General features: G+C 33.4%; 1 protein-coding gene, 1 long non-coding RNA gene and 1 other non-coding gene across 4 annotated transcripts; 2 read left to right on the top strand and 1 right to left on the bottom strand.

The window, feature by feature from the left end:
* Positions 1-16,961: 16,961 nt before the first annotated feature.
* Positions 16,962-128,063, bottom strand: LOC140063622 (transformation/transcription domain-associated protein-like). Of its 2 annotated transcripts, XM_072110044.1 has the most exons (75): positions 128,005-128,063; positions 118,020-118,152; positions 117,598-117,758; positions 116,504-116,692; positions 116,184-116,240; positions 113,854-113,982; positions 112,739-112,905; positions 110,932-111,028; positions 110,426-110,564; positions 109,933-110,011; positions 106,854-107,058; positions 105,337-105,428; positions 104,607-105,010; positions 104,392-104,469; positions 103,870-103,997; positions 103,277-103,466; positions 103,046-103,140; positions 99,142-99,307; positions 94,188-94,354; positions 93,484-93,573; positions 93,169-93,279; positions 92,970-93,059; positions 92,359-92,510; positions 90,931-91,031; positions 89,264-89,535; positions 86,065-86,262; positions 85,458-85,646; positions 81,892-82,128; positions 81,488-81,584; positions 81,087-81,208; positions 80,615-80,785; positions 80,105-80,296; positions 79,330-79,449; positions 79,082-79,174; positions 77,588-77,835; positions 75,465-75,576; positions 74,598-74,750; positions 70,761-70,945; positions 67,580-67,733; positions 65,156-65,337; positions 62,293-62,494; positions 61,168-61,557; positions 60,929-61,003; positions 60,114-60,252; positions 59,857-59,950; positions 59,309-59,481; positions 58,933-59,111; positions 55,299-55,441; positions 54,697-54,910; positions 54,146-54,310; positions 53,486-53,617; positions 52,740-52,859; positions 52,456-52,599; positions 51,914-52,072; positions 51,468-51,626; positions 50,763-50,990; positions 50,363-50,673; positions 45,756-45,873; positions 45,497-45,612; positions 44,109-44,321; positions 40,649-40,759; positions 39,093-39,287; positions 38,515-38,663; positions 37,559-37,723; positions 35,204-35,391; positions 34,148-34,247; positions 33,699-33,996; positions 33,106-33,307; positions 32,032-32,139; positions 31,016-31,132; positions 29,226-29,438; positions 27,652-27,793; positions 24,121-24,317; positions 23,572-23,680; positions 16,962-20,814 (listed from the first exon to the last, which is right to left on the bottom strand). In XM_072110044.1, exons 2-75 carry the CDS (start codon positions 118,120-118,122, stop codon positions 20,705-20,707), a joined length of 11,793 nt encoding a protein of 3,930 aa, XP_071966145.1. In that variant the 5' UTR covers positions 118,123-118,152; positions 128,005-128,063; the 3' UTR covers positions 16,962-20,704. The 2 variants fall into 2 exon arrangements, with proteins under 2 accessions (XP_071966145.1, XP_071966146.1); XM_072110045.1 differs by lacking the exon at positions 128,005-128,063 and having other exon boundaries at positions 118,020-119,061.
* Trnad-auc (transfer RNA aspartic acid (anticodon AUC)) lies at positions 48,285-48,356 on the top strand. Its single transcript has one exon. It is a non-coding gene; the product is annotated as a tRNA-Asp (tRNA).
* On the top strand, positions 99,337-106,904 carry LOC140063623 (uncharacterized). Its single transcript, XR_011847645.1, has 3 exons — positions 99,337-99,691; positions 105,610-105,677; positions 106,874-106,904. It is a non-coding gene; the product is annotated as an uncharacterized lncRNA (long non-coding RNA).
* Positions 128,064-133,266: the final 5,203 nt, after the last annotated feature.

The raw sequence follows: 133,266 nt of genomic DNA, 5'->3' as shown, positions 1-133,266 counted from the left end.
AATTTTGTCTTTAAAATCAGTGTGGAGAAAAGTTATTAAACATATTCATGTATTTAAAATACAGTACATGCGAATCTTTATTTTGTTTATCTTCAAACCAATTTTAAACTTTAAATATTAACAATTTTTTTTAATTGAGTGTGTGAAAATCTTTCTGTTAGAGTTGTAATAATTTATAATTATGATCTGAATGATGGCCATTGTTCCTTCTCTCTATTTGAAAATTTAAAATATCATTTATATTTTGAAATATTTACAGAAAGTCTGTAAAACTTAAGAGCCCTATTAGACACTTTGGTCAGCACTGCTCTCCACCAACAAATGTGGGGTGATGGCCATGCGTGCCATTTATAGGAAGTATTCCATTACCAATCATAGGCATATTTTTGGAATAGTTTTACGCCACATAAACACTACTGTAGGACACTCAATTTGTGATATTGTACCTAATACACAACACATGCTGTACAGGGGTGCATCCAGCATTGTGTGTAAAAAGTTTGTCTTTTAAAATGTGGTGGTAGTGTGCATATACAACATATATTTTGAAAATGACTGATTTATAATAAGGTAAAATAGTTAGAAATCACATAATAAAGCCAAGCCATATTAATTTTCTGACAGTTAGATAAATCCAATTTGTATTCAGAAAGTACAAATTTTATATACAGTAGGAAAAGTGAATGCATGATATTATGATCCATATTTAATGATTTTTCTTCAGTTAACTGGAGAAAAGAAATGGAATGGAACAGAAATGATCTAATACAGTACCGGTACTAGATATAGGTAATACTATCAATTGAACTGTTCAATTAAAGGTAGCAAATTTTATGCAACAAAATAAATCATGGGACATATCGTGTCATATAGATGTAAGATTAAATAAGCAACTATACATCTCATCAATAAATAATACAGCATTCACTTAAAATGAAGATAATTGTAAAACGAGGATAGAATGAAGGAAAGGGTTTAATATTAGACAGATCAATTGAGGAAACGATTAATTGATATCTCTAATGGACGCTATTCTTAGATGACAATGATATTGATTTATATGAACTGAAAAATAGCTTTGACAAATTCCTTATCAACCAAAATATGAAAGGCATTTGAGAGTAGCAGGAAATATTATATTGAAAGATTAAAGGATAAATTTAATTAATTACAAAATCAAGTCTCATTTAATAGGCATCCTCAAGGCATTGTTAAATACACTGAATAGTTGATTGAGATATAACTGTTAATGAATTATTCATAACTGTTAATGAATTATTCATAACTGTTACTGTTAATGAATCATTCATAACTATAATGCACATACAAAATCCCTTAAGTGTGAGAATCATATTTTCATGTCCATAAGAAGTCAATGCCTAACAATAAAATAAGAATAAAGACAAAAATGATTTTGTCCAGTAAATGAGCAAATACTGACAATAAATTAAGAATTAAAAAATGTATTAAAATATTAATTGTAATTAACAGTTTCTTTCATTCACTGCTACAAAAAAATTATTTATATAGTTTGATAACTGCATTATATTTAATTTCTTTTTAATACTACAACAAAAATCAACATTAATCATGAAATTACTTATTAAATCAAGACCTCCTAACTGTAGAATATTTGCTATCATATTTGTCTAATATAATGTTCAGATCTATCTGTACTCTATATTCTATAATGGCTGCAGTGTATATCAGATTTCAGATGGAAATTTTATAATCCAAAATGACTATCTTAGACGTTTCCTTCATGGTATTTAAAATAAGAAATAAACATTATATATTTTGACATAAAAATATGGAATAAGTTTTGCTTTGGTTGAACTTTAATTTTGTAATTGTGTAGTAGCATTTAAAATATCAAGAAAAGAAGGTATAATAATTAAATTAATATAGTGTTACCGTTGGTTGGCTGGTTATGGCTTATGTGCTTTGGTAATTGTTTAATGTTAGTGTGATTTACTTTACAAAAGTGAGATACTAATGGTAGTTCATATGCTAAATTCAATTGACTATTAAAAGTAATTAGTTTAAACCATTTTAATCAGTAACAAGATTAGTTTAGGTTTTAATCTAATTTATCAAATTCCACTCATACAGTGTTAAAAGCATTTAGCAATGATGGCAGTATAGTTAGCATAAAGATTGGTTAAAAAGCACTGTGGCGAACACATATACAAGAGATACAAGATACAAGATAACTTTATTGTCAAAATTGTTAACAATTTCAAGATATGTTTTGTACCTGAGTAAAATAAATAATACGATGTGATAACTATATAAATAAATACGAATGATACAAGTGACTATCTTGAAAAGTTTTTGTTAAATAAATTGCATGCTATGTACATTGGTGAAAATCTGAAACGGTTTGTGGATATTTTTTCCTGTATCAGTCTAACCCTTCCTGATCTACTTATAATGATGTCTGAATGTAATGGGTGTGATGGGTCTTGCATAATTGTGTCAAATTTCTTAAGTATGAATATATTAAACATTTCATCTAAAGATTTCACTTCTACACCGATAACTCTGCTGGCCTTGTTTACTAATCTCTGAATTTGACTTTTACTGTTTACATTGATATGAGAAAACCAAACAATAATACAATAAGAAATGATTGATTGAACAACAGAGGAATAAAACATATGAATGAGATGAGAACTAACATTAAACCGTTTCATTTTGTATATAAAGTACATTCTCTTATTAGCCTTGGTACAGAGTTCTTTAGTGTTGCTCTCCCAATTTAGTTTATTATCAATTATTAATCCCAAGTACTTATGACTTTCTACTATTTCAACAATTTCATTATCGATTTCAATATTTACATGATTAGTTTTATTTTTCCTTCTAAAATCGACAATAACCTTTTTAGTTTTTTTGGCATTTAGTTCAAGAAAATTTTGTTTACACCAGACTACAAAATGTTCCAACATATTCATTAAACAGGGATGTATTATTATTTGAAATTAAACCAACTAGGCAAGTAACTTGGGTCAATATCACTATAAAAATCAGAATATAATGAAAAAAGTAAGGGTGAGAGAACGCATCCCTGTGGTGCACCTGTATTACAAGTTAACTGCTTAGATATGCTACCCCTAGGCTAAACTTAACAATCTGTGTTCGTTCATTTAGGAAATCAGAAATCCAGAGATTTAATCGTGGATTTATTCCTAACTTTAATCATTTATCTGTAAGTAAATGAGGCTGAATTGTATTGAACGCTGCAGAAAAATCTAAAAATAATATTCTAGCATAGTTATTTGGATATTCACGATGACCAAATATCAAACATATACTAAATTTAAAGAAGACTAATTTATTAATTCAGCCAGGTTTTTATTTAACAATTAACTTTTTAGTATACTTTTCAGACCTGCTAGTGTTAAAAGATAGGATAGAATTTGTCAAAATCCGGCGAGCAGTCTTAAAGTAACAAGTAAACTGAAATTGCAAGACTACTTGTCCAAAAAACTTCATTTTTGTACAAGACGCAAGAGTTGTAATTTTAAAACATAATTTGATGTAATGTGCACGTTTGTTGATGCGAGTAGTTTAAAAACCCGATTTCTTTTCAAATTCACTGATTTTCGCGTTGGTATTCTATTGTTAGTCAACTGAAACTATTGTTAATTGAAAGGCTTGTTACATAACCATTACGCCAAACTCACATACACATGCTTGTAGTGAAATTAGCCTAATCACAAACAGCATTAAGACACACACAAATATATATATATTTTTTCCCAGAGGAATCTTATGTAGGATAATTTTACAGTAGGCGGAGGTATGCACTCTCGGAGTGGCTTTCTAGTTTTAATTTGTGGCCCATAAGGATAAAAAGAGATGAGAGATTTCTTGCGGCAACACCAAGACACTTTCATGACATTGAAATTTTCCTGTCTCAAAAGCAGTGGTTGGGGAACGAGAGGCTAAAGTCACCCTTCTGCTAGCCACACAGATTTTGAATGGAGACACACTTATACCACCTTTGTAGACTAGAATACTGAGCCGCCTATAGACCTCAAAGATGATTTAACTTTCATGTACCTTTCATACAAATTATCAGTGACTGACTCTTCTTCCATTTGAGATCATAGCAGATCCATTTACTTGTATTTTATGGTAAAGCACTAAAAGTAATGTGTTATTTTTAAGTTTGATGCTAATTTAGAGCAGGTATATATTATTTGCATAATCCATTGTGTTTCAGAATAAATTGTTCACCTGTATTTGTGATGACTTGCATATTTAACTGAATGTACATTCATGTGTCTGGTAAATACCTTACTAGCAGCAAAATTCAACATTTGGATGTTGCAACGGTTTCCTCCAGCTACCTAGTGATATTGATTGGCATAGCACATCTGTTATGTAAGAGATTATCTCTGTTATAGTTTAATATTTGATAGAAAAAGTCATTATCTAACAAACAGAAGTAAATATGGTAAAAAATTTAATGGGAATTGTAGGATCTTTCATTTCATTTTCATTTTCATTTATTTTGTCTTGTCTGTTTCGTGTTTAAAATAGGCCCCCAGTCAATATTTTGTGACGAAACGTGGCGTTCCAATTCAGCCTCCCCCTCTATACACAATACAGGATTCGCCTAAGTTAAGTTAAATTTGTTGTCGTTACTTCTCCAAACAAAAACATAAAAAAATGGAAATACATAAAAATAAATTCATTAATTTAAACTATTTGTGTTACACAAAGTTTTTGGCAAAAGTTATCTACACTAAAATAACCTTTAGTAACATTAGGACACCATTGTACTTAGCAAGTGAATATGGAAATGGGTCCTTTAAAAAAAGAACAACCGATCTTAAATATATAATTATAAAACCCCCAATTGATACTGGTTTTGAGCTGTGTGATTACAAATCTTATTTCCAGACGTCATACAACATATGTGTTTAAAATAATTATGTAAATATGTATTTCATAAGTATGTCGTTGACACACACAAGACACTTACAACATGAGCATTTTGAGTGTGACTTGATGATTCAATCATAAGACCAAGATCTATTGGCTAACAACACTTGAGAATCATTGACTAGCAAATGCATACTGATACTACAGTAAATCTTCAACAACATAATCCTACTTCCGTTGATTTAATCGTAACATAACATGTCATAACTACGATAAAACATCGTTTTATGATCATCAATTTGGTCATAAGTGTCAGAAGACTGGAACTTGCAGCTAAAACTAAATACTTGAAAAGGCAGAAGGATTATTGATAAGTTGTTAAATGAAGTTGAAGATAAAATAGAGAAAAGTTACTTAGGAAAAGAGTTAAGATCAACCATGAGTGCCAACAGCTAAAGAATTTCATGGCAAAATGAAATTGATGTCAAAGTAAATTATTAAATACACTGACACATATCGTAAAATCTCGAGAAGAAGCCCATGGACTTGTTCTTTTATTAGTATTCTTGGGTAGGCTTTTTTTCGAGATTACTTTTGCAAACTGAAATTATCATCATTATCTGGGCAAGCAGATGGAGGGAACATCTACTACTTACAACTTTCAAATGCATTAATGGCCATTCACCATCATATTTATCCTCAATGTTTAAGTTTAATGGCTCCCTTCACCCCAAATGCACCCGTAGCCAAAATTGTAAAACATTAATTACACCAAATTGGAAAATTGCTCAAGGTAAAAGAACCTTCAAATACAGAGCAACAAAGGAATGGAATCTTTTACCAACTGAAACTAGAACAAAAGTAACTGGGAAACATATTTATAAACTCAAAATATAGCAACTCTTATGTCATCCAAGTGATCCTACATTTTTTTATATTTTATTTTTTATATTATATTTGTTTTTAACTGTTCTGTATATATCTTTTAAATTAGGCCTACTGTGTATTTATGTTAAAATTTTTATTTACTTTTAAACTTATAACTGGACCATTTTGAAAAGCAGTACTGCGTTACTGAAAATGCAATCCAGTCAAAAGAAAGAATAAATAAATAAATAAATATAAAGGAGTTGAATTGTCAATGCAGACAAAAGGTTTCACAGAACAAACCAAGGTGCATGCCATTTATTTGTTGGATCATCAAAAAATAAAATCCTATAAAAATGCAGATATTAGTTGGGCAAGTGGTTGAATCCTCAATACAGACATTTATCTGGGCAAGTGGTTGACTATTTAATATAGATATTATCTGGGCAAGTGGTATAATCGTCAATGCAGACATTATCTGGGAGTGGTTGAATCTCCAACAGACATTATCTGGGCAAGTGGTTTAATCACCAATACAGATATTACCTGGGCAAGTGGTTGAATCTCCAACAGACATCTGGGCAAGTGGTTGAATTCCCAATACAGATATGATCTGTCAAGTGGTTAAATCCCCAATACAGACATTTATCTGGGCAAGTGGTTGAATATTTAATACAGATATTATCTGGGCAAGTGGTTGAATCCCCAATATAGATATTATCTCAAAAGTGGTTGGATTTCCAACAAAAACATTACATGGGCAAGTGGTTGAATCTTTAATACAGAGATTATCTGGACAACTGGTTGAATTTTAAATACAGATATTATCTGGGCAAGTGGTTGAATCTCCAACACAGACATTATCTAGGTAAGTGGTTGAATCTTTAATACATATATTATCTGGGAAAATGGTTGAATCTTTATTATAGATATTATCTAGGCAAGTGGTTGAATCTCCAATACAGATATTATCTGGGCAAGTGGTTGAATCTTTAATACATATATTATCTGGGAAAGTGGTTGAATCTCCAATACAGACTATATGGGCATGTGGTTGAATCTTTATTCTAGATATTATCTAGGCAAGTGGTTGAATCTCCAATACAGATATTATCTGGGCAAGTGGTTGAATCTTTAATACAGACATTATCTAGGCAAGTGGTTGAATATTTAATACAGATATTATCTGGGCAAGTGGTTGAATCCCCAATATAGATATTATCTCAAAAGTGGTTGGATTTCCAACAAAAACATTACATGGGCAAGTGGTTGAATCTTTAATACAGAGATTATCTGGGCAACTGGTTGAATTTTAAATACAGATATTATCTGGGCAAGTGGTTGAATCTCCAACACAGACATTATCTAGGTAAGTGGTTGAATCTTTAATACATATATTTTCTGGGAAAATGGTTGAATCTTTATTATAGATATTATCTAGGCAAGTGGTTGAATCTCCAATACAGATATTATCTGGGCAAGTGGTTGAATCTTTAATACATATATTATCTGGGAAAGTGGTTGAATCTCCAATACAGACTATATGGGCATGTGGTTGAATCTTTATTCTAGATATTATCTAGGCAAGTGGTTGAATCTCCAATACAGATATTATCTGGGCAAGTGGTTGAATCTTTAATACAGACATTATCTAGGCAAGTGGTTAAATCTCCAATCTAGGCAATTGGTTAAATCTTTAATACAGCTATTATCTAGGAAATTGGTTGAATCTTTAATACAGACATTATCTGGGCAAGTGGTTGAATCCCCAATACATATATTATCTGGGAAAATGGTTGAATCTCCAATACAGACTATCTTGACCAACAGACATCTGGGTAAATGGTTGAATCTTGAATACAGATATTGTATGAGCAAGTTCTTGAATCTCTAATACAGATATTATCTAGGAAAGTGGTTGAATCTTTAATACAGATATTATCTGGGCAAGTTGTTGAATTTTAAATAAAGAAATTATCTGGGCAAGTGGTTAAATCTCCAATAGAGACATTGTCAAGGCATGTGGTTGAATCTCCAATAAAGACGTTATCTTGGAAAGTGGTTGAATCTTTAATACAGACATTATCTAGGCAAGTGGTTGAATCTCTAATATAGATATTATCTAGGCAAGTGGTTGAATCTACAATATAGACATTATATAGGCAAGGGGTTCAATCTCCAATAGAGATATTATCTTGGCAAGTGTTTGAATCTCTAATACAGCTATTATCTAGGAAAGTGGTTGATTCTTTAATACAGATATTACCTGGGCAAGTGGTTGAATTCCCAATATAGATATTATCTGTCAAGTGGTTAAATCCCCAATACAGACATTTATCTGGGCAAGTGGTTGAATATTTAATACAGATATTATTTGGGCAAGTGGTTGAATCCCCAATATAGATATTATCTCAAAAGTGGTTGGATTTCCAACAAAAACATTACATGGGCAAGTGGTTGAATCTTTAATACAGAGATTATCTGGGCAACTGGTTGAATTTTAAATACAGATATTATCTGTGCAAGTGGTTGAATCTCCAACACAGACATTATCTAGGTAAGTGGTTGAATCTTTAATACATATATTATCTGGGAAAATGGTTGAATCTTTATTATAGATATTATCTAGGCAAGTGGTTGAATCTTAAATACAGATATTATCTGGGCAAGTGGTTGAATCTTTAATACATATATTATCTGGGAAAGTGGTTGAATCTCCAATACAGACTATATGGGCATGTGGTTGAATCTTTATTATAGATATTATCTAGGCAAGTGGTTAAATCTCCAATACAGATATTATATGGGCAAGTGGTTGAATCTTGAATACAGACATTATCTAGGCAAGTGGTTAAATCTCCAATACAGACATTATCTAGGCAAGTGGTTAAATCTCTAATACAGCTATTATCTAGGAAAGTGGTTGAATCTTTAATACAGACATTATCTGGGCAAGTGGTTGAATCCCCAATACATATATTATCTGGGCAAGTGGTTGAATCTTGAATACAGACATTATCTAGGCAAGTGGTTAAATCTCCAATACAGACATTATCTAGGCAAGTGGTTAAATCTCTAATACAGCTATTATCTAGGAAAGTGGTTGAATCTTTAATACAGACATTATCTGGGCAAGTGGTTGAATCCCCAATACATATATTATCTGGGCAAATGGTTGAATCTTGAATACAGATATTGTATGAGCAAGTGCTTGAATTTCTAATACAGATATTATCTAGGAAAGTGGTTGAATCTTTAATACAGATATTATCTGGGCAAGTTGTTGAATTTTAAATAAAGATATTATCTGGGCAAGTGGTTAATCCCCAATAGAGACATTGTCTAGGCATGTGGTTGAATCTCCAATAAAGACGTTATCTTGGAAAGTGGTTGAATCTTTAATACAGACATTATCTAGGCAAGTGGTTGAATCTCTAATATAGATATTATCTAGGCAAGTGGTTGAATCTACAATATAGACATTATCTAGGCAAGGGGTTCAATCTCCAATAGAGATATTATCTTGGCAAGTGTTTGAATCTCTAATACAGCTATTATCTAGGAAAGTGGTTGATTCTTTAATATAGATATTATATGGGCAAGTAGTTGAATCTCCAATACAGATTTTTCTGGGTGAGTGGTTGAATCTCAAATACAAACATTTTCTGGGCAAGTGGTTGAATCTTTAATACAGACATTATCTAGGCAAGTGGTTAAATCTCCAATACATACATTATCTGGGCAAGTGGTTGAATCTTTAATAGAGATATTATCTGGGCAAGTGGTTGAATCTCTAATACAGATATTATCTGGGCAAGTGGTTGAATTTTAAAAACAGATATTACCGGGGCAAGTGGTTGAATCCCCAATACATATATTATCTGGAAAAGTGGTTGAATCTCTAATACAGACTATCTGGGCATGTGGTTGAATCTTTATTATAGATATTATCTGAGCAAGTGGTTGAATTTTAGATACAGATATTATCTAGGCAAGTGGTTGAATCTCCAACACAGACATTATCTAGGCAAGTGGTTGAATCCCCGATACAGATATTATCTGGGCAAGTGGTTGAATTTTAAATACAGATATTATCTGGGCAAGTGGTTAAATCCCCAATACTGACATTATCTGGGCAAGTGGTTGAATATCCAATAAAGATGTTATCTTGGCAAGTGGTTGAATCTTTAATACAGATATTATATGGAAAAGTGCTTGAATCTCAAATACAAATATTATTTAGGAAAGTGTTGAATCTTTAATACAGATATTATCTGGGCAAGTGGTTGAATTTTAAATACAGATATTACCTGGGCAAGTGGTTGAATCCCCAATACATATATTTTCTGGGAAAGTGGTTGAATCTCCAATACGGACTATCTGGGCATGTGGTTGAATCTTTATTATATATATTATCTGAGCAAGTGGTTGAATTTAAAATACAGATAATATCTGGGAAAGTGGTTGGTTGGTTCTTTAATATATATATAGTATCTGGGCAAGTGGTTGAATCTCCAATACAGATTTTTCTGGGCAAGTGGTTGAATCTCTAATACAGACATTATCTGGGCCAGTGGTTGAATCTTTAATACAGACATTATCTAGGCAAGTGGTTAAATCTCCAATACAGACATTATCTGGGCAAATGGTTGAATCTCTAATACAGCTATTATCTAGGAAAGTGGTTAAATCTTTAATAGAGATATTATCTGGGCAAGTGGTTGAATCTCTAATACAGATATTATCTGGGCAAGTGGTTGAATTTTAAAAACAGATATTACCTGGGCAAGTTGTTGAATATTTAATACAGATATTATCTGGGCATGTGGTTGAATCCCCAATATAGATATTATCTCGAAAGTGGTTGGATTTCCAACACAAACATTACATGGGCAAGTGGTTGAATCTTTAATACAGAAATTATCTAGGCAAGTGGTTGAATCTTCAATACATATATTATCTGTGAAAGTGGTTGAATCTCTAATACAGACTAAATGGGCATGTGGAAGTTGTTGAATCTCCAATACATATATTATCTGGGAAAATGGTTGAATCTACAATACAGACTATCTTGAGCAAGTGGTTGAATCTCCAATACAGACATCTGGGCAAATGGTTGAATCTTGAATACAGATATTGTATTAGCAAGTGCTTGAATCTCTAATACAGATATTATCTAGGAAAGTGGCTGAATCTTTAATACAGATATTATCTGAGCAAGTTATTGAATTTTAAATAAGATATTATCTGGGCAAGTGGTTAAATCCCCAATAGGGACATTGTCTAGGCATGTGGTTGAATCTTTAATACAGACATTATCTGGGCAAGTGGTTGAGTCTTTAATACAAATATTATCTGGGCAAGTGATTGAATCTCTAACATTACCTAGGCAAGTGGTTGAATTTTAAATACAGACATTATCTTGGAAAGTTGTTGAATCTTTAATAGATATTATCTGGGCAAGTGGTTAATACAGACATTATCTAGGTAAGTGGTTGAATTTTAAATACAGACATTATCTTGGAAAGTGTTTGAATCTTTAATACAGATATTATAGTCCGGTGGCAGGAGGGGGGTGTCACCACCCGAAAGGGGACAAATTGCCATCCAACTTTTCTAGACCAGAATTTTCCGTAGATTACGAATATGGAAGGTAATCGATCAGGATAGGAAGCGTTTTCGAGATATAAGGGGTCAAAGTTCAAAATTGACCAATTACAACAATTTATTATGTATAATTATGTATTATAACAAATTTATTGAAGCACAATTTGGTCTTTTATTACATTTTTATGATTATAGGTATCTATTCAATCATCTTAAGAAAAAAAAAACCCTTTGTGATTAAGGGTCAAATGTCAATATTGACCAATCATAGAACGTACCTATAGTCCGGCAGCCAAGGGTTTAACCTTGCAATGTTTTCTATATTTTTTTTTTGATGGATTTTGATTCGCGATACCATCAGAATGAAGATTTTTTTTACTGGACGGCTGTCAGCATTGAGCAATTTGTATAATTAGCATAAACAAAATGACCGCTATTTTTTTTTATAAAACATGATATATCTCTGGAAATAGTGGACGTAATGAGATAATTTTGGTGTCAAATTGTTCACAATGTATATGTTTATATTAGCTCTAACAGAACTTTCTTTGTAAAATTGACCGGAACCCCCATTTTTTCAACTTTGACCTCTTTTCGCTTTATCTAAGAGTAACAGCAGGTCAGAGAGAATTAAAAATAGGAGCAAATTGTTCCCAAGATATACATTTATATTCAGTGCAACAGATGATATTGCTTGAAAATGACCGGAAGTGTGGTTATTGACCTTTGACATAATTGAATAACATAACTTAATAGATATTTGTCGTAGGGAGCCAATTTTGGTGTCAAATTATTCATATATATGGTTATACTTGCCATAATGCAACATTTTTTTCAAAAAATGACTGAAAGACATATGTTTCTGTAATTTTAACCTTTGACCTGTTTTTCTCATCTAAATAACGACATAGCATAGATATTCAATCTAATCCTGTACATAAGAGCCTATCGGGGCGGATTTAATTAAAAGAGGTGTGGAAGGGGAATACTACTACTACTATACAATACCATGTCTTTCAGAAGCATTTGAGCAATTTCATTCAGGTATCCATGTATCTCTAAATAACCCGAATGTACGGCTCATAGAGAATCCAGAAGTTACCCTTGGTTCATTTTGGCAAATCCATATGGGTTCCTTTTAAAAGGATTGAGGGTGCAGACAGGCTTTTTCCATGGCTTAATCTTGGAACCCACAGTTTTAGTTACCCTTTATATTTCTAACACAGTAACTTAAATGTTGCCAAATGCATTGATCCGATACAGGGGCCAAATGTAGAACTGAACATACAGTAGAGAACCACAGAATGGTCTAAATAGATGACCTGTTGTTTCATTTTAGGCCAAATCCATATGGGTTCCTTAAGAATCGAGAGTGCACAGGCAGCTTTATTCCATGTGCCTGTCTATATAAACCCACATTGTAAAATTATTATTACTGTATTGTTATATTTCCATTATGGGGCTTAATGTCCACGGAGGACCGGCCCTTTGGTTAATTTGGCAAATCCATATAAGTGTTCCTTAAGGATCGAGAGTGCATAGGCAGCTTTATTCCATGGGCCCCGCCTGTCTATTAACCCACAGTGTCACCCCTTATATGTCCATTATGGGCCTTATAATGTCCATCCATGGAGGACCGGCCCTTGGGAGATTGATTTGGGCAAATCCATAATTGTTCCTAAAGGATCGAGAGTGCACAGGCAGCTTAATTCTATGGGCCCCGCCTGTCTATATGAACCCACAGTGTCAGCCATTATATTTCCATTATGGGGCTTAATGTCCATCCATGGAGGATGACCGGCCCTTGGGTTAATTTGGGCAAATTCATATATGTTCCTTATGGATGATCAAGGGTGTACAGGGATATTTATTATATCTCTATGAACCCACTTTTTCACCCCACATACAGTATTTCCAATATAGGGTCTCTTGTAGCCCCACATATAAAACCCGAAAAGCCCATGAAGGTCGGCCCTTGGGTTCACTTGGGCAAATCCATAAATGTTATTTAAAGATTGAGGGTGCACATTTAGTTTTATTCTATAGTTCATCTACAGTATGAACTTACCCCATATTAATTTCTAATACAGGGCCTTATGTAGCACACCACATTCTTAGAGGGTTCATTCGGGCAAATTCATATGGGTTATTTTAGAATCCATTGTGTAGGCAACTCTTTCCTGTATGGGCCAAACTATCTGTGGCTATATAAAAGCCTGTGGTTTGTCTGTGTAGTGAGTTGTGGATTGAGTTAGGCCACCTGGATCTGCCTATGCCCTATCCTGTGGACGAATTGGTATTCTCTGGTTCTGATGAATAGTAATTTATTTTCCAAAAACGAATATTGTAGCCCTAATAAATGCAACTGCGTAGTGGCAAATCATTGAAGGTCAGCGTAACATTTTAACATCATAACATTTTAACAGTCATAATATTAATTTTATTATTTATTTTACAGTATTATTATTATTATTATTATTATTATTATTACTTGTATAGCGCACATTTATACAACATTTATTTTATAATCAGCGGCGCTTCACATCAATTAGTATCGTAACATTCATTGAAATATAGTGCTTTTAAATGTTTTTTAAACTGATTATAGTCGTCTAAGTGCTTAATGTGACTTGGTAATCTGTTCCAAATTTTGGGTCCTGCTACGGCGAACGAACGGTCAGCAAATGTCTTTCGTTTAGTTCGTGGGATTGTCAGGTTATAATTGCTGGTGCTTGAACGAGTACTGCGAGAAACATTCCGCACAGTAAGAATATCTCTCAGGTAACTTGGAGCGGAACCTTTAAGCGAACGCCATACAAGACACGCTATTTTGAATTGAAATCTATGAGACATCGGAAGCCAGTGCAAGGATCGCATGGCGTTAGTTGCACTGTCATACCGACCTTTCCTGACAATTATTTTCGCAGCTTGGTGCAGTAACCTCTTCATTGGAGCAAGGGTATTAGCAGGTAAACCATAATACAATGCATTGGCGTAATCAATATGTGACAGCACGAGCGATTGAACTAGTTGTTGGCAAAGGTCCTTGGAGAGAAATTTGCGGATTTGACGAATATAGTATAAATTAACAGCTATCGTTCTGCATTTATCACGTATGTGGTTCTTATTATAATACATTAAAAATAATTCGCACTAGAAAAAATACCATAACTTCAATGATCAAATAACAATCGATCTTATAGTTTGAATAACTTTGCATTATTTAGTATATCACTTGTTCAAATGTTGACATTTGACCTATGTCAACTGGTGTTATGATGAATGTGTTCTTTTTATTGTGTATGATTGATGTCTTAACAGAATGATGAAACATAACATTTTGTCTTATATTTTTAGATGTTATTCGGTTTTATATGCAAATTTTGTGATTGGTCAATATTGACATTTGACCTTTAATTGCAAAGTATTTGTTTTATAAGGCGACTGAATAGATACCTATAACCATAAAAATGTATTAAAAGACCAAATTGAACTTCAATAAATTGGTTATAATACATATGTATATACTGTAATACATTGTTATAATTTGTCAATTTTGAACTTTGACCCCTTATCTCTTCCTATTCGCTTCCTATCCTGATCAAAGTCTGATTTGAGTAAATACAGTATTATAATTATATTAATCAAAATTATAATGAAATAACTTTACTGATCAAATAATTTGATTACTTGTAAAACCATCAATATCATAGTTTGGACAACTTTGCATTTATGTGTTAACTAATACGCGTATTAAAATGTTGACCTTTGACCTTATGTCAACTGATGAAATTGACCTTATGTTAACTGATGAAATGATGTATTCACTCTTTTACATTGCATATGATTGATTAACAGGATGAGAAAACATCCAATTTTTTATTAAATACTAGTTTTTACTTGGTTTTATAGGAACGTTCTATGATTGGTCAATATTGACATTTGACCCTTAATCCCAAAGGATTTTTTTTTTCAAAAGGTGATTGAATAGACACTTATAATCATAAAAATGTAATAAAAGATCAAATTGTGCTTCAATAAATTTGTTATAACTAGGTCGTGCCCACAGATGGTTCTCGTATACATAATAATTTCAGCGTTAAAAAACTGACGATTTCAAATGTACGTACAATAATACATGTCGTTTACAGAAACAAATAAATAGACACTGATTTATGTACTCAACTAAAATTAGCACCATGGGAATTACTTCCGAAAGAGAAACTTGTCACAAAATGAGACCAATTGTTTAAGTCAAATTTAAACAAACTTAATTTGTGTTTTGTATGTAATATTAGGGTTGAGGGATGGGGAAGAGGATGGGTGCAAAGATGAACAATTTTTAAATATATTCTTTATTTTGTAACGAAATATTAATTAACATGTTTTACAAATAATATACCACTAAACACAGTAAAACATTGCGATGTAATACTTTGTTGAAACTATCACCGTCGTAGTCGATTGAAATAGTACAGTACATGTAACGATACACTACGACGTATGTTTATATATAATGTTAAACAATTGGTGAAAACCACCTCTATTCGGGGCAAATCATAAATTCGATTTAATCGGTAATAAATATTAAATTACGGCGACTGAAAACGTTAGCTCATTATTTCGGGTATTTTTCAAGATGGACATCCATTAGACAGTGTATACCACGATCGGAAAACACCCCTATCTGGAGCAAATCGTTGAACCTAAATTCGTTTTAATCGTCAATAACTAATTATCTAACTTAATTTAATTAGTAAACAGGGTTACATCAGATGGTTAAAATCAGTACCGAAAGTACGAACCAACTTTATATACCATCGAGTAAAAATTCTAAAAGTAAGGCGCGATTTACCGAATTTTGCCCTTACGTAAATTTATATATAGATACATATACATAATACATTGTTGTAATTGGTCAATTTTGAACTTTGACCCCTTATATCTCGAAAACGCTTCCTAACCTGATCGATTACCTTCCATATTCGTAATCTACAGAAAATTCTGGTCTAGAAAAGTTTGATGGCAATTTGTCCCCTTTCAGGTGGTGATTCCCCCTCCTGACACCGGACTATTATCTAGGAAAGTGGTTGAATCTTTAATACAGATATTATCTGGGCAAGTGGTTAAATCGCCAATATAGACATTATCTGGGCAAGTGGTTGAATCTCCAATACAGACATTATCTAGGCTAGTGGTTGAATCTTTAATAGATATTATCTGGGCAAGTGGTTAATACAGAAATTATCTAGGCAAGTGGTTGAATTTTAAATACAGACATTATCTTGGAAAGTGTTTGAATCTTGATTACAGATATTATCTGGGCAAGTGGTTGAATCTTTAATACAAATATTATCTGGGCAAGTGGTTGAATCTCCAATAAAGACGTTATCTTGACAAGTGTTTGAATCTCCAATACCATTGTGATTTTGTGATGACAAGAACAATCAATAAACAACCAAAATGAGTCTGAAAACTAAAAAACCCCAACAAAAAACTCTATTCTCATCTATTATTGTTATTAACTTATAAACAAGGTCTTTCTCTCCAACCAATAGAAATCTGCAAATGAAGAATTTTAAATATTTACTATTAATATTATTAATAGTTACTCTAAATTATATATTTAGAAAATTTACAGACCATATAATTAAAACAAATTTAGTACAAACCCTCCTTTGGAAGAAAAAGGAAGAGGGAGGAGAGATGGAACCCCTAGGACTATAGGCAAACTTTGTTGGGGTTCCAAAGTGTTCACCTGTATAATATTACATTTTATAGTTTATATCATAATGTTCATAAATCATCAAATAAACAATGTAAAGAAATCACTATTCTAATATTGTTTTTTTCAAGACATTAAATAGACAACTTCATTCAAAGAGCAATTTATTATATAAAAAAAACAAGAATAATGTTTGGGTATCATAAAAAAAGCTTGAATATTTCAATTAAGACACAAAATATACAAATCGATCAATCAATGTCCTCATTATTAGCATGGTTGTTTAAGTATCTTAGAAATAAGTGAATAGAAAGTTTACATCATCCCAGGAGACGCATTAATCATTACAGCCTTTAGCTGAGATCAATATATTGTCTGACAAATGCTTGTTATTGTTATGATATGTTTGGTCCTTTTGGAATCATCACTTATCACACACAGCCTGCACATACTGTATAAATAATCATTGATTGAATTTAGACCGACGTTTTAATAGAAAATAATTTTGTCTAGGTATAATTTGTTTAGTGAAAAACTGTAAAACAAAGTGCAGCACTATTTAGATATTTAGTTCATAATACAACTGCAAAATGTGTGTATCACTCTAAATGCCTTGTGAAAAAACCCCAAAAACAAAATTTTATGGGTACATGGTTGGTTGTACAGTACTAAAATAGTAGTTTTAGTAATAAACAAAATCTTCAATAGCGCCCTCTATCTTATATCATACAATACAATGCATTGTACAACTGTAATAAAAAGAGAGAGACAAGAGAAAACTTGTGGTTGAATAAAGATGTATTGGATACGCTATGTGAGTTATGGTTCAGCCTAAAATGTCTGCCGTTTAGGAGTCTTTTAAAAATGTACAATTTAATTTGGCATCATTTAGATCTAAAACAAATTGTAGATTTGGAGTTAACAAAAAATTACAAAACTTAAGATACTTCACATAATGACTTCAGAAAATACTTATCACACTTAAATATTGACAACTTGGCTTTGAAAATCAAAGTCATCATTTTAGATAATGTAAAATAAAAACTAAATAAATACCAAACCTAAAATCCGGTTATAAAAGTCATCATATCATTTTTTTTTCTTTGATTTACAGACATTTTAATATCCAAAATCTAAAATTTGATATTTACAATAATGATGAAATTTTAATTTATAAAATGTTATAAATTATAATAACTGAAAGTGAAAATAAAATATAATATAAAAATGAAGATCTAATTAATTTTTAAATAATGTATTTAATTTAAATTGATGGCCATACACATTGATAGTCATGTATTTTGAGAGAAAATGAATATAATAGTGATCGAAATGTGATTATAAAAATAGTATACATTTAGCATGTCACATATTTGTACAGTTGGCCTATAGAACATTTCCACATTAAGTTTAGTAAAACTATTTTCATTGAAAATAATTAACTAAAAGATAATTTGGCTCTCCTTACAATCATTCTTTTACTCTGTTCAATTTAAACTTGATTAACTCTTGTATTTAAACAAACATTTATTTTAAAGAGAAACCTTGACATTTCTTTTGGTTGTTTTAACTTTCTGCTTATTTATTTTGTATGTGAAATGAGAAAGTGCTAGCAGTGTTAGCCTGGCAAATGATTATAACTGCGCATCTAATTAGTTTTACAAAACAGTCCAGTGAACACCTTAACAGTCCAGTGAACACCTTCAGTAATTTCCTGCCAAAACCTCCATTGGAAAACATTATTCTATTTGTGAATGATAGAAAGTTAACCGTAAAAAGTTTAGTAAAATCTGTAGTAAAATATACAGACACTTTGGTTTAAATAAATAAATAAATAAAATATTAAATAAATTAATAATTGTTAAATTCTGTGGCAACAACAACAACATAATAATTGACACCAATCAGGGGGATGGGACAGGTCAAAATACAGTATACTTGTAACTGCTCATATCAAGGGGCTAAATTACAAGTTACAATATAAATGAAGCATATTATTGTGGTCACCACTTTTTCAAGGCACATTTTTTTTTGGCTTCAGTTATTTTTCTGAAAGTAAATGCCCATGTTAATATCTGCGAAAATTGTGTACTTTTGTAATCTTTGTATAAATGTTCCAGACCTTTTAAGCCTGTTTTCCTGTCGACGTTATTCGACGCTATCGTTAACAAAAATCAGCGATCTTCAACGTAAACATAGAAATTTTAACGATTTACAGGAAAAGGGACTTTTTTAACTAACGATGACGATACAAAATGTCGGCGATTTACAGGAAAAGGTGTAATAATCGACGCTAATCGACGCTACAAGTCGCGATCGTTTACAATCGCAAGAGTTGAATCCAGTTCAACTCTAGCGATATCGAAACGCTAAAACGTAAGAACTGGCAAATCATCATGGCGATACAGCACATGACGTCACATAATTGATGGCAAATTCTCCTGACTACATTTATTTTTGTTGCATCGCGGCGCGGTCAAAGCTAGGCCTAGCAGCCTTACCAAAGTTACTATAAAATGATGTTCCGGAAAGTAGGCGCGGGGATATTAGGTAGGTCAAAGTCTTAAGCCTAGTCCAAAATGCTATTTGGACTAGGATAGGCCTACTGAGAACGAAGAACCATCAGTATAGAGATATTAGTATGCCTAGGCCCACGTGTCCTACACTGTGAGCCTACTGCTAGAGGCAGGGGAGTCCTCTATTCATTTTTGCGCGTTACGACGACTTCGAGAAAGAAGACCGGAGTTTCAACTCTAACGTTCAACGCTAGAAATCAAATGTTCGCGCTATCGTTAACATTTCAACTTGATCGTTTTCAAACGATCGTCGTTGAACTTTTAACGATTAACGATGATAGCGTCGACAGGAAAACAGGCTTTAGGGAGTCCAGTAAAGATCTTGTCTATAACATTGTAAAAACCATTAATGGTTCAAAAGGGAAATGGCGTGCAACTTTACTGAATGCGGTAATTAAAAACATCAAAATGAAATCCAAACAATCAGAAGTAACACTGGGGACAGAGTAATTTAACTATGATCCAAGCAGCGGTACTGTAACATATACACCAACATAAATGAGCCACAAAACTGCAATATAGATAGAATATAACCCTATTAAATTACTTGCATCTGATATTCAAAACTGTTCACACCGGATCTTGTGTAAACTGAATAGATTTGGATTTTTGCAACAGATTAATAAAGACACTGTACACTATGCAAAGAAAGATATACAGATGCATGCATACAATTTCATCAACGAGCTGCATACTTTGACATACTTCCGAAATTCAATATTTTTTTTAATGGCAAGGTATATCTTATATATTCCTAAAATTAATAGTTGCAAACATGTATATCAAATCAATAAACCTTTTTGCTTCCTAAATTCATTCATCACTTATTATACCATTGACACTAAAGCTAAGAGTGCCCAAATCCAAAGATTGCCAAGCCCATTTGATGCTGCTGTTACCTAAAGCCATGGTGCCAGAGATGGATCCATTCTTAAGATTGTCAGGCCCAGTTGCTGCTGCTGTTACCTAACGGCATGTTTCCAGAGATGGATCCATTCTACAGATTGTCCGGAATGTTGTTTGCTGTTGCTTTCTAAAGCCATGGGTGCCATGATGGATCCATTCTACACAGGTTGTCAGGACTGTTTGCTGCAGCTACCAGGGTACTTATCTTGCTCTCTCCTCCTTCAAACTGTGCAAGATCTGGAAAAAAAAATACAAAAACCAAATCAATGAACTGTTCACACATTTATGTGTGTAGTCTAAAGTATTACCCAGGATTACCATAGATACAATGAATGACAAAATTAATTTCACATTTAATATACATAAATATATATATTAAAAGTTTCCACGACATACATGGTCAAAGGAAGAAGTAATTTCTGATTTTAGACCCAGGCATGTGCTAGCCAGAGACAGAGACATTATATTGATATATTACATAGCCTATGTAAATACGCTAACGTGATTGGTTGAAACTGCATCACATGACTACCGCTGCGAGGATCGTAAATCGTATATATCCCCGAGAACGATGATATTGACTGTGTAATTTTCGCGTAATTATCGTGTCCCCTGTCATTAAACATATAGATTCTCGAGTACGATGATATTGACTGTGTAATTTTCGTGTGCCAACACTCGCGTTGCCGATAAATAAACAAAAGTCATCTACTCGATCTTGAACTCGGGTGGAATTGTCACTCCATCGCAAGACAACGCTTCAACCGCTGCGCCACGGAAGTTGCTTGAAGAAATTAATCATCTAAACTATTTAAACTATGCATACATAGCGCCCTCATTTGTTATAAGTCCACCCTAAATGTGATGAAACACCGTTTGTGATTGGTCAATACTCACGGTAGTAACCTAGTAACTAGTACGCGCTGAACATCCGGTGATTCGGCTCCTCGAAGATCGAGAAGAAGACGAATTGTTTATTCGGCCTACCTGATTATAATATTATTATTTTTAATAGGCTTATTGATGGAAATTCTTCTGTTAATTTAAACGACCTAGGCCTAAGTGAATATTTTATTGCCAAGGAATCATTAATTAGTAATTATCGGTATATTATTCTTCGCAAGGTAAGGTGTCTAGGCAGGCTTGTTTAAATACAATACAAATACTATAGGAGGCCTAGCCTAGTTTCACCCAACCCAGCAGACTTGTTCTTGGCTATATAATATAACAGATATTGCCTTTTATATCGGTTAAATATAAGATTTGACATCCCCTCGGGAATGATATTAAGTTCTCGGGGAATATATATTTCCCTCAGCTGCCGCTTCGGGAAATATATATTCCCTCGAACTTAATATCATTCCCTCGGGGATGTCAAATCTTATATTTAACCTCTAAGCAGTCAATATCTGTATAATACTACAGTCAGAAACAGTACTTGAAGAAGCATAGGCTACAGTAATGAAAGAGGAAAAAAATAAATTAATATAGACAAAGTAAAAGTACAGTAAATTAAGACATATGCATATTGATTGGGGGAATATTTAGAAATATTTGAAACATAATTTAATCTCAGTCTGCATTATGAATTAATTGGTGGATTTGTCAGATTCAGAACCACACGGATCAGAGCTGGCATGCATAATTAATATTAAATGCTATATATTTATTCCAATCGATCAATCATATATTTCCTCCTTTGTTTATATTGGTACTGCGCGTCTGCTAAGAAAATGCTACAAAAGTTTTAAGTTCCTGTTGAAGATGTGAAGCAGATGATCCTCTTTTCAGAATATATCATGTCGTTAACCTCCACATGAACTATACTTCCTCACAAGATCAATAGCTCATGTCTTGCCTTAATGACAGACTGCTATTTTATCTTGTTAATAAGCACATGAATGTGGTTTACATTAATTCTAGATTCAATACATGAGCCCTTTGATTGTGACAGGTCATAAAAACTTTAATTTAGGTTGTAAACTAACCATGCCAGTTAAACACCACTGTATATCGCCCTTTACAACCTGTCAAGCTGTGATTATAATGATCACACATTTAGCAAATTTACATAAATCATGAAAACCAGGAGAAAAATCTTTAGGAGAAAAAAACTAGCTTGATAATGATAGTTATACGTTTGACTTTCTCCTTTAAAAAAGAAAAATATATACTCATAAAAATTAGGGTATTCTATTAGATTAGAATGCAGATTTATGTTGACAGCCTAAATTAGTAAATTATTGTTAAATTGGATGTAAATCCAAGTGGTTATGATTATTGGGCAAATCAAGAAGGGATGCCCATGGCACCTTTTACTTAATTGTGTTTAAAAGACAAAAATGCAACCAATATATGCAAAATATAAAAATACAAGGTATCTTGAAACATCTATTCATTGGAATAATTTGTAATCATAATTTTAAACTTTCTCTTTGGCAACATAGTGTACCTAAAAACCTGCTGCTGGCTTGTATTATTATACATTCCTTAAACAAGATGTGAATGCATTTTGTTTCAATCCATTAATTGTGATAATAAAACGATATACACCCAGTCACTCAACATTGTTTTAAAAAATGGAACATGATTCTAAACTAAATGCTTTTATTTAAAGTTGTTGAATGAGTTCTAGACATTATTATTTTGTATGTACCCTATGTTACTTAATATAGATATATTTTTTAAACATCATACAATTCAGGATTGAATGGTTTGATTTACAGTAAGTTAAAAAAGTCAAAATATTCAACAGAATTTTTCTAAATACAGTAAACTCCTCCCTATATATGTTTTAACACTAAAGCCAACCCCTATCCCCAAGATGTCCCCTTATAGTGTGGGTTCCACTGGTTGACATTCATCAACTTAAGAATTTTATTACAAATATTTTGGTGCCTACATTAATGACGGTGTTTTTAGTCATTGGAGTTCATCACTCATTAAAAGCTGACTAATGAGCTTTTAATGAGTTTAATGTTGTTTTTTACTTACTTTGTAACCTGGTCATGATAGCATTCACTGCTCTCATTACAGTAGTATTCAGCAACTCTCCTTTCATGTTGAAGGGCTGAGAACCTGCTGGTAAAGTATCATCTTGCTTCTATGAAAAATAATATAGATATATACTGAGAACTTTATACAGATGTTACCTGATTAGAAGTGAAAAATAACATTTGATACTCCCGAGGTAATCATGTTTTTCTCAAGAGAAAATATGGTTACGTGGAATAGATATATTTTCATAACAGTTATAGACCAAAACATCCACTATAGATGGCGCACACTACAGAGCAGTTTTACTCTTTTTTTTGCAATATTTTTTTACCAAAATAAAAGAGAGACAGGAAGACATTAACACAATAACAAACCACTCTGCCAGACGAGAATGGAAACAAACTATGAAAAAGATTAAGTATTTTGAATTTCTATGCTGTCAAATACAGCTGATTCAGTTAATGTACTGGAGAATAAACACTGATATTTTCAAAGTTTATATTTCATTTTGCTGAAAGATTAATGGATCATAAACATCATCCATACCTTCTTATCCCAGGCTATCATTTCATCCCTCAATATAGCACGCAAAAGCGCAACCAACTGGAAATTGGGTTGTACGAGGCAACGTGCACTTGATATCATTGATGCGGACAGCAAACCATTTATTCCAACGGATGTCAAGAACTCGGCAATGTTCGGTGTGAGGCGGAATGGTACAGGCCGGTTAGCATCGAGTTCACCTGAGGCAAGATATAAATATAAAAATATTTCGTTAAAGTGATGTTAAAGTAGTAGTCTACTTGCCTGTTTATGCTATGAGGAAAAAATGGTTAGAAATGATGTGAATACTTAGCCCAATTTCTTGGTAGCTAAAGGGACCCCAAAAAGGAATTGCTGTCATTCTATAAAAAGAGGTACTACCTACTAATGACATGTATACCAAGCATATTGCAATGTCACTGAGTTTCGTTTTCTAATATTTAGTTAAAGTTAATGCTTCATGTCAAAATGTTTGTGCATAAAACGCTTCAATGATTTTATTGATCCCTCTTCAAATGTGATATGTCAATGACATCATTATGACTTAGTGGCGTCAAGTTTGCCATAAAAAAATATTAAAGCATCAATTTGAAGCAGATTGTGGGTAATGAGGCCATCGCCAACAACCACCCACTAATATATTGTATCATTGAACAGTAATTACCATCTACTGCACACAACACATTACATTCACTCAATTAAAAATCCAAAAAATAACAAAAAGGTGTTTTATTCTTAGCAGTAAAGTATGAAATTAATTATAAAATGCTATTATATCTTAGGGCTTATTTCCATTGAAAAAAAAACCACAAAAGAATGGTGTTCTTCGAAACCGGTTTATAAAAAAGATCGCGCTGCAATTGCTTCACAGAAAGCTACAACTATTAATCTAGATTAAATTTTGAATTAATGTATTTAATTATCTTTTTTAATATTTTAATTTAAATTACTCTGAAACTACCTACTCAGATTTTGATTGTAATGCCAAATTTCGATTTAAAAAAACCACACAGAGTGAAATATTTGGCAAATTGCAGAGAATGACAGAGGGCAACTCCAATTAACATTTAGCCCAATATGTAATACACATAACTCTCTTTTTTTTTTACTGACCTGGTCTGTTTGTATATGAAGTATACTATTTAGAACAAAAATTGAAAGTTGTGTTGTATTTATTAGTAATATTTCCCATTTTAACATCACCAGTGAATACACTGTTATAGTGATATATTATACAATAGTTATACATAAAAAAAAATCATATTTTCTATGTGTAAGTGTAATCCTGTAACAGTTCAAACACAGACGTTTAAATTCCATGTTTACAATTCGTATTGCAATTGACACGGGCAACAGCATTATTACCATAATGAACAATAGGATTTAACTATTTCTAGACTTTTACACCTTTTCAACAACATTCTTCTCCCCTAAGGGTCCCATCGTGTCACTGCCAGTCAACTATGGTGCCATTACGTCTGTGTAAGTACTACTGGGCAATTCCAGCGAAAGGTCACCCAGTACAACAAAACTTGTATTAATTATAATTGTTTTTTTAAATATATAATATGAAAAAAAACAAATATTGTTGTCTGATGTACATTTTAAAAATGTTTTCTTTCCTTGATTTTTTTTTCTGAATTTTGCTAAAAACTGAATTTACAAACATATACTGTAAAATGATTTTTCTAACATGAAGGCAATTTTGTTGAATATTTTTAAGGAAATGCATAATTAAAATGTTTCCTAGAAATTAAAAAATGTTGACTGTTCAAAATTTCTTAATTTTAGGTGTGTACGTCCATAACAAAAACACAAATCATTTTTTCTTAGTTGAGTATTAGATATTGATATGGATTTTTTTTAGCTGAAACTATCATTTTTTAGCCTTATGATTAAATGATTAAAAAATAATCCATAAATCGTGAACATTTCATTTAATTATCTTTTTTTTTGTCGAAGGCATAATAATCAACATCGACTATATTTGAGGGAAGATTAAATATTTTTAATAGCCAAATAGAGTACAATGTTTCAGAATTTACATTTATTTGTTCAATATTATATCTATATCTATGTGATTGAATTTATTTGTCTCAATAGTACATTAAATTTAAACTTATAGTATAGTATAGTAGTTTGAGTAGCTTAATTTGGATGTTAAAATGTGATTAAAACAATTTACTTTATTTTAAAAGTCTAGGCCATTTGCTTTCATAGAGAAATATTAAAAGTAAAAATATTACGTATTTAAGGCTGATCTGTAAAAGGTCTTGGCATCTAGCTTGCCATGTTTTAATCCAATATTAAACCTTTGTGGTTCCACAATATCTTAATATGAAAATAGTAGTTTGAAGAGAAAATTATTTAGATACTGTACATTTACCTCAAATTGATTTTATAAAAAATATTGTTTAAGGCTGAAATTGTTGAGTTTGATACATGAAGTGTACAGTATGCATGGGAAATATGTATTTAAAGCAAGTATGTGTGTATAGCCTAGTTTTTCTATCTACTTTATATGATGTAAACCAAGGTTTAAATATAATAATAAATTAATAAAAATAATCTACAACAATAATATAATAACAATCTGCTATATTATTAGTATCAAGTCTATTTTAATCAGATACATACAGTAGTCACCATGCCACCAGATACAAATAGTTTATGGTAAATTTAGGCAAAATTTAACAATATTAAACTTCTTTTTATTCCGAAATAACTTTTCTCTGGCTTCAACCATTTTCCATTTGTCAAATGATAACGACCCTAAAAATAGTGGACTTAATCAACTCAAAACTTTTCATCATATTTTATATATTACGTTTCAAAATACAATTCACAAAAGTCTTCAAACTGTACGTAAAGTTGCAATTGCCCTACTAGTACACCGTGGTAACTCTCTACTCGTCTCGAAAGATGTAATGGGTTCTTTTAAGTGAACATGAGCAATGTGTGTACACTGGACCTACACTTTATAGTGCTTATCCAAAAAGACTTGTTCTACCGCCATGCAGCGAGAGAGCCTCGAACACACGGTTCAATTGTCTTAACTGCTCGGCCACTCACTCCAGTCCAGTCAGATGAGATCATGATTAGTAAAAGCAATAAAATTATGATACAACGATTTTATTGTTCATTTTGATCATGACATCATTTGATTGGATAATTAAAAATATTATTTTTAATTATAGAAAGCATATAAATGGTAACAACACATTTTTTGATTTATCTTGTTTCCTGCAAGAAAATGTATGTTTATTTATTTATCTTCATTCTTTATCATCTGTAGTATCAACAGATTACAAATTTCAGTTCAATAAATTCTTCCAACTCGAAAAATCAATCAAACTTGCTCCACTTACAAAAAGTTGAATTTGTTTTGAACTGTAGTAGCATAAAGAACAACTAAAACTGGTGCGAGAAATCAAGTAATTTCTGATACCACCTACTTCAACAGCAATTGTTATGCATAACTAATTATATATATAATTATATCTTTCGAATTAAAGCAAAACTTTTAGATCATACCTGATGTGTCATCAATGTCAAATCTGAAGTAGAAGATAGACAGCTGACCAGTATCTTGTTCAACTTGCAGTATGTCTGGGTTTAGTCGGGTCAGATGTAGAACAAATTCAGCCAATCCTAATAATGCTAACTGACCAGTAAACTGTAAAAAGAATTGTATTAATGAAAGGTAATATTATAATGCCTATAACATTTTGGCAATTTAAATTTCTAGCAGCACACTGCAATTAAATGTTTGTGAACTATAATCACTAATAAGTAAGTAGTAAAGCAAATATGTAGGGAAGTATGAAAGTCAATTCAAAATCAAGTATTTAGTATAGTAGAAGGCCAATCGGATTAGTATATTATAGTAATGGTTGACTTATATACTTATTTCTAAGCACTTTACATCGCATCTATATTGTGCTTTATACAGTATTGTCAAAGTTCAGTGGATGTTACACATACAACATGCGAGAAGACTGAAGATGTTTTTACTCATTATTAGGGAGCATTTGATTTTCGATGATCAATGTCCAAACTACATCATTGTGTATATGCGGAGATTTATGGGATGCATGTCCTCACTCCTAACTTCGACACAGATTTGATGGTTTCTATGTCAAAGTGAAGACTGACAACTCATAAATTTGACCTAGGTTGGTCATCGCAAATCCTAAGCTAAGCTCCCAATTATTATTAGTTTTACATGATGCAGTTATAATTATTCAAAAACAGTAGGAAGATTGTCTTATTGCTTTAAGATAGTGGTAGAATGCTATGACTGTCTGCTTGCTTGTAAAGGTAGGCTTTATGTTGATCTGTAACTGAAACTCTGCTGAAAAGAAGGGCTTATGTGGACATTGTTTTGACCACAATTACTAGTCATGGTATACTATACAGCTTGCGTGGCATGAATTCATGATAAATTTAGTTCCTTTCACTTCCAGAGAAGCAGTATGTCGACATTGTTTACAAACATTAAGGGAATAGACTACTGATCGTGAGATCGAATCCAACGCTTGTCGCATTGCCTGTATCCTTAGGCAAGACACTTTACTTACATTTTCCTTTCTTCACAACGGTGTACAAATGGGTATAGGTTAAGACACAAGTTTGCGCTGATTTCTAGCTGCATTATGGGAGTATGTTTCCATATGTTTAATCCAAAAATGACCAGGGTAATAATATGTACAGCGCTTAGATTTTTCACAACATTAGGCGCTTTATCACTAATAATTATTATTATTATAATTATTATTTTGTGCAACTGTGCGTGTGTCTGAATTGTGGTCAGTTTCTTGGAGCACTTATGTCAACCAACTTTCAGTTAGGTGTTGACATTAGCCTTAAATAGTCCAATGTGAATTACCTTAGTTTAAAGATAAATTGAGGATCATACATATGATATATTATATTTAAATCTAAATTCAAGCCCGTAGCTAGAATTTTTACACACAAGGGGAAAAGATCAGCATTGATATTTAAACCTATTTACCATATTTTAACTGCTGATCTCCCCAAAATCCATGTCACTGGCTATACAGGCTTGAAATTTACAAGTAAATATATATATTTCCTTAAGTCCTTACCATTTTCCGGAACGCAAAATAGTCTGTTGCATTAGGATATGTGCGTACAGCCCATTCCTTTAGCATTCCCCTAGGCACCATGTTGGTTTGTACTTCTTTTAGGATGTCTCGTAACACTTGATGACTAGCTTGGGAGCCTCTAGCCTGAACCATTTGAAGCCTATCATAGTAACGCAGGATTGGTGCATCATACTCTTCAAGCTTGCTGCATCTCTGTAAACAGTCAATTTTTATGATAGATTTATTTATTACAAATATTAATTGTTAGTTAAAGTTAGTAGAATTGAAGATTGACAAAGAACAATAAACAAAGATTTTATAAATGGTTTTACAGACAACCAAAGAACCAGTATGATTGAAAATGTTCATCATATACAACCCAAAATCATCAACAGGGAACCAGATACAAACAACCGACGCATCAGAGAAGCCATCTGGATCCGCCGACAAGGAAACCAAATCATCAACAGAGACGAGGGCACCCACCAACTCAGTCACAAGTATGACCCTGTCATTAAACAGAATAGGCCCTCTAGAGGTCAGTCTGTTTGATGATAGATCGTCATTATTTCTGAAGAAGCTGTCCGATCAGGACAGCGAAACTGTCAAGGTTAGTTTTTACTAATTATTGGTTTGAAAAAAAGAATATTTTCAATATACAAAGAACCAGTAATTTGGTTTTTTTTCCAAAACCCTGAACTATAAACGCCTAGAGTGTTTATTCAAATAAATGGTATACAAATAATGAGTTGAATAATATTTTAAAGTGTTCTATTCAACAAAACATTACTGTCAGTGTTTTATAACTTCACTACTGTTCTAGTAAATAAGTAAATTGTATTCAATTGATTTGCTGCTGCAATCAGCATTTGGCCACAGAATAGGTTTTCCGTCAATTCACAAGCCTTGCGTAATACATAGAATTATCAAAATGTTTACAAAAAGTTAACAGTAGTACCCACAATCGTGACAAATGAAAACAACCAATCAAATGCCAAGAATACACTTGGTGTGTTATAATATATTATATAACACCTAAATAAATTCCTGTTATCTGATTGGACAATTGTGGGTCATATGGCGTGCAATAGTACGCACTATTAAATGATTGTTTAATAGTACTTTTTGAAACATTTTTGTGTACGGAACAAAAAAAAGTTTCGTGGATGAAAAAAATCCAGTATACAAATTACTGTGAAATACAACAGCACCACCTGTCGTCTGGCCTCAGTTTCGTTTGTAAACAAACAAAAAAAACAACATGGCAAATGAAAACAACCAATCAAATGCCAAGAATACACTTGGTGTGTTATAATATATTATATAACACCTAAATAAATTCCTGTTATTTGATTGGACAATTGTGGGTCACATGGCATCTATTTTTTTCCAAATATTTTATCAATTCTTGTTGCCATAAAATAAAGAATGATTATTTTAATAACACACATTGATAGCAAATTAAAATATACATTGCGTGGTAATTACATATAGAATTACACGTTATTAGTTTGAATTCTCAATTTAATTAAAATAAACACTATTGGATTAAGTATCCAAGGTTGTAATTTGTGAGAATTTCTCTAATTTGTAATTTTGATACAGTGTAAATCGCTACTAATTATGTGTAAATACATACAGAGCTACGTTGTAATATATACTAATTATATAATACTGTACTATCAAATGAATTTGCAAAAGATGAATGGTTCAGATAAATATTGAGTAAATATAGATGATTTTGTTCTGTTATGGTAAATGACTACAATTGCCACCTTCAAATCACATACCTGTTTGTAGATGTCCAATAAGGAGAGGGATGAAGGACTGTCCTGAACCAGTCTCATCTGTGGTGATACTGCAACGACTCGCGGAACGGTGAACTGAAGTTGACGTTTAGCTGTTGCCTTTGAAAAGATCCCATATTAATTAAAATTAAATTTTTTCTTTTAATGCTTCTAAAATGTGATGGTATGAGTTTGATTCAAATTACACATTATACTTGAGGAAACTTAATATTTAAAATATATATATACAGTCAACTCTCCCAATAACCGTACTCTCTGAAAACAAAAGAAACTTTTATTTTTATTTTTTTATTTTATTTTATTATTATTTTATCCCTTACTACACTTTGTCATATTATGGTCATCTTATGGTAATATAAAAATAATATAAAAACTGAACAATATAAAGTTGTTTTATTTTTAATTGAGGATACACTAATTGATTTTTTATATATTGTAGCAGAACCATTGACATTGAAAAAGAAATTACGTGTGGAGACAGCCGAATAAAGCAATTTCTAAAATGTTGCCTTAGTCCTAATAACTTTCTCACTTTGTTGTATTAGTAGTCAGAAATTAGTAACAACCACTACCATTAGTACTATAATGACAAATTCTGTAGAAGGATATAAATAAATACAATAAACAGCGCTAATAATCATGTCAGGATACAAATGATTTACTATTACTGATGGAAGGCAATCAGAAAAGAAATTAACACTCGTAAAACCAATTTAATGTTTCTATAAAAATAAAGTGAAGTTGTATTGTTTAGTATTGTATATAAAAAACAAAAATGGAACAAAGAAACAGACAACTTGTCTGTTTTTGTCCAATCTTAATTATTCACTGCTACTAACTAACATGTTATTTACAATAATGCCTTTTGTCACAGACAGAAGATAGCTTTCTAAATGTCAGAATGAAACTACCTTTCATATATCACATACCATATATATATATATTTCACTATCATTCATGCTGTAAGAATTACACATTTATTATCCATAAAATCTTACCTTTCGTTTTGCAAGGAAGTGATTTAACATGCGAAGAAGTTGAAGTACACGCTCTTCACGGCGCGATTCACCGAGACATGCATTGTTGACAACTAGGTACGGGTAAATCTACAGAAACAGAAAGTGAACTCCAGCTAATTTACAGGAAATTTTAAATTAAACCAGAAATATTTCTTACAAAAAACTGTGCTCAACATTTTAAAATTAATCATTGTTCTTTTGATTAATTTATGATTAATTATTAAAAAGATGTCCTTTAATCGCAATACAAATCACAGATAGTTTTTTAATTATGAATCACATGCCCATTTTTTCACTAGTTAATTGTATACAAAGCATTTGAAAGAAGACATGTGTACCTTTCCTACAATGTATTTGCCAACAAATATTAATCTACTAATTCAAAAATGGCATTTAAAAATGGTCAATTTTGAACTTTAATGTGCTGTAGCCTGTTTGTGTGTGACCTCAACCTGAACTGTAGGCATGCAACTGAATACCCTCTAGAGATAACTAGAGCAGCATGTGCACTCAATAGTTGTAGGAACCAGGTGTTACAGTATATCACATGTTATATCTCCACCACTAGAATACTATGCAGCATGTGCACTCAATAGTGGTAGGAACCAGGTGTTACAGTATATCACATGCTATATCTCCACCACTAGAATACTATGCAGCATGTGCACTCAATAGTGGTAGGAACCAGGTGTTACAGTATATCACATGCTATATCTCCACCACTAGAATACTATGCAGCATGTGTACTCAATAGTGGTAGGAACCAGGTGTTACAGTATATCACATGCTATATCTCCACCACTAGAATACTATGCAGCATGTGTACTCAATAGTGGTAGGAACCAGGTGTTACAGTATATCACATGCTATATCTCCACCACTAGAATACTATGCAGCATGTGCACTCAATAGTTTTAGGAACCAGGTGTTACAGTATATCACATGCTATATCTCCACCACTAGAATACTATGCAGCGTGTGCACGCACATTATTGAAATATTGTAGTCCTGTATATTCTTGGCAGACAGAAGCAGAAGTGGCAGCAAACATACCTTTCCATTGCTACCTCTGATGTACAGTCTTCTAGCAGATGTATTATGTTTTTGAACAATTTGAACAGTGGGCATGAATCTAGCAATACGTATGTAGTAATGATTGTGCTTTGGTACAAGGAACTCTCCAGGTAGGTCTACATCTGCTGTGCTGGATGAAAAATTACTCAAAAAGCGACATTTTTCTTCAATCAGGAATGATCTAATGAAAAAACACACCCAAAATGAACTATGCAATCTAACGATGTTATAATTGTTCTATTGTCCATTTTTTTGTTTTATCAATTCTTTTCTTTCCATATTTATATAATCTTTTAAATTTACAACATTGAATATTACAAGTTCTGAATATTTGACCTAGGCACATACAACAAAATTCAAAATATACTTCATAATCGATTTAATGACTAGTTAAGAGCAGGAACGCTAGCTCACGATAGGAAAACATTTCATTTAACAAGAAATATTGGTACAACAATCAATAATTAAATATCCACAACTTAATTTTACACAACTTTAATCAAGTTTTTTTATATTAATCATTTTTTTTTTGCCAAAAGAAATAGAAATAATAATAATAATAATTTACTAACTTTGGTAGGAGTTTACATTTGACCTCAAGCGTTTTTATCCATTTTTTCAGCTTATGAATCAGGTTATGAAGTTTAGTTGACCCTGGAACAGAAAAATCAAAATCCAGTGTGAACTGGTTCTTCAGCCGTTGGAAGATTGGATCTTGTGATGTGGCCTGGACACGACGTGCTAACGATTCTGATGCAGCACTTGAGAAAGTTGTAGCAACACTGGAAACATTCTCAATACCAACGCCAAAAGTACTGACCAACTTCTTGACAAAGCTCAGCATGTGTGGTGTTACCTTTGCCTCTGCCACTGTTGAAGTAAAAATAAAGTAAAAGGTTACTGACTTTATAAAGGTAAAATAAATTGCACATCAAAATTGATAAGATTTATTACAGAAAACCATTTGATACAGGTGCAAGATTTTTCTATGCAAAGATTCTTAGAACAATCATTCACCTACCTGCTCCTCTGTTTTCAAAGGCTACAGCCTGGCACTTGGCTAATGCTTGTTTTAACTGCCGTAGTACTTCTTCATACCATGTTTCACGGAACCAAACCATCTGCAAACAATACATTTTATTAATTTTAATAAACTTTTTTTCATTCATTCATTCATTCAGTTATTTAGTTATCGTTTATAATTACAATTTCAGTATATAATTGATTGCAAGGATCCTGCATAAAGAAATTTACAATTCTGTTTTCGCAGGACCCTTTTACATAAAAACATAATAAAAACACAAAATAAATTAAAATAAAAGTGAGAAAGAAACGACATTACCTATAGGCCTATACATTTTAGTGTTGTTCAGCGATAAATAGTGCTTTTTAACATGTTTATTTATACATTATTTTTTCTTTCAAAAATATTCAGTTTATTACAGCCGGTACATGTGAATTCTTTCCACAACTTTGGTCCATATATGTGTATACATTGTTGACTGCAAGTCATTCTCGTGAAGGAAATTTCAAATTCAGTTTCTGTTCTGAGTTTATGGGTAAAAATAGCACAGTAACTAAACATATTTAAAATATGATGTGGTAATTCTTTGAATTTTACATTTGCCATACTTGGTGAATATCATAAACGTTTAATATTTTCAGTTTCTTAAAGGACAACTTGACCACTTGACAACTCGCCGTATAGCCGTCACAAGTGCATCGCAAAATTTACGTCATGAATTTTCTGGCAAAGTCTGGCACATCGTGAAGACATTGATTTTTTTTATTGTTTCTTTGCTTATCTGGTATCATTAAGTGAATTTTGCGATGCACCTGTGACGTCACAGCACTGTACGGCGAGAGGCAATATCCTTAATCTTGCGATTGTTCTGAAATCATATGTACATCCCTAATACGTTGTAAAAATATGGTCCTCGATCGGTCAAGTTGTCTTTTAAACAATGGCGCTGAGGCTTATCTGAATGTAGAGAAAGTAATACATTTTACAACTCTCTTAAGTACTTCTTGTTATTGTTATTGATATCAATTTAAAGAAGAAACAAGAATGCTGTACCTGATCAACAATTCCTTCAAGTGATGAGAGCAGTGTAGGATGGAGATCTCGTTGTATCTGCATGATCTTACTACATCGCCACATGGGAGCTGTAGCACGAATTGGACCCTGATTAGATGAGCTGGCAGATGCTGATGAAGGTGTACTTGTGGTTGCAGGAGTAGACGAGGTATTGCTAGTTGTGGTGGCTTAACAAATATTATTAAAAAAGAAAGACATAGAAGAAATACAGCCAGTAATGTAAATATAGTGAGAGTGTTACAATGGTAGCAATCTCAATTGTTAGGGAATAGAAATCACAATGCCAATAAATTATAGACTACCAATATAAAATAATCTTAAATCATTCAGATTGTAACCATGAATTGTAGCTGGACAGAATGAGTACTATTACTCACTGGAATGCACATTTGCCATCCTTGTTTTACCTGTTCTAATAACAGCGTCATTCCTTAGAAATGGATGGTGTGTTCTTCAGTAAAGCCTAAACAAGTTATTTGCGATAAAATGAGTCCAGCGACTACACACATGTATGAACAAATTACTTTTCCTACCCTACCCTACCTGACCAAACTTTAGCTTATATTACCATATATATTTACCAAGTACGTCGTACCCATATCCCATTTACATTTCTATAAAATTATGGGTGGGATTACATTGGATTGTATTAATAATGGATTTATTAAGTTCTGAGGTTAGCCCAAAGTAGGGGGTGCTATTATACTCAAGCATGGAATGTAACTCATATACAGTAATGTCCCTATCTGGGCTCGCACTGGCCGATCGCCAAGTAGCCATGGGCGAAAACATTTTAAGATTGGCGAAAAATAAAACGGCTGCTTTAGCCTTTTTGGCAATGACATATGATAAAATAGATAATCAAATAATCATTTTGGCGAAAGCATAAAGTCCAACTAAAAGGTCCAAGCATTTATTTTGTTCGTTATGTTGTTTACTTCAAGCTCCATTTTGAAGTCTACCCAAACTATTTACCGGGATTGTCTATTTTTCAATAGGGGTGTACTTTTCAGATTAAAAAGAAACATAGTATCTACGATTAATGACGTCTTAATCTTATTGAAATCAAATATTTATGCGTTATGCATTTCAGACTCTGCCAATTTAATGTAGTTTCATATTTTACCCTTAACAAACTTTCCTCCTGCGTGCAGTGCATCAGTAGTGTAAATAAAACAACATTCGGGAAATGGTAGAGTCTAACAGGGATTTAGCTAAACACACACATGCATTTAATGAGAACTATCATTACACAGCAGGGCCGGCCGCTGGCTTCTGTGTTGTTGTGTAATAAATAATCGGGATGGTTTAAATTTCTCCCCCTGACAGAAACGCTTCGGCGCAGCCTGAGGGATGGAAAGTTATCTGAGCACATTACCACTTGAGCTTACTGCGCGACGGTGACGTCTTAGGACACGATTTTTTGCGTGGTACGGAAGCCATCAGACAAACATGACATGTTTTTTATTAAATTGATAACTGTATGAATGTAGGGCTTGAAATTCACGCTAGCAAACTAGCATTTTGCTAGTAGATTCTTGATAATTGCTAGTTGAAAATTTCAAAACTAGCAAATGTTTGCTAGTGTAATTTTTGAAAAAATACGTACTTTTTAGCTTAGCTGCTCATCGCTATGTCTACAACGGCTAATAGGAACCAATTTGGTGAAAACATTTGTTTCATTTACATGTCGCTAATTTACGTCAAGGAAGCGTGAATAGCACCTTGAATCATGTGGTAGCATAGTTGTTAATGATGTGCATTATAAACAGCAAGCTTTTTCCCAACACATTAAAGAATGTGTATTTAGTATGTCGCTAAGGATTACATCAGTCACGTGATTACAGAATACGCGATTTGGCTAGCATGAAAGCATGTCTTTTCTAGTTTTTTTAATTTGGCTAAAAAGGGGTTTCGAGCCCTGGAATGCTGTATGATTAAAAACAATTTGAACAATTGTTTTGATCATAAAAAATACAATGAAAATTATTTTTTTTATCATACAGTGATTTAGGCATGGCTCTCAATCTAAAAATGCCTTACAAAAACGTTCAGGGAACGGTGTATAGACCTGACATAAATTGCCTAAAATGTTTTTACCATTATATTTCAACAATTTTTAATTTTGGCTAAAGACCGATTCATTTGGCTAAATAAAAACATTGGACTTTAGCTATTTGGCTATAGATAAACTGATTTGAAAAATATTTTGACTTTCGCAAAATGGCTAAACAAAATAAAATGAAAGTGCTACCCCAGCCTATTTTGCCTAGTTTGTGAAGCATGTAGTTATAATTATGCATTGTATAATGATTATAACCTTGATGCACTCACTTGTAGTTTCTGTTGCAGATGTAGTGGTAGGTTGTGAATCATCCTTCGGCTCTGTCTTTATAATTGTAGTTGGTGGTTTAGAGAGTGCACCGTCAGTTGTTGAAGTAGCTGCACCTTCACTACTAGCTGCTGCTTTAGCTTTTGATGACAACTCACCACTTTTATCTTTAGAAAAGACAAAAAGAAATACTCATATAAATAAACTGCTCTTAAATATTTAGTCTTTTAACCTCACTTCATCATAAAGGAGCAAGGATTTTGCATTAGCTGTTTTGCTTCTCATACTGCTTGGATAAAAACAGCAAGGACCAATTGACATAAAGAATTCACCAACAATTTCTATAGTTAAGGTTGCTCTAACAAAATACTTCATTTTTATGATATGCGCATGGGCTAGGCGACTGGTACGTTGACTGGCAAATTTGAGCAGTTCAGTGGCATTTTAACGTTCGTTCTCTGACATGAGTTTTAGTGTACATATATCACCACCTAAATGCTTATCAAAATCATGGCTGAAAATGTGTCGCAATGATTTTTGAGAATGTAGTAAAGTGAATTTCAACCAAAGTATATATGCAAACTGTGAATTATTGATTTGTATTGGTTATGGCATGGGTCTTATCACTAAGACGCCAGCCTTTATTCAGAAATAAAAGATCTAGGTGTACACACTTAGCCTGACATAAGCCCCAGGGCTAAGTCTGTGTACTTCCACCTATTATTCATTGGCGACCGAAATAAATATTAGTATTACTGTATTAGATCTTATTAGATTAAAATAGCCCTTTTTTGTATTTTGGACCAATTATAACACACATGCTTGCAAACAAGATCACAAATTTGGGTTGTTAACATACTTGTACTTATTCGCTTGTGTGGTGTGGATACCGCAAAATCCAAATGCATCCTAACACGATTTAGATAAAAACAAGAAATAATGTACAGCTGATACTTACATCTTTCCCGCTGTTCTATCTTCAATGTAAGGTACAATGTTCTAATTGGAAAATAGACAGCTTGAGGATATACCCTGCCAACCTGCACCAATAAGTTAAGTATTATCTTTCCTTCACATCCAACTAAGCACGTTAGCAGCTGAGGTATCCTGCAAAATAATATTAAAATTATAAAATTACAAACTAAAACAAATTACATAATCTCCACATGTTTCAATCCACAAAATTATTCATAAATCCAAGTCAGACACAATCATAATTCAATGCCTTGAATGACTTTCAAACATGGTATTCTCTTGAAAACAATAAAATCCAAATGGAAAAGATGTTATGGTAAAACTAGAACTAAATAAATCTTTGAGTTTGGCACTGATTGAGTGAGATCCTTAAAAACAATTTTTTTTCTTACTGGAGGCTAAATTTGTCCTTCTCTGTGATTACAAAGACCACTTTTTTTATTCACAAGCCTCAGAAAATTAATGAAAGAAGAAAGTGAATGGCCCAACTTCTGCAGTCAACTTGACTACACTGGTGATACATTTTTTTCTAACTTAGATTTTACTTGAGTATAACCTTACCAAGGCAGCCATTGGAAAGCAGGTATTCCAACTGCATACTTATCAACCGCATCAGCCAATGGAAGACTATTCTTTTCATCATCAAATGTTAGAAGCCAGAGCACTTTGGCAAGATATTTACGTGACTTGCTCTCATTTTGATGTCTACACGCATGCAAGAAACATACAATAGCTGACACACCTACATTGATTTGCCTTTAAAAGAGATTAAATTAAAAGAATAAGGATTAAAGATAACATGATTGATTGACACGCAAGAAACCAAATAAAAGTGACATCTTCATTGAAAAAAAAACATGATCAGGTTAAATAATAACCAGCAATATTTCACAGGATGTTGTTCATTTTTTACAAAATTATGCAAATAAACAACCCACTGAGTATGACAGAAGTTTTTAAATTGAGGTGGATTGTTCCATTTTCCCAAAGAGTGGTGGTACCCCACATTTAAGTATAGGTGGTGAGAGCCATGCGGCCGTTCCAAGGCAAAACAACGTAACTACAAAATGTTGCTTTTCGAGAAAAATTGAATTGAAGTTTGAGTGTTTGCATTTCAACAACAAATTATCGTAATAATGTGAAATTTTGCATGAGTATATATAAATAATAATTATTATTAAATACAAAATGTTAAATAATTTAAACAATTTGATCAAAAGTTATTACCACTTTTAACAGATACGTTGTTTTGCCTTGGAAATGACGTGCATAGAATGAAAGTCATTTCTGAGGCAAAACAACGTAACTGCGATATTCTGTGGCAAAACAACGTAACTGTGGTCATTTCATGGCAAAACAATGTAACTGTGATGATTTTAAAAACAATGGATTGAAACTCTTTTTGAACAACATGGAGGGCTGCGATCACCAATGGCTAGAAACTAGGTTTGCTCAACAAAGAATGCATTTGAAGCTAGGCTTAGCCATTTGCATCTACTAGGCATATTTATGATGCTACTACAAGGCCTACGTACAAAAATGCAAAGACGGCCGTCCTACTAGGCTAGGCCTAGCCTAGTTCCAACGACAGTACTGGGGTACTACGCTAGATTAGGTAGGTCTGTCAAAAATAATAGCCTAGGCCTAGCCTAGTTTCAAGCTTGTCTGAACATTTTCGTAAATATAGTTAATTCTTAGAATAAATTATAATACATTAAATTAGTTGTCTAGCGTAATAAGGCTAGTATTGTTTAATATATCTTTTACTTTTAGTTAAGATCGTTGCTATGCATATCGTCATGCATCAGCGGTTTCTGTCTCAAAATTACGTATCTTAGCTGATTGTGAGAATTTGAAGCGAAAATCGTATGCATTTCCGTGGCAGAACAACGTATCTGGTAGATACGTTCTTTTGCCTTGGAAAATACCAGAATTATTTGTTTTTTGCTTAAAGATACGTGGTACTATCTCCAAAAATAATGATCTCTGAAACCTGAAATTTTTACAGGTTGTTCATAAATTTGTAATAATTCCCCAAATGTAAAAATCTCAAAATTGACAAAAATGCGAGTTACGTGGTTTTGCCTTGGAACGGCTGCATGAGGATGTCCACTTACTTTTCTTTGGTAAATATTTGCTCAAGGTAGTCACCCCAGAGTGCCCATGCTTTGACTAATGTATCATGCATTTGGACTGCAGCTGAAAATGCTTTGTTGGCTTCATCTGACCTGTAAATAAGCAAACAATAAACTTTAATATCAGATACATATCTATTTATTTTTTTTGTTACGAGAAAGTCAATTAATTGTACTGTATTTCAGAAGTAGAAAAAAAAAATCAATTGTAGAAGAATTTTAAGATTAAAAGTAAAAAAACCATTGTAAAATGGAGAAAGCTAACCAGATTTAAACAATGAAGATGTTGATAGATATCAAGTGATGATATATGATATATATGGTACGCATTTATGAGATGCAAAAACATATAAACATCAATATAAATTGTCTTTACTAGATGGTACGCTCGCATACCATCTAGGTCGTGCCCACAGATGGTTCTCGAATACACAGTAATTTCAGGGTAAAAAATCTGGCGATTTTAAATGCACGTACCGCAGGACTATAATACATTACCGTTTACAGAAACGAATAAGTAGACACAATGATTTATGTAGTCAACCAAAATTAGCACCCTGGGAATTACTTCCGAAAGAGAAACTTACCACAAAATGAGTCCAAATTGTTTATTCATTTAAAGAAACCCAATTAGGGTTGAGGGATGGGAAAGAGGATAGGTACAAAGAGGAACAATTTTTAAATATATTCTTTATCCACGTCAGTAACGAAATATTGTTTTCATTTTTTATAGGCCTATAAATAATATACCACTAACGGTGACTAAATATAGTAAAACATTTGCGATTTAATACTTTGTTAAAACTGTCACTGTCATAGTCGATTGAAATAGTAAAGTACATGTAACGATACACCACTACGACGTTTATATTTTTTGTAATTATTAATTATTGCAAACGTTGAGAAGCAACTGTCAGTAATAAAGTTTATTTGTATATTACGTGTTTATATATCTAACAGTAGAGCCTACCCATAATCACAGTAATAAAGTTTATTTGTATATATTTTTTTACATCTAACAGTATTCACAGTAAGAAATGTTTGTATATATTTTTTTACATCTAACAGTATTCACAGTAAGAAATTTTCGATTCAAATGACGACCAAAAATGGTTAATAGGTATTTGCAGTACTGTATTGTCAAAGTATTGCAAGTTTATTCTCCAAGGGCTCATAAATTTACCTACTTGTGTTAAACCAAACTGGCAGACTGAGAGATTGGAATGTTCCATTCATCGCAAATCAATACATTTGTAAAAACGTAAATTAAATCTATCAAAATAGTATTTTTTAAAGAAAATCGGCCTGTCTTCAACATTATGATGCTGTACTCGGGCAGTTCAACCGGTTTTCAGCTATTAAAAACAATTATCGTAGGAGGAGATAGGAAAATGCGAAGCGTCCTAGTATTATTGTGTGCGGGTATTTTTCAAGTTGGACATCCATTAGACAGTGTATACCACGATCGGAAAACACCCCTATTTGGGGCAAATCGTTGAACCTAAATTCGTTTTAATCGTCAATAACTAATTATCTAACTCAATTTAATTAGTAAACAGGGTTACATCAGGTGGTTAAAATCAGTACCGAAAGTACGAACCAACTTTATATACCATCGAGTAAAAATTTTAGAAATAAACCGCGATTTATCGAATTTTGCCCTTACGTAAATTTATATATAGATATCATAATGGATTTGATGCAGCAACGGTCGCTGTACAGGTAGTTCAAAATACGGAAGTGGAACGACATTGCCACGTCAGCCAATCACAACAGTTACCGAAGATTCAGCCAATCAAATCTTGTCAGTCAAAGCTTGTTAATTTTTTAGTGAAATATGTTACGATAATTATCAAAGCCATTATGGCATATGCATAATTGATAACAACTCGCTTCGCTCGCGTACCATCTAGGTCATGCCCACAGATGGTTCTCGAATACATAATAATTTCAGCGTTAAAAAACTGGCGATTTCAAATGTACGTACCGCAGGACAATAATACATGTCGTTTACAGGAACGAATAAATAGACACTGTGATTTATGTACTCAACTAAAATTAGCACCCTGGGAATTACTTCCGAAAGAGAAACTTGAGAAAATGAGACCAATTGTTTAAGTCAAATTTAAACAAACTTAATTTGTGTTTTGTATGTAACATTCGGGCTGAGGGATGGGGAAGGGGATGGGGAAGAGGATGGGTGCAAAGAGGAACAATTTTTAAATATATTCTTTGTCCATTTAGTAACGAAATATTAATTGTTTTCATGTTTTACAAATAATATACCACTAAACACAGTAAAACATTGCGATGTAATACTTTGTTGAAACTATCACCGTCCTACTCGATTGAAATAGTACAGTACATGTAACGATACATCACTACGACGTGTATGTTTATATAATGTAAAACAATTTGTGAAAACCACCTCTATTCGGGGAAAATCATAAATCCGATTTAATCGTCAATAAATATTAAATTATCTAACTCAACTTAAATAGTAGGCCTAATGGTTTTCAATTGTTTTTAGAGCCAATCCATACTTAAGTTGGTTCCTACCCTACCCACCAAAGTTGTTCTGCGTTTAGGGCATGTGATGCACCGTAGGCCTATCCTCTACTGGCTTAACAACGCTACTCATGCCAGTTAGGCAAGGGTGATGATGATGTGGGTGGTTTAACTGCAATAATAAAGATTTGTACATAATATACGGCGATTGAAAACGCTAGCTCATTATCCGTTTAAAAAAAAATTATATCCAACCTCTACAGCACAGATTGAAAAAAAAATGGATCGAATTTCTGTTATGAGTATACAGTACTTGCCTTTACGACGCCTGAGGGAATAGACACTTGTGGAACAGAGTTTGGAATATTCCATTCATCGCAAATCAATACATTTGTATAAACGTATATTAAATCTATCAAAATATTATTTTTTAAAGAAAATCGGCCTGTCTTCAACATTATGATGCTGTACTCGAGCTGTTCAACCGGTTTTCAGCCATTAAAAACAATTATCGTAGGAGGAGATAGGAAAATGCGAAGCATCCTCGTATTATTGTCTGCGGGTATTTTTCAAGACGGACATCCATTAGACAGTGTATACCACGATCGAAAAACACCCCTATTTGGGGCAAATCGTTGAACCTAAATTCGTTTTAATTGTCAATAACTAATTATCTAACTCAATTTAATTAGTAAACAGGGTTACATCAGGTGGTTAAAATCAGTACCTAGATTCTAACCAACTTTATATACCATCGAGTAAACATTCTAGAAATAACGCGCGATTTACCGAATTTTGCCCTTACGTAAATTTATATATAGATAATAACAGTATGTATGCCTAGCTCTTGCAACCATTCATGTGGTGCTACTGAACAAATAGATGGTTTGATTTGCCATGGTCATTTCATCCCAATTTTGAAGGCTGTAGTTACCTGCCAACTTGAGCCAAGAACATGCCCTTGAGAGCATAGAACTCTGCAGTCATTTCTTTGTTGAAGTATTTCAGATTGGTAGACTCAATGACTTCTAAACCCTCTTGCAGCTCTTGTTTACCCATGGTTCCTGCCATATGCAGGTAACACTTCACTTGTTGTCTAATCTTCTGGAAGCAGTCAATAATCGGAACACTTGGAATTGTGTGGATCCTTCATAAAGATAAAAGAAGTTCAAATTAAATAATTTATTCAAAGTAATTCAGATTTCAAGCAGAATAAAATGCATGAATTTTTCATGTTTCAAATTGACACTTTCAGATCACAGGTACCAAATTATACCACCTCAAATTAGACCATGGATAAAACATTAACATATAATGTATGAAATCAATAGATAATTAAAATTTCAATCAATTCAATAATTGAGGCCTAGCATCACAAAAGCGGCGCAGACTCTCAACCCGAACTTTTGAGATTTAGCCTTGAAGTTCAGAATGTGAAAACAGCCTAACCTATCTATCTTAAAATTTCAATAAAAAACGATACTAAAAACACTTATCTTTAACATATCAAACACTCTTCTTAAAAAAAATATCACAAGTATGTGTATTTTGCAATTATTTAAGTCGTTTCCATTAAAAATCATCATCAGGAAATTGTATTTTTGTTCACTCAAAATCAACTTTTTTTACGGCGCTTTTGTAAACAAACCGCTTACCAAAATGATGTCATGTTTGGCACCTATCTGTTTGAAAATATATCAGCTACCACAATTTTTAACCAAAGGGATTTTTTTAAATTTAGCCAATGGAAATTGGTTTTATTAACGTGTTAGGTTGCTGGAATTTCTAATAAGAACTCGTGAATCCTTGACTGTGATTGGCTAAAGAGATAAATTACGCTCTCTGATTGGCTGACGCTTTTGTTTACGATGAAACAGCATGGCTTCCACCGTAGTTTCTCAAATGAACGTTTCAACATTTTGTGAATATTAGGAAGTTAATCGTTATTTTTATCCATATATTTAAAAAAATTTTAAATTATGTACCACACAGTGATATTTTCGACTAGTTTGCCATTAATGAGAATAAAATAGTGAGTTTTGACAGAGAGAGTGTTGTCGGCAGGGCTAGGCCCAAGCCAAGCTAATCGATGTCGCTACTTCATTGTTGATTTTCACAAATGAAGATTTCCTGAGCTAGAATGTGACTCGTAGGTTTTCATTAATAACTCTTCGTATAATAAACCAATTTTAATAAACAACGGCTCATTTTAAAGCTTATTAAATATAGATTACGAATATATAAAAATCTAAAAAACAATTATTTTTTCCGACACTACGCCGATTTTGTGATGCCATGCCTTAATTGTAGAAGAATACTGACCTGCTAAGAGAATCGAGGGCTGGGCCAATAAGTGAGTGTTTTCTGGCAACCTTTCCATAGTTAATTATTGACTGAGCTGATGCATGCACACCCAACATAGCATGGCTTGTATGTTGCTATACAAAAAATAATGGTGAAAATAAACTATTAATGATTCTATATACAAACCAAGTAGTGTGCATTAAAAAAATTGTTTTCTTAAAGATTTGTTATGTATGCACATAGGAACAAATTGATTGTACAATAATGACCAACTTACAGAGTCAGTAGCAGGCTGATTATCATACGCGGACACAATAGCTTGGTAGTGATGTTGTCTCCACATGAAGATATCACTCCAATGAGATAGATCATCAGACACCATTGGTAACCGATTCCTTTAAAAAAAATGTAATAATTCTTTAATTTATGTTGTATTGTAACAGTTATTTTACAAAAGGAACTGGATAATAAACTGATTGAATTGATTACAAGTTGTACAAATAATATATATATATATATCGTTTCAAATTAATTAATTCAATTTCAGTATATCACCGGGCAGTTTAGAATTAATGTTCTTTGCCTGTTGTGTTTATATATAGAAAAGTATCTCTTCGGAAATCCCGCCTCGTGAATAAAAATACTGAAAGATGAGGGCGTATCAATTTGATCTCTGTTGCGCGTGCGTACAACTGAGGACTAGTGCTGTTCCGCCGTACCACGCCGAGAATGTTAAAGAGTCGCTATCCAATCGAGTTTGAACAATACCATGAAAGCCCAAGTGGTCTAATGGTTAGGGCAACTGCATATCAAGCAGACGGTCCGAGTTAGAGTCTCGGTTGGGGCGACTTTTTCTCATTCTCACAGATTTCCTCATCTTTATCGTTTCTAATTAATTAATTAAATTTCAGTATATCACCGGGCGGTTTAGAATTAATGTTCTTTGCCTGTTGTGTTTATATATAGAAAAGTATCTCTTCGGAGATCCCGCCTCGTGAATAAAAATACTGAAAGATGAGGGCGTATCAATTTGATCTCTGTTGCGCGTGCGTACAACTGAGAACTAGCGCTGTTCCGCCGTACCACGCCGCGAATGTTAAAGAGTCGCTATCCAATCGAGTTTGAACAATACCATGAAAGCCCCAGTGGTCTAATGGTTAGGGCAACTGCATATCAAGCAGATGGTCCGAGTAGAGTCTCGGTTGGGGCGATTTTTTCTCATTCTCACAGACTTCCTCATCTTTATCGTTTCAAATTAATTAATTAAATTTCAGTATATCACCGGGCGGTTTAGAATTAATGTTCTTTGCCTGTTGTGTTTATATATATAGAATGTTAAAGAGTCGCTATCCAATCGAGTTCGAACAATACCATGAATATATATAAATCCAAAGGCAAATTACTGAAAAAAATGACAATGCTGTGGGTATCAGTGGCTGGATCTCAATGGAGATACAAAAATAAAAAGCGAAAAGCTAAATCAAAACGATAAAGTAAACAGCCAGAAAAGTTAGCAGAGCTTTCGGGCAACACTAGCCTTTCATCATATATATATATATATATATATATATATATATAAATCAAAGAGCTGCATAGGCAGGATATAGAAAAAAATCAAGATCAAATAAGTTAAAACTGCCTCAATATAGATTTATTTTAACGACATGTTTCGGGCATAGCCCATCATCAGGTGAAAAGAATTGTAACAAAGGATAACATATATAAGTCACAAAATTACATAATAAAACAAATCAACCAATCAAAGATGTTAACAAACAAAAGGCATAGTTATAAAGGCACGCCTCCAAAAGCTATGGTGTACAAAGCAGGAATGGTTGCTTATAAAGCAGGAAATTTAAAACAAAGACAAAAGCTTCAAGTGTAAATAATTGTTAATATGTGAATGTCTCTGGCAAAATTAATGTTTAAAGGATCTAAATTGTACATTTATGCCGGTAGGGGCAAGAGTGCCAAGCTTTACAATTATTCTTTCTTCTATAATTCTACGAGATGTCTCAGAACCATTACATACTTTAACACCAGAAATAGTAATATCCGAAAGGGAATGCTCATTATTACAAAAATGGGTGGCTACAGGTAATCCGGGAGTCTTTAGTTTAATAGACCTTAAATGTTCTACAAACCTATCACCTAACCTGCGTTTAGTTTCACCAATATAAAGCATATTACATTTAGTACACGAAATACAATAAACTAGATTTCTAGTGGTGCACGTAATACGATCTGTGATCACATAATTACCAGAAGGTCCTACTATTTGGTTTGAACATGAAACGTAATTACATGTCGAACATCTATTTCTATTACATTTGAATGTTCCAATTGATTCATTACCTTTGTTTTGTAATTTAGATTTAACTAAAGTGTCTTTAATGCTTTGATCACGTCTGTAAGCTATCATGGGTGGTTCTTGAAAAATATCTTTTGTAGCGGATTTATCTTCAGTCAAAATTGAAAAGTTATCGCGAACAATGTTAATAACCTTCTTATTCATAGGATGATACGTGAGGACTAGAGGTATACTAGAGGTATACTATATATATATATATATAAACACATTAGGCAATGAACATTTAATGTTCATTGCCTAATGTGTTTCTATATATATAAAAGTATCTCTTCGGAGATCCCGCCTCGTGAATAAAAATACTGAAAGATGAGGGCGTATCAATTTGATCTCTGGTGCGCGTGCGTACAACTGAGGACTAGTGCTGTTCCGCCGTACCACGCCGAGAATGTTAAAGAGTCGGCGGCTATCCAATCGAGTTTGAACAATACCATGAAAGCCCCAGTGGTCTAATGGTTAGGACATCTGCATATCAAGCAGGCGGTCCGAGTTCGAGTCTCGGTTGGGGCGACTTTTTCTCATTCTCACAGATTTCCTCATTTTTATCGTTTCAAATATATATATATATATTATATAAATCCAAAGGCAAATTATTGAAAAAATGACAATGCTGTGGGTATCAGTGGCTGGATCTCAATAGAGATACAAAAAAAAAATTAGCAGAGCTTTCGGGCAACACTAGCCCTTCATCAGTGCAAGTGAAGGAATTTGGATAACGTCATAGCATAAGAATTGGCAAGTGCTGCCTGGGTGGACAAGAATAAAAGAAATACAACAAAGGGAGACAAGGGTGGTGAATGGTGGGTTGAGACTGAATAAGAGTAGAAAACAAAGAAGTTAATTCGTAGAGATATAAACAATTTTGGAATGGAACTAAAAACAGCTTAAATGGTGGTTAATATTGAAACTTAAATTTTGGTAGTCAATTAAATAATTTTACCGATCTGGGAGTATGTTCCTAATGTTAAGTCCAAAAAGTTTTGTGGTTTAAGTTGTAATTCTTGTCGAGTTTTGTTGCTCCATTTGACATCGTGGTCTATGACAATAACTCTGAAATTTGCAATCGAGTGACCAGCTAAATTAAAATGTTCGGCTACAGGTTGATCAAGCTTTAATGTTTTGATAGCTGATCTGTGTTGTGTCATTCTCATACGGAGAGTGTTTTATGTTTTCGAGACGTACTGTTTGCCACAAATATTACAGTATATGAGATAAATGACCTTTTTGGTTAGACAATTAATTGATTGTCTTATCCGAAAAATGCGGCCAGTTTGGTTACTCTTAACATTTTCAGTAGAAAATATATCTATATTATAAGTGAGAGAGTTTGTACGTCTGTTTGTCTGTTTGTTTGTTTGTTCATTATACAAATTTTTGTTACTGCACGTAATCTTACATATGGGGTATCAAAATGACCGCAATTGTACCGGGAATGTTCTAAGCTATATGTCAACATCCTCCGCCACCTAGGATCCAAGTTAGGGACCAAAATGTGGTCAAAACCCCCACTTTCGATGTTTGTTCGTTATAAAAATTTCTGTTTCTGCACGTAACCATACGTATGGGGTATCAAAATGATGGCAATTGTACCCGGAAGGTTTTAAACTACATTAAAAAAAATTCCCCCGACTCCTGGGGTTTTTGTGTGAGGGGTGGGGGGGGGGGGGGGGGGGGGTGGTGTGGTGGGCGTTTGGGGAAATATAGATATACATATTTTAATCATTAACCAATATGACACCTATTTATTTACACATTTAGCAAAGTACTTTACCCATATCCATGGGGTGGGGATGTAGCCCTATCACCATGACCGAAACTGGGAATGTTTAAAACTACATTTGAAAACTGCCACTGAGGGATTATGGGTTGGGAGTGATGGCTAACATAATTTGTACTGGAACCGTCTTAAAAACATCACCCGGTCTCTGGGGTGTGTTGGGAGGTGGAGCGAAAATACTGGCGTAATGAAGTAGCCTAGGCTTATATGATTGAATTGTACAATGAAAACTTACTAGGCCTACATTTGAACTGTCCAGGGGAGGAAGTAAGGTTTGTTGATTGCGGCTGCGATGGTGAGAGGAGAAAGAAGACCGAGAGACCGCAGTATCAACATTATATATTTTAATTATCAGCCAATATGACACCTACTTACTTACACAGTTTACAACGTACTTAAGCCATAGGCCTATCACAGCTATGTATGCCCTCTCAATTTGAAGCTAAAGTTTATTTGAATTTGTCCTTCACTGTAAAGAGTGTGGGGTGTTATTAAGGGATGGAGGTTGGTGCGTATACGGAGATACTGGCGTCAGGTGTTATGTACTGAGAAGGCTTTAAACTAATTTTGAAACCCGCCCTGGGGCGGGTATAATTTCTAGTATATATATAAATCCAAAGGCAAATTACAGAAAAAATGACAATGCTGTGGGTATCAGTGGCTGGATCTCAATGGAGAAAAAAGCAAAAAGATAAATCAAAACGATAAAGTAAAACAGCCATATTTTTTAATACATTACCTCCATGTTTTAACAATAGCTTTCATATCATGTATGCTTTGGTTTCGGCCAATATTGCTAGGCTGTAGGCCTTGATGAATTTGAGCTGCCTCATGAAGCTCCATGATCCTGTGAGCTGCCTGAAGGATAGGGGTATGTGCCTGTGTAACATAGCTTGGAAGACGTCGCCATTCCTTAATAGCCTGACTGCTGGACATCTCAACTAGACGTTCAATCAGGTTCAAGTTCCGTTCATCTGGGTGGCAGATAGCAATGTAGCCTCGGTATAGATTAACCTTCCAGTTCATCTCTCTTGGGCAGCTTAATTCAACCTTAGATTTAAAATATATATAATAGATGTTAAAACTAAAGAGATTTATTTGTAATCACAAAAAACATATTATTAAAGAAACATGTTTACCTTGGCTAAGGACTCTTTCATGGCACCCCAGTCAGGCACTCTCCATGCACTCTCAAGAACAAGGTGTGGGTTCGACTGTACTTTAGAATTACCATAATCCATCAACAAATCCCATTGACCAAGTTCTTTTGAACACTTTATCCAGTGCTCTTCCCAAAGCCGATACTCGGGGAACACGGAAGGTGATGGCGCACCAGAATTATGATCAGATCGAGCTTTCAACATGGCCTGTTGATAAAATATTTAAAACTTGTTACAAAAATAATAGCAAAAAACTTTTTTTTAAAGTTAGTACAATAGAGAGCTACTACAATTAGGTTGTCACAAAAATACACACAAAAATGAAGGAGGTGGAGGAAAACTGTCAAGGTAAATTTTACAATCTAAGTTAAAAATTAATTTTTAAATTTATACATTGCAATGTCCAAATTTGTTTATATAACATAAAATTTGAGGTGGTATGTTTTTCAAAATTTCAAATCCAAGAAGTTGTCTTAATTGGAGTAATTAATCAAATTGAAGGCATTTTTGCTAGGAGAGTTTTATATTGTTCAAAAGGTGAATATACACTAGTATAGTAATATTTGATCACTCGGCGAAAATACCTCATTTTAAGAAATACATGGTGTATGAAAAACTTTACTCTAACAGTTCTATTCTAAGCACATCTAAAGCAGGATGTACTCTCAAATAAGTAGTACTCACAGATTCATATGCTTGTTGAGCTTGTTCAAAGAATCCCTGCTGCTCATAGGCAATTCCTGTAGCTGTATCTGGAAACTTACAGCGTTTCTGCCACAAACCTGCCCACATATCTTCCTCTTCTAGTAGTTCATATATACCAGCTAATGAGTCAAGTGTTTCCTGTAAAAAGTGGTGCACAAATCAATATTAATAATGATAAAATTGGTATCTGATAAAGCTGGAATTAAACATTCCTTGGTATTGGGTATTCAAAACAAATTGTAAAGGTATTTATTAGGCTCAAATGGAAATTGAGGAAATTCGGATTAGGCCCTCTATGCATTGCGAAACATAAGCACAACCAGTTTCGAATTTAATATCTTTAATCTGAAGAGTGTGTGATTTATGCTTGGTTTCCAGTATAGACGCAACACAAGGAAACCACTGATATATGTAAGAAAACTAACCTGTTGTAAACTAGCCGTGTTATCAGGCTCATAGAAATCATAAACGCTACCAACACTAACAGTGCGTGGTTTATGCTGCATATTGAAGCCACTCTCAATTGCTTGCTGCTCAAGAATCAACACAGATCTATGCCACAGATTATGAGTCTTGGACAAATACTAAGAATAGAAAATATCAAGTTTACATTTTTTTACATTATTTTTTAGAATGTTTATATAATACTTAATTTCAGGGACTTTTTTATGGTAAAACATAATAATAGCTGTTTATTTTCATGGCAGATGTCTCAAACTGGTGAAGAAAAATTGTTGGACAATTTGCGAGCATTAATTAAAGCACATTATTGCAATTCATTTGGAAATCATGGCTTTGGTCGAGATTCCAAAAACTGCTTTTTAAAGAATTCACTGTAGGTGCATCATTAAAAAGTCTTTTTTCCCTCCTAAAGACTAAGGTTGATTTGTGAAAAGAATTAAACAGTGACCTAATCATAAATTGGAATTCAGACTTTATTTACTGTTTATTATATTAGGCTTTATACCTTGAGAACGCATGGTCTGATGGATATAGCAGGCACACACTGAGCGACAGCTTCCAACATGGTATTGATAGTACTAGGGTTACAGTCTTTTTGATGATGGTGGCTACCACTACAAAGGAATGGTCCAATTTCTTGAGAAAGTTGCTGTAAAATAATAGAATAAATTACTTCATCCAACCCTTTCATTTAGGTATAAATAGTTTCTACTTTTGTTTGGTCAAAAATATGTAAATATATATGAGTTTATGTGGTATTGATGTAACAAAAAGCATAAAATAACTTACAGACTGCTGTTTATCACTTAGAATCTTCCAAAGTTTTGGAAGCATGTCAATCCAGACACAGTGGCTTAGACTAGTACTATTGTGACACAGGTTTGAAAGTGCCGTCAAAAAATTAAATGTCTATCAAAAGAGAATGAGAGAGAATGACAACTATGAACTATGGATATTTAAACAAACTGTAAATATAAACAGAATAAAAAAAAAACCAGAATCTCACAAAACACAAAATGTTCATGTTTTTCTAAAGGTTACTAATTCTATTTAAAAAATAGAAAATTTGGCCACAACATTCAAAATTAAAGATACAAGACAATTCATAACATTTTCAAACAGATTAAAAAAAGATAAAATTCATACATGTAGAATAAAATAGAAAAAATGTTAAAATTCATTAAATTTCATAAAAATATAAAACTTTAAAGTTCATATAAACGGACATTGGTATCAAATATTACTTTAATTTAGTTTTAAAATGAGAATAAGATACATTGCAAGAGAAGAGAATTAAGAAAGGAATGTATTTATGTTTTCTGGTGGCGACTGTACCTATTATCTCATCAATATCCTCTGTGGCGAGGACACATGGCCAGAGGATATCGTATTATACAGAATTCTTGAAGATTTAATCTTGATATTCTAAATTTGTTCAATTTTGTATATAATTTATATACTGTATTGATTCAATGTTGCTGAAACTACCATAAATAAGTGTTTTTAAGGGTGGAAAATTTGTGAAAGAGATGAACCTTAAATTCTCTAAGCTGGTCAAGAAACTTCATATGTCTACTAATCAACTGGCTCAAGTTCTGCTTGTTATCAGCTGACTTCTTAAATGACCCACCATCAGGTTGGCTGAACTCAACATCAACATCAATGTCCTGTCAAAATAAAACATTTATTGTCACAATATACCAGAAGCAGGTGTGTATTTCAGACAATTCAGCAAGCCAGTATTTAACAGTGTTTATTACAATAAAGACTGAAAGTTCCTAAATTTAAATGAATACATGCTTTAAACAAATAATCTAAAGGCATATTTATATAACATGTTATTACATGCCAACAAGAATTGTACAAGCATTTAATTTGCCAAAAAAAAGACAAGATACTTGGCAGATTAGAGGCTGTTGTTGTAAGTGTCTGGGTATGGTACTGCATATTGCTTAGCAAGTTTCATGTATAACTTAACATAACTTTCCTTGAATTATAAATGTTTGTTATGTAATACAAAATGTTCAACAAATTCAGTTGGACTTTGTGCAAAGGTTACTACTTGGTTTGTTTCAAAGATACAAAATGTAGTGAATTGATGAAGCTGATGTTAATGCAGTTTTGGTTCATTCAATTTCTAACCCCAGTTTAATGTTATTTTAAACAATGAGAGCAGTAATACTGATAAAACAAACCTCAACCGACTCGACATCCATTGGCTCCTCCTTCATTTGCAGCCCAAGAGTGAAAGCAGTCTTGTCATGTGAGTCAGCTAGACCAACTACAGCCGTTATAGCAGGTAAAGGGGAGGAGTTAACAGTTGTGATTGACAGCCCACTTACTGTTACTGCCATGATAAGCTAAGAGAGAACAAGTTGTGGATGTCAGACCATTCAATAGCATTTCAAACCCAAACAAATATATTATAACCATTTAAAATAAAATCAGAATTTTATATCTTGAAAGAAGTAAATGATAGGCTGCTGAGCAATAGCAATCTTGATCTAGAGTTAGTATGATGTTCAGTCGAACCTCAAATAAGCCACTTGGCTGATCACCTTGGGTAATTGTCACTTACGTTGAAATTACACTTTTAAAGGGAATTTGTTCATGCCATGCTGCAGAAAGTAGTAGATAACCTGACTAAATCTTACAAAAATGGAAGAGAATTGTAACTCTACCAAGTACCATAAATGCCTTGTACCTAATGGCTGACACAATGTTCTGGTCAATGTACTGCACATACCTCAATACATTTTTTCAACCAATAGTGATTTTGCATGGATTCCCAATTCTGAGATGCTGTGATATAAAGCAACCTATCAAACAGTCTCTTCTTAATACTGTGGTTGAACACAGAGAAGAACTTGGCACGGATATGAGGCTGTTTACATCGTAGACCAGACAAGAAAGCAGGTTCAAGTTTTGAGGTCAGTTCACTAGCAGCTAAGCTTTCATCTCTGTAAATAAAATAAATAATTTGTGTTCAAGCAGCATATATATTTATCTTTGAACTTGAAAAATTAATTCTTATGTTCAGATGACCTGCCACCAAACAAAGCTCATTCTTCAGTCCATAACAACAGGTGAAAAAGAGCCTTGAATTGTATGGCTATGTAGCACCATTCTGCTACATAGCAGTAGCACCAATTGGCCACTCAACTCAGAAAAAAGAATCAGGTACAGTTAACAACCTTACCACACATGTAATACAGGCTATGGATGTTAACTTTAACTGTAGCTGACTGTGTACTGGATTTAATATTTCTTTTAAATTTATGCTGAGTTTAAATTTTTATTGGAAATTATGAAATAAATGTTGATTGTATCAAATCAAAAAAAGGTTACCTGTAGACAAAGTTGACAAGATCAAGGAATTGAGCATTGAGTTCCAGATCATCAGGGAATCTGCTCTCAACATACTGCATAAGCTTTACCAATAGAATTGACTTGTCTCTTAGTGCTGGTGATTGGTTCATCATTATTGGTGTCTAAAATATTTCAAGAGCAATAAAAGAATGAATGTATGTACATAATAAAAATAATAATATCCTGGATTTATATAGTGCCTAATGTTGTGAAACCTCTAAGCGCTGAATATTTTTTTTAATATATTCTTTATCCATTCAGTAACGAAATATTAATTGTTTTAATCGGGTGTCTAGAAAACTCAGATCGAGAAAACTTAGATCTCAGATATATCTGAGTTTTCTAGATCTAGAAAACTCAGATATCTGACTTTCTAGATCTAGAAAACTCAGATATCTGAGTTTTCGAGTTCCAAAATGGAACTAGAAAACCCAGATCATCAAATGGATCGTTTCATTATTATTAGAGGGATAGCTTGTTTGAAATACTACAGTATTATTACTACGTTTTCTTACTACTAATAATAGTTATTGTAACTTGTAGTAGCAGCCTATGACTTAAATCATAAAGAAATACCATATACACATTTTAAAATATAGGCTTAGCATTTAGGCCTAGCCTAGCAAACTCAATTCAAGGCTCAACGTGTAGGCACTATCGCGATGTATCGTGAAGAGTGGGCCTGGCCTTACTAGGCTAGAAGTGGTCAACTAATAATAACTCGTACCTATTCCCCACTTGGCTAACTCGTACCTCAATCAACTCGTATCCACACCAACTCGTACATACCTCATTTTTAAGCATACATTTTAACGGTAACGTGCACTGTATTTTCTTTAAGCCGTAGGCCGCTACTACATGTTACAATATTAGTAAGAAAACGTAGGCCTACACACAGTAATCAGTTTTAAACTCTAGTATTTCAAATGACCTACCTTCTGATTAATAATGGAATGATCTAAATGACCTACCAACCAATCATTTGACGAACTGAGTTTTCTAGTTCCATTTTGGAACCAGAAAAGTCAGATATTGATATCTAAGTTTTCTAGATCTAGAAAAGTCAGATATCTGAGTTTTCTAGATCTAGAAAACTCAGATATATCCGAGATCTGAGTTTTTTAGATCTGAGTTTTCTAGACACCTGTTTAATCTTGTTTTACAGATATATCTGAGATCCGAGTTTTCTAGACACCCTTTATATTTTTTGTAATTACAGTATTAATCAATACAGACGTTGAGAAGCAACTGTCAGTAATAGAGTTTATTTGTATATAATGTAAAACAGCTACGGTACGTGGTGGTTGAACTGCAATGAAAAAGTTGTACAGATATTCCACCTCTGCAGTCACAGATTGAAAAAAATGGATCGAATTTCTGTTATGAGTGCACTTGCATTTGTGTTATTACAACATCTGAGGGAATAGGCACTTGTGGAAGAGAGATTGGAATGTTCCATTCGTCGCCAAGCAATATGTTTGTGTAAACGTATATTAAATCTATCAAAATAGTATTTTTTAACGAAAATCGGCCTGTCTTCAACATTATGATTCTGTACTTGAGGTATTCAACCGGTTTTCAGCTATTAAAAACAATTATCGTAGAAGGAGATTTGGGCCAAATCGTTGAACCTAAATTCATTTTAATTGTCAATAACTAATTATCTAACTCAATTTAATTAGTAAACAGGGTTACAACAGGTGGTTAAAATCGGTACCGAAAGTATGAATTTAGATTATGCTAAGCAAAATTGAATTTCCATTTATATGGACAAATACAATTTCTTGAATCTTGAATAATGTAAATTATACAGACTAGATGGTACGCTCGCTTACCATCTAGGTCGTGCCCACAGATGGTTCTCGAATACACAGTAATTTCAGCGTAACAAAACTGGCGATTTCAAATGTACTATTATATAATACATTGTCGTTTACAGAAACGAATAAATAGACACGATGATTTATGTACTAAACTAAAATTAGCACCCTGGGAATTACTTCCGAAGGAGAAACTTATCACAAAATGAGTCCAAATTTTTGATTTGGACTCATTTAAAGAAACCCAATTTGTATTTTGTATGTAACATTAGGTTTGAGGGATGGGAAAGCGGATAGGTACAAATAGGAACAATTTTTAAATATATTCTTTATCCACTCGGTAACAAAATATTTTGTTCATGTTTTATAGGCCTATAAATAATATACCTCTAAATACAGTAAAACATTTGTGATTTAATACTTTGTTAAAACTGTCACTGTCATAATCAATTGAAATATTAAAGTACATGTCACGATACACCACTACGACGTTTATATTATTGGTAATTATTAATTAATAATTAATACAAACGTTGAGAGGGAACTGACAGTATAAAGTTTATTTGTATATAATAATGTGTTTATATATCTAACAGTGAAGCCTAACCACAATCTCAGTAATAAAGTTTATTTGTATATATTTTTATATTACATCTAACAGTACGAACATTCACAGTAAGAAATGTTCGATTCAAATGAGGACCAAAAATAGTTAATAGGTATTTACAGTATTGTCAAAGTATTCTCAAAGGGCCCATATATATTTACCTACCGTATGTGTTAAACCAAGGGCTCAAAAATTTACCTACTTGTTTTAAACCAAACTCTGGCAGACTGAGAGATTGGGATGTTCCATTCATCGCAAATCAATACATTTGTATAATCGTATATTAAATCTATCAAAATAGTATTTTTTAAAGAAAATCGGCCTGTCTTCAACATTATGATGCTGTACTCTAGCTGTTCAACCGGTTTTCAGCTATTAAAAACAATTATCGTAGGAGGAGATAGGAAAATGCGAAGCCTCCTCGCATTTTTGTGGCGGGTATTTTTCAAGATGGACATCCATTAGACAGTGTATACCATTACCACGATCGGAAAACACCCCTATTTGGAGCAAATCGTTGAACCTAAATTCGTTTTAATCGTCAATAACTAATTATCTAACTTAATTTAATTAGTAAACAGGGTTACATCAGGTGGTTAAAATAAGTACCGAAAGTACGAACCAAATTTATATACCATCGAGTAAAAATTCTAGAAGGCGCGATTTACCGAATTTTGCCCTTACGTAAATTTATATATAGATAACACAAAGTCAAAGAATCTATGGCATCCAATTTGGTTTTTTATTTTGTAAAGAACCACTCAAAAAATACAATCACTGTACAGTTGTTTCAGATTAAAATTGGTTGAGAACGGAAATGGAATGAATATGTACTTTTCAATGAATTCTTACATTTTGTTTAGAATTAGAGCATAGTAGTACTGCTTCATATATGATTAGCTAGCCGTGGATATTCTATGATTACGGTAGATGCTTTTTGAGCTTTGACTCGATTGAATCATAACTCATTGGTTTACAAATCAATTGAAGTAAAGCCCTTATTTGGGACACCTCTATTCGCCTTTTTAATGAGGAGACATTTTCTTATGAAATTAACAAGGGGAAATATAAGTTGTAACACCACGGCCAACCTCTATTCAGGGGAACCCTATTAAGGGAAATTTTGTTGGGTCCCAAAGGTGTTCCCTTAATAGAGGTTCTAGTTTAAATCAATCAAATAACTAACCTTAATTTTTATCCAGTCCTCAACCATCTTGACAACAGTCTTGAGTACTTTAGCCTCCGGTGATTTTTCAATGAGTTGCGACAAGATAATTTGAATGAAGTTACGCTTCATGTCGTTGCTCATCACACCGACACGGTTCTTAACAAGGTCAAGACTGATTACAAGAAGCTCAGAGGCAACTACAAAAATATATTGAATATAATTTTTATAGGAATTTAAACAAATAACATTTAAATGTACTTTGACACAGTTGCAGATTTTATCAATAATCTCATTGGTACAAAAACATGTAAATATAAGAGAAGAGATCTTTACTTTAAAAGAACTTTTAAACTTTGTAAATGAGACACCTAGAAGACTTTTGAGGTGAACATACCTGGTATTCCATCACCAGCTGCTGATGGAGAAAGATGCTCTCGTGTCATCTTGGTTAGCGCCCTCATGAAGACAGAGATAAGGCGATCAATGTAACTAACATTGTTTGTACAGGCTGCTTTTAGAATCATTAGAGTACCAAAGAGACTTGTTGTTGGTGTGCCAGTGGCAGCCCTGGATATCAAATAATTATATAAAAATGGCAAATAAAACAAGCTGAAATATCAAATGCTTATGTACTATAAGATGAGGTGTGAATTTGTTTGTCATATAAACAGAAATGGTCATTAGTGTATTGTGTATTGACTTTTGAATGTTTATAATGCTAGAAGGCAATATTTTCATAAATAAACTGAACAATTTCCTTTCAACCAACAAAAACTATCCGATTCCTACATTGAACTATTTCATCCTACTGTAGTGGCTAGATTTAAAAAAAACAATAACATTGTCTATCTGACATTAAGGTTAGATCATGCTTTTCAGCTAGTAATATATACAAAGATGTAGGCATACTGTAGTCAATTATAAAATAGGGGGACAATATACTTTTCATAGCTGTTCAGGCCTTCATAAATGACTTTACCAACACTGGCATATAGACATTCAAGTTCTTCATGCTTTGATGCTACAGCAGATGTGCCTAGAAAAAGTAAAACAAAATTCAAACAAATAGAATATTTCTCAACTCAACCAACTGAACTAACTTAATCCTAACTAACTTAATATTACCTGGACTGACTTAATACTATCTGAACTGACTTACTAATAACTGAACTAACTTAATACTAACTGAACAGACTTACTTGATTCAGTTGGGAAGAGACTCATAAGTTTAGTGAGCAGAGCATGAACTACGCGTATAACCTTTGTATTCGAACAGGTCAAACACGCAGCTATTCCTCTTTGCAATGGCTTAAAACTTGATAGAATCAATGGTTTTTTCTGCAAATAACAAAAGATAACATTATCAAAGAAGAAATTCTTTAAAAAGAATTCTTTAAATCAAACAGATGAAAAGGATTATCATTTTCTGTCTGTTTGATGGGAAGTTGAGATCAACATTTGATTGTTGTTTGTATCTGGTGCGATGCTGTAAAAATTATAAATACAGATAATGCAGTTTTCCAATAAATTTTATATCAAAATTAAATTTTAGCAATTTCACAACATTATGGCCCAAAGAGAAGCTTACAGGTCGCAGCTGATCACTTCATTTCATCACTTTATTTACACTACTGTTCATTTTCACATAACGTTCCCTCTTTCTATGAATATTGGAGGAACTCTATACATAGTTTAAGAACTGAATTCATGACAGTTGCGATAGTCTGATTCAAACCATAATTACCTTACTTCCACAATCCAACCTACATCTGCGTTGGTGCAAATTGTTTTTTAGGATATTGTAGGTTTTGTGGAAGTTGCTTATATTGTTAATTTTCTGGTGTAATTGTTTTTCTTTTTTTTTGTATGATTTGTATATGGATGTACTATCCGAAATAAAGAATGAATGAATTGCAATCTTTTGCTTATACTGTACATTATTTTGTTTATCTGACATTTTTGACAATGAAATCTCTTTTGTAAACTGCGCATAAAACAAATACAGAATACCTACCATGACACTAAGTAGAAAACTGAGGATTTCTAGACCAGCACAAACATTCCCATAATTCACTGATGTACTTTGTTCCTGTGGAGTAAACAACACTTACCAGTTATTGATATGTAGTTCATTGATTGTAAACCATTATTTTTCATGCTTTTTCTTTGTATATGAAAGAGTATGTGGCCATTACTTGTGAGTGTAGCTAATCTTTCACTTTTGTAAAGTGTAATTTTACTTTTAATACTTACAACTGACAAAAAGAGTTTTTCCATAAAAGTCAACTTCAACTCTGACTTAGGCCAAACATCTGGTCTCAAAGCGGTCTTTAAGAACACGATACAACGGCGTGATAGTTGCTCTCCTGATTGACCCGCTGATGATGTGGATGACTCATTGACCTGACACGCTATTCGTAGTAGAAAGTTTACAACAGCATCAGAGTAATGTTTGTCTATTGCTTTACTTGATTCTACTGAAATACTTGTTTTTGTTACTGTTCCTGACGCGTTTCTGGCACGTTTTGGGTCAGGTGTGGAATCTTGCGAGGCTGCACGTTTTAAACTTGCTGCTGCTGTGATTGCAGTAGATGATAATGATGCTGCAGCTCCTACAGATGTTCCAGTTTCTGCTGCTACAGGCTGAAAATAATCCAAGAAAATGATAATATTCAATTAACCAAAGGTAAATAATTATCATTGGTTTTATACTTTTATACAAATTTTAATATTGAAAAAATGTAAATATCTTTGTAATTCAGCTAAGGCTGCGATAATGATATTGAAATAAATGAAATGAAAAAAATGAAAAAAAAAGCATTAGTTTATAACAATTTTAAAATTACCAACTTTTAGTAAGTTAAATTAATTTCTAAAGACTAGATGGTACGCGCGCATACCATCTATGTCATGCCCACAGATGGTTCTCGAATACACAGTAATTTCAGCGTAAAAAACTGTTAAAAACAATTATCGTAGAAGGAGATGCGAAGCATCCTCGTATTATTGTGTGTTGGTATTTTTCAAGATGGAAATCCATTAGCAGTGTATACCACGATTTGAAAATACCCCTATTTGGAGAAAATCGTTGAACCTAATTTCGTTTTAAATTCAACTCAATTTTATTAGTATACAAGGTTAGATCAGGTGGTTAAAATCAGTACCGAAAGTACGAATCAACTTTATATACCATCGAGAAAACATTCTAGAAGTAACGCGCAATTTACCAAATTTTGCCCTTATGTAAATTTATATATTGATTATGAAGTTTTGCCAATGTTACTGGCAATATCTGTTTCTCAGGAGAACATTAGGAATGTGGAATAATAGTTTAGTAATGACGACAATATATTTATATGAACAATGTATCCCTCTTACCGTTGTTTCTGTACTGGTATCCTGTTCCTTGATGCGTCTCACCTCCCATTTGATAATGACCTCAGCAAGTTCAACGGCTAACTTACGATGTTCTAACGTAGCATTTGGAGTGAATCCTAACCTTTGAACTGAGTTCACCATATTTTGAATGAGGTGATGTCGTACTGGATAATATACTTTGAAATGCTTCACGAGCAGTTGGCTAAAAATAAAAAAAACATGCTTAACTACAAAAATAAACTATAAAAATATATTTAAAACAAAACAGATATCACTCAGCCACCCACCACTAAACCAAATTAAAAAATCAACACAATTAATAACAACTAGAATTTAATTCGTCACTTTGACAAATTATAGGTGATCATTTTTATCATTTTAATGAAATTAACATTTTTTAAACATGCACGTACGTTAACATACGATCGTAAAAAGCTGATGTACGCCATCCTATGACATGATGCATATACACTTATAGTGCTGAGTTGTACCTATTATGTGTCATGTAGTATATACTGTATATCTATATACAGTGTAGCATAGGTGAAATTACGGGACCCGCATCATGTTCAAATTTTTTGGTATGATGGAATTATCAAAATAAACTCGAAGATGACAATTTCGAAAGATAATGAATTGAGCAAATAAATATAAGGATTGGAAGAGAATTTGACACGTAGAAGCGCAATGCGCGCTCTTTGAAATTTGTATAACTTCGACTAAAGAAATTTAAAAACAACGTTTTAACTTCAACTGGCCATATGATAACATCACAACATCCGATAGGCTTAATTTTTATATGAATTCAAATCTACATTTCATCAGCTTTCATAATAAGTTATAATCTTCAAGGTCACCTTTAATTCTGAAGAGCTATAAGATATTCAAATGTATGGTGTAGCTGAAATTACACGACCTAGGTTATTCAAGTTTTTCCGCATGATGACGTCATCAAAATAAAATGTTGACAACTCATGAGAAAGATAATTATTTGAGCCAAGCACATACTAAAATTTCTGCGAAAATCAGGCTCAAATAACGGAGATGCGCTCTATTACTACTAATTTTTAAATTGAAGTGGCCATTTGATGACGTCATACCATTTTGTACGTCTAATGTGTACATGAATATGTATCTACAACCCAATGGCTTCCCGAATAAGTTAAAAAAAATTGGGGGTCACCTGCCATTCTGAAGAGTTATATTCATTTTAAAAAGGCCTTATTTTTCACCATTTTCATCACTTTGATGAAATTAATTTGCGCATTTTGTCATTTTTAACCTGCTCGTATAGCGTTATTTTAAGTCGGAACTGACTCAAATTTGGTGAATGTACTAAGGATGGTGAGTAGAATGAGATTTGTTAAAAAAAAAAAACTTAATTTTGAGCGTTTTAAATTTTTAACGCGCATGACCCTACGTGCGCGTGCGTTTTTATTTGCTAATATTTTTACCCTTGACCTGAAGTTTACGTGTAGTGAATTTCATTAATATGTGATAATGAATTATGGAGATATGATTGATAATGTGATTTTGCAAAATGGCGTATAAATGACGTCACGGATGAGTGATCACGCTGGAAAGCTTATTAGGATTAAGTTATATTATTTGAAAGATATTCTGAAATTTTGGTAATCATTGACATTAAACTTTTTGAGATAATTGTTACACAAAATAGTGTACAGAAACAATAAAAAGAAAAAAAATTAAGATTTCATACAATAACAATAGGTGATCATTTAGAATTCTAAATGATCACCTAATAAATGCAACCTTATACATACCCTGGACACTTAATTAGCATATCAATTAGTGAATTTCACCCTTAAAATAACTATAGTAAAAATAAACAAACTTGATTTACATTAATAAACAGTGTCTACCAGCAAGAAAAAAAGAACAATTGTAATAATTTGGAACATCCAATTTTGACTTGATCAAATTTTCTCGCATGGAGTTCATTACTGTACACTCTAGAAATCAAGAGCTGAAGTCGAGGGTTACGTTTTGTCAACAAATATTGTCATCGCAGTGGTTATACTTATAGGAAAATGTTTTCTTGATCAAACAATAAGCATCGTCTATTTTTTTTAACCGATACGCAGATTCACATTTTGTGAATATTTTTGCCATTAGAAAACGGGATACTCCCAATTAAATCGGACAGTACGGTTGACAGGTATGGTACTGTAATGAACTCCGCAGACTTAACCTAGCTAAAAAAAAGGGGAAGGGCTGAACTAAACCCTGGCATGCAGTAGGCATTCAAATCAACAACTTTATATGGTGAGTCTGCATGGACGTCCATATTATACGTACCCAAATATTTTAACAAAAACTTTTATAATATATCCCATTTTACACTATAATTCTAAAGATCGTTGACTGTGTGTACTGAACGTCAACGCAGTAAACGAAATACTAATAAGCTAATGAATATTCAAAAGCCAATTACAAAATTGAGTCTTTTAGGATTCATTGAGCACAACTACAAACCACCTCATTAAAGAAAGATGACCTTCATAACGCAGCTACAACGTTTTAATGCGGTACACGATAAATATTATTTACACACTCCCTACATAATGGACACACTCAAAGGTCAGTTTATTACTCACTTTTGTTGCATCAAGTTAAAGAGATTATAATTATTTAAAAATATATGCAGAAAATACTAAATTATATTGCTCAATAACCTGCTCACCAGTTTCTTCTGTGTTGAAGCTGCCACCACTTGGTTCTCTATCTCGTAAGTGACTACTTCCTTTAAGCAGATATTTTTTCTGGACCTTAGGGTAACAACTTAATGGAGATTCTCCTGTATTAAAGCAGGCTTAACTTTATTAATGGTAGTATAACTTACAGCATGTGAACAAGCTGAGCTACTGTGTGTCCCTCCTCTACTATAATCTTCTTAGTCCAGTGGGTCAACATTGTGTTGCCTTCTTCCATTCTAGTTGGTAAGGCTGGAGTAAGAATTTCAAGGGCTTGACGTACTACTGAGCGAGCCTCTGGGGCATGGGCCTTCAGCAAACTGTGGAATACCTGTTAGGAAAATAAAAATACTGCCCTAAATTTTCGCGATTTTACATTTTCAACTACTTCGCGACCTTTTAATTTCGCGATTTGAGTTTTTTGTGTAATTTGTTGAACCAAATTGGCGAATGTATTTCGTAAATGAGGCACATGGTTAATAGGCTCATAGAGTGAACTCCCACATAAAATCAATGTACTCTACCAAATTATTGTTTGTTTCTACAACAACGATCGAACAGACACGACACGCCGGCCGGATGGATCTCTGTGGTGGTGGAGAGCAAGCAAGCTTAAAGTGGCTTTTCCTTCCATTATTTACTTTAGTTTATTAATATAAGTAGGTACAAACATAAAAAATCATATCAAAATAAGCAGTTTCTGAGAAATCAGAAAATAAAAAATGTTCAAAAATATCGAAAAATCGCTATATAATTTTTTCAGCAGTTAGGTAATGACCTTTGTTGTAAAGGTCACGTTACCATATTATGTTACGCCACGTCTCCTCTCTCGATCGAGCTGACAAGACGCGCTACTACACGTGTATCATTTTCATTTCATCACACATCCGATCGAACAAACATTTTATTATTGTCTTGCCTTTTGTTATTACTTTTTGGGTCTACTCTTAGCTTCAAAATGAAGCACTGTATGGTATATAAGTGCCATAACAAGCCACATGGAGATAAGGACGTCAGTTATCATCGAATGCCGCTGAAAATTCATTCTCTGTTGCTGGGGCATAGGCCTAGTCTGAATTACATCTTCGCCGTCGGCAGATGTGATAATTGTTTGGGCCTGGGTTCTGGTTCAAACGCATAACCATGTCTTTCTGGGGTAGGCCTACGGTTAAACATTGCCGTTTGATCCGTCTATCTTTTCAAATAACCATGCAAATCAATCTTAATCTTACACTTATTATTCGTATGTATTTTATATCCTAGTTTATCGAGGAGGATCGGAGGAGAGGCGAGTAAAGAAAGCCAACAGGTCGCACATGTGCAAATTGATTGACTCCCTAGAAAGTAAAAATTACTCACTTGGCTCAAGTGGGTAGTTTTTTTAATTACGCAAAAATAAATTGGTCAACACCTAAAAATGGGGAATGAAAAAGAATCTGAAAACATATATGTATAATATTTTTGGAACTTACATATATTTTTTACAATTTTTTTTAAACGCATCGTTTTTTTTCAATTTACAGGCAAATGAATAGGGAAAAGGTTTGTAATTTGAACTATCCCCCCAGATGGCTTTTTTTTATGTTTTTCAGACTAACCATGCAGCATATGTACAACAAATTAAAAAAATACCTCAATTTAGATGAAAGTAATGTTTATAATGAACTGAATAAAATAAAAATGTTAAATTTTTTGAGAGCACCTCCACTTTAAGCATGCCGATGGCATTTTTGCCGTTTGCTACCACAAACTAGGCCTACGCACGACATAGAATAATTACTTTTTATGGACACATTACCACTTATTATATGATTTAATGGACAAAGGATTCGTCAAGCAAGTACTCTATACATTTAATAAATTTTTTCTAAGAAATGTCGCTTGCTTTTTCCAATTTGAACATTATTTTAGCGATCAATCCTCCCACGCACGACGCCACGTGTCTCAATATCGCTGACGAACGTAAATGTTTCAAAGAATACACAAGTTTATTGTAATTACAGTATTTTATATTCATTTTTAACATATTAGGCATAGCTAGGCTTAGACAGTAATATAATAGGCCTACCTTGCTAACTAAGTCTAGGCTAGGCCTGATCGACTGTAAAAACATCATTGGAAATTTCGCGATTTTCGCGCACCATTTATTTTCAAGACCGTTGTTCAATCGCTAAAGTCACAAAAATAAAGCGCTTTACAGTAACTATTCTTGAAATCATTCTGTGTAATTAGAATGTAATTGGGTAGATTTGAATAAAAACCAATTCAGGATTATAAAGCTATGCTCACACTGAGCTCAGATTCAGGTCCGGTGGCCCGATAAAAAATATAAAATATTGTTGAAATAAAAATCTGTGAATGATTGATGTACTGTTCACAATAACTCAATTTTGATCTGTACAAAATGTTTGTTTGGAACATCAGCAACTGAAAAAGTTGTTCATTGGAACGAATCCAGCCTCAGTGTGAATATAGCTTTAGAGGGTGGTATGTTTTGTATATGGTTAACTAGTTTTAATTTTATTTATTAAATTTGAGGAGAAGTGTATATATTTAGTAGAATATCATTTTACCTGCAGAACAATCCGTTTGTGAATTGCAAACTTAGCAATGATGTGTGATAGTAGAAGATGACCATGGTACTTTGTTGCTGGATCTACACAGTTCTTGTGAATCAAACACGGCCAAGCAAATGTCATCAGACGACGCAGTTTACTTCCTTGTTTCCTTAAGAATAAATTATACAGCAATAATTATAACAATGTATATTAGTCCAATTAAAAGAAAAGGATGTTCAATGGTTATCTTGAATGATGAGCTTTTTTGAACTTTTTAATCTCTTTGTAAAAATAAAACTTTCTTTATTTTTAGTTACTTTAAAAAAATTGTATTATTTATGTACTGTTGAAGCCCTACTAATGAGTAGTATATGCTTTTATTGAGGGCTCCACTTATTACACAAAACTGAAAGTGAATAACGTCATTAAAATTTGCTTACTCTGCCTCTATAAATGGAACAGTCAATTTTTAAACTACGGTAATGACAATATTCTTAGCATTCATATATATTCATAATCTGTATACTTAATGATCCATATAGACAATATGGCATATGACCGGTTGGGCCGCCGACAAGTTGAGCCGCCGGTAATTTCTATGAAACGCCCAGTGTGTCTTTTACGACATTTCGCGTAGTGATAGAGTGGTGTCCTAGTACTGTACATAAGTTCATGGTCTTGAAAATGTCATGAAACTATAATTACCAGTGTTCTCCCCAGGCCTTTGAAGCGTCACCGTACCGTGACGCTTGGGTTCTCTACCGCGACGTTTTACGGTCGGCCGTGACGCTTAAAACCTTATTCGTGACGCTTAAAAATATCAACAACAATCTAAAAATAGATTAACAGGCAGGTACTTTCTCTAGAGCTGAGGCGCGGCATGCATAAAGAGCCTACAGTATGCATACGAGACACGTGACATGACCACTAGAAGAAAAACTAAAGACTGCGTAACAAAGTGTTAAACAACTGGGACTCGCTTTCACCGGCCGCCGCCGAGAGATGTAAACACATGTTTTGTTACTGCCATGTCTCTCTTTCGATCTCTAGTATTGGCTGTTGTCTAAAATGTGGTAACTTGTATATTGTAAATAAAGTAAATGATTTATTGTATTGTTTTTCTTGTAAAAATGTTATGTGTATTAAAAATAAATATCAATGATATTATTATTTTCAATATCACATTGAATTAATCGACTCTATCGGTGGGATTTAATCTTTCGTCGGTAACATACGCACGTCATCAAATGATTTCTAGGCGCAATTCAATGCTAGCTGCTTTGATCGTATAATACATTCAAGAAGGCTACGATCGTTTTCCTATTTGCTAGTGCACTAAAGTCTTATTTCACTTAACTTAAGGTACATTTGTACATCGGTGCTAGAATGTTTTAGGCCCTACTTCGTGAGAAAGTCGAGTGACAAGGGATGTCACATGGTATTGTGATATCAGTACTGCAATACTGTATGTCACATGGTGCTTTCACCGGCCGCCGCCGAGAGATGTAAGCACGTGTTTTGTTACTGCCATGTCTCTCTTTCGATCTCTAGTATTGGCTGTTGTCTGAATCGTCTAAAATGTGGTAACTTGTATATTGTAAATAAAGTTTTCAGTTAAAACAATGATTGATTGTATTATTTTTCTTGTAATTAACATGTTATGTGTATTAAAAATTAAATATCAATGATATTTTCAATATCACATTGAATTAATCGACTCTCTATGGATCGGTGGGATTTACTCTTTCGTCGGTAACATACGCACATCATCAAATGACAAAGGCGCGATTGATTTTCTAGGCGCAATTCAATGCTAGCTGCTTTGATCGTATAATACATTCAAGAAGAAGGCTACAATCGTTTTCCTATTTGCTAGTGCGCTATGAAGTCTTATTTCCGGGCAACTACTGAGGTGTCTTACTAATGAGTAGGCCTAGTTTTATTTCATCGGGATTTGCCCCCGATGTTTGTATTTGAACGCAAAAAATGTTTTTTTATCGCATATGTTTACCCGCCGACGAAAAAAAAAGTAGGCTACGATCGTTTTAATGTTTGCTAACGCGCTATGAGGTGTCGTTTCTGGCTAACTACAGTTGCCTACTGATGAGTAGGCATATTTTTTTATTCATTTATTGCATATGTTTACCTGCGGAAAAGTAGGCTACGATCGGGCTGTTTGCTAGCGTGCTATGAAGTGTCCTTTCCGGCCAACTACAGAGTTATCCTACTGATGAGTAGGCATTTTTTATTTCATCGGGGAATTCCCCTTGACGTTCGTAATGAACGCAAAAAATGTTTCTTATCGCGTATGTTTACCGGCGGAAAAAGTAGGCTACGATCGTGCGGTTTGCTAGCGCGCTATGAAGTGTCTTTCCGGCCAACTACAGAGTTGTCCTACTCATGAGTAGGCCTAGTTTTATTTCATCGGGGAATTCCCCTTGACATTCGTGTTGAGCATTCGGGGCGGAAGCGTGACGCTTGATGTGAATCCTGGGGAGAACACTGATTACATACTACAATTTTGTTGGTTTGAACCACCATAACAACACAGCAAAGGAAAGTAGTCAAATTTAATAATTTAATTGTTTTTAATCTTTCAAGGTAAAAATGCAGTGCACTCCATAATATTTTTCTCGCGTGTAGGCCTACCACGTAAAATCATATAAAGTATTGATATTCTTCGAATGAGGTTAAATAATAATAATTTTTTATTTACTACCTTTTAATATCATATTTTATTGAATTTTACAATGTTAATACACAAAATATTTTACTAAAAAACAGTGATTTTATGTAATTATTATACCGAAAAATGGAGTAGGCTTAGTTCATACAACTGCCGCCTGAGGGGGCAATATGTTTACGTCATTTTTGGCGAAAAACGATCATTTTCGGTGATGTTTTAGGCCTTATATTTTGGAATCTACAAGTCAGATATTCATAATTATTTCTTTAATTACAATATTTAATAATTTTAATATATACTAACCGTGATATATAAACTTTTGAATATACATCGTTATATATAATATAAATAGAATTTCTATTAAATAGAAACGAGCATGAGCGAAAGTTAGCATTTGGTGTTTCATAGAAAAAAAGGTTTTTCTGGTGGCGGCTCAACTTGGCCTAATCCGACAATATAGGCCATTTGATCTATCACCTGTCTGTTGAGAGTAGTATTGCTTATTCTTACCTATCAGCAGCATCATGTATGTGAGGAGCGGCATGCTCCACCAGCAGTGCAGCAAACTGAAGCAGTAGGATTCGTGTAGAATCTGATGTTCCATACGGATTATCCGGATCAATAACCTTCTCAATAAAAATGTTTACAAGGTTATTTGGATTGCTGCCACTTGGATTAGGTGGTCCGCCTATCAACTGTAAAATCAAATTAAAAAGGTTAAGTGTTGATTAAAAAATATATAAATCAATAATTAAAAACATGAAAGAAAGAAGAAACACATATCTACATTATCAGTTAAATCATAACAAGTGAAAAGTACTAATTGACAAAAAGGATAAGATTGCTTTTTACTAGAACTATGTTCACACATACTGAATAATATAATTCCGGAGTTATTTTACTCTTTCATACCTCCAAGGATAGGATAGTATACAAATAATGAATGTTTATGAGTGCAATGGTACAAATAATGGCACGAGGTGAATGATGAAAGGTTATATCAACGAGGCAAAGCCGAGTTGATATAACCTTTCATCATTCACCAAGTGCCATTATTTGTACCATTACACGAATACAAAACATTCATTATTTGTTTTATATAACATCTAGACGTTTTTTTTTCGTACACAAAAATGTTTCAAAAAGTACTATTTAACGATCGTTGAATAGTGCGTACTATTGCACGCCATGTGACCCACATTCGTCCAATCAAATGACAGGAATTTATATAGGTGTTATATAAAATACAATATCAGCCGCCACAATTTAACTCAGATAGAACACAATTTAACTCAGATAGAACACAATTTAACTCAAATAGAACACAATTTAACTCAGATAGAGCACAATTTAACTCAGATAGAACACAATTTAAATCAGACAGAGCACAACTAAAATTTACTCTAGTAGCTAGATCAACTTTCGTATGCACTTTGAGGTCCAGAGAATTTGACTTCAGAAATTGGTTTAGGATGGTCAAACAATCATTATTGGCTTGGTTACACATTTTGAAAATGTGGCGAAAGGTCAAAAGGTCAGGGTGAAAGGTTATCAAACTAAACACCAATAGGTCCTTAAATCTCGACAACCACTGGTCACAGCGAGGTAATTTTGGTCTCAAATTGATCAGAAGGTATACATTTATATTCAGTCTAATGGGACATTTTAGTTAAAAATGACCGGAAATGCCATTTCTGACCTTTGACCCACACCCCAGGGCATGTATGTATCTCCGTAACTACTGATCGTAGACACTTGAATTTGGTCTTAAATTGTTTGAAATAAACATTTTGTTATTTGTAGCACATTTTTAAAAATGTTACAAAGGTCAAAGGGTCAAGGTCAAAGGTTATATGAACAAATATAAATAGATACTTGTATCTCGGCAACCACTCGTCGCAGCAAGTCAATTTTAGTCTCAAAATGTTCAGAGGCATGCTTTCATATTCAATCTAATGGGACATTTTAGTCAAAAATTATCAGAAATGCCATTTCTGACCTTTGACCCACATATCATGGCATCTTCATATCTCTGTAAGTACTGGTCGTAGAAACTTAAATTTGGTATCAAATTGTTCGAAATATACATATTTACATTCATTGTAATAGAAAATGTGGTTAAAAGATGAACAGAAATACTATTACTAATGTTTCAAACAAAAAACATATCTCTACATAACTTATCTTTAGACAGTAATGTTATGCAATAACTGATACTTTAAATTGTTTCAATTTCAAGTACTAGTTATTGCTGTCCCCAAGAACATTTTGATAGAAACGTCAAGCTCAACAGTTCTTTTCAGAATGCTAGAAGTAACTTGCCATGTGTATCCGATTAAACTCCCCGGGCATTTATTGTTCAAAAGGATTTTTTGGGGGAGGGGAGGCATCTTTATTTGGGGTATAATATGGTAATATGTATAATCAAATAAATACCACCTAGATGTAAAAAAAAATACAGCACAATTAATATCAAAAAGTGAAAAAAATGCTTGGTAAATTGTAGATTATGGTAGTTAATGTAATGTGTTGTGATACAATTATTGTGTAAATGCATGTGGCGGGCGTATTCCACACGATGTTCTATTGGAGGGAATGGTGGCGTTTATTTGAGGGAGGCTTTTATTCAAAGTGGGTGTTAATTCGAATAAATACTCTAATTTTAATAATTATAATTCGCTTCTCAACTGATTTACATGATTCGTTTTCTTCTTTATGCTTTTTAACGAAATGTTTCTGTCTTTTAGAATAAAAGTGACACTGTCATAGATAACATTAAATGGATCTTCTCCTCCAGGTGCCAGTATAATGATATAAAACAATGACATATCATTATCCTGACACGATTGCACTCATAATGGATCTTCATTCTATCATCTGTTTGTTTGTGACTACAATTTGACAACAATCTTTTGCATATTTTTAAATGCCAATACATAGTTTCATTACTATTGTACAATATGTCCAGCTTTCCTGAAAACACCCTTGTGTACAGTGTTGTAGTATGATTTTATCATGATAACTTCTGATGCTTTTATTGTCAATGAATTCAGTACCTAAAACATGTCCAAGTTTCTAGTGGTATTGATAATAAATCTCCAGAAACATATATTGTTTTATTATCTACAGTACACTGGGAACAGATGTGTATAATATACACCGACAAAACTTATACATATTATGTATAAGTTTTGTCGGTAACATTCAAAAATATTATGCAACAGTGTGACGGAATAATGACAATGAATTGGTCTATTATAGTTGTCTGTGATACCTTTTATTACATGATTGTACTTGCAACAGGATATAATGAGGTTTAATCCAGTTATTATTCTTATTATATTAATTAATTTTTTTTTTATCTGGGGTGTATTTATTTGATTATACATGTTACCATTATTACACCCAAACAAAATAAACGCCTTCCCTGAATAACTAAATGCCCGGACCTTTTATTCGGTTAACTATGGTAAGTTACTTCTAGCATTCTTAACTGTTGACCTTGAGTATTTATTCGAATTAACACCCGCTTTGAATAAAAGCCTCCATTCCCTCCAATAGAACATCATGTGGAATAAACGCTCCGCCACATGCATTTACAAAATAATTGTATCACAACACATTTCATTAACTACCATAATCTACAATTTACCAAGCATTTTGACATAATTTTAATTTTATCATTTTTTGTGGAGGGTATTTTTCAAGATGGACATCCATTAGACAGTGTATACCACGATCGGAAAACACCTCTATTTGGGGCAAATCGTTGAACCTAAATTCGTTTTAATCGTCAATAACTAATTATCTAACTTAATTTAATTAGTAAACAGGGTTACATCAGGTGGTTAAAATCAGTACCGAAAGTACGAACCAACTTTATATAGCATCGAGTAAAAATTCTAGAAGTAAGGCGCGATTTACCGAATTTTGCCCTTACGTAAATTTATATATAGATAACTAGTAGTAGCCTGTGCTCCACACGGTCTCTTTATTTCATTGTTCATTTCACTTTTGTAATTACAATGTGGTCTAGTTTTGACATAGTGGTACACAATAGAGAAAGTTCAAATTACTGTTATTTTTTCTGCCTTTTTTAGTGTTTATTCTTAAAATTTAGAAAGTATTTATTATAGCCCATCGTGTGCGGCCCCTCAATAAACAGTGTGCCAAATGTGTAGTACCATTTATCAACTTTGGAGGAGAAACAAAAAATTATGGGAAAAATTTAGTAGCATTAATATATAGAGAATAATAATAATTTAACTCAGATAGAGTGTTCATGTAGAATATTACAACAGCAGTCAAAGTACTTGTTGGTGTTCTTACCAATGATTTTTTACTCACCTCTTCTCCTTCTTTCTTGTCAAAAGAAGCTGCAAACATTGGAATGATAATAAATTGGAGAGCTTTACCCTTCAATATCTGAGGAAAATTTTGGTCATGGAATAACTCCACAAACTTGAGGAACACCTGTCGTTTCTGGTTGACAGAATAACCCTTTAATGAAAAAAATTGTATTAATTTACCATATTACTGTATTACTAAATAATATGATGACTCAAGAATAAAATAAATGAAAGCACTCAGATACTGAGTACATAAAATATATAAAAATATCAAGGAAAATTATATTCGGAGAGAGAGGGATCACTATTTTATGATATTTCGGCTTCATGTAAAAGAATACAGAGGCCGTGCTATTTCATTTTCAGCTCATAAGCTTTTGTGATGTCAAAAATATATAAATTTTCCTGAAAACTAATAGGCATGTTCTGTAAGCATACCTATTCAGGAAGATGACTTAAAAGTTGTGGACGCTATCGTGCAAACCAACAAACCAAGCCAGTACTATACTTAGCAAAATTCTATTTTTTCAAGTAGTAAGCATTTATTTATAAAGGTAACATAACTTTTAAGTTTACAATATTCAATTTAAACATGCCTGAATAAAGTTAAAAAATCAAATAAATGAAGTACTTTATGTGTTAAAGCAGAATTAGCATGTATATTGGTGCAGTAGTAACAGTCTGAAAAATCTTTGCCATTTTTTGCAAGAATCCGTATTTCTACCCACTACAACAACTGATTTTAGTCACAGTTATTATGCTTTCCCATGGTAAGTCAATAAACAGAAACAAAATTACAATTATAGGGTAAAATAAGATAAGTCCCAACTGAGGATTTTATAATTATGTTTTTAAATTTCAATACCTGAGCAACTCTGTCCTCAAGGAAGTTCTTGAAAAAGACAAAGTTTGGTAGGTAGCGATTGATGAACACTCGTAGAAGTTGAAACAGTAACTCAATATCTTCTGTATGGTGCCTAAAGAAAAAAGCAACATAATGTAAATAGCATGATTAGTACATTTTTATCTTTTCAAATTTAAAATTTATTCAAAAAGCCTCCAAGACATGTTACAGAGTCTGTGACATTTGGATTACAATTATCGAGGAACCGGTGGTGTTCGGAATAATGAATGAAGTTTTCTAATTCGGATTGACTTTCAAACCATGAGATGTGATATACTGATTAGCACAGTTATATCAATTCGAGCCTTGCATCCCTTCTCGATAAGCTTAGCTCCACTATATACCAGAACAATTAAAATTAAGCCCAAAGTTCCATAGTTTAATGAAGAAATTAAGGAAGCTAAATGTTTAAAGCGACGAGCGGAAAGGACATGGTTGCGTACACACCTTAAAAAAAATGGTGATCATGATAAATACAAGGTCCAAATTGGACACTTTTAAACCAAATTGTCTATCAACAATTATTGATGAAAATTGTGGTAACCAGAGGAAATTATTTTCCGTAATGAAACAGCTTCTAAATAAGAAAAGAAATACACAGTATCCGAAGTCGAAGGATAAAAAAGATCTGGCAAATAAAATGGGTGATTTTTTCATTCATTGATAAAATCAAAAGGATTCACGAGAAAATTGAAATTGCTGCCAACATCGATTGTAATTGAACAAGTAGATGTTCTTTTACCAATCATAAACACTATTATTAAAAGTCATTTGAACTTGCTATTTTTCCAGATAAATATTTTTTTTTGTCTTGTGTGTTTTTCCAGATAACTTAAAATATAGCGTCATCAAGCCCCTACTTAAAAAACCAAACCTAAATGATATGCCTATTAGTAATTTAAATTATCTTGTGGGGTGGCGCTTGTTATTTACATAAAACACTTCTACCCTTTTTGATATTATTAAACTACATTTACCAAAAGGAGCTACGCCGACGATACCCAACTCTACGTGTCTTTCAAAGTAAAACACGCTCAATTTCCGCTATTACGAACTGTGTATTAGATATCCAAAATTGGATGTGTGAGAACAGACTACTTTTGAACACAGGTGAAACCGAGTTATTGTTAGTTGGAACACGCCAACAATTAATGAAAGTAGGTAATATTGACATTGAGATTGGTCATGTCAGAATTAAACCCATTTATAATGTAAAAGACCTCAGTGTTTATTTTGATAAGAATATGTCAATGGCAAAAAACATGAGCAAAGTTTGCTGTAGCGGTTTTCATCAGCTACACAATATTAGAAGAGTCTCTAAATATTTAAATTCATCTGCACTTGCTACTTTGATTCATTCATTTATTACAAGTAGACTCGACTATTGTAACAGTTTGTTTTAAGGATTGCCTAATAACTAGACTCAGAAACTACAAAGAATTCAAAAATTCAGCAAAATGCAAAAAAACACATATATTACCCCAGTTACACTGGGATGGGGAAGAGGATGGGAAGAACAATTTTGAAATATATTCTCCATCAACTCAGTAACGAAGTATTGTTTTAAATGTTTTATGGCCTATCAATACTATACCACTAAACACAGTAGGCCCTAAAACAGTTACGATTTAATAATTTTTTAAAACTGTCCCTGTTATAGAAATAAAGTACATGTAACATTACACCACTATGACGTTTATATTTTTTATAATTTATTAATTAATACAAACGTTGAGAAGTTATTTCTGCAACCCGGTTTTTGTTAAGCTAACAAGGAGAAAGCCATCAGCATAACAAAATACATTAAAGGAGTAGAGGAGAAGTAAACAAGAATTACAATACCACACTCAATAACAGAACATAATTCAGATACCATATCCCTACAGACCTCCTTCTGTAATATTATTATACCATGTTACCATGTTCTTACCAATTGCCAGACCAAAAAAAAACTTTGATAGGAAACAAAAAATTAAACGTTTAAGGACAGACTTTTAGACCACTTCTGGCTAGTGTTACATTCACAATTATCACAATTAGAAACTACTGTAAAAGCACTTGTTGGTTTACAAACAAAAACTTACTCTATGTAGTTTAAAAGGCACTTGACCAGAAGTTTGGGTTCATTCCAGTGTATCACTCCTACGTTGTCCACACGATGCCGCTCTTGGAATTGATCTGACGTCCAAATTCGTTTAAGATGATTGGCCAGGACAGGCTGTTTAGGCAACCAATCAGGCGAGTACTTGACAAGAATTGCGATGATTTGAATTGTCTGGTACTGTAACTCGAGGCGGTTCAAACTATTTGGACTGCTTGGACGTGCAGTTGTCTACACAATAAATAATCATTAAAAGTCATCAAAATCACTTTTAATTTTCAATGTAGCCTTATTTCTATATGTTTAAAGTTGATAAACTTAATTTAATTAGTATTATTTTTTAGTAATCACTATGGACTACAATAAATGTTAATTTGCCTGCTCGCTAGATAAGAGCTGCCATGAGCTATGCCTATTTAGGTGTCATCGACAAACTATTCCAAACCACAGACGCGTTCAGTTATATAGACGCATCTCATTGACCGTCTTCCTAATTATCGAACAAATATTAATGAGATACACACAACGCGGAACGGTCTAGCACCGTCTGGATGGAAGTGCATCGTTGAGATGCATGCACACCGATTCAGAATAATAGTCTAATATTAATTTTTGGAATATACATACCATATTTCTTTTTGTTTTAGTCATATTTTAGCCAACATAACCACTATTTCAATCAAATAACGTTGTTTTGGCCAAACTCATCAAATCGCTAGCTCTAGGCCTAGTCATGTACTTATAATAGTAAAGAATTACGGAAAAGTAAAATGCAATTTATCCCTACAAACGTGATTTCTTGTAACTTGGGGATTCCCCTGCTCCCATCCTACGGCAGCTGTAGAAACGCACGATACTGGTTGAGAGCAAAATACATGTGATAAACACATTATTAGGCCATGTTTTTAAGCTTGAACGGGAATCAAGACGTATTTCTATTTAAATAACATTGTAAAACCGGTCGACGAAGTCGAGGGCAAAGATATGTGGTTTCTTTTTGTCTTCCCTTCACATAGTAAATTTTAGGGATTCTCTATTCACTGGTTTGTGATAATGTACCACAAATGAGATCAGATAATAATAGATGCGCTTGCCAAGACAGGGCTGTAAAACGACCGATAAACTAGTACAGGGAGCACAAAAAATACCTGAGTTTATTGAAAATAGTGCTGTGTAGTCGAGGGCAAAATACACCTGGTCTATTACATTTTCACGCCGGAACTTTTCATGCTTAGCTATTGGGAAACGGAATAAACACATCCAGGCAGTCGACTCACGGATGGAATCAAACATCGTATATTTTCAGGGAACAATAGAAAACGCGTCTCTGTGGTCTGGAATAATTTGTGAATGACACCTTACTGGTCTCATCTTAGGCTACAGACTTACTATTGCTAATTAAAAAAATCAGTATTATGTGCAATTGACAAAAACATCTTTTACATGAGTATAATATATTATCAACCTTCATACTAACCTGAGGTTTGGCAAAAGCTAGATTAACAAGCTTTGCTTGGTTGCTCTGAACTACCTTTCGGAGGTCTACAGCTTCTTCTTGTTTCAACATGTGCTTTAAACAGTAAGAAAACATTACTTTTACTTTACTTGCATTACGCAGGAATTTTCAAAATTATACACAGATTAATTGCAACTTTGACTAGGGTAATAAAATCCTGCTCAAGTAAAGTCAACAGATCATTTTATCATGATCTTGTTTTTACTTACTGCAAATAGTTTGTTGTATTGTTGCTCCTTGAGGTTGTTTTCATGAAGAAAAAAGTCAACTGTCTGTTGAGGATATCTTACTAGATACTTGATCAATGGCTTACGTAGAGGACTTCCAATCTATAACATTAATAGGAATATTCCATAGTATACAAATAAGGAATGTTTATGAGTGTAATGGTACAAATAATGGCACAAGGTTAAATTTCAGCAAGGCAAAATACTATTAATCTTTTAATAATGCACGCCATGTGACCCACAATCATCAATATTTAAGTGTTATAATATACGATATCCTTATCATTACACATGATAATCCAAGTCATTCTGTTCTGGGTATATTTGACCTCTGCCAGCTGCATATGTGACATTTAAAAATAGACGAGAATTTCTGAACACATGGCCATTCGAAAAAGAAAGTGGCCTAAAAAATATGTTTTGAGAAAAATTTCCATTCTAACATATATCGGCTTAGGTTAAGCAATCTATCTAAAATAACAGCCTAAAGTGAAACAAATTGCAAACAGAGATTTTTCTTGTTTAAATGGTCACATATGATGAGGAGATCAAAATTTGAGCATCACACCTCTGTCACTCATCCAGATGATATGCAAATTAGCTTAAATTTGCAAATTAGGGTGAAATTACAGGGTTACTATATATCTAAAAACTGTACAGCTGGCAGAGGTCAAAGATACCCAGAATAGTTAATAATTTTTGATACATAAATGGATCTTTGCTTTGATCTAGTGATCAATCTTTAAAATCTCTTTACCTCCATCATAAGAACCTTTTCTGCTCTGATGGTCAATATAACAAGAGGTTCAAGAAGCTTCAGAGATGCAGCAGCTATTGTGTGGAACATGTTTAAGATGGCAGAGCATATCTTGATGCTCTGTGCATTGGTCCGAGTATTTCCACCTTTCATTGCAATGATGGATACTTCAAGCCATTTCTTCAAGTGTGCCTAAAAATTAATTAAAAACTATTATATACACAAAATACTAATGTTTTGCTAAATATTTAATTTTTCTAGCCATCAATAGTTCTTAATAATCGTAAAACCCTTGTTTCAAACGATTGCAGATTTGTATGTAAGCATGTGTGATCTCATACAACATTTACTGGCCAAAATGGGCCAGAGACTGGCTTTTATTGTTACAGATTTCACTGGCTATTGCTGTCTATTTTCCTAACCATCTTTAAAAAGGAATTTTAAGCAGAATCTAAACCTTCCTTGTGTTGATTATATTAGAAAAAATGTCTTCAAACACAGAATACTCACCAATAGCTGTTCACATAACTTCTCATTGAAAGCATTTGGAAATAGTTGAGTTAGACTATGTAATCGCTTTATGATGTTCAGGTTCAAACTTCGATGATCACCCATTAAAGACAACAGAGGGCGCACATTGGACCGCACTAACTCCATGTCAACTGGATGACCAGCAATAAACTTTTTAAAAAAATGGATTTATTATTAAAAGTTACTTATCTTGCCCTATAAACAAGAGGTTTGAATCTTTAAAGTACCCACTAACAATGTGTATTAATACCACAATCATTTCCATCATATGTTCCGAATATGAGCACTGTTTCTATAATTTGACAACAATGATGAACAACAGTGATGATTGAAAATTACATGGAATGACGAGAAAAGATAAACATTTATTTCCACTTTCAAGTATTATTTAATGAAGATGTGATGAATGGGAATATACAACAACACAGGGCTGTATAGCTAACAATCTTACCTTCTTCATACATTCAGTTCCAGCTTCTTGTAACTCGGTGTTTGATGAATTCAGAGCTTTGTACAATGTATTAAAGATTTTCTCACGAACTTGTGGTAGGTAGAAGCATGCAGCTAGTGCTCCTAAAAACAACAAGGGAAAAATACCATTACATATTCAAGGAACAGATTATTTGGGACACCTAAATGCTATTGGGTTATCTAAGAAATTATAGTGAAATTCATTTTTATCCAGTCTATATGATTTTGCCACAAATCAAAAAGACAAGCAAAAGCTCTGTCTATATGATTAAACTAGTTAGACAAAAAAAAGTGTTATGTCCAATGTTGGAAATAGACTGTATAGCAATAAGTGAAAATGAAAAAAGTAAACATGTAATAAATGATAAATTTGTGACATACTCAATGCACTGATCCTGAGTGGTATCAGAGAGGAGACAGACTTGTAGCATGGTAACTTGTTCAACACTGCATCTTCTGCTTCACATAGATTCATTAACTACAAAATCAATAAATAAAAATGAAGAAATAAAACAAGAGTATGTTGAATAATTTGTATTTTACAGTGGTTGATATTAGGATAGGCTTTGTTATATTAAAAAATAAATGTGGTTGTAAAACTAGAATTTCAAGACTTCCTCCATAACCCGAGTAAAAAATCTGATTATTATTATTACCTAAACCACATGTGTCGATACTGTCTTTTAAATTTTGGCTCTATGTTACTTGGTGTAAGATATCATGACGCCAGCTGTTTGCAGGAAAGATCATTTGGCACATAGATTTTCGCCAATTAGCTAACATACCTCAGTGAAGAAGACTTTATGTTCCATGATCTCCAGATTGATAGTGAACAGCCTAGGTTGTAATGTAGTACAGAATGTATTACCGTCCATGAGACCCATTTGAGCATTAGCTGGTTGGTGCCTCAGCAAATGCTTCTTAGGTGGTATCATGTCTGCTAAAACCTCTTTATGAGGATCCATAATCTCTGTCACACTCTTGCCAGTGATCTCAGCTATTTGTCTCAAGGAGTTCATAGCCTAGTAACAAAAACGTAGTAGATTTTGGATATCTGTATCTTGTTGCCATAGTAACAGTTATTTTAAAAATTACAGCATTTTCTTGTAATTTTTCCTATTATTTCACTGTCAAATAATGTAAACGTTGATTTCAATAACTCTTAAATGGATTGTTGAAATTTAATTTAATTTTTAATACAAGATGATGAAACCTATAAACAAACTGTATGTAAGCAAAAAATTGTTGGTCGGGCATGGGAATCCTTATTTTCAATAGGCATGTTTTTACTTTTGGTAAAAAAATCTAATTTTGGCCAAAGTTTGGAGCTTCACAACGTCTATGGTAACACTTGAATTGCGTTGTTCTTGATTATATATATATTCTATGAACCTTGTGTGAATGGATAAAAGGCAAAAAACTTTGGGGAATGCATTTTTGTTATACTGATGTAACAAAAGTTTTTTTCTGATTTCAGGATATGTTATTTGTAAAGTAATGGCATAAAATTTGAACTGAATTCAAATTGAAATCAAATATTAAAACCGAAATGTAGAGCAGACATTACTCTATACATTGATATAAAGAATTAAATGTTTGAGCAAGAAAGACTGTACTTATGGCTACTTTTTTATTAAGCCCTACACAAAATTATTGAATAATCTGAACTCAGTGTTTTGTTAACTTGTGTACATATTCATAGCTTAAACATGTGCATAACGATGCTTAAATGAATCAGAGTATATGCCTATCATATATTATATATGAGAATTTTAGATATATTAGTCATATCTTAAAAATAATGTTTTAGATGTAAATGTTCATTATTTAAAGATGTCACCCTGAAAAAATATTTTTTTTACATTTTTTTGTTGAATATGCCATTTTAATATCATATAATAGATATCCACTTTGACCAAAAGTTGGATATAAAAAAAAAATTATTTACCTGAAAAAACTGTAATTTAAAGAAAAAAATAATGAAATTGGCTGTCAGCTACAAAATAACCTATTCAAAGTCTGATGTAATTAATCTTCAATTTTCATGTTTTACATCTTTTAAAAAACATTACCTTATGTCCTTATGTGACGTCATTAATTATCTAATTACAATCAACTTACATCAAAATAAAGAGACATTGCTTTATACACTGATACCAACAATTATGAGCAAGGAAAACTGCACTTACAGATATTTGTGTTACCTACCCCAAAAATATGGAACAATGATTGGTATAATTAGAAATGCGTTAAGGATGAGAATATTTAATGTTAACATCGATTGTGTTCACTGGATATAGGTAGGCATACATATAAAGATATCAAAAAATGTACATAGTGTAGACCTCTCGTACCATGTACTGTATTTTGTTGCTTGTAACTCGTTTTTCCCTTCTCTACTTCAATGCTTAAACTTGTGTTCATGTCAAGAACTTATTCACAAGATTGCAAACAGAATAGACCACTTTCATTAGTCTAGTGTGCAAGGCTATCAAACAACTTGATAGCCTCAGTCTGTGTCCCTTCTAGGTTACATTTTCCTTGAAGTTCTCTTTTCTATAAATATATTGGGTTGGATGAAACATATCGGTCACAATGTACTTCATCGGAGTGAAAATCTAAATTATAAACTATGAACTAATCAGATAATATAACAAATATTACGTTATAATTTACAGTCCCTTTTATTTTTATGCAAAAAAATAAAGAATACTAAAATCGAACAATGAAAAGTCATTTTGTAGTTTTAATCAGGTTATTTAAAAAATAATGATTTAGCTTATAAAAAATAAAAAAGAGTAAATCAAATACAAACCTATTTCAGACAATGGGCTGTCAGTTTACTACTCTTTTTTTAAAATTATGATTTTATTAGGTTAAATAATTTTTTGTCAAAGTGAATAACTATTGTGATATTAAAATGGCTTATTCAACAATAACAAAAAAAGTGTGTGTGGAGGGGGGGGGGGGGGGGGTTGGGGTCATTTAAGCCTTTGACCTTTAACCTTATGTCTCCAGAAGAATGTTATTTTAAAGCTTTAAGGCCACATTTATATTTTACCTAATACATTCTTATTCAAAATTAAATTAGTTATTCTGAATCTTAAGGATAATGTTTATATGTCTTTAAAACATTCTTTATAAAAAACTTAGTGGTTAAAGAGATAATTAGGGACAAAGTTTTTTAATGGCAGCCATTTTGAATTTATGGAAAATAGGTAATTACTAATAAACAAACCAGGGTAGATTTTAGATACTAATCTATATATAAGGCCTATATTTTAGTATATTTTAACAAAACAAAAACAAAAACATTTTGGACTGAAAAAGCTATACCACCTATTTCTATATTACAAATAACATGAGAAAATGCAAATTTTTCTAGAAACACTACACAGAAATCACATGATTCCCCACGATATTTATTATGGAAACAGCAAGAGTAACCATTCAATCAACCATGCCTGCACCATGGTTGCTGATAAAGCGTTACCATCAGAGTTATAGCCCTTTGAAAAACATAAAAAAATGTCCATGAATGAAATTCCTGAAAACACCGCCTAAGAAAAATAATGGTATCTCCTAAATTCAATAATTGATTTACATACATTTTTGTTATACATTAGAGCAAGATTGGTACAAAAAGATTTCACAAAAACAATTCACAAATTCTTGTTTGTGTTTCATAGGTGCCATATCTAAATAAGGGCAAAATTCACATGCCAAAATCGTAAAATTTGCTTTTCTTTGTCAAAAATATCTGAGTTTTGTTATATTTGCCTAAAGTGTGATTAATTACCAAAGTATGAAGAAAATCTATTTTTTGGCATTTGCCACTTTTTAATGAAAGAGGTTGATATTTGTAGACAACCGTTCTTAAATGTTTTTATTGAATAAAGAATGAAGAGAAGAAGATGTGTGTAACATACCAACAAATATACCAGTATTATGTTTTTATAGACTTAATTAGACTTTTATAGAAATAATAATATGAATTTGTAATGCGCCAATTCCAGCAGAAGTGATCAAAGCGCAGTGTATGAGAGAGCTCAATTTGAAAGAAAAAGATGAGTTTTCAAGGCAGATTTAAAGGCGATGGTAGAAGAACATGATCTAATAGATGCGGGTAAGTCATTCCATAAGCGAGAGGCAGCAGAAGTAAAGGTGCTTAGGCCATACGTTTTAGTATTAAAAGTCGGAATGGAAAGAAGATTTTTTGAAGACGAGCAAAGGCGTCTATTTGACTATGTTTAATCATAAGCAAGAATTATTTAGTTTTGTTTATATCTAATACAAATGCATTATGAAAAGAAAAGGCAGAAAAAGAAATTGAACCAAGATGTAGACATACCTGTTCTCGCACTGTTTGGTTAGGAGAGGTTGCTTCTCGTACAAGTTCTTTTGTAACCTCACGGAAGGCCTTTGTTTTGGCTTCTACTATATTGGGATCTTTCTCGTCTTCAGCTGAGAGGGGTGAGGCGCATATTTGCAACAAGGCTTCAAGGTCAGATTTTGCATGGTCTAAAGCTCCACTGGAAACCTTTTTAAAACAAAGTAAAGTACTGTAATGTATTGTAATATACTGTAACAATAAAGCATTTTGCTCAGTAATGTCTTAGGATTTTCCTTATATTTATTACCTATCTTACCCTCTTGACTTGGTTTGTTTCCCACTCTATAAATGATTTCATTTTCTTGCTGTTGAATGTGTGTATAGGTAAACATTTATATTTATGTTTAATAAGTTAATCTTACTAAGTGTGTACAATTCTTTAAAATTGTACTTTTTTTGTGAATTTTAATGTAAAGGTAAAGCATAACAGGCATAAAAACTAAACCAACATCATTTTCATTCATAAAAAGAAAACCATAAATTAAATGATGGATATCTTAATTTAACAGGCAAACAAATTTATTAATGATCCAAATAATAGATAAAAAACATGCATATGTAATACCTCTTTGGTGAGATCCATCATAACAAAGAAGATGGCTTTGAGGAACTGGTAAAGGTGGTTGAACACCCAGATTGTTGACATCCTCTCCATCATAAACTTAATAGCAATACATCCACCAAGTTTAGCATACCAGGCTCTCTCATAGCAGCAACCACACATCTTCTCCACAAGGTAGTCAAAAATAGGTAAGCTACAGGCCTACATATTTAAATAAATAACCAAATCATTACAATGATAAACATAACTAGATTTGAACTTAGTTCTTAGTTCTTTGTGACCTGAAAAAATAAATGTTAGTGTGCCCTCTATCCTCAGGGGCGGTCGCAGGACTATTTTAAGGAGGTTGCCCAAGAGTCCTCAGAGGGCCGTAGATACCGAGTATTTGCGCCACAGGTCCCCCCCCCCCCCCTGTGGCGAGGGAATTTTTGTTAAATGACACCCCTAGATGTGGCCGGAAATGGTACTCTCGCATGTAAAATTCATGATAAATAGAAATGACACTCTATATCGGGCTACAGTAGCAAACAGATCGTATCACGCCTGGTTTTCCGCCAGTAAAACACAAGCGACAAACAATGGGAAAACATTTTTTGCGTTCAATGTGAAGGTCAGAGGAGGTCCCCGACGAAGGTACTTCCGGTAATGTAATAAATTATAGGAATTCAAATCAATTAATACAAATGAATTATTATCAATTAATAACTAAAACAATAAAAAAAAAATATGTGAAGATGCTGCTATAAATATATTGAGCAAAACGTTCAATTGTATTATTTTGAAATAAATGCTAAATAAGTCAGTAAAGCCACAATTTCCAAAATTCAATTTCATTTATCCACTATAAACTGTACAACCACACTCGAGAAAAGAAAATATGATCAAAATTTGCAAAAAGAAGCAATTTAACACTGTTTTTTCAAAGCTCGGAACGTACGTAAATATTATGTAGGGAAATGAAGATAAATATGGTACTACGGAAATACTTAAATGATGGGGAATCCCTACCAAAATGCCATGATTATGGAGAAATCAACGACATATATGACATAATTTACCACGAACACAGTGTGTAGTGGCCTTTCGTACCTTCTCGTGGACACAAGCAATCCAAACAAACAACAAAAACGCTGACCGCCGGTAAATTATGCACGGTTAATTTTGCGCTGCAGTTTGTCAATTTACATAGGCCTATAGTCTTTTCCAACCCTGGTCTTCTATAACGTTAATAGTTAATATATAATATGATGAAATGGGATCTAAATTTTAATTAGTGGCAGAAAAAAACATTTAGTATGAAATTTAGGGTGCCGCCCCTGATCTTGTTTCTATGTATAATACAGTATACACTATACATACAGTGCAGAATAGGTGAAAATAACAGGACCCATTTTTTAACATCATGACATCTTCGAAATGAAACTCGTAGATAGAAAAGAATCATCTGAGCAAGAACATTAACGTGTTGAAGAAATTTGGATATGTAGAATATAGATGCGTGCTCTTTTAAATGTGATGAACAATGACGCAAAACATGAAAATACGACTCTTAAAATTCAACTGGCCATATGATGACATCACAACATCCGATGCGCACAATTTGTATATGAATTTGTATCTACAGTTCAACAGCTTCCAGAAAACGTTTTAATCATGAGTATCACTTTTCATTCTAAGGAGCTATAACATATTGAAATTTACTGTAATGATGAAAAGTAATTCACGCTTTGGAAACATGATGACGTCATAAAAAATAAAAAAATTTTAAATCATGCGAAAAACAATTGATTGACCTAGAAAATATCAAAATCAGGGGGAAAATGGAATACGGAAGTGGAGATGTGCTCTATTAAATGCGATGAGCTATGACGAAAGAGACAAAAATCCTATATTTTATATTTGAGTGGTCATACGATGATGTCACAATGTCCGGTTAGCCATATTGATGAATGATCCGATATCTACAACTCATCAACTTCCAAAATATGTAATAAAAATAAACTTCACTGTTTAGTCTAGAAACTATGACTGTTTAAATAAAGGCATAATTTTTTTGAACTTTTTCATCAAAAACGAGCGCGTATTGTCATGCTCGTATGACATGATTTTAAGTATTAACTGTTTAAAAGTTGGAAAAATTACTAGAAAAGGCTGGAAAAACAATTCACGCGAAAAAATGATGTTATTGTAATGTTATGCAATTCTGACGTTATTAAAAAATAGGAGGTGCACAACTTCATGCCCATATGTTGACAGTTATAAAATGTTATGTTTACACATTTTAGAGATACGCGAGACACAAAATTGACAGAAAGAAAGAATAACACAGAAAATGAAAGCACTTGAGTGAAGTACTTGGCAAAATATATCCACGGGGCATGTTGAATGATACATTTTTTTGCTTTAGGTATTAGCTTTACATGGTTCAAATCCTGCTGGGGTTTATAATTTGTTTAAATAATTTTTAATACAAACAAACTCCATCAATGTAACAATGACTTTTCTAAAATCAAGATTGACCAGGAGTTGAAGAGTGTCTTGAAGCTGTGCCAATTTTCGGCGCCCCTGCCTTAACCCATGGAGTACTTGACCCTTGGAGTAAACCTAACCGCTCGACCAGTCGACTAATATGTTGGTCCATATCAAAGAATATGTCTGTGTTAAAAGAAGACAGAATGCGTGCTATTCAATATATCGTATCGTGTCAAAATGTTATTTTGCCAAGTAAAAAAGATGATTTCATACAATAACAAGGAGTTATCCGCCAAGTGCGGATACCTTAAAAAAAAGAAAAGAAGATATTGATCTTTGACAATCACAAGGGTTATCCGCAACTTTGTTGTGGATAACCAATAAAATATTATTGTTATCCGCTATTCATTGAAAAGGATGCTCATGACATTTAAACAACAAAACAAATAGTAAAAAAACCAATTAACTTCTAAAACAAACAAAAGCAGATATGTGTATTTTGATTTGATGACTTATTTCGATACCATACATAAAGAAAAAACAGATATGAACAAACAAAAAATGCAATATTTTGTATGGTACCAGGGATAGTCCGCTAAATGTATAATCAAGGGGTAAGATAGTCTGTTAGAGTCTGTCATAATAATTATAAATTTATTAAATTTTGAAAAAATATTATACAAAAAAATAAGGTAAGGTGACTTTTATAAAAATAAAAAATACAAATTACCCTTTGTTTAGATCCAAGCACAGTGGTTGCAATATCAATCATAAAGGTCAACGCAACTTGACTCGTTTTACAGAGCTCTTTCTCTGTGTGTGCCATGCAAGTTGCAATTGCATCAATTATGACATGAGGATCCAGTCCTTTTTGTACCTTGTACCGATTTGATATAGGTAGTGGTCCAGCCTGCTGCGTGGTAGCCACAAATGTAAAGTGGCAAACAAGGTTGACCATAAATGGTAATGCACTGGTGCGAAGATCTTTGATTGTTGAAGCAACTAGAATTAAAAGCAAAAGAAGTAAATGATATATCCAATATATGGACCAGGTCTTTGTGTAAGAGACAAAAAGTAGATACAATGTGTACAAACACACAGTCAAGTGCATATTGCGTAGTTGAGAATGCAAGATAAACAACCTTTTTATCAGTTAGAACGTCACTATCTTCATAAGAAGGTTATCCCTTGTCTTTTATGAATATGAAATACTGTATTATAAACTCAAACTGTTTCAAAATTAGGGTTTGGCATGGAGATAGTAATACTGTGTATTAAAGCCAAAAAATCCTTTGCACATAATCATACTACAGTATTTTCCGCTTTACAAGTGGATAACAAATGGTGATGTTTAATTGTTTTCAATATCTATCTACATCAAGATTCCTTTTGGGCACATGACCTATTTATATAAGGTTTTGTCAAGACTGAATAAGTTTTCTTCAAGAATTTTTCCACATCTTACTTTGTACATTTCAGACTAAACCTAATTCTTACTATGCTTCTATTTATTAAATATTAATAACACAACTTGAGAATATCTTCTACCTCAAATCTGAATACCAAATAAACTGTAACTATAATAGTTCAAAATAATTAAAAAAAAATCACAATAGATCAAAAAGGCATTTAAATTAACTTTAGATTATTTTTAGGATTTTGATTAATTAATGGGAACATCTCTACAAGACGCGAAATCGTTGGAAAAAACATAATTAGCCTAGATGAGTTCCAGTTGCCTGGCGAAGTTTCGTATTGCTGTCTTTCAGCCTAGCTAGGCCTAGTAGTAGTTTATGTATTAAAGTTAAGTTAACTTTATATATCAACTCGGCTGTTGCCTCGTTGATATATAACCTTTCATCATTCACCTCTTGCCATTTTTGTACTATTACATTCATAAACATTCATTATTTGTATACTACTGTACATATCATAGCCTCTTATAAACTACTGTACCTATCATAACAGTTAAGGTCTGCTCACATGCTTTTTTATAAACTGTACAATAATGTCATGTAATGTTCACATGCCTTTAGACAAACTATACAATGTATTTTACTGTACCTATCATAGCAGTTAAGGCCTGTTCACATGCCTTTAGACAAACTACACAATGTATTTTACTGTACCTACCATAGAAGTTAAATAAGGCCTGTTCACATGCCTTTAGACAAACTATACAATGTATTCTACTGTACCTATCATAGCAGTTAAGGCCTGTTCACATGCCTTTAGACAAACTATACAATGTATTTTACTGTACCTACCATAGCAGTTAAATAAGGCCTTTTCACATGCCTTTAGACAAACTATACAATGTATTCTACTGTACCTATCATAGCAGTTAAGGCCTGTTCACATGCCTTTAGACAAACTATACAATGTATTCTACTGTACCTATCATAGCAGTTAAGGCCTGTTCACATGCCTTTCTTGACAGGACATCAGAACATTTATACATTGGTTGACTTGCACGTGGTATCTCCCCTCGTGTGAAGCTGCAAAGCAATTAAATTGTTTACATCAAATATTATTCTTTCAAAATTTTCATGATGAACATACTCTAGTAAATTCATGTTGTGTTTCCCAAATGAAATTAAGTAAATTTGAGAATGTCTTGACGTTTCATTACTGCAGAAACAGTTTTAGCACAACAAGCATTCTCACATGACATTCTCTTTATTTCCTTTTGGAAATAAAAATAATATTTAGAATACAATGTGAACTCCTTAAAATGTACCTGAAATGGATTTTTGATTATTTTTTTACTATTAAGTGTTACTGGAAGGTGTATTGTTACAAAATATAAATTTGAAAATCCCAAAAAATTCTTCGGGTTACAAACCAATAGACAATTTACAGTTTTTTGGCTATACCTTTTGAAATCTATAAAAAAATGCTTGTGTTTTGGAAAAACGTATTTAGAATTATTTTTAGATAAAATTATTACCATATAAATGGTTATTCATTGAGTATTAAATGAAAATTTAAACACTCCAAATCATTAGCCTGGCAACGTACAGAGCCATGTGCGTTCGTGTGTATTTTGTGTATTGTTCGTAATTTATTCCTCTTTCCTTAGTTTTTAGTATAGCAGAATTAGATAGTAATATAAGATGATAATTTATTTGTCATGAATTAGGTAGTTCGAAAACGAATTTGATTCATATTTTACTTTGACTATACAATGAGCAGCAAGTTGATATAGCTTTGGCTACATGACACAGAGTCTCGCATAGATGGTGGATCGCCGGCCGAATTGACTCTGGGGCCTAGCCTCTAAGCCTAGTAAAGGTTAGTTTGAGAGGTAGGCCTAGGCCTTCTACATTTGGGATTTAGAACAAACAAAAGTCCATTTTAGGGCACTATATTTCAATAGCATTTGATATTGAATGAATGGTATTAGTTTCAACACTTCACGTACCTCTACCTACCATCAATCATTCACTGACTATCGTGCGGCCTGCTGCATGCAATGCTCCCGTCTCCTCTGTGTATTTGACATCGTCATTAAATAGATGGTCCCAATGGCCGTTGAAATAGAATATTGTAATGGCAGCAGTATTTTTTGGTAATTTACCAGGTTATCTTAAAATTTCATTTTTTTCTCAAAATACTATACATTTTGTTTGTATTTGATTGTCTTAAATTGATACATCTAAATAACATGTGTGAATTTCTTGAAAATCGAAAATCCATTTCAGGTCCATTTTAAATGCTGGTGTATTTTAATATTCTCTTTAAAAAATATGGGTTTTTGCTATGGAAATTACTGTGTAGAATATAATTATTAATAACAGCTTAAATTAAAATATAGTTACTTACGCAGTATGAGACAAAAGCTGTTGAACTATCTGCCTATTATCATCTAACATAATCATTGAGACGAGAAAATGGCGTACAACTTCCCAGGCTTGTTTACGATAGAAGGCGTCGGTGGTTGGTGACTTTAAGGCATCTAGGGCAGCCTCAATTATCTAGAAAAGAAGGGATAAATATTAGTATTATTATCTGAATATAGTCTTAAAACGTGCTCTGGCATTGAATATTATTGATGCTTGGATTTCCTGATGTGGAACCTATGGTAGGAAATAATATTGTAACTAGTATTGAGCTGTCAAAATAAGAAATCAATGTTTACACTACTATACACCATCAGACCACTGGACATTTTGGAGACTGGTCTAGAAAATATTAGTTACTGAGATTCCACATTACAAAATGATACAAGACAAGATACTTAATGTAGGCATACATACTTAGTCCTCTTAAGTATGACTTTACTTAAATAAAGTCTGGGTCGATAGCCTAGTCTGACTAAGTGATACTGTACGTCATAGAGGTTTACATTCAATACCTCAAACTAAATTGTGTTCTTCTTTTGTTAAAAATATCCAACTTTGATAGTAGTTTACGTGGATAATTTGAAATTTTACCTTTGAAACTTTTAAATATATAGGAATCTTATGATCTTGAAAATAAATACTAATACAAGGTCCATCTGAATCTTCACTCCTATAATTCAGCTGAAAAAATAAATAATCAAAAAAATTAACGAGAAAGAATTTTCAGCCATCATGTTTACATGGTAATATTTTGTGGGGACACATTAAAAAACAATTTAAACATACAAACCTTCTGTGGTTCTTTGAGCATCTTGCGGTTGCCACCTCCAAATTTACCAAGCACCCTGAATGCAACCTGTGCTATACTGTCTGTGCGATTCCTAAGTGTTCGCCAAATGGCCTGCAATAGTAAGTAGTGTATTCATCATTTATTATTCAGCACTTATGGAAATGCAAATTATCAATACATCATCTCGAGTAAATGTTATAAACGCTGGGAAATTACATGCGAAATGTTCTATGGATGCTACTGCAGTTTCTGTTGCGTCCTACAATCAAGGTTTATAAAAGAAACTAAAAACTGAGTTTTTTTAGTAGCACTTACTTGCATTAACTCCGCTCTAACTGGTTGAATGTGTTCATATAAAAAGTCTGGTTGAAGATTGTCAACACATAGCTCTAATGTACGTAAACCCTGAAAACAGATTATTATTATTATTATTATTATTACTTGTATAGCGCACATTTATACAACATTTAATTATAATCAGCGACTCTTCACATCAATCGGTATCATAACATTGTTTGAAATATAGTGCCTTTAAATGTTTTTTAAACTGATTATAGTGTTTAGATCCAAAGAAACAGTGAAAATGATAACAATGGCATTATTTGAGCCTTCTTCCAGCAGACAGGTTGTGTAATCATAATTTAATGCTTACTTTTTTTTAAATAAAATTGTATTAAATATATCTAATTTTTTTCTATATAGGCCTACTCTTTTAAATAATTTATGCCGTAATTTTTTTTTTATTGTATGTTTCTTGTTGTAAATTTGAATTTGCTTTGATATTTAAAATCTCGTCTTTTGTAACTTTAATCACATATATTTTAGTTGATTGCAATAAAGCTTAATTGAATTTAGTTTTCAAAAATGAATTGCCACATAATGCATTGTGATGCTTATTCAAATATCTTTATAACTGCCAGCACTCTTCTAAACATTTACGGTACTTTTTAATTTTAGAAACTGGTTATGTCCGACAACAGTTTTATAGTGTGATTTAAATCAAGTTACACATCTCTTACCTGGCTTACAAGTGTCTGCGACCCATTCAATGCTGACACTAAAGGATCCATTAACATGGGAAGGTACGGCAATAAGGAACTCAATCGAACCGGCACGGTTAAACAAAGCTCTACAAACAGGTCCTTCATGTGTTGTTTGTGTAAACCACTTTGCAGCTGGTTCAAACCTAAAAAAAGAAAAACCAAAACCTTGTTACATAGAATAGTTGTTTCGAAGTCTCAAAACAAACGTAGGCCCCAACTATAATAACCTGAATTGACTGGTCAACAAACACATAAAATAAACGCATCACCACAATAATTGTTTGGTGTCGCCGAAGCTTCCATTTATTTGTTGTATTGGCTACACCCAGCACGAAGCTCAATTGTCGACTGCCACGCACAACAACATGTGCAATGTTTATATATAGCTAATTTGCATAAAGGTGTAACAAAGAACAATACAGTATGCTCTATTGCACACTGATGTATTCACCTTCTGAACATTCTCCCCTTCATTCATTCTCAATCTTTTTCATATTATTTTTCATTTTATCCTTAATAACTTAATACAATTACTACTTCAATTACTTAATACAATACTACATACTTAAATAACACCACAATACAATCCATCGTCATTGTTGTTTCAGTCACTTTTTTTTTCTTTTTACAATAATTTTTATTTCTTATTAACAATCTACAATAACATTTCCAATTCATTTTATGTACAATTTATTTAATTATTTCAATTTAATTTAACATTTAATTATTTTAATTTCTATGGAATTGCGCTTTAACATTTAAACATAACATACAACATACTATTCTGATAACATACTCCGATATAACAAGCTTAATTAACTTGGTAGCATTTCTAAATGACAAATCTTTGTAATAATTCTTAAGAATGTACCATTTTCAGTTTTAATCTTAACAACCCGAACATGTTTGTCCGATCCGGGAAAAACTTCAAGCACTCTACCTAACGGCCATTGTCCTCTTACATTAAATCGATCTTTTACAATAACAATATCATTAACTTTAAGGTCAGGTTTACAGTATTTCCATTTTTTCCTTTGATTCAATGTAGGTAGCCATTCTTTTACCCATCTATTCCAAAAATGTTTCATAAGTTCTTGTACTCTACGCCATCGCTTTCTAAGATTAAATTTACTATTGTCTATTACCTCTTCACAAGCAAATCTCCCACCCATTTGACCATGTAAGAAGTGATTTGGCGTCAAAGAAACAGCGTCGTTTACTGAGACTGTTTGGTACGTCAGAGGTCTAGAATTAAGTATACCTTCTGCGCCAACGATAGCGGTAATTAACTCCTCATCCGAAATATCAGCCTTGCTTAATATTGCATACATTGCTTTTTTTGCGGATTTAATTAAGCTTTCATGTGCGCCTCTAAACCGCATCAAAACGTCAAATAATTTTTTTAGAATCTTTGGCCCAGGGCTTATTGCGTCATTTAAACTAAAACCCTTGAATTTAGCTGCAGCATCGTATACTATACGAACTTTGGTAGTTTTCCTGTCCATTTTTACGACAGGAAAATGTGGTAAGAACCATTGTTGTGTAGGCGTTTACTCATTATAGTCTACTTTCCTTATATATCCTTTGTCTAGATGTGCGTCAATAACTTTCTTGTATGCCTGCCCTAGCTCATGGTTATTTAAAAGTTTCTTCTCTACATTTTCGAGTCTCTGTTTTGCAGACCTAAAATTATTTAAAGGCAATTGACATTTATTCTCGTTCCAGAGAATTCTAACTTTATACCTAGTATTTTCAATGTTTTTGGTCATAGACTCGTTCACGATATTATTAACCCTATGCTCTTCTTTAGTGTACAAGGGCACATTTTGGATTCCAACTATTTCCATTTCCCAAAATTTTCTTAATATACTATTGGTGTTCTCATTCAACCATGAAAAGAATGATATGTATGAACATGAAACGATGTGTTCTTATTGTGCCTATGTGCTTTAGTTGTTAACCCTACGCATGTCCAACCTAATGGTGTAAGTCTAGCAATGGGCTCCCCCGGTCTTCCCCATCTTTCTTCTAATACTCTATGAAAGTCTACGTTATCAGTCCCTATCAACATATCAACATGATTTCTATTTCTGTCAACTTCTGGAAATTCAATATCTTTTAATTGTTCCCAATCCTTTCCAATTCTATTCCAGGGTTTTGGCTTTAAATTACCAGTCACATTATCAGTCATCAATGCATTAAGTTTATATTTAATACTTTTATTATTTATTGGCGATATTTCAAATTTAACATTTTGTGTACTAAACGTTGTCGTTTTCCCATTTAAGGTTCCCACCGTTACCTCTTCAATAGGGCCACTTAGTCCCAGTTCATTACATACTTCACTATTTTTTGTATGTTTGGGAACTCCCATAATCTAATAAAACATTTATCTGTAACTGTTTTTTACCATTTGTTGCCACTACTGGCATTCTAAGAGACACATTGTTGTCTTGAATCATATAATTATCCTCTAATTTTGATCTACCTTTTGGACTATCTGTGCTACTAGCACTCTCATCTACCCTAGCTTTACCAAAAAAAGATCCCCCTTTATTTGAGTTATCCCTATCACTACTTGACCAGCCTTCCCTGGGTTTATCCCTATCACTGCTACTTGACCCACCTTCCCTGGGTTTATCCCTATCACTGCTACTTGACCCACCTTCCCTGGGTTTATCCCTATCACTGCTACTTGACCCACCTTCCCTGGGTTTATCCCTATCACTGCTACTTGACCCACCTTCCCTGGGTTTATCCCTGTCACTGCTACTTGACCCACCTTCCCTGGGTTTATCGCTATCACTGCTACTTGACCCACCTTCCCTGGGTTTATCCCTATCACTGCTACTTGACCCACCTTCCCTGGGTTTATCCCTATCACTGCTACTTGACCAACCTTCCCTGGGTTTATCCCTATCACTGTTACTTGACCCACCTTCCCTGGGTTTATCGCTATCGTTGCTTTCAGATACGGTATACATACTTTTAGTTTTGTGTAACAACCTATTATGGTCACTTCTATAACCTTCTATATTGCATACCATTTGTTTATTACAATCTTTTGTCATATGATTTCCCAGGCATTTAAAACATAACCTACACCTTTTTGCCAGTTCCCAACGTTCCTTAACTAGGAGACCCTTAAATTTCTGACACTTCCATAACCTATGTGCCTCATTACAGCAAGCACAGCTTTTAACAGTTTCATACTAACGTTAGACTTAGGTTGTGCCTCCGGGGCATTACAATGATACGTTTTGTGCCTACCGCCTTGGACACCCCTAGCATTTTCATATTCAAGATGTCTACCAAACATAGTGCTTGCTATTTTTGTCTGCTGTTCTACAAATTTAAGGAGATCGTTAAACGTTGGCTCGTTCTTTTCTAATATCTCATGCGCCTTATTCACCCATTTAATTTGCAATGGTTTGGGAAGTAATGATTGGACCTTTGAAATATTAGAGGTACTGTTAAGATCACATGTATACCCAATCTGATTTAACGTCAACTCGCATTGTTTCATATCCCCGACTAAACGCCACAAACTATCCGTGTCGCCTACACGTATTTGTTTCCTTCCCGTAAGTTTATTCATAAGGGAATTTAATACCAAATGCGATTGACCAAATTGAGTTTTTAATATCTCTAAGGCCTGATCATACCCCTTGTCCCCCAACAATGTACAAGCTTCAATAGATACCCTAGCTTCGCCAGTGCAAAACTGTACGAGATACTGTAACTTAGTTGCATTATCACTGAGTTTGGATGCTATATTAGTTTCAAAATTAGAAATGAAATACCAATACTCTCCAGAATCACCCCCAAACTCTGGTATTGTAGATTTAGGCAATTCAAACAATTTAAGTTCACTAATAGCATTAATACTAGATTTGTCAAAGTTACTTTTAGTGTCCATATTACCCTTAACATCTGAGCGGTCTGGTTTCTTGTCCACGGTTTCGGCATTTTCATTCTTCGTCAGTTCCAACTTCCGTCGGGCACTCTTCACTACTTGCAACAGCTCCACCTGACAATCCTCCATCCATTTTTCGGCGTCCGCAAATTCTTCGTCACTTTCTATTAATGCTACAAATGCTTCATGAATGTCCTCCAGTTCTGCCACCTGTGTCTCGGATTTCTTGAGCAGCTTTGTTATTTCTTCAATGTCTAGATTGTCATCTTCTTGCGACAGCACCTTAATGATATTTAATGTTCTCGTCAAATGACCTTTTTTGTTTCTGCGACTAAGCTTTACTGCAGCCTTCCTTTCCTCCATTACAATGCGTTTTCAAACAGTCTTCGTGTATAACACAAATTCCAATATTCCACTTGTTTTGTTTTATTAACCTCGCTCTGCTACCATTTTTGTTTCGAAGTCTCAAAACAAACATAGGCCCCAACTATAATAAACTGAATTGACTGGTCGACAAACACATAAAATAAACGCATCACCACAATAATTGTTTGGCGTCGCCGAAGCTTCCATTTATTTGTTGTATTGGCTACACCCAGCACGAAGCTCAATTGTCGACTGCCACGCACAACATCATGTGCAATGTTTATATATAGCTAATTTGCATAAAGGTGTAACAAAGAACAATACAGTATGCTCTATTGCACACTGATGTATTCACCTTCTGAACATTAGTCCTTCTTCAATCTTCACCTATTTCTAACATATTTGTAAACATCCATTATTTGTATAATAATTAATGTTTTGTAATTTGTATTTTCATTGTATTTAATGGGAAAAATATTTCAATCGTTGACAGCAAGACTAATATTTGACAGAGATGAAAGATTGACTGTTCTACTTCGGGTTTTCAACTTGAGTACAAAAGGAAATCTTTGATTTTATGAAATAATTATCCCCATTCAACACATAAACATTTATTTTTGTATAATATATATTTAATGATTACAGTACCTTGTAAGAGGTTTGGTAGTAGAGGTAGAAACTCCTGATAAAGTTGATCATGACTGCCACCACCTATTGATCTAAATAGGGCTCTCAATAGTAGAAAGTAATTGTATGGTTCTTTGGCTGTTGTCGCCAACTCCATTGAACGATTGACTATTTTATGAAGATGTGGCTAGAAAAAAAAAATGTAACATTTTCCATTGAATACCTGAGTGGCCGTATTCACCAATCTCACCTAGGCTAAGGGAAATACTTACCCTTAAAATTTAAGAATTCCCTTAACAAAGGGAAACACTTAAGGGGTATTCACAAATGAGTTAAGGGATTCACTTACCTAAGGAAAACACTTAATGTAAGGGTAAAACTTAAGGGTAAAAATAATCATAAATATTCATGAGTTCTCCCATTGTCCAATCACAGAGGATTTAATTCCCCTATGGTCCAATCACTGTCCTCTCTAAAACTAATTTGCATATTTAAAAAAAGAGTAAGGGGTTGGGGGACGGGGAGGATGAAGAGAAAAGTGTATGGACGATGGCAGTCAAAACACAAACAAGTAAATGAATATTAAACCTAGACTAATTTGTATGAGGATCAAGAAAAATAGGTCTAGCCTAGATGCTACTAACAAACCAACATTTTGTGTAGGCCTAAACCTGTCTGTATTGAGGCATATGCATCCTAGGCTGGTTACTGGGCAGACCAACAGGGGGCCTAGCATCTCTACCTAGCCTACTACTTACTAGAATGGGGCTAATTTCTATTACAACGAAATGGGAAGCCATCTTCCACAAAAATAATGGCAATCAAAACAAAACAAATAAATCAATATATAGGCATAGACTAATTTGTATGGGTGGGGATCCAGCAAAAAAAGGTCTAGATGCTACTCAAACCAAACATGAATCCTAGGCTGGTTAGTGGGCAGACCAACAGGGGGCCTAGCATCTCTACCTAGCCTAGACTGGGGCAATCTACAAGTAGGCATAGTACTCGCACATACAGAATCGTCAGCACAACCAAGGTACTGAATAGTTAAGGGAACTTTTAAGGGACCTCTGAGGTCCCTTAAAAGTTAAGGGGAAAATAGACCAAGTTAAGGGGAAAATAGACCAAGTTAAGGGTTTCCCTTAACCTTAAACCCTTTGTGAATACCACTTAAGTGAAACCCTTAATATTTTCTTGATTTAAGGGAAATCCTTAGGATTTAAGGGAAATATCTCACTTAAGTGTGATTGGTGAATACGGCCACAGGTTAACAACTTTATTTGAGTATTGGGTGAAGCCAGAGGTCCCAATATGAAAAAATAAAATGACGAAAATTCTAAACAAATTCATGAGCTTAAGTCTGAAAAAATTAATATCAAGTAATATGCTAAGATTAATAAGTTTGAGGTGAAAGTTGAAAAAATGAGTAAGGATACGAAGGTGACCGATAAAGAGGAGTTACTGCAAGTTATAAATGCTAGGTTTGGAGATGAAAGCGAGATCTTAAAGCAACGGTCTAACATAATGTTATATGAATTGGTTTAATCGGATAGTGAAAATTCTGAAGATAGAAAGCGGCATGACATAAATTTGTTGATTGATATTTTTGTGGGCTTTGATCTCGATACAAGCCTGCGGGCTTATTTTAGAGTTGGGACACGTGGTGCACAATTAGAGGGGAAAATGCATACATGAGACCGATTAAAATTGCTTTTTTCGATGAGCAAACTAAACGTAAGGCATTTGTTATTGCATTAAAGAAAAATATTCTTATAAGCAATGATAGGACTATTAAGAAAAGGGAGGCATGTAGAAAATTTAAAAATGAGCTTGTAGAGAGAACTATGAAAGGAGAGAAGGGGTTAAAAATCAACGGTAATAAGATTGTGAAAAATTTTCGTGCCCCATAGAAAGAACATAAATACTAAAGAAAATAAAAAATTGAGTTCTATTAATGATTAATGATTGCTTCCCATTCCCGAATGTAAATGAACCCACGCGTTATAGAGAGGGAGAGCATCCTAATGTTTTAGATTTGGTTTGGGTAAAAGTGATCACATGTTACTTTGTTTTTCTGTTGAAATCTAATCTAAATTGCGAGTTGAACCCGATGTAAGTAGTTATAAGCATGGGGATTATGATAATATGCGAATTATTCTTAGAAATGTAGAGTGGAACAATATTTTTGTGGCAAAGTCTGGCTTGCAGTCTTGGGAAGTGTTTAATAATATTATTGGCAAAGCAGTTTTCAATGACAAAAATGGGAGCTAAAAATGTTAAACCTATTTGGATGACAAAAGCGATTGAAAAATCTATAAAATCAAAAAATAAAGCTTGGAAGAAATACGTTAAAGCAAAGAGAAAGCGGAAAACATGTACTATTAGTAAATGGGAAAATTTTACGAGAAAAAGAAATGATTCGGTTAATTTAATTAGAAATACTAAGTCGGAGTTTGAAAATTAGATTGCTGCGGAAGCTAAATCTAATGAGAAATCTTTTTGCCGTTTGTTTGTCCAATATTCCCGAGGGTCAAATTATGTACTAAATTAGTAAAGGGCAAATCGGAAATTAGGGATGATAAATCGTGCATTTAAATCTCTAAAGAGGATAGGTTTTCTTAAAATGTTTAAGGCTATGATTCGTCTTATGCTTGAATATTGTAATACAGTTGTAAATCCTATACTTAAGAGAGATCAAGATTTGCTTGAGAAAGTTCAGCAAAGAGCTACTAGGATGATTCCAGGGTTACGTAAATTATATAAGGAACGTTTGAGGCTATTAGATTTACTAACTTCAATTTATAGACGCCATAGAGCTGACATGATTCAAGTTTTCAAAATTATAAATGGTATGGAGTCTGTCTCAAGTGATTTTTTTTTTAAATTAGATGTCGATTTAAGGACCCGTGGACATAGGTATAAATTAAAGTTAAACTTGAGAAGGAATGATCTTTCAGACTAGGTTGTTTCAGCTAGTTCTTTAAATTTGTTTAAAAATAGACTAAATGAGGCTTTGGTAAACCATCCATTAAAGTTCACACCGTTTGTATAATATGACATGATAACCGCGAGGGGCTTATAAGCAATTATGCTTCCCTCTATTTCCCTCTATTCATACGACTATAAAGGATTACAAGTAAACAAGTAAATGTGTGTTTGACCTTTCACGCATCAGTGCACCTCATTAGCATACTTATATCACGATGTTAAATTCTATGTAAACGCTCTTCCTGATTATATAATATCACGATACGAAAGCATGATAAAATCTTATGTGAACATGGTCAAATTTATTCACTAGGCTATACATATTTTTAAGTGATCCGTCACATGATACATTGGTCTATGAAATCACGCCACAACTGTATTACATTGAATATTTTATTATTACATTACTTTAATTTTAATGTATTTACTGAAATTCATGACAAAAATATTTAATATGCATATATAGGTCTAGGATAGTTAGTGAACATGGCTAATGTGAACCTAGCTAGTATCACGATACGAAAGCTCGATAACATTTTATGTGAACGTGCCCATTGATGCATTGTTGCATATGACATTTCAATACAACAATACATGTGCTTGGCTTGGCAGTTGATAGATGGCTGTTAATTCATGAAACAAAGGCCTAATAAATGCTTTTGTTTTACTGGTCATTATAAACAGTGCCAGCAGTTTTAATTGTGAAATAACATGTTTGTTTTGGGAAAATGTTGTTTAATTAAAAAAACACACAGTGGGTTTATCCTAGATTTTGAATCTCCAGATTTTCGGGGGGAATTCCGGGAAGGCGGGGATCTGCATCTGAACTTGGTACCTATGTGAAGCTTGGGTAAATCAAATAATCATATAACATCAAGTTAAGCAGATGGGCATAGCCAAAATGTGTAAACTATTCATTATTTTTTAGCAGTACCTTCAACATCTGTTCATTTTCAGCAGCAAAGAGAGACACTGACCCAAACACAAGCTTGAAGAGTTTTAAATACAAGTTGGAACGTTCCAAATTAGCTAGGAAATAAATAAAATAAAAAAAAAACAACCATCAAGTATTTAAAACAACTGTATACTATCAAGTATATATTTATATATAGGCAACATGACTAAAAAATAAAAATATGACCAGTTCTCAACACATGATACTTACTACCCATTTCTTCCAATCTGTCAAGGAGGTATTCAACTAGAATAGTTGCAAATGTTGCAGATGTGGTGGGATTTGCAAGAAATGCATTGGCAACAATTTGTAAAGGAAAATTTTGGTGGATACGTTCTACAACAAAGTCAATGGTTGTCGTGTAGATTTCCTTGAATGTCAAAGGATGCATCATAGTGAACTGAGAAATAAAATGAATTGGTATTTGTTAAAACATCAGTTTACATGCACTGTCCTAACATTATTCTCTACCCACAAACAATGTCATTGAATTCAAAATTCGACATTGTGGGCCAGCCAAAGCAGTTTTTTTTTAGAGAGTTTACTTCTAGATAAATGATGCATTGTCAATGCTTAGGTGTAATATAAGACTTTGATTTGAAAAAAGAAATTTGGTAATAAACAGACTAGATTTTATTATTGTATGTTCTTTATTATTCAAATTATTGAGTATAATAATTTTGTAATATAAAATTTAGTATTTTATATTTTTGAGTTTGCCTTTGACTTTTGTAATGTTTGTTTTTATAAATACAAGAGTAAATAAAATATAAATATGCTTAATTGTATGCTTAAATACATACCACACCAGCAAAATGTTCTAAAACTTCTTTTTCTTCTTTTAAGCGTACACTTTGGGTGTTAGCTGGTCTTACTACCATCTGTCCTGTTGTTGATACTTGGATTTGATAGATATCAAGTGCTTGTAATGCTATAGTCAAAACAAACATTTCAAAATAGTCTTTGTCTAGAAAAGGGCCATGTCATGTCCAAGTGGTAACCCCTTACTTGTCTCAAAAGTTTCTAAACAATTTCTTTAAGTAATCAAAATTGTGTACACATGGCATACAGATTGCAGTTATTATCTGGAAATACTTGTTTTACCATGTCAGTCACAAATCGGTGCCGACGTTAAGGTTATAGTTTATGGTGCTTCTGCCTTAACCACTGGGCTAGACAATATACAAATGTAATGGACATTCAATAACACATCAAAGACAAAAATGGAACTTGTAGGCCTACACTTTGATGACAAAACTATACTTACTATAGGTAAGATGTTATTGAAAGATTGAGTATTATTGACAATGTATTCAACTACTCACCATATTTTACTAACTTGACAAATACAGCTGTTTCTTTTGGGTGAAACTGTTTATTCTGAGCTGCAAAGCTTGTTTCAGCTGAAAAGAAAAATGTCTTGTGTATACAAAAATCCAAATATTTAAAGAAATCATTTTTATATACATATTATCGACTCTAGTGGTTTCACTAATAGTACACTGAAACTGAAACTTTTTAAATCTTAAGCTAAACCAACCTCCACCAGACTTGCACGAGCTGACGCCCCATGTAATGGTCTTAACTCCACAAATGACCGTTTTTACTAAATTGCGGCAGTCAGTTACTGTGTAATTACTGTGTTGGGCTGAATTTGTAGGCAGGTACGTCTTTGGCTTAACCTCCTCTTTTAATTCCTTCTCTTTCTCTTTGTCACTAACAACCACCTGTGTGCCAGAGACGGTTATACTCGGAGTAGAAGCACCACTAGAACTAGACTGAAATGGGTTAGATTGTGGAAATCCAGGAGTGGCAGGAGCTGGCGTTGCAGGAGTAGCTGGAACGGATGTGCTTGAATCGGTTGTTGTTGTTTGTGAGGATGTGACACCTAGCGATAAGTTGATAGTCTTTTCATTGGTACTGGAATTGGTTCCCTGGTTTCTCCTGAAAACAAGGGAAAAAAGAATTACAAAAAATCAAATGTAACAAGAGGAATCAAATATAAGATCTGGGGCACAGATTATATTAGCCCCCCAAATTAAATCTAACATTATCATCAAAGCATTTCACCAATACTATTCCAATAATTATAATAAATTAGAATAACAGTAACAAAAATTTAATAATAAAGTTTCAAATTTACATTCAAAATGCTACATCAATTTAAGACTAAACTAGATAGAAGTGGGCACGGTAAAATGGCTTTAACTGTTGAATGAGCTGTTTCTAGTATTAAGAAGGCAAGTTTTTGATTTGTTGATTGTACTTACACTTTCTTAAAGATAGGAGGTAGTTGATTCTTGGCAATGGTATGAAATTTAAGCACAAACACTTCCAACATCCTCATCAAGATTTCTCTCCCCTACAAAAAAAAATCAAATCAAAATTAATAATCATAAATCAGCCTATACTGAAAACCATATAACATTTAAAAAAATAAGTACATATTTAAGTTGAATGCTTTGGTCTTTAGAACATATATTGTTCAATGTTTTTCATTAAAATTCAGATTTCAGATCAGATTCATATTTTTTTTTTTTCAGAATCATAAAGTATATCATCAGTTCATTTGGAGCAGCTGACTGTAATACTATATCACTCACTCAACTGTGTAGGTCTTTCAAATCTTTACTAAGGAAAGTAAGAAAGATATGTGTTGGGACAGGAAATAATCAGGAGAGAAAGTCATATGGGCCGCAGCCCACGAAATTCAGAAAAAAGAAGGTCGGCAAAAAATTGCCGACCTTAAATCCGCCAAGGTCGGCAGTCTCTGCAGTTCTAAAAATAGAAAATTCACCAAGGCCTAACCTCTTGCTAACCTAAGGCCTAGCTAGGCCTAGTGTAACACTCTGACCATCAGGTCAACAACCCTTTTTCACTATTTCTCCCTACTCCATCTATTAACATTCCTAGTGGTTTCTTCCTATCCCTAGGTACTCTTTATTCACTCTCCTATAACCCACATCCTTAATCAATTACTGTTTCCTCATCATCATGGAATGTTCCCTTTACTAAATAGTCCCCTCCCAGTACATGCATATTAATTAGGACCGTTCCTTAAAATATGGATGTACTGGTAAGAGGAGAGAAGAGAAGGAAAAGAGCTTGGTAGAATAAAACATTTATAATAGAGAGAAGAAAAGGTATGTAATATAGCCAGAACAGACTGTATTACATTGCATATTTAAATAAAACTGCCACCGTTACACTAGCCTCCCTAGCTAAATGTTATGCAAAAAGAACTAGCAAAATTATCTAAAATATAAAAACCTAACACTAAAATTTACAAGATAAATTCTATTTGATAATTGCTGAACATCGTGGTTCTGGAGCTAGCCGTACACAGAGCATAGCCTGGTTGCTTGCTTGGCATAACAGGGTATTCCCCTACACAGGTCTGTCGCGCAGCGCTGTGCCCAGCCAGCTTGATAGGAAGCATGCAGCTCACACACAACATGATGTAATGGTTGAGTGAATTCAGGGATCATCTTAATTCCATGGTTTGTTAACTAAACACAACATGGTGGTGAATATGCCTGTTAAAATTTCAATGATACGATCCCTTAAAGTACCATGTTGTTGCTAGGAGGCTTGAAAGGAGGGATCTCTAGCCTAGTTTCAAGGTCGGCAATCTCTTGCCGTCCTCTGACAATTTAAGGTCGGCAATAAGGTCGGCAATTGCCGATTGCCGACGTGAAATTCGTGGGCTGGGGCCGTATAGTTCACTTATACACTATCCACTATCATTTAAGATTGTGAAGATATTACCACAAAAAAATATGCTTACATTTCCATGTTCTTGTTCAGACTTGGTCCTTATGCAGTCTACAAGGTTCAATAGCAGTTTGCAAGACATGGTCTGGATACTACATGGCAGAGACTCGTCATGAACATTCTTTGAAAATAGATGTACAGCAAGGGATAGGTGTTGTAAAGGAAGGTGTTGGCGGACATGGTGCACAAGATCAGCCAAAGTGCTGTATGCAAGAGGCCTAGAGAAACAACATTAGTTAGATAAGGTTTAGGAGTGAAATACCTATCCATTGATATTCACAGGATGACAGTATTATCACTAAAATATTACCAATAAAAAAAATATCATAAAATTTATTAAATTAAAAAAATGTTCAATTAACACTCCTTGAAAGGAAAATGGAATAGCCCAAGAGAAACAAAATACTGTACAACAGAATAAACTTAGGCCTACAGTATGTCTTTCTAACTACTATTAGGCATATACTCTAAAAGATTAGCTTATGAAATAATTACTGTAACACACAATTCGACATATAGTATGCTGACAAAGTTACTAAATTGCTTATTCATACTAGATGGTACCGCTCGCTTCGCTCGCGTACCATCTAGGTCGTGCCCACAGATGGTTCTCGAATACATAGTAATTTCAGCGTAAAAAAACTGGCGATTTCAAATGTACGTACCGCAGGACTATAATACATTGTCGTTTACAGAAACGAATAAATAGACACAATAATTTATGTAGAAAGAGAAACTTGTCACAAAATGAATTCAAATTTTTTATTTTTACCCATTTAAACAAACCCAATTTGTGTTTTGTATCTAACATCAATTTTTTAATATATTCTTTATCCACTCAGTAACAAAATATTTTTTCATGTTTTATAGGCCTATAAATAATATACCACTAAATAGAGTAAAACATTTCCGATTTAATGCTTTGTTAAAACTGTCACACTGTCATAGTCGATTGAAATAGTAAAGTACATGTAACGATACACCACTACGACGTTTATATTTTTTTAAATTATTAATTAATACAAACGTTGAGAAGCAACTGTCAGTAATAAAGTATTACAGTCAACTCTCCCAATACCGGACTCTCCCAAAACCGGAATTCACGGAAAACCGGACTTTTTTGGAGGGCCCAATTTGTCCCTATTCTAAATGTACTGTAATTTATTATGAAAACCGGAATACCCAATTCCGGAATCCGGACAAATTATGAAGTACAAAACACGGAAATTAGCGTCTGAAAACCGGACTGACAGTTAAAAAATTCCAAATATTTACGAAAACAACGTAACATCGTCGTCGCTGACTCAGATTCAATACATTCACAATGTACAAAAGCTTTTAACCATACCCTGACCATGCATGAAGTGCGCGACGTTTTTCGCGGTACGATCAAATAATGTTGCCATGGAGCGCTACACTGTGATTGACAGGTCAGTTCATTGTTAACCCACGAGGCGGCAATTGCTTTGTTGCGTATCGAACTGCGGTGAAGCGCTATGTCTTAATGTCTATTGTTTTTAGCAGGGAGTTGTTAACAACTCCCTGTTTTTTAGCATATGAATTGTTTTTTAATAAAGTTCAATTTACATTCCACTTTGTGTCTTTGTTTTGTTTAAATTATTGTTAAATTCACAATTGCAATAGGACTTTAAAAAGGAATGTTTTACTATTATAAATTTGGAAATCATTATGGCAAAACGTAAACGGAATGAACTTGACTTAACTAGTGTTAATAAACTTTGAAATGTTACCAATTAATTATTGTGTCATTATTGCTTGGCTCGTTTATTGCTATCAAATTACGTCAAAATAAAGGAGCTTAACAAACATGTGGTCTAGGACTGGTGTGGGCGTTTTTATTTGATTATGACACCTCTGCACATGCGCATCAATCAAAGCCCCGCTCTGCTATTTTTATCACCCATGCTGCTGCTAGCTCGCGATAAACAATAAACGACCAAAATTATGTTCACCGTATGTACGTAGACCTAGCCTAGGCCTTTTTGCCGCTAAAAACACATTGAGAAACAATAATTTACTACTGTAACATGTTTTATTGGTACAGTAAATAATGTAACTTTTAAAAAAGGTAAATTGAATTAGCTTAATATTAATAAAGTAGGCCTAGGCCTATCAGTATTTATTTAATTAAAACTAGCTTGACACAATCATAGCCTAGGCCTTCCCTATGCTAGACCGTACCGGGCAGTATTCGGACCGGTGATTCAAAGCATTTTCAGTGACAACGTGATGACTTTAAAAATATTTTTTCAGGAAACCGGACTGGAAAATATATGCCCGCCCAAGGGTGTCCGGTATTGGGAGAGTTGACTGTATATTATTATGTGTTTATAATCTAAAAGTAGGGGCTACCCACACTCACAGTAATAAAGTTTATTTGTATATTTGTTTGTATTATATCTAACAGTACCAATACTCACAATAAGAAATTTGCGATTCAAATGGCGATCAAAAGTGGTTAAATATCTATTTACAGTATTGTACAGCATTGCAATACTATTTATGTTTATTCTCCAAGGGCACATAAATTTACCTACTTTTGTTAAACCAAATAATTTGGAATGTTCCATTCATCGCAAATCAATACATTTGTATAAACGTATATTAAATCTATCAAAATAGTATTTTTTGAAGAAAATCTGCCTGTCTTCAACATTATGATGCTATACTCGAGCTGTTCAACCGGTTTTCGGCCATTAAAAACAGTTATCGTAGGAGGAGATAGGAAAATGCGAAGCATCCTCGTATTATTGTCTGCGGGTATTTTTCAAGACGGACATCCATTAGACAGTGTATACCACGATCGGAAAACACCCCTATTTGGGGCAAATCGTTGAACCTAAATTTGTTTTATTTGTCAATAACTAATTATCAAACTCAATTTAATTAGTAAACAGGGTTACATCAAGTGGTTAAAATCAGTACCGAAAGTACGAACCAACTTTATATACCATCGAGTAAACATTCTAGAAATAACGCGCGATTTACCGAATTTTGCCCTTACGTAAATTTATATATAGAAACCACTACCCTTGGGTAACATGTTCTAATAACAGAAACAACTACAATACCTCAAAGATTCTTTGCTTGTCCATCCACTTCCAACCAAGACACTTTCTTCAAACAGCTTATCAATAGATGGTACAAATCCTGTAATAATCATCAGTAACATTGTATTGTTAATATCTAACCTTAAGATACAGCATAAATGCAGCATAAAAGTGGAAAAATGGATCTCTCATATATATATATCATAAAAGCATTTGTTTTCATGCCTATTGATTTTCAATGTATTGGTGAGGTAATAAAATCTTATTTAAAACTATAGTTATCTGCATCTTCAATATGGACCAAACAAAAAACAAATAATGTACCCACTTTGCAAAACATTTTCTCATCCACTCTGTCTCAGAGGACTTGATTTTTTTTTCAATTGTAAATTCAATTAGGTAAATTGAATTAATGCCCTTACGTAAATTTATATAGATACGTAAAACGAAGTATAGTAGGAATGTGTATATTAACAAAAAAAATAAAAATTATGTAAAGAAAAAAAATTCATACTATTGCGGAGATCAGTTGCTAGAATGTGTCGTACTGCAATCAGAAGCTCTTTCCTTAAATGTGCCACTTCACTTGGGCAGTGCTGAAACAATCCCAGAATGCCTTTCACCATTTGTGGAGCACACGAATTCACCAATTCCTTACCAAAAAAAAAAAGAAACAAAACATTATAACATGTAAACTCCATTGCTAACATGAGTAGAGCCTATTTGGAGTAATCTTCTTTCAAAACTACCATGTGTCGTATGTAGGTAATTACATTTTGGTCACTAGGTACATGCCTCACCAAACAAACTGGATTGCCTCAGAGCATGGACCTATAAATTTAATAATTAATTCATAGGTCCATGCTCAGAGGATCAAGCATGTGAAAAATTATGTACAATATAGTAAATGAAAACATATTTCCCAATTCATTGTGGCATTTGAACCCACACTGCAAGATGAAGTGAGCCTTGGAGTAAGCGGCAAGGGATGAAACAGTATGTGGCAAGCTCTATTCTCACCTGGTATATCTTGATTATGTAAGCCAAGAATGACAGAGTCTTGATTTGTGCTGCTACAAAATCAACATACATCTCCTTATTAAAATGTGCTGAAGATCTAAAAATAAAGAATAATTATAATGTAAGAATGATTATGAATTGAATTAGAAAAACTTTACAATTGGTTCCTAGTAGCTGGATGATAATTATCAATATAATATTAGTATATTAATTATACTATTTCACTTCTCACAAGAGAACATAGTTTACTGTACTGTTATAAGAATTTTTAATAATAGGGGTAACACATTTTCACATGAACAGTGTTACAAATTGCAGTTTTTAATGCAGATTGAAAGGTATTGTAAATACAGAGACCTACATTAAGGAAAACAAGTATTTTCTTTCTGTCCTGTATAATAATTTACACCTATCCTAGCTTTTGTAAATCATTTACTGTAAAGCCCAAAATGTTCGCGGCCCTAAATTTTCACGATTTTACATTTGTAACTATTTCGCGGCCTTTTATTTTCATGATTTGAGTTTCTTGTATAATTTGTTGAACCAAATTGGCTAATGTATTTCGCCTCCGCGATGAACTTCAAACAACAATTAAATAGTGTCGAGTAAAATTACAGAATATGCAATTGTAAATTTAGGGATGTAAATAAATAAATGTTTTGGCTACACAGTGGGTGCACGTGTTTAATAATAGATAACACCCCCATAATTAATGTACCGGACGCGACGTCAGCCAAATGGATCTCTGTGGTGGTGGAGAGCATGGTGATGGTATTTTTGCCGTTTGGTACACAACCACAAGCTAGGATTACACACATAGAATAATTACTTTATGGACACATTACAACTTATTATGATTTAATGGACAAAGGATTCGTCAAGCAAGTACACTATACATTTCATAAAAAATCACCTAAGAAATGTCGTAATTTTTTTTTTATAAAAACCCCCCTGGCTATGGGCGTGCTCTACAGTAGATTGTTCATGCAAGCCAAAATGTTGGAAAAAAACAATTCTATTTGACGTACACAGCACCACTAGTAAGAAAATTACCATGTGTGTTATGATACGAGTCGCCGAGGCGCGAATTGAAAAAACAATGCAATTTGACGTACACGCACCTCTCTGGTAGAGAGAGAAATAGAATTTCAAAGAATCGGACATAATGTTTGGCAAATCGGATTCATTTATTACGTAAACTATTCGGTACAGATTTGCATGCAGGTAAGATCTCATGATTTTTGCAAATTACCTTCATACATTAATATAAAAAATTAACAATAAAGTATAGTAAATATTATATAAAATAGTAAACTTCAGGTAACAAAGTTTAGCTACCAACTTATGCTATCGTCATCATGCAAAAAGTGGGACAGTACCTTTTCGCATTCGTTTTTGTATATCATGATCTTTGGTATGATGCAGCAGTTCGGATGGTATACGCATCGTATACAGATCGTATATTCAGGAACTTGTTATAAATGATCAAATACGCTGTCGTATACGGTTCGTATATGCTGATTATGCGGGCAGGAAGTTATTTTAAATAAATTAACGTATTCGTTTCGTATACGAATGGGGATGTCATATACGAAACATACACAAGACATATATAAATTGTATATGTTCGTATACGGCTTTTTTGCAAAGGGTAGGCCTGGCTAACTAAGCCTAAGTTAGGCCTGATCGACTGTAAATAACATCGTTGGGAATTTTGCGATTTTCGCGCGCCCTTTGTTTTCAAGATCATTGTTCAATCGCGAAAATAAAGGGCATGCCACAATTTTGGGTTTTACAGTATACATACCTTGCCTGTTGACTTGGTTGTAAAACAATAGTATTCATGATCAGGGGAATAAACTCTGCAACAACACTGTGTACAGTCTGTTTATATAGTTGATACATAAGCACAACTATGATAGGATATTCTGCCAATACCTTCAAGGAGTTTATACCTCGTGGCAGAATTGTTTGCTGTGGGAGAATAAAGATTATAATGTGTTATATTGCATTTACAGCATTCTAACTAAAATATTTCATTTGATTATATGTAGCAAACAATATCACAACACACATAATTAACATACATAAAGATATACAGTACACATATGAAAACATCATAAAAAGCCTTTTTTAAAACTAGTTTGAGAACTTCCAACATGGTCTATTCAATAGGAATCTTATGATTTGCGACTGCCTAGGACCTACACAACGGTTAAACCATTTCAAGAAATGAAGTGAGAAAACACATCCCATGTCCCAACATCAGAGGTCCCAAGTTCCCCAAAATTGAGTTTTTCCCCGATTTTTAATGCAGATCCCCACCTACGCGAAAATTTGTTATTTCCCCCCGAAAATCTGGACAATTTAGGCCTAGGGCTAGCTAGGCCTAGCCTAGAGATTTTTCATCTAAAATAACTGAAACTAGACAATATTTGAATATATATACATAATATATATGAAAAATGTTTCAAGAGTAGAGAGTCGGGCGGTGTCCACCCACGAAGTGAAACAAGGGCTTTACTTTAAAAATATTTTTTTACATGCAAATTTCTGTTAAAAAGTCTACTTTATTAACAAAATTATCGTAGGCCTAGGTGGCTAGGCTATAACACACTGGAAAGGTGTCTGACATTACCTATTGTTTATTACCGAACCTAAACCTGGCCTAGTAAATTTGGTATTGGATATCCCAAACGATGTACACTCAAGATTTTTTGTATAACTTAATATTAGCTTATATAGCGCCCTCTATACAATTTCAAATATTATAGGACGCCTCTATTGTTTACCCAAAATTTCGTTTTCTCTGCTACATGCAAACAAGGAATTAACATGAAGCAAACACATTTATTTTTAAAATAATATTAACTTTGTAATCTAAAAATGTTTATGTTTTTTTTTTAAAGATGATTACCTTACCTGAACCTTAGATCCATCTGATTGGTTGATGGTGATGATGGTTTGGGTGGCAAAGCCAGGTCTTTCAACATACAGTTGAATATTCAATGCATCTGGTGTGGGTGAAACCTGCATACCTTCAAGAGTTTTCTACACAAAAAAGTTTAAAAAAATAGTTTTCAGCGTTAAACCTAGATTTTACTTATTATATACAGTATGATCAGCCATTTGTTAGTTGACAGTATTCATCTACAGTATCGACCAGAAGAACCCCTCAATTTTGGATGCATCCGACGCATGAATGAATGCGTCAATGAAGCGTTCATGTAAGGCCCATTTCATCCTAACATTGTTATTTCGACGCATTCACACCCCTCGTTATTGTTTACAAATATTCGATCGTATCGAAATAACAATCTCTATTCATCGTCTCAAGCACAATAAAAGACGTCATGAAAGCCCATTGTATTGGATGAAAACTTTACTTATACAGCCTCCCTTCCCAATACCCAATCGCATAAAATCTACAAATATTAAAATTATGACGGCCAACTAATAACATAATCGGTATAGTTAGGCCTAGCTACCTACTGGCAGGTTATTCCTTCCTTATTTTTGATTTATTGATTTCTTTTTTTGTTGTTTTTAGTCATTTTTTTTTATCTATTCTGCGTTTTAATGTAGGCCTAATAGTCTAGCGCATTGTTTATACTGTAGTCGTTAGCTGTGAAGGTACTTGACAATGACATTGTTTATTTGAAGAAACTGCGTCGGGAAATTATTACTAGAAGGTGAGCTCGCTTCGCTCGCTCCCCCTCTAGGAAGTGTAGACGATGGTTCTCGGAATGATAATGACTCGGGTAAGTGGCGATAATTATTTTAAGTTCCGGGCGTTTATTCAAATAAATACCATCCTAATTGGTATATAATACATTATTCCGCGACACAGTGAGCCGTTTTGGCCTAAGAAGGAAGATGTTTTAGACGGCTTGCAACATGAGCAGAAGTATCCCAGGGTCCTGACGGGACACAGATAGGGCATAGTATACATAAAGTCCCGGCAGCTTACTCAACAACTCGGCTATCGGGGTTTCATTCGATTTCAAACAAAATCAATTCTCTCGATGTAATTTTATATAATTATTTTCCCACAATTTACTCCTATGTTTTATGAATATATTAAATTTGATCTTTATTTACTACAGTACTATACCTTCACACGCGCGGTCCGAAAATAAACAAAAAACCAAACGGCCAACTTAGTTGAAACAGGTTACAACTCCCTGGTTGAAACCAACCATGCAGGGAACTTGCTAGGTGATTGACACCTTACCTTACAGTGAACACCGGAAATTACTTACCGCGCGTAGAGTTAAAATTTACCGATTGAAATCAGAAAATTTCTTATAAAACCTTTTATAATATCTTCCTAAGATAGAAATATGGAACAATAGCGTCGATGTGAAAACTAATGTTATCAAATCTACGTTTCGCGGTACATCTGAGATAGAGAAGGTAGGTATCCAAGGCGGAGATTTGTACCGAAGTTTTTGCATTGTGCTCGCCTATGTCAGAATTAACCATAATTTATATATAGATTCTGGACGCATTCTTGATGCATCTGACGCATCCAAATTGGTGGTTAGTTATGGTCGGTACTGTACTTTTGAACTTGAAATCAAACTATGATGATTTAGTCTGAACATGGAGCTAACTATTTTAAAATGGTTATGTATTTAGGCACATGTGGCCAATGATTACCAGTATTAAAGACCCCTTCCCTGCAATTTTGGACGTTTTTTGGAAAATAATGCATATATATCACTTTAAAAACATTAAACCATGTCATTCCTGTCTTAAATGTACGTTTTATGGTAAATTATGATAAAAAGTGAGAAACAATGCACTACCTAGTAGCTCGCGGCGATCGACCTCTCGTTGGACGGTCTTAGGCCTAGCCTAGCTAGGCTTAGTTTTGTAGGCCTAGCTGGTAAACATCGGTAACGTATGAACATCGTACGCTAGCTATATACCTAGCCTGACGTTGTATAGTTGCTGCATTAATTGTCTTTCTATTTTTGCCATACTCCGTTGAATCGACTTATTTTTCACATTTTTAACCGTTTAAAGACGAAAAAAGTTATCGTAATAGGACCATATAGTATTATTTTTACATTAAATATAGTTTGTGATCTTAAATTAGATCTAAAAAACGTAGGGAAGGGGGCTTTAAGTAATCCCTCTGAACAGGGTCAGTTCACTAGACTACAGTTTATAGTCCTTAATTGGGAAGACTTGTTCCACCACTAGAATAAGAAGCGAGTTCATTTGAAAATATATAATGTACCTACCATATTAGTTGGAATTTCTTTGTAGATTTTCTTGACAAAATGCAGAAACTGATGAACCTGAAATTTAAAATATGCATTTATGAATTTATTGCAGTGTTTTCATTTTGCCGAGATAATTAATGAAAAGCACAATAACAAATCTGTATTTAAACTACACATACAGTGTAAATTTATTTTAATTTTCCCTCCTCAAATTATAAATTTTGAGCATTCTTCTAATTAAAAAAAAGTCTAATTAATATGCTTTGTTGGTTGTGCCTGGATTGCAAAATAATAAAAATACAAAATGTTATTACCTCTATTTATTAACTATTTCTTACCTCAGGTGCCATGTGCGGTCGAAACTGTTTGTGAAGCTCAATGATTACTCGTAAACAAACCAATACATTTTCCTCATTTTCTCGGTCAAGCAGAAAAAACATAAGCTCCAACACTTGGGTAACATAGTTTCTCAAATGATCATTGGTCGGAATTCGATGAATTATTTCCAACAACAGTTTGCGGAGTTGCTGAAATAGTATAAAATAGGTTGTTGTTATAACATTTTCATATAGATTATTAATCTAGTCATTCATCAGTGGAAACATCATTTCCATATATTATTGTCATATTGCATAATATAATATATATGCTGTTGTTGCAACGTAATAGTAGCTGTATGGAAGCTGTTTAAGAATATGAGTAGACCAGTAATATCTACTGCTACTTGCTGTACAACTTCAAATTCATACTGTCCAGCAGTGGTTCAAGTTTATATGTTCCTTCATGGCCTTGATAATGTCTAGAAAGCACTTACAGTGGAATCAGTTCATGGTTTCAAAATGTGCAAGAAAATGGCCACATTCAATTTTCTTTTGGATGTGCTGCAGAGTTAGCAGACATTTAAAATAGGTTGTTATGGTATCTCAACATGTTTAACTTTGTGATTAATTGAATTGCAAATTATTGCAATTTATGGTAATTTGTACATTTCTGAGCCAAAATTTGTTTTGCTTGTCTTTCAAATTGGAAAGGACCATAAAAACATTACACGTTCTAATCACAGAGGTTCCAAGTTGAAAAAACCAAATTTTGGGTAAACAATAGAGGGCGTCCTATAATAATTAAAAATTATATAGAGGGCGCTATATAAGCTAATATTAAGTTATACAACCAATTTTGAGCGTACATCATCTGGGAGATCCAATACCAAATTTACTAGGCCTACGAAAAATTGTCAGTTATTTCAGATGAAAATTCTCTAGGCTAGGCCTAGCTAAGCCTAAATCGTCCAGATTTTTGGGGGGAAATAACCAATTTTCGGGTAGGCGGGGATCTGCATTAAAAATCGGGGAAAATCGGAAACACCCGCAAATTTCGGGGAACTTGGGACCTCTGTAATCAATTCAGATTATCCTCCATAAATAATACTAACCTGAATTTGTGACTCAGCAATAAACACAGGGTTTTCTTCTCTTAAAACCCTCACAAACCGTTGAATGGCTGTTTCAAGGAATGTTGGGTAATGTGGGGAGGATATTATAATCTCAAAATTTTCACTTATTTCTTGTGCTGCCTTCAATCTTGCATCATGATCTACAATAATTTAATATCATAATTTTAAGCAATAGTATGAATATGTTTACCAATTGACTTACTTGGTAAACCCATGACCAAAAATACATGGATAATTTTCATATAAAGCCATTTCTAAAAAAATAAAAATGTCTATTTAATATTTCTTTAAAGTAGTGCAACTACTGACATCTTAAATGTCACCATCTTTTTAGTTTTTGTGTACAAAGTAGGCAGGGGTTGTTCTTTCAGCATAAAGACATTAATAGATAGATTACTTACTATGGCTTGCAGGATCAGCGATTATTGTGACATATTGCCTATATTTATTGATAGTAGTCACAGCATCTGTGGGCTGGGCTGTTGTCTGTACTGGCAGTGGCATCTTCAATATTTCCTCTGAACATCAATTATTCTAGGAAAATACAACCAAATTATATTAGAAATTCTAAATCATCATCATCAAAATAATAATATAAAATCAGCTTTCAGCAAGTGGAGCTATCAAATTTTAGCAAAAAAATAAAACATACAAATACATACATAAATATTCAGAACAAATGTACTCAAAATCAAAAGGTTTACATGGCGACAACACACAACTTAAACAAGCACGACTTTACTTCTTTTTGATATCAAGGGAATTACTTTCAATAATAGATACATGTAAAATAGACCCAGGATCACTCTTTGGTAAGTTTAAATGTATTAACACAAACGAAAAAAAGATAGAATCAGCTATTGGAAGCTCAATAATAGCTTGTTAAGAAATGAGGAATAGGTTAAAATAGTTTAAAAAGAAATCTAAAAAATACAGAACTACATGTGGCATCGCCACACAAAAGATATCCCAGTCTCAAAGTTGTCCCTTTCTATTAATGATGCATTATTTTTTTATATTTTTTTTAAGGAATAAGAGGCCCATCAATTGCGTTTGCCTCAAGGTTAAAAAAGATAATGAAAATCAAGAAAAAGAATTGGAAGATAAAATTCAAAGCCATATGGATGAACATCAAATTGGTCCAGAAATGGACATACAATATTGAAGAGCTAAATACCATAAAGGTTGAATTACAACAATTATGTACGTTCAAAATTGAGGGGATCATGCTGAGATCGCGAGCTCAGTTGGTGGAACAAAGGGAAAAATCATCTTCTTTCTTCCTTAATTTGGAGAATAAAAAGATTGTAAAAATAAAAGTTTGAATAAAATTAGGAGGGAAATGGGTCAGGATATTACTGATAATAAACAAATTTAGAATGTGGAAAGGTATTATAAAAAAATGTACACAAACAAGGATGATAAAATTGATCTTGTAACTATGACAAACAATATTAGAACAAGAAATATTTCTTACAAAACACGCTGTTCGACTTTTTGAATAACAGTTTTTAATCATTGTTCTTTCTTCCGATATGATTTATTATTTTTGTTTAACAATCAGACTTAGTAAAAATATAATCATAAACTAAACTACAGTATATGTACATATTCCAGGGTAGGAGCATTAACTCCCTAATGACACATACTACTAGTATAGGCCTACTCCCCTAGGGATAACGATGCAACATAAGAAGTTAATGGCATACATTACATTGCCTGTTAATATTTTATATCAATATTAAAATAAGGAAAGAATTATGAAAATCTGACTTGTAGTTTTCGAAATATATAGGGTCCAAAACATCGCCGAAAATAATCATTTTTAGCCACGAACGAAGTAAATAAATTGCGCCCTCAGTAGGCAATTGTATGAACTTTAAAAATTACGGTTTTTAGTAATATATTTTGTATATCAACATTGTAAAATTCAATCAAATATGATATTACTGTACATGTTTATTAAATAAAAAGAGTGTTTATTTAACCTCATTCAAAGAATTTCAATACATGTGTATTGGACATGCAGCAGTCCTCAGAGACAACGGCACACACATGAGAAAATTCTTCCGCAGTCTGTTGAGTCGCGTCAACCAATCAAAGGGCGAGAATCCAAAATCGTTCAACCGTGAGCCCCGCGGAGCGGTCGAAAGCAGAAATTTGATTGGCTTACAATGACATCCTACCACAAAATGGAGTTTTTGTAGTTTTCAAAAAAAATAATTTAAAAAATGGACAAAACGGATATAAATGCCACATATCGGGATAAAAGTGTTTTTTTAGCACAATTAATATTTTTCTTAGTAACAAGCACATGTGGAACTACAGTATATTATCTTGGTGTAGGAAGAAAAAAACATTTTTAGGTCATAAGAGGCTCAACTACAAAAATAATGTATGTAGGTAGGTCATTGAGCCGTCCAATGGTTTTGTAGTAAACAAAAGCTATACACACTAGACGATCTTTTAACCACTATATTCACATTTTTGGTTGAATGAAATTGAAATAAAAAATACTTGATCTTATAGAATAATAGGTAAATAAATATTTACTCAAAAGGATATTTTCATAATTAATTTATTTTCAGAATAATGACCTAATAAAAAGTGTTTACCAAAGTAGAAAAACAACGGGTCAATAACATTACGCCAAATTGTTTGTTTGTTTTATCTTTATACTGGGTGACCTCTTCAGTCAAAGACTGATCTCCCAGAGGGCCCAGTTGGTGATCAGTGGCTGTGATGTACTAATACACCGGGGTAACCCCCTACTCGTCTCGAAAGATGTACTAGGTTCTTTAAAGTGCACACGAGCAAGTTGTGTACACTGGACCTACGGTTTATAGTCCTTATCCGAGAAGACTCGTTCTACCACCAGAACCATGGAGTGAGTGAGCCTCAAACCCCTGCCGATGTTATGGCTACGTGATTACGGTTCCACTGTCTTAACCGCTCAGCCACTCACTCACACTAGTGAGATTGCGATCCTGCATTGCGCTCATAGTAACGTGCATGCTGTTTAATCGTGGTAATGAAAATGGAGTCAGCTCTCGTTATCCTTTAGACCCTATATTTCGAAAACTACAAGTCAGATTTTCGTAATTCTTTCTTTATTGGAATATTGATACAAAATACAGATAATATTTAAAGATATATTGTCCCCAAAACATGAAAAATGAAGATCAATAAAATTAAATTTTGAATAGACCATTTTGTAGTTATAATAAAAAAATAAAAAATCCGAAAAAATTATTAATTATTTTTTTCCCAACTCGTCAGCTCTACCGACCTAATTATTTAGCTAACTCATACATATGCATGATATGTTAATGAGCATCCACATAGCTGAGATCTGATCTAATAACAACAAACATGTAGATGCACGTTTGTACAGATATCGACGCAACTCGACTGCGGATTCCCCCGGTTGTATGTAAAGCTGAGCTGTTAATTTGTCGGTAAGTAGGCCTAGACGGTTATTTTAAATATAATAATATATATAACGCAAACGTTTGTAATAACAGGAAGGTTAATTAATTAACTTAGCCTGGGATTTTTTCAGGGCTAGGCCTAGAATAATACATGCATATAGTAGCAGGCAGACTGGGACAATTGGGTCCCTGCAGAAGATGCCCAGCTAGGCCCAAATTGTACTCTTCAGAGACTTGCCTAGGCTAGGCCATCAATCTTAGCTATATTCTGAAAATATTACAGCCAGCCTGCTGTACCATATACATTTACATGATAAAAATAAAACAAACATTTTTCAGGGAAAATGGTTACAATACAAGCCTGACTAAAGTTGAGAACCTTCAAGCCGCACTGTAAGTAGACAGAGGGGAAAGGGTGTCTCGAAAATAGAGACCAGAGACCCGAGACCCAGGGTTTCGGGTCTCTGTTTTCGAGACACCCAGAGGAGAAAAGCCAGCTTAGCCATTTATGTGAGATACCAATAGGGATACAACACAAACAAATGTTCTTCACTATGTTAAATACTCTGTACTGTAGTAAGTCAAATATTTGTTTTCTCTTCTGTATCTGTATCAGTGACGTACAATCACCATCTCTGGCTCTTTATTGACTTGTAATGTGTTTTAACATAGTCATAGTCATAGTCATATATACTTTATTGTCCATTTAAAAAACAGAAAACAGAAATGTGATTTGAAAACTGGCAAAATACAAAAATATAAAATACAATTTACAAAAACACACACAAAAAGTTAAGGCTAAAAATTGTTAAAATTAGATAAAAATTATCGGTTACATTTTACCTTTGTACTCTGGAGTTATATAAGTGTATAGCATTAGGTACAAACGAGCACCTAAACCGTTTTGTTTTGGTATTAAGTGCACGTAGTCTTATGCCAGAATTCATGAGAGCAAATTGTTTGTGAAGAGGATGTGTTTCATCATCAATGATACTTTTTACTTTTTTAACACATTTTCTTTATACAAGGATTCAACATCAGGTAAGTGCTCTCCTACTAGTCTAATTGCTCTATTTCCTATTCGATTAAGTTTAATTTTATCTTTTTGCATTGTATTACCATAAAAACAAACATTACAAAAAAGTATTACACTGAGAATTACAGAGTTATAAAACAATTTAAGTATAGTTTTGTCAATTTGTAGGTACTTCATTTTTCTTAAAATAAACATCCTTTGGTTGGCTTTGCATGTGGCTTTATTTACATTATTTATCCAATTTAGCTTATTGTCAATTATACAACCCAGATATTTGTACTCATTTACTACTTCAATCTCATTTTCATTTATAATCAGAGGTTCTAAGGGTTCTTTAATTTTCCTAAAATCAATTTGCATTTCTTTTGTTTTCTTTATGTTTAGTTTCAGGTTGTTATTGCAGCACCAGTGATAAAAATCACATCCTAGTTGTCTATAGCTTGTTTCATCATTGCCAGTAATGTATCCAGTGATGACTGTGTCATCTGCATATTTTACTATACAACATTCATTTGAATTGGCTCTGAAACTGCTGGTGAACAGTGAAAACAACATTGGGGAGATAACAGACCCTTGTGGCGTGCCAATGCTAACAGTTCTTTTATCAGATAAAATACCGTTTAGTTTAACATACTGGAACCTTTTTTGTTAAGAAATTATATATCCATGAAGTCAATGTGTCGTTTACGTTCATTTCTTTAAGTTTGCGTACTAATGAACCAGGTTCAACGGTATTAAAAGCACTAGAAAAATCTATATACAAACATCTTACATATGATTTAGGCACATCTAAATGTTGGTAAATATTATGTAAGTGGAAGAGCACAGCATCTTCAACACTTCTATTACTCTGATAGGCAAATTGGAGAGGAAAGAAAGTTAGTGTACTTATTTGACTACCGTATATTTCGGTGTATAAGTCGCACCTGTGTATAAGACGCACCCCCTAACTGAGAGTAAAATATCGGTATTTTTTATATCGTCGATGTATAAGACGCACCTTATATTTCATAAAAACAATTTTTTCTTAAATTGTAATCAATATTATTGTTATAATAATTTTGTTATATCTACAACGGCGTCCTTTATTTAGGTTTTTTCTTACCTAGGCCTAGGCTCGGCCGCGCCCAGCCTCAACAAGTTCTTTCTAACTTGTTATTCATGAGTTTCGCACCCGCAACATCGAGTGCATGACCGTGTGTGTAACACGTACGTGTGTGTGGGCTAGCCTCGATCGATCACTTCGAGAGGGCGAACGGAAAATCGTATTCGATTAGTATCCATGTATCCGAGAAGTGTGTACGCTAGGTCCATGCTATAATCACCTGTAGAAGGGCTTGCGCTGGGGGTACGGCAGTCGGCGATCGTCCGTATAACTATAAATAAATACTAGCCTATTCCAATCGTAAACGTTTACAAATGAAATTTTATCGGAGCGCCTAAAACAGCAGCTCCATATCCAATCCAATCACTCACGTCAGCGGACGTGTTTCAGTGCAATAGCAAAACCATTAACTCATATTATTAAGTTGTCCTTCACATCCGGTATTGTACCCAAAGAATGGAAATTAGCGAGAGTCATCCCAATTCACAAAAAGGGTAGTAAAACGGTGGTAGGTAACTATCGTCCGGTGTCTATACTCTCGGCTTTTTCTAAAGTTGTTGAAAAACTAGTACATGACCAATTGATGGAATACCTTAATTCTAAATCACTTATCTATAATTTCCAATGTGGGTTCCGAGCAAATTTTTCGACAGATCTTTGTTTAATTCACCTAACTGACCATATTAAAAAGAATTGGGATAAAGGTAATTTAACAGGTATGATAGTCTTAGACCTACAAAAGGCTTTCGATACTGTAGATCATCAGATTTTACTAGGCAAAATGAGAGCATTAGGATTGTCCCAAACAGTAATAGTTTGGTTTAAATCATATTTAACAGATAGATGGCAGGTAGTTGATAATTGTGGTACTCTTTCAACGTGGACAAAAATAACATGTGGGGTCCCTCAGGGGTCAATATTGGGCCCACTGTTGTTCTTAATGTATGTGAATGATATGGAATCTGCATTGAGTAGTAAACTGCTCCTTTATGCCGATGATTCTGCTATAGTTGTATCTGATAAAAGTATCGCCAATATACAAAATGTATTGTCAAAAGAATTAAAATCTATTAATTCTTGGTTATTAGATAATAGATTGTCATTGCATCTAGGCAAAACGTATTCAATTCTATTTGGATCTAAACGTAAACTCAGAAATCAACAAGAATTGAAAGTTACATGCAATGATTATATAATCACAAACAAACCGACAGTAAGTTATCTAGGACTTGAACTCGATAACAATCTAACTGGAGATTATATAGGTAAATCAGTTATAAAGAAAGTAAACTCAAGGGTAAAATTTTTATATAGAAATAGAAAGTACTTAACTTTCAGAGATCTTAAGTTACTAGCAAATAGTTTGGTGTTATGCCTTTATGATTATGCTTGTAGCGTGTGGTACTCTGGATTAAAAAAAACATTAAAAGTTAAATTGCAAACTGCACAAAATAAGACAGTCAGATGTATTCTTGGTCTTGAACCAAGGGATCACATTGGGGCTAATGAATTAAACAAACTGAATTGGCTCCCAGTAGACTTAAGAGTTAAACAGATTAAACTTTGTCACATGTATCGTATTATTAATGGATTAAGCCCTACGTTTATGAATGATGGTATTAGTAGAGCAAATGTAATTCACCAGTACAATACTAGATTTGCAACTCAATCAATTTATAGACCATATATAGGTAACCACTCCCAAACAACCTTTGTTAACACGGCAATAACGTCATGGAATCACCTGCCAAAATTGATACAGTGTTCAGAAACCATCAATCAATTCAAAAGAAATATCAGGAAACATCTCAAAGAGGTTATGCTTGAAAGATTATAATTTATATTTATATTGTTACTACATGTGTTATTGTTTATTGTAAATGTTTATTCTTATGGTGTTTTTATTCTTAAGGGCCACAATGGAAATAAGTTTGACCTTTGGTTACTTTTTTGTGTTACCCTGAATTCATTCTTTGTATTTTTTATGTTGTGTTATTTTATGAATTCGAATAAAGAAATGAAAAAATGAAACAAATCTTTTCATCATATTTAGTATAACATCATGCTAAAATGCCTTGAAAACTAGGCAGAAGCAGGTTGCTGTTACGTTAGTATACTGTAGCTAGGCCTAGCCTACTCAGGCCTAGCGAACGAGGTGACGATATGTAGAATCTTTGTGGTGAGGCATTTATGTTCGGTGTACAAGACGCACCCTTAATTTAGAGGTCAAATTTGCGTGTCAAAAGTGCGACTTATACACCGAAATATACGGTATGTCAAAGCAAGCAATTTCGCTAGCCCACATTTTGCACTAAATGTGCATGATCTATTTTTAAATACCAAATTGCAGGTTTTCGTACTTTGCCGAAATTGAAAACTTTAGATTTTGTGAAATATTTAACTTATTTACACCTCATTGTTATTAAAAATGTATTTAAAGACATTGAGTTGATGAAGACTGGAACAGAGGTCACATTCGTACTTCATAAAGAAAACTAATGGTAGACTCGGTATTGGAATATGATTTTAAGAAAAATAGTAGACTATCCTGCAGCATTCGGCCAATATGTTCTTGTCCAGCTTGTAAAATTTTGTTGTATAATTTGTTTTATTATATATAAAGCAATAATATTTGTACAGTAAATTATTTTGTAAACATAACATTCAATAAATAAAAAATACTACTACAGTACACAGGATAAATTCTTCAAATTTACTTATACTTCATAATTTTACTGAAAATATTACAGTGCAAAAGGAGTTAAATTAAATTAAAATATATATACAGTATATCTTATTGAATTCCTCTGTATTGTTTTTTGTGACAATTTGTCTACTAATTATCAATGTGTTGATCGCTCATATCCATTTAGGAGGGTGGGTCTGGTGTTGTCTTTTGGTGAGAAACTTCTTGCCTCTGACATATTTCGGAATATGCTCCCTCATTGTCGCGAACTTGATGTCGGCCTTCGGTCTAGCCCCCTCCTTCGTATTCCGTTTGGCAGAACTGAGCGATTTAAGAAATCACCTGTTCCTACTATGGCTAGACTGTTAAATGAAGTTAATATTTTGTAATGTTATTTTGATAATCTGCTTTTTAAAATATTTTATATTTTACCTGTTTTTATCATGTTTGTATATTTATATTTATGTTGTACGACTACGGTTTCAGCCATTGGCTGTTTGTATCATTTGACTTTTTGAATAAAGATATACCGATATATCACAAAGTGTCATTTTTAATAGTAAGAAACGGTTCAATAAATTGTGAATGTTGCCACTGTACGATACATTTTGTGTTGATTTACCATTTCTTGCTACTTGCTCTTATTGTTCAATCAATGTTAATACCTGAAAAAAAAAGAAATAAATTGTATTAAAATATCTGCATAAAAAGGTTAATTGTGCGAATGTCGGTTTGAACTTTAAATTGCATTTGATGCAGAAAATATTTTTAACATACTGTACTGTACAATAAATATCTAAAACAATATTTACTATTAGATTTATTTGGTAATTTTCTCTGCAGAATAGAATAGTTAAAATCTTTAAAAATTAAACCAATTCATCATGATGGAAAAAAAAAATTATAAAACAACAATACATCCCTCCTGGTGGTGGTCTAGCCCTAGCTAGCAGTGTACTTCTAGAAACAGGAGGCAGCAGTAAGGCCTAGCTAGGCCTTTTCACTTCTGCTAGCGAAACAAAAACTCACCTAAATGAATAAGATTCAACATCAAAGCTACCAACTGCAGTTCTAACTTAGCATTCTGCTAGCTGCTATAGTTGTGTTTTCTTCAAGATTCATCTCGCGTCACTACTCGACTCTCTCTCGATCTCTCATGCATTGCTATCGTTGTTGGGTTGACTGTTTATTGATTTTGGAGAGCATCCCCCACACAGGTATCCATACAATAATGAATATAATGAGCTAACTCAGGTCAAGGGTTAAATTAAACCGGAACACTGTCTTCCACACAAATAGCTTCCGGTTGGTTAATTTTTTTTTGCTTTAAATTACGATTTTCTCGGGTAAATAATTTTTTTTCCGATCCATTTTTTTGTCAAAGTGAATAACTTTTATGTACAATACAATTAAAATGTCCTATTTAACAAAATATTTAACAAAAAAATGTTTTCAGGGGGACAATAGGCCTAGGCCTATATCTTTAAATTTGTTGAAAAATATAACAACTTTTAATTTTGCATCGTTATCCCTACTACTAGGCTAACGGCTAGGCCTACTAGCTAGGCTAGAAAGATAAGAGGCTAGCCTCCTCTGTCTGGTCTAGCCTAGGCCTAACAAACAAATAAAGTCTCACTCAGCCACCCAGCCAGGCCTTACCTAGCAGCTAGCTAGTAGGAGAGCCACTCTAGAGAGAGACTAGGCCTCTATTCTAGCTAGTAGAGGCTAGGGCTAGGGTAGGCCCCATAATAGCCTAGCCTAGCTAGTAGGGCCCGGCCCTAGATAGGCAGTAGTGGTGGTGGCTAGCTAGGCTAGCTCGGATGCCGGCTAGTCTAGGAGGCCTAGCCAAGGCTAGGGCCTACTAGCTAGGCCTCTAGGTAGGCTAGGCCATACGGATTACCGGCCATACGATAGGCTAGGCCTAGGCTAGCCTACCCTACTAGCCTAGGCCTAGCTAGTACTAGGCTACTACTAGGCTAGTAGTAGGTCCCCCTCCTCCTACTAGCCTAACCGTCGGGTAACTCTAGAAGTATGACATACGCCTAACCTCTATGCCTAACTAGTGCGGCGCTAATTGAATAGTATCTTAAAAATAATATAATATAAGTACTACCGACTCATTTCTTACCAAAATGTAAAGTAAAAGGAGAGAAATCTTTAACCACGGCGCGGCAGATCCCCGCCTTCTTCACACCACCTCTGCTTGCAGACATAAACGCCCCCAACGACAAAACAAAACAAATAATTTATTACAAAGAGAGATATAAATACAGCAAAAGTGTTTTAGCCTCCCAATTAATTTCTTAATTAGACCATTAATAAATAAATGGTTCACGAAGTTTTGTGTTCTCTCTCCGTCAATACAATTCGTCCCATAACAATAAAACAACAACAATAACAATAATAATGTTAAAATACAGATTCATAAATAGGCCTAGTGTAATGTGTGATGCTACTTTCATTCTAAAAATTTGACGGTGAAGTTTGGCATTATCTATATTTAGCCATGACGAAAATATAATTTTGTTATTGCTTGTCATTGATTTATTTTATTAACTTTGCTTTTAATCAATTCCATTTGACTCAATGTAATTATGTTAACTTATACAAAAACAATAATACTTTGGATCTTAAGTTTTATATAACTTTGATATTGCTGATTCAGAGTATCAGCTGGTGACGACATTTTCGACTCCGATCATAGCTCCGTGAATTTTAATTTTAACATGCTTCATACTCCTATGTCGAGGTCCACAACAACAAGGACCATAATACACAACTATAAGAAAATTGATGCCGATAAACGAATATTACAGAATTTAACAAATTGAGTAAACCGGGATCAAGTTTAGTATATAATTATTAATGTTAATGAGGCTTTCAAACGGAAACTTCCACCTTGGTTCGACAGGGATCTCAAGTTAATTATGATCGATTTTCAAGTGCTAGAAACGATTTTTAAAATACTAATGGACATAAATACTATCTACATAAATAAACTAGCCAACGATATGTGTAATAATCCTAAAAGATTCTGGAGATAGAGATCAAGCTTCTTTCGGTAACAAAGTTAAAGCCTCTGTTAATGATAGTTTACTAGTAGAAAGCTCAATTTTGTCAAACCATGCGGTTGATAATCTGTTTTTAATATTGGTATCAAGGAAGTTATTATATGTAGTGTAGATATCAAGAAGTCATCTCCTTCAAATCTCTTGATATGATTTTTACCCGTGTTTTGAATGAAGGTTCTTTTCCTCCAGTTGGAAACGAGCTCCATGTGTGTCCTGTTTACAAAGGAAGTGGAAAAGATCAATAACTATCGTCCTATATCCCTTTTCCCACTATTTCCAAAATCTTTGAACGCATCATCTAAATTTAAAAAAAAATTAATAATCACGGATGCCCTACATGGTTTTTACTACTTACTTAGTTATTATCTAACTTATAATATTAGCCTCCTCCTTGTTTCTGTTTACTCATCCATTAATTTTCGATCTCAATGTGACCGGTACCGACTTATCACGGCTTTGAAAAAGTTATCCATACACTTACCGTAGTTTGGTATATCTGATAATCTTTTAAAACGTATTAGTAGTTATCTTAGTGACAGAGAGCCGCGGGTAACTAGACTTTAGATGGTGCACTGGGTGGCTCCTATAAAAGATGGTGTCCCACAAGGTAGGCCTACTATCCTTGGGTCTTTCATTTTAACTTCTGAACCTCCCACTTAATCTTATTCGAATGCTTGCTTTATGCCGATGGCATGAAACTTATTCGGCAGATTACCAAATTGATGATTCTCAGTCTTCAGACAGACCTTGATATGTTGCAAGTGGTGTGAAATTTGGTGTATGATTATTAGTGTTAAGAAATGTAAATTTATAAAAAATATTAACTTATATCATATTAATAATCACACTCTTGATAATGTGGAATATCACAATGTGATGTTATTGATAATAAACTCAACTTTAATCGTCATATCAACACATTAGTAGTAGGCGCGCCTAAAGGTAATAGAATGTTAGGCATGATCAAACGAAACTGAAAAATTATGATATTATTGTTAGCAAATATTAAATGTTAGCATGTATACAAATTATGTAACGATAATGACAATGACAATGATTCATTTATTTCTTTATCGACCCTTTTCAGGGTATGAAAGAACATTCTTAACAAAAAAATAACTAAATACTTCCAGACATAAATATTTGGTGTTATACATATATCGAAAAGCAACATCTAATTAAAACAAATACAAAATGTCATTAAATAAGTAGGTCTAAGGCACAAGCAAATAGTGGTATTCGTCTCCAGTATCGTTTTGGTTACATAAAGTTTGGTTTCGTGTTCATTACAGTATCTTTTAGAGATTGGGAGTCGATGGTTCCCACATCTCAACCTGCAGAGATCAATCATTTGGCATTATCTTTTAGTAAAATTAATGATCACTGTTCAAATACTAAAAACATCCTTAAAATATCTATAATTCACACATTGTATTAGAAAAAACAGCGTGATGCCATTCCTGTTTTGAGATGTCACTCAATTGGAGATTAATACTGTTTGCTAACCATTTTAAAAATTAAAATTATCAAAATCATTCCACATTTGGGGCATACCACAATTGTTGAGTACATTTTGAATTTTACTAGTCCATTTTGAGAGATAAATACCCTGATCGTGTAATTTTTTAGCAACCTGAACATAATACTTGACAATTTGCTTTCTTTACTACTTATAAGTTATGATGCGTACCCAAAACTGTAACATTCTTTTTATCAATTAGTTATCTAATATTTCCTCTACCGACTTCACCATAAACCATGCTGAATTAGAAGTGGTAAGTTTGAGAATATGTGCTTTAAAAAAAGTCCGCCCTCTATTTAAGCTCTTTTTTTGGCTCATGTTCTTATTAATAAACAATTGATGAACGAGGCCACATGCTAGAACATATAATTAAATAAACTAGTTTTTTTTTTATCAAAAACATTTTAAACATTCTTAATTAAAAAAAACAATGCCTTATGGAAATAACTAAAAACAATTTTGGGATAAATTTTGTATTGTACGCTAACTAACTGAGTAAAATGGGGCTAACATTAAGTATAATTTATTATCTTATTCATAACGCTTTTTAGATTGGTACGGTGTCGATCGTCCGCCGTGTCGTGTGGTCGTGGTGTGTATATTCAGAGCGTCATTTTCGACGATCGTTCCTCGAGCATTCTCTACTTCTACGGAGCGCCATTTATGCCTTTATTTACTTCCGAAATAGAAAATAGTACTACGGTAACTGGTCCAGTGGACAACATTAAGCACCGGTGGAGAACAGTGATATAAAATAGATATAAATCACTCATTTTAATATCTTTTCGTACACTGTGCTCAAGTGGACACAATTTGGCGCCAGTGAGGAGCACAGTGCTATAAAATAGAAATAAGTCACTGAATTGTAATATCTTTTCGTATGTTAATCTGTGCTCAAGTGGACCCACTTTGGAGCCAGGGGAGCACAGTGATATAAAATAGAAATATGTGACTGAATTGTAATATCTTTTCGTATGTTAATACACTGTGCTCATGTGGACACAACTTGGAGCCAGGGGAGCACAGTGATATAAAATAGAAATAAGTCACTGAATTTTAATATCTTTTCGTATGTTAATACACTCCTCATGTGGACCCAATTTGGAGCCAGGGGAGCACAGTGATATAAATAGAAATAAGTCACTGAATTTTAATATCTTTTCGTATGTTAATACACTGTGCTCAAGTGGACCCAATTTGGCGCCAGTGGAGCACAGTGAATAACAGTGATATATAGAAACAATTGTGACTGAATGTTAATATATTTTCGTATTTACACTGTGCTCAAGTGGACCCAATTGGGAGTTAGTGGAGCACAGTGATATAAAATAGAAAAAAGTGACTGAATGTTAATATGGTTTCGTATGTTAATACACTGTGCTCAAGTGGAACCAATTTGGCGCCAGGGGAGCACAGTGATATAAAATAGAAACAAGTCACTGAATTTTAATATATTTTCGTATGTTAATACACTGTGCTCAAGTGGACCCAATTTGGCGCCAGTGGAGCACAGTGAATAACAGTGATATATAGAAACAATTGTGACTGAATGTTAATATATTTTCGTATTTACACTGTGCTCAAGTGGACCCAATTGGGAGTTAGTGGAGCACAGTGATATAAAATAGAAAAAAGTGACTGAATGTTAATATGGTTTCGTATGTTAATACACTGTGCTCAAGTGGAACCAATTTGGCGCCAGGGGAGCACAGTGATATAAAATAGAAACAAGTCACTGAATTTTAATATATTTTCGTATGTTAATACACTGTGCTCAAGTGGACCCAATTGGGAGTCAGTGGAGCACAGTGATATAAAATAGAAATAAGTCACTGAATTTTAATATCTTTTCGTATGTTAATACACTGTGCTCAAGTAGACCCAATTTTATTTGGAGCCAGGGGAGCACAGTCATATAAAATAGAAGTAAGTCACTAAATTTTAATATCTTTTCGTATGTTAATACACTGTGTTCAAGTGGACCCAATTTGGCACCAACGGGAGCACAGGGAAATAGTCACATACAAAAACATCGAGAAAAAATACTTCTGGAATTCAAAAATATTTCAAACTTTGTATATATGTTCAATATCGGTTACTCAATCCGTAAACCAAAAGAAAAAATAGTTTCAAGCCACATCAGTGATTTTAATAACTTGCGTTTGCAGAAGATATAGGCCTACTTATGGAAGAATATACAATTCCGACACATAAACTCTAATAATGATTTTGACAAAAAAGGAAATCGGTTTTCCCTGTAAATTGAGCAACTTAAATTAAAAATATACCAAGAAATATATATTGAAATCGAGGAGTATTTTTTTTACAAAAGAAATTAATTTTTCTTTTGCATTACTGATGGAGTAACCGATATTGAACTTATATACCAAGTTTGAAATATTTTTGAATTCGAGAAATATTTTTTCTAGAAGTTTTTGTGTGTGACTATTTCCCTGTGCTCCACTGGCGCCAAATTGGATCCACTGGAGCACAGTGTATTAACATACGAAAAGATATTAAAATTCAGTGACTTATTTCTATTTTATATCACTGTGCTCCTCACTGGCGCCAAATTGGGTCCACTTGAGCACAATGTATTAACATACGAAAAGATATTAACATTCAGTGACTTACTTCTATTTTATATCACTGTGCTCCAATGGCGCCAAATTGAGTCCACTCGAGTATAGTGTATTAACCCCGGTATTAACCTACGAAAAGATATTACAATTCAGTGACTTGTTTCTATTTTATATCACTGTGCTCCCCTCTGGCTCCAAATTGGGTCCACATGAGC

Source organism: Antedon mediterranea, chromosome 1 (assembly GCF_964355755.1).
Source record: "Antedon mediterranea chromosome 1, ecAntMedi1.1, whole genome shotgun sequence".
Classification (NCBI taxonomy): Eukaryota; Metazoa; Echinodermata; class Crinoidea; order Comatulida; family Antedonidae; genus Antedon; species Antedon mediterranea.
Note: the sequence above shows the minus strand (reverse complement) of the source record. Positions and strands in the feature narration are given on the sequence as shown.

What these genes read in the sequence shown, in the direction of transcription:
- LOC140063622 (XM_072110044.1), bottom strand. Translation starts at nt 118,122, where the DNA reads ATGCCACTGCCAGTACAGACAACAGCCCAGCCCACAGATGCTGTGACT. An exon ending in CAGCTTTTGTCTCATACTGC is followed by an intron (nt 91,032 to 92,358) that starts GTAAGTAACTAT and finishes ATTGCTTTGCAG; the next exon opens with CTTCACACGAGGGGAGATAC. An exon ending in ATTTTGCGTTCCGGAAAATG is followed by an intron (nt 27,794 to 29,225) that starts GTAAGGACTTAA and finishes TTCTTTTTACAG; the next exon opens with TTTACTGGTCAGTTAGCATT.